Genomic DNA, 144179 nt, shown 5'->3' with positions numbered 1-144179 from the left:
CTCTGCCAGGAAGACACACAGTGACATATTATGTGTAGCTGTCATCTGCTTAGCAAGTAGAGTTCACATGAAATGTAACATCATTTTTTTTTTTTTTTACATTTCTTTATTGGCTTCACATACAGTTATAGTGCTGCTGTTTACAGCTGGAGAGCAGGAATGAACAGGGTCACTGTATTGTGCACGCTGCACACACAGGATACTATGTGCATCTCAAATATTTATGTATGCATGCATTGCTTTTCAAAACATTACACTATTATGCCATAATGTAAAATATATGTGCCGCATTAAATTAGCTTTTTGTGCAATAAATATAAATATGTTGGTCTTTGCAAAACAATACAAAAAAGAAAAAAAAATCAAAAATATTAAAAATAGCTGACATTAACTGATGTTAATCAATAAAATGTATTAATTTAGACATTTATTTCTAATTTAACAAGTTTAAAACTGCATTGATGATTGGCCTTCAGGCTGCAACACTCACATTATGATGCAGCCTTTGACTATAATGACACCTGTTGAAGCAGGAATGAGACATTGCTCACCTTATTTTTGATTAAAACATTCTTTGGAAAATAAATAATGTAGCAGATCATTTGCTCTTGTACTCCATTCTAATATTTAGTCATTTTTCTGCTTTGATATATAAACTTAGCACAAAAAGTAAGCAAATTTGTATTTGATTGATTGTGTCTTTGTTGTAAAAAAAAGCTTCTTGGCAGTAAATCCTAGACTGTTATTCATTTAACAAACAGGAGGCTTAGCAGCATGTGGAAGAACCAAACACAGCCACAGCAGCCTGACACCTCCTCCTCATGCTGGTCACACACTGCTGTGGGTTGGCATCCCATTCCTTAACCAGCATTTGTCACAAGTTAACCAGTGTGGTTGTGTCGGCCACTGCAGGCAGTGATTGTATGAAATATGCAGTCATCTGTGTATTTATACGCTTGTGTGTTGACAGGCATAGGTGCATCTGCATGTATACATAGAAGCATTCTGTTATTATAAATTACCTTATTGTAAACTACTCATTTCTCAAAAAAGGGCAGGTTCATACAATTTTCTTTCTGCACCTTTTAATTTGATGTAAGTGTGAAAGTTATTATAATTAACTACATTCAAATGCAAATAAACTCCGAGCACTTTTTGGGCCTAGCAGGGATATTTTTCTCAAAATCCCTGCTTGAATATAAAAATATTTTTGCCTTTAAGCTTTTTTAAGAAACCATCCCCCCACCCCCACCCCCAAATGAAGTTCTGAAAAAATATGTGCAGGAAAAATTCATAACGTTGCCCTTTGTGTGATTTTGTTTATCAGATATGCTGTTTTTCTACATCGAAACAGCACAATGAGCAGGTTCAAACCAAAGTGTGTCCTTGTCTATTTGAATGGCAGCAGTTGAAGCCTTTTAATTAAGAAAGAAAACAATGGTGTTAAAGAATGGCACTACTAGAAGTACTCTATACTTCTAATAGTGCCATTTTACAAACTATTTCAAATATGACTGCATTTAATGTAACTGGGTTCTTGTTACCATTGCATTTTGACAATAAGCAGTTAAATCTTTAATCTTTTTGTGAGATCCAACATTTGCATGAAATCTAAATGTAATTAGTAACTAGCTGTGTGTGCATACAACATACAATATTTCCCTCTTAAACGTAATGCAGCAGTAGCATAAAGCTGCAAAAAATGGAAGTAAAGTACACCCTAATACAGCTGTGTGCTCCTGCAGGATGGTCACAAATACATAATTTGAGCAGCAAAATCACAACTGTAACAAAGGTGTGACTCACCTGTTTTTCTTTGTCTCCTTTTGTTGACTTTTGTGTGACTGACAGTGATAACAGTAAACAATAGGTTTTTTTTTTAGCACCTGGCTTTACCTCCTCAGTGGACATCAAGAAGACATGAAGTGCTTCTGTAGGTTTGGCTCATTCTGTGTGTGTGTGTGTGTGTGTGTGTGTGTGTGTGTGTGTGCGTGCGTGTGTGCGTGCGTGTGTTTAGACTGCCTTGCTTCCTCTTTTTAGCAGTATGTGCAAAAATCTCACAGCATGCCACTGTGAGTTTATTAAATGACTATTTCAAATAATAATAAGAGTGGGAAATAGGAAACACATTCACGCTGGGAACTTGCATTAAAATGTGTTTTTTTGCACCGAGACTTAAACGTCTCCTTTTCCTCCTCCTATGTCCAGGACATAATGTTGATATAATTTCTCCTACAGTTCAAATAAAGTGGGGGTGTGGGGTGGAGGAGGGATTGCTGGGTGGGTGGAGGGTGAGGTGATGGGAGGGGTGACGTCAGGTCCCATCAGTCTGACAGACCTCCTATTGGACCAGTGGAGGCTTTTTAAAGGTGCAGGCAGAAGCGCACAGGAGACTTGCTTTCCTCCACAGATGCGCCGCGGTTTTCCAGCTTTCTATCCAGCAGAGCAGCACCGGAGCCGGACTGACAGTCGCCAGGTGAGCGCGAAGACCAGAGAGAGATTGGAGGGGCTTATAGGAAACGTTTGGTATCTGTCAAAAGGGAGCATTTGGGACAGGAACAAACCGACTGAAATCAAGCTATTTTATATCAGTCAGATTTTATGCATAAGATTAATATTTCTACGCCTAATCCTCTGTTTGCTTCCCCGCGCTTTAGACCTGACGGTGAGGAGGACGCAGCACCGAGACTGACCGGCCGCATATCAACAGGTAGGTGAACCCACCTATTTATTATTTATTTATTTATTTTTCATAACACGGCCATGACCAACACGAGACATCCCAGTCACAAAAAAGTGAGCCTCGGCCTGTTCGTGTGCCTTTCGCGCTTGTATTGATCTCAAGACGACGGCGCCCTAAATATCAATAACGGCAGCTGTAATTAGATAGCCAAAAAAAAGTTCTTCATGTCGGGTCCCCTGCAGGCAGAGCAGCGTGGTCCCCGCGTCGTTACCGCCTCATGGATTATCAGCGTCCCCCGCTCTGCAGCCTGTTTGGGCTTCCTGGGGTCAAGTGACAACAGCTCAATGTTGAAACCCTCGGACGGAATCAATAGCCGGCTCATCTCCTGCAGGCTGGGCACATGAAAGAGAGAGAAAAGCTTAATTGTTTGTTTTTTCTTTTTTTAAATGTAGTTCAAAGTGTGAGGCGATGACAGAGGTGAAAATGAAGTGCAGTTAGGAAGGTCCTGCAGGGGCCCTCCTTACGACAAGGTAACCGCGCTGAATTTAACTTTTAATAGTTTCTTTCTTGTGCGCGCTCTCCAAGCAGCCTTGCAATTAATTTTCTAAAAGCTGCTCTCTGGCGAAACGACAGCTTTTTATGAGCGTGAAAAGGGAGGCGGGTGTGTGTTTCAACCCAGGCAGATTAGAGGTTTCAGCACCGGAGCGGCGGACAGCTCCACACATCTGGCCACATGCCCCCCAGCAAGGACGTGAGAGGGCTCTTCACCGGCTGAATCCCAAATAACCGGAGCTGGTTATACTGCAGACAAAATGTTTCCTCACTTCTTCTAATCTCCTCAATCCTTGACGTGTCATTTCAGCATGTTATAGCTGATAAAAGTGGAGGGAAAAAAAACAACCCCAGAGGAATCTAGTGATGACAGCATGAGAAGTGTGAAGGCCAAGATGTATCATGCATATTATTCGTTTTTGTCAAAGTCCCAAATTATTCTGGGTGATTCGCCTCGGGATGTGTCAGTGACAGGCAGCCTCCCTCTGGCAGGGTCTAAAGTGTCAAAATGGAACCTGGAGCACAGCCAGGATTTCCTATTGTGACTTGCCCTCAACTCTCTTCTATATGAGTGCATGTGGGGCGACTCACATTCTCCATACTTACATCCCCACACACGCGCGTACACACACACACACACGCACACACACACATGTCTGCACCAAATGGTGTGACACAGCACATACAATCTGTAGCCATGAGAGAAATTCAGTGCTAACAGGTGTTCAAACAGGCCGCTCGGTACATTCTTCCAATTATTGCAATTAGATGCTGCCTGGTTACCACTCCATAATGTATAACTGCTGCTGTGGAGGAGAGGGTGTGTGAGAGAGGGTGACACAGACAGACACACACAGACAGAGGGGGAAACAGCAGGAATGAGCAAAAGAGAGTGTGTGTGTGTGTGTGTGTTTGATGTGGCGATTGTTGCTTTTTTGTGCAAGCTAAGGAATAAAAAGCAACAAGCAGTCTGAATTATATACTATTGAGTGAACGTGCTCTGAATTTATAAATAATCCCCTTTTTGCCTGGAGTCATTATCAGCTTTAGCAGATTGTCTGGAAACTGGAGGCAGCAGTGTTTGATTTTAAATAAACAGAGCTCCCTCTCTGCGGTGGAGGGTGTGTTTTAGACAAACTATTGCTTTTTACTGGTTTTGTGGTGTGTGTGTGTGTGTGTGTGTGTGTGTGTGTGTGTGTGTGTGTGTGTGTGTGTGTGTGTGTGTGTGTGTGTGTGTGTTTGTGTGTAGATGGAAAGCATACTGATTGGAAACAGGCTCATGCCATTTATCCTGCCTTGATGAACCGGCCGTAAACGGACCAAGCAGGATGTCTTCAAATGTCTTCTTTTGTCCAATCAAGAGTTTGAAACCCTTAAATTTTTCTGCTGAAATCAAACGCTTGACATTTTTGCTTTTTAAAAAGACTTAATCAGTAATCAAAATGCAGCAGTTTCATGTTGATCAACGTCTTTTGGATTCAAAAGCAGGTTTGAAGGCTACTTATTTGAGGGCTAAACAGACGAAAGTGTCTGATATTTGAGACATTTCATCATGACGGCGAGCAAGGGGACATCTTGATTTGATAAGTGATTGAGCTGTCATGCTTTATAGAGAGCAGAGGGCAATCACAGTGGTCTTATCAGGGAGCAGGGACAAAAAAAGAGCCCAGAAAGATAACAGGGTGCCATAAAGCAGGACGGCACAGAGTGACATGCATGTGTGTGTGTGTGTGTCTGTGTGTGTCCATAGGTGAGAGTAGATGTGTGTCATATTAAACAGGAGATGTTTGTGGCAGCTGTCGGCCTTGTTTGAACAGCAATCACAATCAGCGGCAGCAGCAGCCAAGCGTGTGGTAGTGACAGCGCTGGTGGGAGACTCTCTCTGCCATCGCGCCCCCGCTCTCCGCCCTGCACCTTCTGCTCCTCCTACTCTTCCTCGTCTCTCTCTCTAACCTCCCCTCGCCTCTTCTCCCTCCCTCTCTTCCTCTCTCCCTCCTGTTGCTTCTTCACTTCTCCCTTCAGCCAAAGTGGCTGGCATTGCATCAGTTCCACCACAGTTGAGGCCGGATCTGAATCGATTCGCCGTCCTCTCTGGGAAACTTATTACAGCTTCAGATCTCGCTCAGAGTGACTTCAAAAAGCCTCCACGGAAAGCCGTGAAAACAAGGTGTCCCTGTCCCTCTGTTCTGGTCTTGTATGGCTCCTCTTTAATGCTGCCTTGGTAGTAAGAAATATATCTGTGTTAGTATACTGCCTGGCTACCTGCGATGAGAGCGACACAATGTGAAAGTGATTTGCCTGCATTTCCCCGGTGCTCTGTGTGGAGATTGGGAAGTTTCTGCAACAAAAGTAGGACATGGAAAAGAAACTTTGAGCATAAACAGGAAGCTGCAAGGTGAATCTTTTAGTTCCTTTTCCAACAAAACAAATTAAATACTGTATTGCAAACACATGGGGAAATACTCAGGAAAAGCACAAAATGAAGAAGTAAAATTAACATATAGCATAAATAAAAATAAATGTATATATTAGGAACTAAAGGACATTTCTGCAGGTGCCATTTGCTGTCTGTCATATTTATAACTAGTCTGTACACCTTTCACCAGCCTTTCTACACCTCCCCTCTCACCCCCAGCCAGCTTTGTTTGTTCTTTCTCCGCTGTTGTTTCCCTTCCCCTCATCTACTTAGGGAACAGTCTAAATCCATTGTTTGATGTGCCCTTTTCATTCGCTGGAGGAGAGGAGAGAGAGCAGGAAAGAAAAGGTGGAGAAGTGATGGGAGGTGAAGGTGGCAGGGTCGCTTAAGGATGGAAGAGAAAAGAGGAAAAATTATGTAGATGGAGGGAAGAAGCAGGAGACCTGAAGCAACAGGCTTGAAAAGGGTTTTTGTGAAGCGATTTCCTGACACGGTAAACACAAGGTCAGGACAGGTTTTTTTTCATGAGCGCATTTTAGTCTTTCAGTCAGTGCTGCTGCACATATAATCAAAAACATAAAATATGGAGACACATTTAGGAACGGCTTTATCTGGGTTAAACCTTTTGTTTAAATTTGCAACAAAAGGCACGCACACACACACGCTGCTGTCTTTGCATCAGTAAAATTGTTGGGCTTCTATCTAAATGAGTAACCTGACACAATGTATCGAAGCATTTAAATTTATGTCAGTGACAGCCACACTGTGTCTGAAATCACTTCATATCATTAACACAAAGGCTGAAATAGACTGAAATAGATGCTCAGTAGTTCCCTCCTGCCGTAAACCTGCTTCATTATAAACTGAAACAATTTAGGTGAGCGCACTGTAACAGCTCCTCTGCAGCCAACCAGAGGGGCAGATAGTTATGTGTTAAACAAGATAACCTAACTTCACTAATCCTACAGTTTGCTGGTGTTGCTGGTGTGCAGTGCTTCTTTTTTTTTTACTCATCCAGAACATCTTTAGATGTCGACTAAATACTGTTGTTAGTTTACTGCTACCAACAAGCAGCAGATAGCAGGAGAGTCTGGATTCAACCACCTCAACAGGAAGAGTAGTTTCGGAATACTCAAGAAAAATTTGCTCCCAATGAGGAAAATTCACAGAAAATTTTAGTAGGCTACCCAACTTACCAGGCTGTGGATGTCATACAGAGAAATGTGGCAAATGAAAGTAAATTTTTTTGCTCATAATAAGATTTCTTTGATTATTGTCCCAAATTATTTATTAAATATACGTTTAATTTGTATTATGGTAGAAATTAAATGGCTGCTGACTTAACTAGCTGGCTTATCAGATATAGCACATTAAACAAGTTGCAGACTTTGCAGTGGTGATCGCTTTAGTCCATTCAGAAGCTGGCACGTTTCTTACCTCAGCTTAAAAAAAAAAAAACTGCTTGACAGCATTTATTTTTTGTCCCTGCACTCAGGCACCTGCATTCAGCTGTCAGTCTAACACAATTACTAATTTGTTGTTCCAAAACACCAATGAAATTAATGCTTGGCCAATGGTCCACATAGTTTTCTGGGCTACATTTGGCCTTCATTGACTTGGGTTGAGTCTGATTACTTCAACTCAGTCACATTTCCAGATATCAGGTGTGCTGTGACATTTGGGCCAAACCAGACCTGGACACCGCTTGCTGTAACCGTTGTCAGGCCAGGCTCATAACTTTCAGGCCCACATTTCCTGCGTAAGGACCGCGTGGTCTCTGTCGCTCTTCCAGTATTGCTGTGGCCTGTGCGTCAAGGCGCTCATCTCTGTGACGCCAGCAACACTGGACAGAACAGCTGAAGCCCTGGAAATGCGTCGGTGGTTAATGTTGTGTTGGTTATATTGTTTTTTAATTTGAGCATTTATTAATTAAGATAGCTGTATTAATGAGCAACAGTTTCCCAGTGACACAAGTTGTGAATATGGGAATCTCTCCAACGCTGCCTTCAGTCCTGCATCACACGGGCACAGCTTAACTACCCTTTACTGCTTAATAAACAAACCAAAATAGCTCAGAAACTTAAACTCATCACAATCTGTGGTGGGGTGGGAGGGTGGGGGGCAGCTCCCATGATTACACTCTCCCACTATATTGGCCCACAAAATTATTTTTCACTTGGGAAATAATTAAAAGTGTTTCACGAGTACAGAATGTCTCTGAAATTTAACACATGCTAACTGACTAACTTTTTCAGGTGATTTTGCTCTATTCTTGGCAGCAGTCGGCGTCAGAAAACCGTAAATCCAGCTAAAAGGTGAATAAATTAAACAAATCCTGGACTGACAGATGGTACATCATAATTACGGCTGGTTGTGGAAGAAATAGCACAAATGCACCATGCAAAAATGAGACTGGAGTATCAAAATGGACTAACGAGCAGGAGACTGTTTTTTTTTTTATTTGAATGAATGCAGATCAAACTGGGACTGACTGACTCTCCTTTCCTCTGATAAGTCAGTTTGTGCAGACTGATCAGACTGACATTTGATCCTCATCTGCGTCTCCTTTTTTTACAAAGAGGACTTCTGTTTAATGACTTGATTGGTTAAGGCTTTTTCCTTCTTGTGCTGAGAAATGCAAATAGTTTAAAGTCTCCTCATGACATGGAGGTTGCGAGTCAGGACCGGCTCATAGAATAAAAGATGTGGTTGTTCTCTGACAGACTACGACATCTGAGTTGTCAGGCTCGCCCCGCTACACTGCTGTATGAAAGGATTTATTTCAATGGCACTTAACAAAGGACTGCCAGCAGAAAGGAAAACACAGGTCAATGCAAATAAAAGATTGCGGTTGAACACAGAAAGGTCGAAGAGGAGATCTGCGTCGTGCACGTGGCTGCTTTGATGTGTTGTCGCAGTGCACGTGAGGGTGGGCTCCGTCAGTTCAGAAAGTACTCGACTCCTAATGGCTAAAAAAGAATTTAATTTCAAATATTTTTTTTTTCCTGCATGATGAGCAGGTATTTTCAGAAGGTGAAGGAAAATATAATTAACTTTCGTAGTCATGGACAGAAAAATTAATGTGCCAGTTATCTTGCACTGCAGATACAACACAACCACCTTTGTGTAGATTTATTATCTTATTCATGTGCAATTTAGCACAACGTTAAGGTTACTCTGTGCAGATACTGGTGCATACCAGCGACACGGATTGTTTTTTTTTTCCATTTGCATTTTCCAGCTTCAGATTGCGAGTAAATATGCAGAACTGTGGAGCAGAACAGCACTTAGAGTTGCAAATATTTTAACTGGTAACTACTTATGTTGCTGTGTATGAGACAGGATTTTAAAGGAGAGAGCTCCCATAGGAGCACTCTGTTCATTGTTCACATTAGATTGCATTTAAATACTCATGTTTCTATCCTGCCTCTGAGTGTATAGAAAAACGGAACAGCGTTCTTTTAATTATGTATTTAGCTGTGCAGATTTATCTCTTTCCCTGTGAATGACTACTGCAGTTAAATATTCACATTTTTTCACTCCAAGGTCGTCGCAGAGTTCTTTAGCGAGAGGCGAAATGCTTCCTCGTCCACCTGCACATTGTGAGTAACTGTCAGCATGTCGGCCATCTGCCGCCTCGTTTCTCTCTACACGTTGCATTGTGTTGTTCCTCTGATTGAGCTGTTTGGACTTGGCTACATGTACTGCTGTTTGTTTCTGAACGTGCAACCTTTTTTTTTTTTTTTGCACGCTCCTCCATGTGCGAAGCCTGTTACGAGTCTGCGCGCAGGTGTGAAACCCGACGTGCCCCTGCTGCCTCGTTAGGTGTACCCCTTTAATTGGTCTATGTGATTTTGTTGTTTTTATGCTGTTTTTCATAGTGTGTGTGTGTGTGTTTTTGTTTATTCCTAAGTGTGTGTGTGTGTGTGTAGCATACTTCAAGCATGATGTGTATTTCCTAAGTTTGTGTGTGTGCGTGTGCGCGCACCTGTATGTATGTGTGTGTTGATAATCCAAGGCCATTCAATAGCACCACGTGGCTCCATCCCATATCCTGGTCGCCATGGTAACCAGGGCCACTTATCACAGAGGGTCCCGGCAGATCAAACAGGTGTGCATCCTGACTATGTCTCTCCTCGACGACGGTTGCTAGGAACCTTTGTTGCATGCAACGTACAGGTGCTTGTCACCGCTGGCGAAAAGCAGCGTGAGCGCAAAAACATTGTGGCGATGTCCTGGTCTGAACTGGTGTGTGTGTTTTTTTGCAGTTGGTGGTCCTTGAGAGAAACAGTGTGAGGTTTGATTCGTCTGAAAGAGGTTTTTTTTTTTTCTTTTTTTTTTTAAAGGAGGTGATTTTGTCTGTCATCACTTCCCAGAGTTGCCGCTTCAGGACCCGCTGCTTAGGATCTTTAACATCCACGAAAACGTTAGGAACAGCTCGGTCTTGAACTTCCATGAAGTTAGGAGAAAGATTAACCTGGATTTTCTTACTAAAGCCTGATCCCATGATGCCACTTTATTGCGTTTGAGAGGCAGGTTGCAACAACCCCGATTGCATCATATTAGTATTATTTACAAAACACAAAGGAATATGTAGATAAAATTTGGACACATTTCATTAACCTGGAAATAAAAATCAATAAGCTCAATAAATGTCACAGCAGACTTAAATATTGTTTGATGCTGATTGGTGCACAGAAATACATGACATCACCCTTTTCCAACTAAGCCCTGCCCACTTTAAACATGCGGTCGTATTACATCATCCATCCGTCCATACATCCATCCATTTTGTGCCTCTTATCTGGGTCCAGGACAGCATTAGTGAATAAACTGCTCTAAAATTAAATTAATGATTTAACCGTTTGAAGGCTGGATTCAAAATCAGACCAAAAATCAAGGCTAAGATTGTTCAAGTGTTCCCTTTTTTTTGTTTTTTTAGGGCAGTACAACAGATGTAGTCAAAATGAGGAAATGGAAAGGGAAATAGAACAACAGGAAGCAGGGACACAAAATGAAACGAAAGGATGCAGAAGATTTGGGGGGAAGTGCTGGAGGCCCGATAACGAGAAAAGAAATGATTGTGTCAAACCGTGAACTCAGCGAGGGCTTTTTGACGTGGACGCCCTGCCACGTGCACCTCCCTCCCTCTGCCCCCTGCGCCGTCAGACTACCGCCCTCGCCCTTTCACCCTACGCCCCACTGCCTTCCTCCTCTACCCCCACCCCTTCTCCACATGCAACACCTGTTCTCCTAGTCATCCTTCTACCAATATCTCCATCCTCCGGCACCTACTTTAGCTTTGCATCCTCTGGAGGCATCCTGCTGCCCATATCCCCCTTCACATCTCCACCACAATCTAATAAACTTGAAAGGCCAAACATAAGCCCCCACCCTCCCAAAAAAAAAAAAAAAAAAAATCCCTTTCTTCCTCTCCGCTTAGCATTAACTCACAAGAGTGAAGCTATGCCTGATATTAAAATCATCATCAACTTTCGGTCTCTCGCAGTTTGCTTTGCGCATCACTTCCTCTGATAATATTTACGACATAATTAGTATTAACAGGAAGCACATGGTCCTGTTCAGTCATCTGTTGAGTCTACGCGTATCCTCATAAATCCAATTGACAAGCGGGTTGCTGTCTGAGCTGCCCCCCCCCCATCTCTTTGTGAGTTTACATGTGTGTACACAATTACTGCACGCAGACTGGATCTGAACTCACCTCGGGGGCATTTACACCTACAGCTGATTTTGATCTGTTGTCTGTTTATGCCATCATTAAGTTTGGTGCCAGGCGAATAAGGGAGTCTTAAGTGAAGCGTGGAATAAAATGCAGTCTTTTAAAAGGAGGTTTCTCTCAGTCCTCTTTCCTTGCGCTGCTTTCCTCCCACAAGCGCTTCACCTTTTCCATATGTCGCTCATTTGAGCTTTAATTCCCACATAGCACCTTTTCTTTCTCTCGCTCTCACTCCCTCGTTTTCTCTCCTCTCTCTTGCACCTCTCTTACACCACTTCCCTCACCTCTCCTCTCTCAACAAGGCTCCCCTCGTCCTCTCCTCCTCCCTACCTCCTTTCCCTGTGTCTCTTCCGTTCTTTCCATTCGCCGTCCTTCCACTAACCCAATAACCTCGGCTCTCAAAGCTCCCCTCGCCTCTCCACCTCGCCTTCCCCTGCTGCTTTTCCAGCAACAACCAGCCCCCCCACACCCCCCACCCCACCTGTATGTCGCCCCCACGTCTCTGGCTGCCTGTTCCCCTGCGGCGAGCCCCCCCCACCTCAGGCCGCGGTGTACAGGATGCTCCCTCGGTGAGAGGTCAGTGGTCCGGCTGTTTTTCCTCTGTTCTCCCCCCTCAGCGTTTCTCCAGCCATGACTGGAGATCACACAGTCTTTCATTCCCTCTTGAATAGCCTGCCAAAGGGTTACACATATATTTATAAGTCCAATACCCTTCTCACAAATGCAGTTTAACTCATAATATTTTAGACAGCTATATTTGGTGCTGCATTTTATATTCCCTTCTAAGTGTGATCCCTTCAGAAATGAGGTGGTTTTATTAGCTGCCCTGACGTAAACCCAGGCTTTTCACAATAACTGTGATTCATCATAATCACTACAGAAAATCAGTAGAAATGTTAATGCTTTTAAAATAAAACATAATGAAGGAAACACAAGAAGATTATTTTTGGCCAGACTGAAGTAAACTTTGGTTTTCACACATTAATGTGATACTTTGTGCCTCAAATAGCCTCAAACTTAGCCAAAGGAAGAAAAATAACATTAACCAACCAGCTTCTAAATTATGATTATGACTTTTGCTACCATGTAACGGGGAGATGTAGCATGAACTGATGCATTTCCTTATCTGTTTCTTCTATAGGGCTGATTAATTGTAAGCCAATTTAAATGAGAATTACCTGCAGCACAAAAAAAAAAAAAGGAAAGGCTTAATTGCCGAACCCGTTAATTTAACATTCATTTGTTTAAATGTACTTTGGCCACATTTATCTCAATTTAAATTATCTTAGGAATTGCAAATCATAATGTATGCTGGTGGACAACGGACAGAGAAATCTGTCACCGAGCGAATAATGAAAATGTGTCTTGGACGAGGACGGCAGACGCACGGCGCTCTTCAGAGAATTCCATTTTCTAATTCTCTGACAGACGCAGAGGGGGAGCTGAGCACATGTAACTCCCCCTCACATGCACCAATTACCGCAATGAGCAAATGAAAGGCTGTGTCCCATCAGGGCCGCCGTAGGGGGTAGCAAGAGAGAGAGGGGAGGGGGATGCAGGAGGGGAGGGGAGGTGGGGGAAGTAATGCATAATTGCCCCCCTCCCTCCTGCATATACACGCACACACACATACATCACCAACAATCATTGTCTGGTGTCTGTGTTGTCGATAATCCCACAGTTGTCTGATACAGCAGATTGGCCCTCCCCGCTCGCACTCACTCGCCTTGTTTTTTTTATTTTTCTGTCTCCGGTTCTTGTCTGCATTTTTCCATCATGCCATTTTACCCACTCCACAGATCCCTCCATCTCCCCACCTCCTCCTCATCAACTGTCACCATGCTCAGTGACATTTTGCCTGCCTTAGTTTTTACAAAATAGCAGTCAAAATATGTAGAGGCAGTCTGCAGGGTCAGTCAGTATTATCTGAAGCTTCACAGCAACCAAATGGAAGACAGTGATTGACTGACTGAAGCTTAATTACTGTTAGTGCCAGTATCAGGCTTTAAAAACGCATTTCACCGCTCATTCTCAAGCACAGAATCCCGCTGCAGAGAGCAGGCGGGCTCCTGAACTGAAGGCAGCAAAATCAAACTTAAAATCGGAACCTTTGTGTCTAATTTACAGCCGCTCCGCATGTGTCTCTGGGGTGCTGGAACTTAAACCTAACTGTAAATCTGAGAAGTGTGAAGCCCACCTGACTGCATGTTCTCACTGTGCTCGGCTGCAGCACAGTGCCTCAGCAGGCTAATTGAAGTCAACCGCAGGGCACTGCTAATGATCAGCCCACAGCGACCCTCGAGCGTCTGTCATCTTTCTGTCTGCGGCCCTGCGTGGTATTTAGAGACATCCTGAAGCTTGGTCGGAAATGAGAGAAAGGCAAAAAGCAGGAGAGAAAAAAGAGAAAAGACAAGGGAGGGGTGGTGTCGGTGGTGTGGACAAATGACCCAGGTGATGAAATGACCATCACGCTGTGCAGGAAGTAGCCACGTCCGCCTCTGCTCACTTCCGCTCAGTGGCCAATATCCCTCCCCCGCCTGAGCTCCCCGTGGCTCCAAATTCACTAACACAAAATCGATACGAGCAGGTGGAGCAGGAGGTGGGAGGACAGGACTCTGGGTGAGGTGAGAGGAGGATTAGGAGGAGGGGTGCAATGAGAAGAGGAGTGCGAAGGAAAAAGGCAGAGCAAAGGAGATAGAAAAAAGGAAAGCAAAGAAAGGAAAGATGAGAACAAAGGAGGTGAGGAAAAGGAAAGAGGAGGAGATGGAAGGAAAGAGCAAAGGACATCATGCAAAGGAAGGGGAAAGGGCAGAAGAGAGGAAAGAAAACAGGAGAGGAAATTGAATTAAAAGAAATACAGGAGAGAGTAGGAAATAGAATTAAACAAAAGAGGCAAACACAAAAGGAGGAAAGAAAGGAGAGAAAAGAAGAAGAGATGAAATGAAATGAAAGAAGAAAAGCAGATATAGGAAGGTGATAAGGAAAGGAAACAAGAGTGGATAAAAAGAGGAAATGGAAGCAAAAGCAAATGTAAGGGAGGAAAAGGTGAAGAAGAGAGGGATGGAAAGGAGGGAAAGAGGAAAGAAAAGGGAGAATAAGAAGGGAGGAGAGATGAAATGAAAAAGAAGTGGTAGAAAAATAGAAAAGAAAAAGTGGAAACGAGAGGACAAAAAGGAAAGAAAGTAAAGGAGAAAGGAGGAGAAAAAAAGAAACGTGAGGGGAAAATTAGCAGAAAGTTAAATGAAAAAGAAAAAAGGAGTGAGAGGAACAATGAAAGAAAGAAAAGCTGAAAAGGAAATAATTATACAGAAAAAAATGGTATACAGGAAATGACAGAAGAAGGTGTTACAATTTCTTCTTCCTTCATGAAATCGTCTTGAGTAAAATCGCAAAATTTCTGTAACTAAATCTACAAAAGTCAGAGGAGAGCGGCTGCAGAATCAGAGCACTTAAACCCGGAGAAGCTCGGCTCTGTGGAACAAAGGGCACAAATCTGTTTTGTCCATTCGGTGTAGGCTGTGTTATTTTACTGCCACAACAAAATGTAACCAGTCAAGCGGAGTTTATTTCTGCCACGTTTGCCCCCGTGGCATTTAGGTTTATGAGTCGAGCCTTGGCAGTTAGATATAACGAGCGTCAAGGCTCTGCCAACCAGACGTAATGTCCTGTGTTACCACGAGGACAGCAGAAAACCAGCAAATTATTGCCCGCTGATGCTGTTTGCTTCTTTTCGTCCTAGTACGCGCAATTAAACCCAAATACAGCTTACCATTTGCTACATTTATATTTGTGCATTTTAGTCTAATAAAGAAAAGCAGCAAACCTAAAAATTAAAAATAATAAGATACTTAATGCTTTGGCCAGCAAAATGTTTTTCTTGCTGCTTTTTGGATCAATATGTCTGTTTCAGACTGCAGCAGAGTGCAAAGCAAAGCAGACAAATCTGCTTTCATATACATATATATATATATATATATATATATATATATATATATATATATATATATATATATATATATATACATATACACACACACACACACACACTGCACAGGGTGTATGCACAATAACAGCAGTGCCTCTGGGGCACATTGTAGTCCCAAAGCACATCCCTGCTGCAAATATCACTTAAGACTTAGCCGGTTCTGTTCCGTATGCTTGACATTTTTTTGTTGCAGCACAGATTTTGCGTTATATTTCGAGGTGTTTTTGTTCTGCGCGCGGGCAACGCAAAGCCGCTGCAATATCGCCACATTGAGAGCCCTGCCCATGTGAAGTGGCAGCGCAAATTAAAATAAACTTTGGCACTACAGCGGCTGTCTTCGCATGAAATCGTCACCTCGTTGAATTCATCATCATGAGCGAATGGTTAATGATTTGATTAGCTTACCATACATGTACAGGGAAATTATTCATGTCCGATATGATGGAATATGATAAAAGGCTTTTTTTTTTCCTCCACTGTATAAGAATTACATTTCACTAACAGGCCTTGACAACCTAATTGAACATTAGTCTAATATAGAACATTACCAGAAGAGAAATGAAAGCCTGCTGTCCTTGAACACTCTGTCAGCTTCATTGTGAACACTACTATCTTCTCCCAGTTATTTCTCTCTTTGGCTCTGAGTGAAAGGACCTTCATCCCAAAGTGGATAGCATAATTTAGCCTGCTCTAATGACATAGAACTATTCAGCAGGCTGCCCATAATTGTTGGACCAGGGCTTGGAGAATAATAGTCCCAAACTCTCACCCTTCGAGCTTTTCATCTGCACAAGTCTTAGTACACGCAGTGACCTAAGTCCTCTAGAAAGACTGAGAGACAGAGATAACTAGAGCCAGTAAGTTATGTGAACTATGGGGAGCCCATTATTTCTTAATATGCTTTTTTAATGTGAAAATTAGAAGCAGGCTGGACGTGGAGCTAATTCCTAATGTGTCATTCTCTCTGTGTGTGTGTGCTCATGAGTTTAACCAGGCAGCATGCCCTTGTGTGGCGATCTTCAGTGTTCCTCGGCTAATACCTGTAACTCAGTGGCTCATACTGGACGTTAATGAGTACCGAGAAGGGCAGAGGGAGAGAGGGAGAGAGGGAGAGAAAGGAGAGCAGCGCTGGTCTAATGAACTCATAGCTCACTGTACGCTGTCAGTCTCCTGCTCAGCGCTGTGACCTGGACAATGCAGCCACATTGTTGCTCCGGCATTGTGCGTGCTAACCCAGGCAGCCAGCGCCCCATTGAGAATCAATAGCTCCTGTAACTTAAACTTGGTGGCAGTGCGGGCCAGCAAAGGCAGCTGTCACTCTGGGCATTGTTGGCTCTGACAGCAGTCGCTGATGAGGGCATTGTGAAGAGAGAAACTCAGCAGAACAGCAGAAAACTACAGACGCGTCGCAGGGAAATGTGGAGGCTGCAAGTTCACCATCAAAATGTTTAAGATTTATATTTAAAGAAAACAGCAAAGTTAGGGAGTGTGGAAAAATATTCAGGGGAAAAGAGGGTCAGAAAAGGCAATATTGCTATCCAGTTCAATTCAATTTTAAATATACAGCGCCAAATCACAACAGTCGCCTCAAGGCGCTTTGTATTGTAAGGTAAAGATCCTACAATAATTACAGAGAAAACCCAACAGTCAAAACGACCCCCTATGAGCAGCACTTGGCGAAAGTGGGAAGGAAAAACTCCCTTTTAACAGGAAGAAACCTCCATCAGAACCAGGCTCAGGGAGGGGGGGTCATCTGCTGTGACCGGTTGGGGCTGATGGGAGAGACAGGACAAAAGACATGCTGTGGAAGAGAGATTAATAATTAATGATTAAATGCAGAGTGGGGTATAAACAGAGTAATAAGAGGTGAAAAATCCAACATAAAGCTTCAGATTTTGTGAAACATAACATTGTGAGCCCCTCTCCACCTCTGTAAGTTTCAAATAGTCCCTTATTGGTCCAGAAACCTAAAAAAAAAAGTATGTTTTAGCACAGAGAGCTAAGTAGGCTGCTAGCTAGATGCATAAACTGAGAACTAGCTCACTAAAGACTTTGCATGCTCAGAAACACTGAGAGGAACCATCAGGTCACTGAGGTATGACCAAAAACTAGCATATTTCTTAAGATGCACGGCCGTCTCCTGTCCCAAATCCCGATGGTTTGCTATGTGTTATCCTCTGATGCTAGCACAGATGCTACTTGTGACTGAGGGGTTGCGCCGTAGCTCAGTGATAAAAGTATTAGCAGTATATGAAATGATAAACTGTAGGTTTTGTTTTTCGAGCCTTGATCACCTTTTTTTTTTCCCCTGCATATTGTGACAAGTAGTAAAGTGCCAGTTGTGCTGCGCCGTGTCATCGTTTAGGTGAAGGAAAAGTGTTTTTACATTTGCATCTGTCAGGAGAATGAGGTCATACAGACAGAAAAAGTTGAATTTCCACCAAAATCATAATATTACACATCCTTAAAGAGCCAGAGGCTGCGACACGTAACTCAAACCCCAAAGCGAGTTTTCCTGCGTCAACAACACAATTTTTTTTTTAACTCAGCCTTTGTGTCTGCAGCACCATCCACCAAAACCTATTACGGTTTGGTCACCATTGTGTGTTTAAACCCTGTATTTTTGGTTACTATTTTCAGCCGCTGTTGCAGATAGAGAGAAAGAGAAGCAACACGATGCAAAGGATGTGAAAATCAATTGATGAATCGAGGAAGGAACGTAAGGATTCGTCAGTTCTTCTTCTTGGTGTTGTGAAAGCAGCATTGTTCCTGAGGAAACCACGATTTTACAGTCATCACATGTTTTTAAGGTTGCGAAACCCATTTGATTATGCAAACTGCTGAAGTCCATTTATCCCGTGCTGCGATTTCAGACATCAATCACGCACGTCATGAGCAAAATAAGAATGCGTTACTCGATTCCTGGAGAAAAAGGTGCCTCTGTGAGATATGAAGTTTTTCCTCCAGCTTCAGTAATATAAGACTTTTAAATTATACATTTAACAGCTCAACAGCCCCTGGTCTTGCTCCTTAATGGGCTTTAGACTGAGGTTTGATTGGATCCTGTAGTGCCTCGGCCCCAACAAGGACCCTGAAAGGCTCCGCGGAGCAGAGCACCCAGAGAGCAGGGATGTGAATAGAAAGGTATTGAAGCAGGTATTGAGGTTCTAAAGAGGTGTGTGTGTGTGTGTGTGTGTGTGTGTGTGTGTGTGTGTGTTCTTTTCAGGTCTTAAGGGCTCTTATCCCTGAGCAGTAAAACATGGAGCACAGCACTCCCCGACCCTGCCGGTCATTTCATCTACTTCCAAATGTCACTGTGTCACAGACTTTTGTTAAGATCAGCAAGCAGGGCAACAGTGTGTGTGTGTGTGTGTGTGTGTGTGTGTGTGTGTGTGTGTGTGTGTGTGTGTGTGTGTGTGTGTGTGTGTGTGTGTGTTGTCTAGGCTGACTGACCTGACAGACAATGTGAAAAAAAAAAACATGAAAAAAAGGAAAAACACTCAAAATTGATGACTTTATTGCTGTACTGCTGCCTCCTGCTCCTCAGCATCTCTGTCGCATTAAAACCATCAGCCTGGGCAAGATGGTCATCATTAGACAAGTGGTCTTGACCATCGAGGCCGTAATTAAAGAAATGCGATTCGTAGAGGCACCAAAAAAAAAAGAAAAAAAATGGTGGCGAGACAGTACAGACATCACAGAAGCTCCACGTCCCCGGGACAGTTCAGAGAAGTCATTGATTTCGCTCGGGTCTTTTTTCCTCCTCTGGGACAGTAATGAGGAGGGAAAGCCACAGCGGTCAGCGTGTGGCGTGGGACCGTTTACCCACCATTAAAGATTAATAGAAATAGAAAGAACGGTGGAGGGGTCAGCACGGCTGAAGCCAGCGATATTAACAGGAAATAGGATGGAGCAGAGCCGCTGTAGGCGGGCTACATCTAAACAAGCCATTATCATTCATTTACAGGATATTTGTCATTCACAACACAACCTGCACCCACAAACCGTGTTGCGCTGTTTGGCTCGAATTGCAGACAACCGCTGTAAACAGTTACCTCGCCGGTTTATTCACACTCATCTGCACTTTGCTTTTTTTCCCCCCTCCTCTCCACTTATCTCTCCTTCCCTTTCATTTCCTTTCTTCCCCTCCGCAAACCTTCTCCTTCTCCCTTTTCCTTCATTTCCTATGCTCTCATTTTCTCTCATTTCTTTTACTTCCCCCTTTTCCCGCTTCTCCTCTTTCCTCACGTCTTTTCCTTTCCTTAATGATTTTGTCCAGTTTTTCTGCTCCTTGCCTCTTATTTTCTTTCCACGTTGTTTTCTTTGCATCTCCTGCTTCTATTCTTACCTTCTTTTTATGCTTTTGTCCCTCATTTGTCATTCTTTCCTTTTCCTTTAATTTCCTTTTTTCTTTTGTTTATCGCCCTTTGTCGTTTCCTGAGATGGCCTGCTCTTCAGTTTCCTTGTCTTTTTCCTTTCCTTTCAAAAACTGTCCCCATTTCTTACCTATTTTCCTTTTCTTTTCATTCTTTTCTTTAGTTTTCCTTTTCTTTCATCCTGTCTTTTTATATCTTCTTTTTTTTTACACTCCCCTCCTATCCATCCCTTTCCCCTTTCCTTTAATTTCCTCCTTAATTTCATAACATGTTTCTTCTTTTATCTTTTCCCTCTCTCTCTTTCCTTCTCTAAGGTAACTTTCTTTTCCCTTAGTTTCCTTTCCTTTCCCTTCTTCCTTGACCTTACCTTTCTTTCCTCCTCTTGCTTCCCTCATCCTTATCCCGCAGAGATCCAGCTTTATTGGCAGAGCTTTACAGATCCAATACCAGGAGATTAAACTAGTGTCCTTTTCCTCTTCTGTTATTAAAACAGGCGCTCAGCAGAGAGGGATCCACGCTGAAACATCCACGGTGAGACTTGCGTTTCTGTGTGGATTGCATGTGTGCTGTGCAGTAGTTATCGGTGCATTATTATCGTAGCAGCTCGCGGGCCAGCGGGGATGCTCTCCTAAATTAATTCATCAAGGTTGCTTCATCTCTCCTACAGTATGCCCCCCCCCCCCCCCCCCCCCCCTCCCCCCATTTGCATCAACACAAGCAGATCCCAAGAGCCTTAAAGTCCCTGGATGTTTGCACCGTGCATGAGGAAGGCATAAAGGAGTGTTGATTCGGGTAATGAATGCAGTGAAATAAAGTGCAAACACATTTAAGTTAGTCATTATACACTGTCAAGTGTGTCATTAGTTTGTGTAACATATTCATGTAATTTGCTGAACTGCAAGCAGTAGCTTCTGCTCTTTAGATAGAATATGATCCTTCTTCTTCACTGTAATAAAGATATGAAGTCACCTAATATTCATAATAATGCCTCTTTTATCACAGATACAGCAGCGTGACAGTGCGATATGCCGTGGAAGACTAGTGATTTTGTTGTTGTAAATTCATGTTTTTGACAACAAGTCACAGTCTACCTCAGTGTTTCACACCTGAACGTCCTTCCTTCCAGTCTCACCTGTTCCCCTTTGGCATTTTACCTGAGAGCATCCAGCCTGTGGCTCACAATTATAATCATCTCCCCTGGATCTTTTTTTTTTTAAATATATGAATCCATGGAGCTAAAGACTGCATGGGGAAATTACAGTCCTGGATATTTGCAGTTCAGGTTTACTGTTGTTAATGTTGAGAATGTCTTGTTACAGATTTGATGCTGTACCGCTTTTGTCAAACTGTTTTCAATTTTGAAGAAATCTCTGTAGCTCGAACCTGTCACCATTTTCCTCACATTTAGGTTTAACTTTTAAGGTTGGATTATGCAGCGCAGCACTGGGATCGATGCCGGTGGATTTCTTCATATTAAACAGGCCACTGGTTACATTTTCTTCTGAAATGTAACCATAAACATAAGTATTTGAGAATCTCCTACTGCTCCAAACTGGTGTAGTGCTGTTTAAGTTGAGCTGCAGGTGAGAATTTTTAGAACAGGTGTTTTAGGCCAGCAGCTAATTTCTAATCTAAAATTTTCATTTGAAGTCTGTAAAATTTTCAGTCTTTGTTTTTTACATTTCCTCTTGATGCAGTCCTGTGCTGTTTTAATATTCTTCCCCACGTCTCTTATTGATAAAGCCAAAAATGATTCACTTTGGCTCACGGTTGTGGATACTGACTGAATTTGGGGAATTTATATTTCAATGACGTTAACTTCAAAACCTGCTCTCCAGGTGTCGAGCCCCTCAAATCTCCACCTGTTTTCCTTTAAGGTAAGTAATGTAATCATTTACAGTCCCTGAACTTGTGTCTTTGTTTTCCTTGTTGAGAATAAAAGCTGCACATTTAAAAGAAAATCAAATGTTCAGGTAAAAACTTTCCTCGTGATATTAAACTGTTTCCCGCCCGTTTGCGGATCAGGAGAAAAGTCGTGTTTCTGTGCTCTGCATGATTTGTACCGCCATGTATACATTTTCACCTGTACCTGAAATAAAATGAGCGCCTGGAGCCCTTTGGTGTGAGCTGATTAATGTGCCGCGCTCTGCATATTCCACCCCATTGTACATCTCAGCCAGACTCCAACTGTGGCAATCAATTCAATCAGCAGTACTTATGAACCCATTACAATCTAGCTGAGAGCAGGCGGGGGCTGCATCCTTCGACTGGCCTCAGAGTAATTACTATTTAGTCAAGCCAAAAAAGATGGATGGATGGATGGATGGATGGATGGATGGATGGATGGATGGATGGATGGATGGACGGACGGACTAATAAAACACATCCTTAATGACTTCCATGTGACTATGAATATGCATTACAGGGACTGGGCAATAAGAGTGGGTGTTGTGATATTTACACCCCCTCTGAGAACGCCATAGCATGTTGCCATGGTGACTAACGTGTCTTCATCCTGAAGGCCAGAGGTCACGCGGTGTTGTGAGGATGCCTGCAGGCCTCTGGGGGGGTCTAATATATGATGCTGGAAATTCACGGGCAGCAGCGCAGCCAGAAACAGCCGAACCACTCTCACCTCGCTCATAATTACAGGCTCAGCTCTCGGTCTGCACAAGAAAGGGGATTTAACAGCGCCGCGAGTGAGATTTTCAAGCGTGTGTTTGAACCACTGACCCCCGGATGACCAACACGCATTTCTGTGTCAGTCGACCAGGAGTCGTACTTCTAGGGGGCTTCTGAGAGCCGCACACGTGGGAGTGCTCTGATGAGGCATTTATTGTTTACTGCTTGTTTTTTAAACCCTCAGCATCCGCCATTTAGACCTTTTTTATTTCCCCCCAGGCAGCTTCAAGGCTGGCAAAATCCCATTCACGACACTCGGTACTCATTTCACTTTGTTTCTGCTATTCATTACGTGTTGTTTTGTGCATCACTTTGTACAGATTTCCAACAAATTTTGCATATAAAACCTGCAGCCAAATGGATCAGTGGGGTTAGAAAGGTGAAGTGTACCAAAGCAAAATTTACACTTGTTTACATATTTCCATTCTATTCTGCTACAAGGACACACTACTCTTTACAAGAGGGACGCAAATGCACCCACTCCTTAACCAGCCTTGACCTAACAGCCAAAAAAAATTAACAAAATTGTATTCAATTCTTGCAGATTTCAAAGCCTCATCACAGCATAATCTGACTCAAACAAGACCAAAATGTGATGCTTAAATAGGATAGAAAATAGTGCAAATCAAAGTTCAATTTGGCTTTAAAGCTTAGTTGAATATTTTGAGACCCAGCAGTGCATCTATTTTTCTGGCTCTCCAGCTTCAGGACAGACAGGCTGGCTCGTGTTATGAGAAACGTGGATTAAGTTGAGCAGGAACAACACGACAGGTAGGTTTCATCCCTCAGGTGTGAGACCTTATAGGTCAGAGCAAAACTAGATGATCATAAAAAAAAGATATTTTTATTAAACACCCCATTTAATAACGGCCACATAATGGAAGACATTATATTGACTATATTTTAATCATCTGAGCTACAGTTACAGCTCATACTGACCGATCATGCCTGGCTTCTTGTTGAGGGTTATGATCCAGTTATGATCAATAGTCTTGAGGGATCTTTTTTATAAGGTTTATGTGAACATCATGGTTTAGGACAAATGAGTATTTTAAGGGTTAAAACTTATATTAGTTTGCAGGACATAAAACCAGCTGCCTAACCCAAAACTGTTTGCCTCTTTATTTTAAAAGTATACAGCATGAAAATAAGTAGTAATAAGTAAAAAAAAACGTTTTTTTTTAAATGCAGATCTAAAAATGTTAGACGCATTCCCCAGCCTTCTTGTGCCCTCTGCTGTCCAGTGACTGTAAAACCATGTGACCCAAATATCTACATACTGCATGTGCCGCCACAGATTTAACATAAATGCAGTGTTGAACTATAGGAAACCAAGCAGAATCACCAAAAGGGACCAAAGGGACCCCAACCCCAAACATAATTCAGGGTCCTCAAATGTTTGCAAGTGTAGAATGACGATTTACTGAATCTCCTCCAAGTTTACAAAGGAAACCATGAGCCATTCATTTGTTATACATGGAGGGGATGAACATTTTCCTCAGAATAACCCTTCAGGGCCATGGCCGTACGGTAGCTGACTCTCATATGGTAGCTGAAGGCAGAGGAACTCCGTATCGCTTTCCAAGTGTTTCTCTGAACCACTGGAATAACTGTTCCCAGAGCTTCCACACTTCATGGGGAATCACCAGAAGACGTTACATAAATCCATCCTCTGACTCACATTTTTTACACATAGGTGAAAATGGGCTCCAGTAGATCTTACTGAGCTGTAACTTTGAATAATATTCAGTGTAATGTTTTAAATAGGCTGAAAATTTTTCCCCAAACTCAGGCGCTATTTCAAAGCTTACACCCTTTCTCCGTGCATTCAGAGATATTCTCCTTAAATACAGTAACACACTGTAATATATTAAACACTTACAGCTTGTTTGGAACCACAGACTCAATCTTTAATCATATGCTTGTATGCATTATGGTACACCCAGGAGAAGCAATATTATGATGGTGCCTCCACCTGCACCTTGGGCCCCATGCAGACAATATTGGTCGAGGCATATCTACCTGCTCTATGACCCCTTATAGTTGACATCATCACCTCTTTCCTGGAAGAGTGGTACCCTCCAGCTTCAGAACTGCCCAAGTGACTCCCATCCTCAAGAAGCCAGGCCTAAACCCTGATGACCTTAACAACTGCAGAACGATCTCCAACCTTCCTTAACTCAGCAAAATCATGGATAGCGAAGTAGCCACCCATCTTCATCAACATATGTCCAACCATGAGCTCTATGAACCCTTCAAATCTGGTTTCAAACCCACTGAAACTGCTCTCATCAAAATAACTAACAATCTTCTCATTGCCCCTGACTCTCACATCAGCATCCTCACCCTCCTGGAGCTTTCGGGAGCCTTTGACTCCATCCTCACACCATCCCTCTCTCATATGTAATGTCTATCTTGGCCTCACTGGTACAGCACTCTCCTGGTTTTAGTCCTGCTTTCCAACTGAATACGCTTTGTCACCATGGGAGCCTCCCGCTTCATCGCTGCCTCAGTTAGCCACAGTGTGCCTCAAGGCTCTGTGCTTGGACCCCTTCTCTTCACCATCTCCACCACCATGGTCTCTGCTTCCATTCTTATGCACACAACTTTATCTCAGTACCAAACTCTCCACCCACTTACCTCCACAATCACTTGTCAACTGTCTGCATGAAATGAAAACATGGATATCACTAACTTATTCAAGCTCAACAGTAATAAAACAGAGTTCTTGATTGTAGCCCCCAAGGCCCTATTCTGGATGATTGAAGCTCTACTCATTGACATAGACAGTTGAACCATCTCATCATTCCCAGACGTTCACAACCTGGGTGTCATTCTGGACTCCACACTTTCATTTAAAATCTGTCACCAGAACAGCTTTTTCCTCAACTTTGACCATCGCTCACTGACTCTGTAGCAAAGACCCTCTTCCATGCCTTTGTCACCACTCGGCTGGACTACTGCAGTGAAAACCTGTATGGGATCCCCAGCAAAGCCCTGAACAGGCTCCAAGTATGTCCAGAACTCAGCTGCGAGATTTCTAACACGCACCAAGCTCTGGCAACACATTACCCCCCCCCCCCCCCCCACCCCTTTATGGATAAATGCCCAACTGTGAGGAGAAGAGAGGGCGATATAGCTGTGTGTGAAGTCTACAGCATATATTCACATTTATGCTGTAATCAGGGAAATTACAAAAGGACATTACCAGTGTATGAAATGAAGTCAGATTACCTACACTGTAAGATGATCCAGACTCACTCTCTGAGCTGTGGAGTCACCAGAGGTCACTGCTGCTGAGGTCAGTGTGCCTCCTTTGAGAGGGGCAACAAGTTCCTTTGCATCTGAAGCAACAGGTTCTAAAGAAAGATGCACAATGTCTGTGGAAATCCTGGTTGACACACTGATTTTGCAGATCCTTAGATAAATATAGATGAGGAATGATGAATAGCTTCATATGGAAATGTAGTTTCTTGAGGAAATCTAGGATGAAATCAAAGATTTGAATATCCGCTGAGAAAAATGTATCTCCACAAGGTCATTCACAGGGATGTAGCTACAATACAGATCTCAAACAGCACAGACTGACCACACTTTGAGCACGATTGGCTCCTCTTTCATAAAACACACGACACCACAAGAGATACCATCTGCATCGGGTTAATGTTGTTTAGCCTTGATTGAATCCTTGTAGCCTTTTCAATATGTGGTGCACATGCAGCCTTTTTAACAAATCACTGAAAATCCCTGTCACAGTGCAGCTGTGTAGTGTAGTGTACAGTGTAGCTGGGCCAGATTACTCAAGGCCTGACTTTGCCTTGTTAATTGAACTGAATAGCTCCTTTAATTTGCTGTCAAAATGAACATAAATATGCAATTTACACTCAATTTTAGCTACTTTTCAAAGTCAGTTCAAAATAAGGTAAAACAGCAAAGAGGAAACTGGTTGTGCAAAAGCGGCTGGGGTGGCTCAGTGGGTGAGCAGGTGACCATGTACGCCACACGGCTCTGGTGCAGCCCTTTGCTTCCCCACATCTCTCTCACCCCACTTTTCTGCCTCTCTTCATTGTTTTTAAAAAAAAAAGAACTCAAAATGGCAAAAATAATATTCATTAATTAAAACCTTGTCATGAGCTACATCCGGTCAGACAGAAAATATGTATACTGCTTTTTGGCATGAACTTTCTCTTAAATATATACATTAATTATATACATTCACCAGCCACTTTATTAGGTACGTGTTCCTTTTGCCTTCAGAACTGCCTTCCTTTTTTAACAGTTCAGCTGCACATCCATGACACGAATCTCCTGCTCCACCACTGTCATGATAGCTGGCACACTGTGGTCATAATGGGATGGACATGATCAGCAACAATACTCAGGTAGGCTGTGGCACTTTTATGATGTTCACTTGGGACAAAAGGGCCCAAAGTGTGCCAAGAAAACATCCCCCATCCCATTACATGGGGGGATTAGATTATATTTATACAATGCAGGACGGATCCATGCTTTTATGCTGATGCCAAATTCTGACCCTACCATCTGAATGTCTTTCCCATCTTCTGTTGTCCAGTTTTGGGGAGCCCGTGCAAATTGCAGCCTGATACAGGAGCGGCCCCTGGTGTGGTCTTCTGCTGCTGTGGCCCATCTTCCTCAAGGTTTTAACATGCGAGTCCAGATGCTCTTCTGCATACCTTGATGACAACAAGTGGCTGAGTTACAGCTGTCTTTCTATCAGCTTGAAGCAGTCTGGACCTCTGGCATTTCCACCCAGAGATATTTTCTCTTTCTCAGATCATTCTCTATAAACACTAGAGATGGTTGTGAGGGAAAATCCCAGTAGATGAGCAGTTTCTGAAATGCTCAGACCAGCCTGTCTGGCACCAACAGCTGTGCCATGTTCAGTCACTTAATTTTCTTCCATATTCTGATACTCAGTTTGAACTTCAGCAGGTCCTCTTGATCACGCCTAAATGCACTGAGGTGCTGCCACGTGATTGGCTGATTGGATATAAGGTGCAGATGAACAGGTGTAACTAGTGATGCAGCAGTTGTCTATATTTTTGTGTTTTTCATAGTTTTGATGTCTTCAAGTTTGTATTACAATGTAAAAGATGTGAAATTAAAGAAAACAGCTCTCATTACCTCTCACTCATAAATGGTCTGAAATACTGAGAAAAAAAAAAATCACACCAAATGAAAACAGGACACCAATCATATGCTTATGGATGTATTTTAATAAAAATAATTCTGTCAAAATTAAACAGAAAACATATTTCTTTTTTTAACATAGTTCCAGTACATATTTTTTTTTAATTATCATTTTTCCTTTTTTTTAAATATCATTTTAAAGGTTTTACAAGTCATGCTAAGTAGAGGGTAACTCATTTCACATTTTTTTAAACATTTTTATTTTCCCCTAAAACTCAAAAGTCAAAATCTGAAACCAAAATCATGATAGAAATCTACTGTGCACAGCTCGTCTGCGCTGCCCGAATCAGTTTCTGCGGCCTCTCGGGGAGCAGTCGGCGGCCGCGGGCCTGTTCCTGCAACCGCTTACGCCTCCTTTCCTTCTAACGGTCACTGAACACGTCAGTTTGTGTGTCTGTGCAGGGGTTGGGAGGGGGGGGTAACAGCACTGTGATGCAGCCCAGGCACCCCCCCAAAACAAAAGGACAGCAGCGAGATCTTTTTTTCCTCCCCTACAGGTGTGTAACAGAGGTTTTTGCTTCAATAGTGTGTAACAGAAGTCCTTTACAGCTGTAGTGGCAGATGTTGTGAATGTGTGTGCATGTGTAGTTATTAGAATACTTCCTATATTAGCAGAAGGTGTTTAGAAAAAAGAAAACAACACCAGCTAAAAAGGTTTGGCCACATACCCCACACAGAAATTCTCTTATGAATTAGAAACACACACTTCAGGGTGGAGCCGCACGCTGTTTGCCCAGTCACGACAAATCAGAGACAACTTGTCGCCAGCCACACAATTTTATCTGTTTACAGAGCAAAACGAGCTTGTCATTAAAACCAAATAATGGCACGTGTGACTGGTGTGGGAGTTAACATTAAAGCTTTAGATGTGACAAAAAAACCAAACAAAATGAGGGTCTTTGCTTTTGAAACGCACAACTGCTGAATCATCCGGTGGAATTTTATAATGTCGGTAAAATAAAATGACAAAAAACTTTTTAAAAAAAATGAAATGAACAACATTAAAAATAGAGTGAAATCAGCCCCAGTGCGAGCGTACTGTACAGAGCTAATCATAAGTTATTCTGAAAGTAATAATTAACAGGCAACGTTGTTCTATTGTGGCCGGATGGCTGCCATATTTGATGTGGAAACAGTAGCAACCTGAGGTACAAGTTTGTTCCTGTGAAATCACTTCAAAATTTCAGTTTTACTTTTTCCAAATACTGAAAGTTAGTTCAGAAAAATCAATGATTCCGTTTAGGGTTCAATATGCTGATTTGGCTACTGTGTAACCAAAAAAAAGAAGCCAATAAAGAGCCATTAAAGTGTAAACGACAGAACGCCACCCAGGCCCACCGATCAGTTACCTCCTGTTTGTCCGGTAAAGGAACACAGCGGCTGTGCTTTTTGCTCATTTTTTGCAAACGTTTGAGAAACATTTTTTTTTTTTTTTTTTTTAGAAATAACTTTTCATACTAAGCGGCCACGTAAGCTTACAAAGCAGCTGAGCGAGCCAGGTGTGGCCTCGTTACTGTACAGTGTGTTTATGAGGAGCAGCAAATCATCGGCTGATTCAAAAGAATCAGCCACCAGTTAGTGAGTTAGTTCGTGTTTTAGTTACATAGTTTCAATCTAAGTAGGAAGCTTATTATCTGACAAAATGAAGATGACCTCTTTAATATGTAGCTGGTAAGGTACAGCTAGTTAGTGCTTCAGCTAATTTTTACTAGCTAGAAAGCTACCTGTAAATATAACTTACTTGATGACATTAGTTGTGCCTAACAGGCCCCAGCAGGTATTTTTAGTCGTCACAAGAAAAGTCACTTTGAAGCGAGTTTTAACGATGGCTCAGGTCTATCAAACGTCTGCGTTTTTATTACGATAACCTGAAGTGTCTGCTGTGGAGAAGGGTCAGAGGGCACTGAAGCTGCCATGAAAACTGTGAACTGACTTTGTAAAACTGAGTAATTTCAAATCATGACATCTTATTAATTTCCTTTAATATTAAGCCGAGTGAGAAATGGAAGCAGTATTTGGTACTTCTGTTTGTACTGATCTGACTCATACCTGCCAACATTTAGCTTTCAAAAACTAGGAGATTTGTTGATGCCAGGTACTGAGTGACACTGACACCATCATGGCGTGTTGCCCTACTATACTTCTTACCTTACTGCAGACTGAAAGAGTGCGTTTATTTGTTTCAACAACACTTCACTTATGAATTATTGATTTGGGAAGTTCACATTTGTGAATGTCTTTCTAACTTAATGGAAGTTTGCATCATCCAAGTTAAAGATGGATGAGATAAGGAGCTTCCTCCAGCATCCTTTGCCTGCTTCTACAGGGAGCTGTGCACACACACACACCCTTGAATCTGTCTTCATATTGGGTGAGACTGTATGTAGTATGTAGACTGTGTGTGTAGATAGGGCTTATGAATGCTTGCATGAAGTATGAGAGAAATGGGAGTGTTGGCAGGTATGATCTGACACCAAAACAGGAAGTAGCAGACCTGAGCACTGTGTTTACTTGTGTGTAAATCTCATAGTGGCCAGCAGCTAACCTGAAGGATTAAAAGACCTTATGTTTACCATCATGTTATTGTACAGATTGAAAAGAACACTGGGATTATGGCCTTAAAGTAGTAAAGGGCTCCGTGTAAGGCAAAAAAAAAAGAGAAACTTCTCCCAGCAACCAGAACTGGTTTTCACAATCTTTAAACATTGTTTCAAATCAAAATGAATTATCACAAAGTGCACCCTAAAAATCTGCACATATGTGTTTGGAAAGTGGTTTGCCTTTTTATCTGAAAGCACGTGCACACAGCAGGTCAGGCTGTGGAGGATCCAACCATCCATTTTCTTCTGCTCAAGGACTGCAGTAATGAAATCTCAAGGGAGCGACTCGACTGTTAGACGCGCACACACGCGCACACACACTGCGCTTGTTAGGCTGAGGTTGATGCTGATATCCTCAATACTGGCATCAAGGTGGCCATTATAATTGTAAGACTTGGTCCTGAAGGTGGGTGCTGTAGGTGCAGCTTCGGCTGAGCTCTGCTACTTGCAACCACATCACTGATTGGTTGACACTGTGGTTGTTACTTTAAAATCGAGGCTCCGACACCTCTGATATTCCACTTGCCATCGCGCCGTCTCTCGGCAGCGTTCGCAGCTACAGAGGGCCATTATGCTTTTTTTTTTCCATGGGTAAAGTTTCCAGGAAGTCTCCTGTTCTTTGGCTCATAAACTGTTAGCGCACACAATTTTATTCTTAGAAATATCACAGCAACTATGACTTTGGAAGGTTTTGTCCAATAAATTTTGTTTTCTGACATTCTGGAATAAAATGGGAGATATGAGGCCTGTATTTCAAAAACATGAAGTGCTTTTTTTTTTTTTTTAACTGCATATCTTATTGAAAGAAAAAAAAAAACTGTGGAAAAACCAGCTGGTGGGTTTTGTGGTTTGTGATATGGTGAATGAGAACAACAATACTGACGGCAGGGAATCGAAATCCACCCGTTAAAACAGAAGGAAGAATCAGGAAGGGGGAATTACACTGTGTTTGTTCCAGGATGAGCACAACAAACTGACACAAAAGAACTAAAAAAAATAAAATAAAAGGCTAGATGAACAGAATAATAATTATCTTTAAATAGTGTCACACATTTCTTTATTTTATAATACTAAATTAAAAGGAACCTTTCTTTCCCCTCTCTCTCTCTCTCTCTCCTCTGCCCCCTCTGTCTGTGCTGCTGGCTCGGTCTGACGGGCGGCCAAACACACCAACCGCACGTCACGCTCCTTCCTCCGTTGCCATGACAACTACCTGCTGGACATGTCTTCTCTCAGTGCTACTTAACATTAACCTGTGGAGAGATGTCAGGTGATGAAACGAATGCAGCGTGATTGATATAAATACAGTGGGACTGCATTTTTATCCAGATGCTTTTCATTTGAGGCATGCACGCACGTTAGCTGTAATTAAAGACAACGATGGATGGAGAAGAAGGTCGTCCTCCATCCGCTCAGCGTTACCCCTCCTTTGCCACAAACATGCCAATTTCCACGTCAACCTTAACTTTGAGTAACATTCACAGCGTGTTCGGTTTAAGCATCAGTCCCTGTCAGACCTCACACCATTACAGTACTGTTGAACGTGAAGTTACACACCTGGACCTGGGCTAGTGCAAAAAGTTGTCTACTCTGGCGAAGGAGCAGGAACCGGACCGGACTCGGGCCATGAGCTGAACGCACTCCGTGGCCTGACCGAGGGCTAGCATCAGCGGGGGCTGTTTAGGCAGATTTTGGGACTCTGAAGCAGAAAAGACACAAAGCATCAGACAGGAAGTGATCAAATATTCTTGCTCTTTTCTGCTTGGCTTAAGGGAGCCAAACAGTGTTTAAGCTCGCAGTAATTGTCTTGGTTGGTGTCAGACATGATTTTAGACCTTTTCAGTGTTTGTAAAAGACAACATTTTTTTCTGGTGTCAGACACATTAGTGTATCTTTGTCTACCCCGGGGAAAAGTCAGCTTACCATTCTCTCAAAACATGAAGTTTTGGATGTCCAGGATATGTAATGCCGGGATTTGTTGATATAAAAAATATACATATATTTTTGCTAAATTTACTACCTATGGCTAGAGGCCTTGAGTAAGTGAACAATAAGGGGGCAAAGTGCGGGCTTTCTGGGTCCTCTGATACTATAATAGCTTAGCAAAAGTCGGGTTCAGTCACAGTGTAAACGTCGTTTAACAGAAAAATATCACCACATGCACTTTTCATTCACTAGATGCTGGTTTTCTTCTACTAGTTCTCTGTTTTTCTGCACCCGCAGTGACAAAACCACATCATCCAATAAAAATCAGAAGGAAAAGAGAGAAAGCAAAAAACCTTATTCTTGTTTTAAACTGTATTTCCCTGAAGTAGGAGAGGCGAAAATTACACGATTGAAGCTTCTGAAATGTTAAAATCACACAATTTTTCTTTTAATCATTAATGTTTTTATTTAGAATTTGGAGGTTTTGCTATACTCGTATACTCGTACCTGAGTAATATTTTGTACTTTTACCATGTGGAATGAGTAAAGTACTTGGGGATCTAAATACCACCACTGGGCCCTCCTGAGCTCTGATCGTGTCACTGTTACAGGGAAGAAGACCCTGAAACAGTCGTACGCTCTCAGAGAATCTCAAGAAACGTTTAACCTGCTAAAACACCTTGAAAAACTGAGGTCAGCTGTACAAAAAATGCATTACTATTTTAATTTCACATTTTTCTTTTCTTCCCAAAACCCTTTGCACAGTTCTGCATGTATGAATGTAACCCAAAGAATATGTTTGTGTTTTGCTCTTTACCCAGTATGGCGCTGTTAAGGGCAGAGCAGAGCGATTCTCTCTGCGTAGGGTCTAACTGCTGGCCCACGGGGCAGTTCCAGGGGTCTGAGTACGCTAGCAGGCTGAATGCATCCTACACAGACACACAAACACAGAGGCCTTTGTGAACACAACACAACTGAATCCCTGCGGTGCAGAACGCTCTCCAGTTTGGGATTTCCTTGATGGCCCTAGAGCTACAGATTATTCATTAACATTCATTAACAAAAATGAAGAATTGAGACATTATTGTGCCTGTTAGATGCTGCTGTTTTTACAGTTCAGCTACAGCCATACAAACAGGGACAGAGGGATATATATATATATATATATATATATATATATATATATATATCTGTGACATTTTGCACAGATTTTCAGGCTCTTCATTCATTGTTTTGAATAAAATCTAACTTTTTGTCCAAAGTGGTGGATAAGCTAACATAATATAAATAATACAAGCTAATAATAGCTACTTTAATGAGGATACTGACATGATAATGTTGCTGTCTGCTGAGTGTCTCAGAGGGTATTTAGCAATCTACTATGCATACGTCAGGGCTGCATGTCTGCCCCCTGGTGGCCAAAAAGTGGAATTACAAAAGCACACCACAGCAAGTCATCGGAACATATAAATACCCCTCTTTTCATCTTTTGTTGTGATGAAGGTTTAGCAATTATGATATCAGAACAAAATTCTGATGACACTGGAAAACCTGAAAAAACAACTAAGAGATTTCACAGGGATAAATGTTTACTCTGGCTTTCTTTTTGTACCCATTGTTTTTAATTAATGTTGCTTGTCTGAGTTTTTAATTGATTAAAATATTACTTTTTCACATTTTATTTCTGTTTACACTTAAACTCTTATCAGTCACCTGCAAAAACACTTTAAACTGCACAGATGTATATGAAGAGCCATAAAAATAAAGTCTGACTGATTCACTGGAAACTACCCGTGACTTTATCTGCTTTACAACAGCACATCCTAACTCAGAAGTCGATCCAATTCCTGCAGCGTGCACAGAACACTTTAGCCAGGACTTTAACTGGTGCCAGCGGAAACAAATCTCCTCAGCCCACTCCTTGCATCACACCTGTCGTTTGGCACCGTAGCTGTTTGTTGAGCTCGAGCCCATGTGCAGTTAAATGTGTGTGTGTGTACCTGCAACATCTTCTTGTGCGTGGCATTCTTGCCGTACTCCCGACACAGCTGTTCGTTGAGTGCCTGCAGCTCCCGTCCAAACTGGATCATCCTCTCTGTGGCTGCTTGGTTCCCACCACAAAGCTGCCTGCTGTGACTGCAAACCTCACCTGCTGGAGAAACACACACACAAACACACACTGTGAAAACATCCTGCAGCAAGGTGGATGTAAGAATGAAGAAAGGGGAAAAATAAGGGTTAGAAGCAGGGAAAGAACAAGACATTTTCAGCAATATAAGTTGTTGGAGGGCGTGTGTGTGTTCTTTGTGTACCTGTGACCCCATTGCCAATGCTGTTGTCGTCTGGCTGAAGGATCTCTTCATGTTTGTAGGTCCCGTTCATGATCCGCGCTGAGGAGCCCTCAACAACCCCGTTGGTGTAGTGCTCTGCTTCAATCTCCATCTCACTGTCACTGCTCACACACACACACACACACACACACACACACACACACACACACACACACACACACACACACACACACACACACACACACACACACACACACAGGCAAGTAAGCCTCTACCTAATGGTTTGGATTATGCTTTTATATTTGTTCTTGCTCTCGGGCTGTTTATCAGGTTGCAGCTGAAACAGTAAGGCTCTCATTGTCTTACAAACATGCTTCGTTTAAGTAGCACATGAACTTTTTTAAGGTTTGATGACAGGCTTAACGAGCAAGCTGTTGGGTGCCCCAGCAACAAGTTAATTTAATGGAATACACAGCTGTAGTTGCAATCCAATCTTCCTGTTTCTTAATGACAGAGCCGTGATGCTGATAAGTCACATTCTAGCTTTCCTTCTTGGATTTAAATGGGCTTAAATTAATATCATGTTTTTCAAATCAAAGCACTTAAAGTGCTCTGACCTTTATGTAAGAAAGCTCACAACTAGACTGGTATCCCTGAATTATCGAGTTGAAGTGAAACCAGATGAGTTATCGTAGGCATGCTGAACAGTGCACACTCTGCTGTCAGGGCTTTGTACCTGGTTTCCTGGGTGCTGTTGGCACTGTGCGGCTGGCTCTTGGTGGAGTCAGAGGAGTTGGACTCGGAGTAGTTGATAGAAGAAGGGGAGGAGGAGGTGGAGGAGGAGGCGGAGGAGGACGCGCTGGGGTATTTGACGCTGCCGCTGCTGCTGTGGCTCTTTGACTTGTTGGGGGGAGTGACCCCGTTACTGCAGGTGGGGCTGTCTGAACCTGGTGGTGAGTAAGGGAGTAAATAAAGGGAAAGAACAAAAAAACAATACTCTTGGTTGCAGCTTTCTGGCTCATGTGTGTGTGTGTGTGTGTGTGTGAGATGTACCTCCAGTGTGCAGGTGTGTGTTGCTGGCTCCGTGGTGGGGGCTGAGGCAGGGCGAGCCGGGGTAACTGTCCTGGGACTTTGGGGAGCGAATGGTCAAACAGCGAACCTCGCTGTCTGTGCCGTTCACCATCTCCACAAACTGACGACACCTGGAGGCCAGTTCACACTGGTGTTACTGGTATTCACTGGAAAATGATCTATTTAAGCGTCAAGCAAACTGTGGTGAAGATGGCAAATTCACGCTTGCGTTTGATCCTAATCCAAACAGCAAACTTACTTCAACATGAATAGTAGATTAGGGTTGCGTTCTAACAGGCTGGGATAAAGCTGCTGAGTCGCTTCTATGGCTTCGCCGACACGTCCCGCCAGCACTAGCTTCTGTATTCCTGTTAGAAAAAAAGCAGGACGGTTTTTACAATATACTCAATGGGAGAATTCAAGCTTTCAAAACAAACATTTGAAAGAGGCCAGTGACAACTAACACCCCACACCTTATAATATAACAGAGAGAAATCTAATGATTCCCTTTGAGCACACACTGCTTTGTGCACTCACTCTGCCTGTTCTTTATAGATGTCTGGTCCTCTTGTATCATGGTTTCTGTGGCTCTGGCGAAGGCTGTTGCAGTGGCACAGTACCCATGGTGCACCAGATAGCTGGACACCATACTAGGTTAAAAAAAGAAAAAATTAAGTTAACCGTTAATCCCACTGAAAACATTTTCTTCCTTCTGTTTCCGCTTCAAAAACTTTAAGATTTTTATAACATAATCAATGTTTAAAGGAAATATTCCAGAGAGTCAAGCGCTCTTAAAAGGAAGCATTACACAGCATTATGTTTTCATCCCCTGGGCCGCCTCGACTCTAGGTATGCTAATATTCTTTTATACCACCATCCCACACAAGTTTGCCGCATACTGTCATTTCTTCAGCTTTGCATACTGATGTGTGTGCGCCAAAGTGTTGGAGTGACTGGTTCTGAATCTTACTTCTGTAGGACGGCCTGCCACTCCCCCAGCCGCTCGCCTATGGGAAAGCGAGCGATCATGCCGTGGATCTTGGCCCGCCATTCGCTCATGTAGTCCTCGATGTCGAAGACAAATGGCTGCTGGCCAAAGTTGGCGTCTACAATCTCACCGGGGGTCTGAAGCCCCACAGTGGGGTACAGGTTGGGCTGGTAAAAATGTAAAATATCTGGGTAAACAGAACTAATCTGGGACTGAGCAACATCAGTATTTACACATTATTAAACAAATTGTTACACTGCAAAGTTGCATCACTTAAAAAAAAACAAAGCCTTAAGGGGGACTTATGTTTTGCCTTACTTTCAGCAATATCTTACAATTGTGGCTGATCATATTACAGTATTTCTGAATTACTAAAACACATTTCCTGAGTCCACCAACCATTTTCCCAAAACCTTAAACACAAATCCAAAAACTCTAATTTCCCCAAACCCCAAACTTTCTTGTCAAAATGAAACCATCACTGCAAAAATCAGTTACATGCGTGCAAAACCAGACACTGTGGGCAGATCTCACACACAGCAAGTGAAAAATATATTCAAAGACCATCTGTTACACACTACATCAGATCATTTAAGACACAGCATCCAGGGCTTGTAGGCAACAGAAAATGTTTATCTCAAGTGTGTACAGTGAAACACTGCCATAGTTGGAGTGACATGACTGCTGAAGGTAGACAAAAAAATAAAAATAAAAATCACATGAAAAGCTCAGCACTGTAGGACACAGATTCAGTCTGCACCATCGTGTCACGGTCAAAGTTCACATTGTCCCAAACTATGACGTATACAGGAGGCACTGCTTGCTGATCCAGCTGTTCATGCACAGCCATGTGATCCTGTAGACCACCCAGGAACATGAGGAGATGTCCAGTGTTGATGGCCCCAGGCTAGCATGACGGTGGAGGACCACAAATCTCTAAAATATTACAATCTAAGATCAAAGCAATCTAGATTTTGGGGTGATTTTGTTATGGAGTGCCTCGGGTTACAGCTAATAAGTTTCATTAATAGATAAAAGTCACTGGACAAACAGCTGTTTGTTGGTTTTTGCAAAAACCACTAACAGGATATGAAACACCAGGACCTGCGTGAAGGCTCTTTGGTTTGTGTGTTTACTGACACTATGTTGAACTGTGGAGATTGTAGTCTATTCTTAAAATCGATCTGGCCAGTAAAAAAAAAGAAAAAAAAAAAGTTCCAGTTACAGCAGCCACTGGACCCAAAAGGAAAAAAAGCATTTCCAACCCCAGATGCCAAAATAAACTGCAACTAGACGGGCAGCTGCGTAGTCAATATCACTTACACAGAATCAAAACTGAGGTGACTAAAACTGGGTCTATTAATAAAAGGAAAGCACTAGAAGATGATTAGAAAACATAGATATACTTACGGGGAGGTCCGTAAAGGCAACACCTAATGAACAGAAAGACAAATCCAGTTAGAGTTAAGTACACACCTGTTGGTTCCAGTTGATGCTAAATGATAGTGTATCAATCAGTTTAAAATTAAATGATCTTAACATGTCCACCAACCTAAACTGATGCCATTTTTGGTGTAAAAGCAAGTGTTGTTAATGAGGTTGACGCAGCATCCAATTACATCACCCGTGGTGAATGTTGGCCCGTACGGCTGGCCCGTCCCGGAGGAGCAGAAGGAGTGGCCGTCGTCTCCATGGTAACCGTATGAGTGCTTGTCCCATCCTAAAATAGGACAAGGATTAGGATTAGTTCTTGCATCTCATACTTGACCCCATGTGAAAAAAAAACGTGTCAGTAATCAAAACCTCAGTGACAAACACATGTTGCATCCTGTTCGGTCTTACTGCTGCACGCACAAAGTGGGAGCAGCCCAGTATGAAAACTATAAGCAGCTGAAGTGAGGTGAACTGCGCTGCTTGAGGTCACTGCTGAAGGAAGGAAGATGGTTACTCATTGACTTATGCAACTCAAATTTTCCCATCTGACTGCCGCTGCTTGCAGGGCGTCTCATAAAAACTCACACTCTCTGAGGCTGCAGGCCGTCTGCCCGCATGGCCGGCAGGAGGACTTTGTGTAAAGAAAGTGGTGAGTCACTGCCAACAGGAACAGCAGCACAAAGGCTGGACCAGAAGAGTAAAGGGCACCAGGGAAAGAGAAGGGGATCTCATGATGTACTTATTACATAAACTAATTTCTTGTTTCTGCTGGCAGTGATGCATGTTTATGCAACAAAAGGTGAGTCACTGGTAGTTTCTTACTACAGCTGAGTGAGAACTTATATGTTTGAGTCCTTTTATTTTTGAAGACATTTATCCACCTTTGTGTCAAAGAAACAAAGACATCTTTCACCTCACAATGTTTTAAACACATCAGTAAATGCCATCTTATATGCTCATATCAGTCAATAAGGCTGGTCGTAACTGCTTTTTGGTCCATGCATAAGTAGATCCCAAGTAATCTGCTAATAAAATATCAAGAAACACCCGAGAAAAGGCATCTACTCGAGTCCTAGGGATGGGGAAGACAGGCCTGACTATTCGCAGTACGATGAGCAAGGACCAAGAAAGTGATGCAGCTCAAGTCTTTCACTCTTATTTTGCCACTGTGACATAATGTTTCCAATGAAAAAAAGACCAGTTGGTTAAATTCAAATTAACTGATTCATTTGGACTTGAGTGCCCTTTGGATTAAGCAATATGTGCTTGTGACACTTCATCAACAGTTATGGCTGTGTGCATGAGCACATTTATCATCTTAGGTTTGTGCATTAGAATGCTAACATTTGCTAATTAGCATTTACAGGACAGCTGAGGCTAAAATGAGCAGTTTTGCTAGCACTAGAAATAATGGTGTCAGATGACAGCATGAAAAAGTTCTTCCTGAGTCAGATATTGAATACGTGACTGTTTAAACCAAATGTTACTAGTTGTTGAGATGCATTGTTATTGACCACATAAGAGGATTTTAAATTTTTTAACTTATAATTTGCTGCTTTTGAAAAATATTACATTAGAAACACTAAAAAGTGTCCGTGAAGCCTATTGTTAAAACTTAAAATCTCACTATATTATAGTTTTTAAAGTGCCATTGCAATGGATTTTCTAGGGAGTCCACTTTTCTGTGTCTTTCCATATCATACATCTCATCAATAATGTCCAGACAGTTCCTCCCAGTTTGCTCATGACTCCCTCCTTTGGTGCAATTAAGACAGTGTTTAACAAGGTAGCTTTCCTCAATCCTCATGTGTAGCTTCCTGTATTAGCTAAAGCACCTCAGGCTTCTTGGGTATTTCATAGGTTAGTATCAGTGTTACCTCTGCCCATATATCATCCGGTTATTTTCTCATTTTCAAACACTTGCTTTTCCTAAAACAACCTCCCGCATGACAGTTGTGTAGAAGAATATCTACTACTAGCATTAAAGCACACGCTTTATGACTTGCATTGTTCTGAAATGCTCCATTTAGCTCCTGTCTCTTTACAGCTCCCCTGTTAAAAAAGTTTCCCGTTTATCTCTAACTCACAGCGGATCTCACACTACCAACAAAATTCCTGTACTTTATTGCTAAAATAAAGTTTGGGGTCAGTTTGAAGAGTTAGTTTTTTTCCTTTAATAAACCTAGTGCGAGTTAATCGTGCTAAAACTATCATTTGAGTCTGGTTACAGTCTTAAAATGCTCCTAACAAAAAGCACATTTTGTTTAAAATCCATCAGACATGTTCATGTTTTAGGATATTTTCTTTGTAGGAAATAGCCCAAGAAAACCTGAAGATTTCATACACTGGTGTGTTCTACTTTATTCACGAATAGCACAACCTGTCTCTAAATTCAACAGAAAGAGAAGTGGCATATTCCCAGCATGAAGACACGGATATCAGGGTGTCTAGTTTGAGAAATGAATGCTTTACGGCTGCTGTAAGAACCAGATTGTGCTGGTTTGTGAAGAGGATAGTGCGTACTGTTGTATTACATTTTTGGCAACTTCCTTTCTTAGATTACTTTGATGAGTTTCAGATAAAAGATCTTTTGAGGGGCACTTTAAGACTATAATTGACCATACAATGGCTGATGCTGTCGATGCTCAACTGGCCATTGCGCCTCTTCTATCAGCACAGCAGTTCTCAGCTGCGCTAACCATTCAAATAGAAATTATAAGATGCTAAACTTGCACTAGTTAACACAATCTGCTGATAATGGGCTTCAGTGCATTCATGTAAATACTGCATTAAAAATGCTAAATGACATACAACGAATGATTCCATTAATAGTTAAAAGCATTCCAGAGTGGTAGTGTACGTGCAGGGTCACAGTCACTCTGTTTGGCTCACAAGGGAAATCTGGCAAAAATTGATCTTAAGATCAAATAATCACTAATATTGGAAACAAAGTATGTCTACAGACAGCTTGTATGACACAACATGGAGCGCTACTGACTGCAAGATGCAGCCACCATAGGTACTGACCTCAAATAACATTCGTAGATTTATATACCACTTTTTAAGAGGATGTAGAGCAACCACACAGGATGACGTGTATATTATCCTGCTTGTCTAAGACAAATAAAATGATACCAGTATTGATCTGTTAGGGATTCTTGTATCTTCTCCAAAGCTAAAATGCAGTCTCAGACTGCATCGATCATAGCCTCTTTGGTGCAGTGAATTCATACCAGCTGACGAATGTCTAGTAAATCACACAGACTGGATCTGAAGTCATCATATCATTGCGATTTCAACACAATGAGGAGTATTCCTCTACAGCACAGGGAAAAATCACTAAACCTGACAAAAATCAGACCTTGGCTTTAAGTGAATGAAGCCTTAAGTTTTGCATGAATTCTTCATTCTGAACTAAGCACCCTGGAAAGGACAGTGTTCAGCTTCTGCTCTGTTGGTGTTTCTCCTCAATTGCAGCCTGTATGTCATTGCCAAAAAAAACCAAAGCAGGGTTAGGGAAACTAGGTCGTGGGTGGGCCGAGATATTAGATGTGTACTTGTATGCACATATGTGTATCTCTGAGCATGTCATGGAGTATTGAGCTCAGCTGGATGTGCGTGTTTGTATTTTGATCTGTGCATTGGGATATTTCTTTCTTTCAACTTGAGCACATATTGTCCTCGGTCTCTCCATGTGTTCTTTTGTGCATATGTGTATATATACACTTGTGTGTAAGAATGTGCGCGTGTGTGTATGTGGAGGTATTAGATTAATCTGCTGACAGGGATATTGCCTCTAAAGCCAGGCTCACTGCTCCAACATGCTAATGAAATGGGCAGACCTCCACAGCAGGATCAGGCACAGAGGTCAGCAGTGGAGAATATTGTACTATGACAGGACACAGACACACACAAACACATACACAAGGACTGTACTTTATTACATATTATATTTTTCATGTATAACCCCCCTCCAAAAAAAAAAAGTTGGGACGCTGCGTGAAATGTAAATAAAAACAGAATGCAATGATTCGCAAATCTCATAACTTCATTTGTATTCATTACAGAAAATAGAAAACATATTGAATGTTTAAACATTTTATTATTTCATGAAAAATTTCAGCTCATTTTGAATATGATGGCAGCAACATCTCTCAAATAAGTTGGGATGGGTGGAATAAAAGGCTGAAAAAGTAAGCGGCACTAAAAAGAAACAGCTGGAGGAACTAATTAGGTTAAGTGGTAACATTGTCAGTAACATGATTGGGTATTAAAAGAGCATCTCAGAGAGAAGTAAAGATGGGCAGAGGTTCACTGTCAGGCATTTTATCAGTGCTCAGTTCAAAGCCTGCATCTCTGATGGTGTGGGGGGTGCATTAGTGTCTATGGAATTGGCAGCTTGAAAATCTGGAAAGGCACCATCAATGCTGAAAGGTATATACGAGTTTAAGAGCAACATATTCTCCCAACCAGATGATGTTGTTTTCAGGGTAGTCTTTGCATATTTCAGTAAGACAATGCTAAACGGCATACATCCATTACGACAGCGTTGCTGCGCAGTAGAAGAGTCCTGGTGCTGAACTAGCCTGCCTGCAGTCCAGACCTTTCACCAACTGAAAACGTTTGGCACATCATGAAATGAAAATTACAACAAAGAAGAGCAGCTAGAATCCTAAATCAGACCAGAATGGGACAACATTCCTCTCCCAAAAGTCCAGCAGCTGCTCTCCTCAGTTCCCAGACGTTTACAGAAGAGGGGATGCCACACAGTGGGAAACATCACCCTGTCCCTACTTTTTTGAGATGTATTTTACTTCATATTTTTGTTTAAATGGTATGTTTTCTCAGTTTAAACATTTTATATAGCTTCTATGTTCTATTATGAATACAATATGGGTTTATAAGATTTGCAAACCATATTTTTATTTACATTTTACAAAGTGGCCCAACTTTTTTTAGAACCGAGTTTGTGCTTTACATGAGTAACATTTACCTCACGTTGTGGGGTTTCAGATTTTAAAACAATTAACCATCCACAGCTGTGATCTATAGAGCCATGCCAGGCCAGAGCTGCTTTTAGGACACAAGGAGGACCCACAAAATATTGGTTTTAATGCTGTGGCTGAATGGTGTCTATTAATTACAGTCCATGGTGCACTTTTTCTGCAGAATGAGTACAGTGTTATCAATGTTATCACAGAATAACCGGTCCATGACAATAAAGGCAAGAAGAATGTGTTACCTTATTTGAGAAATCAGTGCATTTTCCTTAAAAAAAAAAAAATCTATAATGTGTGAGTAAATTAAAACAATTAACAAAACAATATATTTATTATAATGCTCAAGTTTTTCCTCTGGCTTTGGTTAAATTTTTTTTTTTTGAATATTTGCAGTGCTCTAAAGATTCATCTTCAAAGATGTGAAACTTTACGAGCGTGAAATATTTGCTCTTTCAACTCACTTTTCACAGAATCTGCAATCTTCAGTTCCAGCTTTGAACTCTGGTACATCTGACAGGTTTTTTTAAAAGACATTTTTTTTAGCATTTTGCCTTTCATTAAAGAGATACAGTAGAGACAGACTAGAAAAGTGGTGAAGAAGAGCAGGAAAGTGACATCCAGCAAAGGTTGGGCAACGAGTCTGTTGCTGAGAGGATTTTTTTAGAAAGTGGTAAACGGTCAACCACTGGGTCACCCCATCAGACAGCGTTTTAACAGGATAAATGAAACCAGGAAAGTGTGCTATTCAGAATAGCAATTTTAAAACCACAGCTTTCAAAGCATTTTTTTTTTAAATCTCATGATTTATGATGGTAATTCCACCTCACAGGGTACCTTATATAACACTTCTGAACTTTCACTCAAGGAGGATTTCTGAATGCAAAACTTCCACTTTCACCACAGCTCTGATTTGAAAGTTTTTAGCCATGCCAAGCAAAAACCAGAATAGTCAAATGCAGCAATCTTGCAATAAATCCTCCCTTCATTAAGGCTGTCCTATTCAGTATTTGTCAAACAAGTGTTAATTTAGCCATTTGATCATTTTGGATGCTGCAGTTTGTGGATTCTGTTGTACTGCATTATAATAACTGCAGCATCTAATATTGTCTCCATGACAAGCTAAATAACAGAAACACATCTCTGTATAAACTGCTGCCTCCACAATCACCATACAGTTACACTCCCAGCACAAACAGAACATTATAACCTTCACTAGCACACACAGAACATGTGCAGCATGCTGTGAAAGTGTGCACAGATGCACGGATGAGTGGGAACAAACATAAACACTCAGAGATGCAATCAGTCAAGTCCAGGACACACACAGATAAATCTGCAGAGTTTGGGACAAACACACACTGGCACACAAACACGCCGAGTTAGTCCGAGTTAAGGCAATCAACAGTAATCTGTGTACCAGGGCTACACACCATCTGTAGTGAAATCCTAGCCACAAAAAATACTTTCATAACTGATGTGTGACCAGGTTTGGAAAAAGGCATCCATCCACACAACCCTATTCCACGCTGTTCTGGGCTTTTGTGTGACGTCTAACACGCGTGAATCAAGAAGACAGGAGAATGAGGGATCTTTGTGTATGCGTGCATCTAGGCTCTGCTGAACCGGCTGCCACAAGCGTCCACAGCATTCCACAAGCCTCGGCCACCGGACGGATCTTAGCCGGTCAATAAGCAGGGCAAATATCCCCACACAGGCCCTGGAAACGGCAGGATCTAATTGGTGGAAGCAGAGATGTGTTCTCATTGTTTGGGGAGAGGCAATGGGCTTAAGTTAGGCTATTAGCAGCTAAGTGGCCACTATGTTTTCTCCTGTTTTTTAAAATTTTTTTTACAAAGTTGTGCCTTTAAATACCTCATCTACTATTAAACCTAAGAAAAATATTTTGTGTACTGGCATGCTTATGAATTATACCATTTCATTCAAGTCCTAAGAATCTAGCAGGTTTTACTTCTATTCATATGAGATCATATGTGGAGTTACATGAACTGTGTAATTTTAAGTTATTTTTAATACACTTTGTAAGGTGAAACTGCTCGTGATGACACCCTTAGACCGGTAAAAAACACAGTCAGAGAAATCTCTGCATATAATAGTAATTTCACTGGGTGTTGGCTAAGGCTCTGGACCAAAAATAAGCCCTATAAAAAATACAAACTGAGCAATATGTCATTACAAAGTAAGAGGTGGATCACTATGAGGTCGCAATAAAAGCCCACATCATCTGTCACTGATCCATAACAGCTCAGGAACATGTCTCAACATGTTCTCCCTGAGCCGACAAACTAACTACATCTAATTACAGCAGAAACCTTGTGCATCACCATCTCCTCCTGCTTTCATCCCCACATCTCAGAAATGTTGGTACTTTTCCAGCTACTCTGATTTATCCTCAAAAATCAATTTCTTCTTCATCCCTTTCATCCACCTTTAGTATATTCCCTCCACACATGCATCCACATTATCTCCTCTGCTACTTTAGCTCTAAAAATATCTCTACCCGCTAATAATGAACCCTTTACCAGTGTCTGCAATGTGGAAAAGAAAGTAAAAACGAGGCAAAAGCAAACACAACGGTGTCAGTCTTTGATTGTAATCCAAGCCTGTAAGGGCTAGGGGGTGAACGCTGTTGGCCAGTAAGTAATCAGAAAAGTTCAGGGTCAAAGTTTTGGAAAGCCCCTCTGTAGCTGCTTCATTGTAGTGAGTGGACTGCGCTGTGTGTAATCAAAATGGAACAAAAAAAGAGTGACGCAGGATGTTCATCTTCCCAGCCTGCCAAGGCACCCATCCAATCTGACTGCTAAGTGGCAGAAATGCTGGCTTCAGCTCAGCAAGCCAATATTATTGGTGGACAATGGCATCATGACGTTCTTGCCATACACTCTGCATTGTCGAGTAACCTTGGGAATCCTTATTTAACCCCATTTTGCTAATTGCTCCAAACACAGACTCCAAACTCTAGGCTCTAGGCCTACCATTCTTTCATTACAAATTCTGACAGCCAGACACCCACTATAACATCCATCCATCCATCTATTGTCCATCACTGGGCTACACCTTCTGCCAGTTTAGAATCACCAGTCACCCTAACATGCATACCTTTGGACTAGAGGAGGAAATCAGAGCAGGAGATTCAAACCCAGCACCTTCTGCACCACCGAGCTGACTGTAAGGTCTTCATCAATATATCTAAGAAATGTCCATCTTTTCATCCTCCTGCTGTTTATAAAACAATGACATTATTCACATTGTACTCACCAGGCAGTCTGTTCATGTTGACTCCCTGAGCAGACAGGCCGATGCCCATGTATCTGCACACAACAAGAGGTGAAAATGTTTTTAATTTACATGTCATTACTTACCATGTAGCACATTTAAGCCCTTAGATCAGCTTTTTCTGACATTTTTAATCCAATTAGCTTTGCAAATTTTGAGTTAAATCTCATATATTGATGAGGGTCAAGCAGGGATAGACTATCTTCAAATTCTAGTTACTCGGTTGAACAAGTGAGCATTATTGTCATTTGAATGCATTTGGCATATTACAAAGTAGTGATGACGTGAAGCTCAGCAAGAAATCCCTGCTTTGGGTCACGTGGTTGGCCTCAATCAAAAGTTTAATGATTTTCATATAAGTAACATTTAGAGTGTAAGACATGGAAAAGACACTGTTAAGCCCAAGGACTGGAAGAAGCAGCTAACAAATAAGACGTACAGTTGCAAGAGTTGAACAACTATGAACAGCAGGAGGAAGTCAAATGCTCAGCCGAGTAATGTCTACAAAAGGTCAGGGTTGCAGGGGATGTATGGAAATGGTTTTGGTGTATAGCCATGCTAGCACACTGGACTTAGTCATAGCAGGGCTTTAAGCTCAACGATATTAGCAGGAAAATTTAAAAATTGGACAATATAAATTATTATAATTGGCTAAATGTGATTTAATAATTCACCCATAGTCTCCCATTCAAAGTGAATGAGAAGCCAGAGTACTGAAGCCTGAAATGCATCTATATTAATCCTGGCTAAGCCAGTTTAGGCAGGTTTATAGTATTTTAAACCAATGAACTGACACAACTGACAAGTCAAATCATCTTCTTCTAGGCTGCCACCCAATGAAATTGTAGAGATGCACCAATCGATGGGCCAGGAACCAGAACTGGATAATTTTCAGCATGCTTAGCACAGATTAGTGACTGGTCACGCTCCTACAAGGAAAATAGTTGTGCACACCCACATGCTAACATGTTGTTAGCGTAAAAGCTCTTTACTGTGAATGAAGACATGAAGTTTGTCAAAGTAAACTGTGGAGGGCACCAGCATGAAAACATTTACAACAATAAAAAAAAAAACAGCTACCTAAATTACCTTCACTCAGCTGAACATGGATTTTTTTTTTAAAGAAGTTAACAAACAAACAAACAAAAAAAAAACTAAAGCTATCTACATCTCAGAGCTGCCATAGGGTGAGAGGCAGAAAAAAAAAGGAATTGGACAAGTAAACTGTAATCAATCTTAGTTGACACACCTCTGCAACATTGCGTGGAGATTTGGGGCAGTGCCACTGGATTGGCAGACCGGGGTGCTGGTTCCCATCTTTAAGAAGGGAGACCGGAGGGTGTGGGAGTTTAAGTATCTCTGGGTCTTGTTCCCGAGTGATGGGAGAAGGGAATGTAAGATTGACAGACGGATTGGGGTTGCGTCTGCAGTGATACGGACGCTGCACTGGTCTGTCGTGGTCAAGAGAGAGCTGAGCGTAAAAGAGAAGCTGTTGATTTATCAGTCAGTCTATGTCCCTACCCTCATCTATGGTCATGAGCTTTGGGTAGTGACCAAAAGAATGAAATCGCGAATACAAGCGGCAGAAATTAGCTTCCTCAATGGGTGGCTGGCCTCTCCCTTAGAGATAGGGTGAGGAATGCAGCCAATCGGGAGGGGCTCAAAGTACAGTCACTACTCCTCCACATCAAAAGGAGCCAACTGAGGTGGTTCGGGCATCTGACTAGGATGCCTCCTGGGCACCTCTTGGGTGAGGTGTTCCGGGCATGTCCTACCGGGAGGAGGACCTGGAGCAGACCCAGGACAAGCTGGAGAGATTGCATCTCTTGGCTGGCTTGGGAATGCCTTGGGGTCCTAAAGAATGAGCTGCTGGAGGTGGCTGGGGAGAGGGAGGTCTGGGCTTATCTTCTTAGGCTACTGCCCCCTGCAACCCGGCCCAGGATAAGTGGAAGAAAACGGATAGATAAATTTCCCCATCGTGGGACTAATAAAGGGATTTCTTATCTTTCTTATCTTATGGGCTTTTACTCTTCATTGTTTTAGTGACTAACCCTGAGATATGAGCTTATAATATTTGTTTGCCTTGTTTCTGAAAGCCACTTGTTGATGTTTATCTAGGTTTCTAATTGAACAGTGAATGGGTGTAACTTGAAATGACAGTACACACAGAGTACGTGCTATTGTTGGGGAATTTCATGGCATGTCATACAAGCATCTTTTACATCACAGCATTTGTGTACCTAGCTGCTTAACTGGAAACAGGGAGTGTTTAGATTTTTATTATGCAACCTGAGATTTATTTTTTTTTTAACTGGAGAGGTGTTTCAGCTCCAATCAGTTCACAAAAAGAAGTCTGAAAACCAGACGTTTAAACACATAAAGCAACTGCAGAAATTAACTGAACCCTTACCCATTAGGAGCCTCAGATATCCCTGAAAAACTTTAGATTTAGAGGAGCAATGACTTTAATTTATGCTGTATGGCCTCATTTCACAGTAAAGATCTATGCATATTAATTTACGTAAAGAGTTCATCTTTAACTTTTCCAATGTGTAGGAAAATTTGCATTCAGATTCTACCAAAGACTCCTGGAATAACAGAGCTCGACTGCAGGAGTCTCCTCACTGTTAAATTCCATGCGACAACTTCTTCAGGAACAATGCACAATGTCACCTATTCTAGCTGCCTAGTTGAAGCAAACTATTTCAGACCAGGTTTATCAAGGGAGATGCATTTGGTGAAAAATATTCCTCTTAGTGCATTTAAGAAACTATCAATTTGAAGCAGGCCTGTGTGTGTGTGTGTGTGTGTGTGTGTGTGTGTGTGTGTGTGTGTGTGTGTGTGTTGCTGACTAAATAATCAAGTCCCACAAGGCCATGATGAAGAGCCAGTCTGGGCTGAAAATGTTCCATATTACCTACTTCTGGAAATAGCACCCAAAAGTCAAATTAAGGTAATTCTGGGGCAGCAAAGAAGAATCTCTTGATTTTTCAGCGACATACATCTACAACTTTTAGGTTTCGTGCCTCACATTACATGAGTGTGATTATTGCTAAAACTGTCCTTTTAGAGTTATAATATCTCTTTTTTTAATGGCACAGCAAATGAGCAAAACCATCTAAAAATCTTCCACTGATGCAACTCTCTCTGTCGTGGCACTGAAAGATTTGGATTGTAAGAGATAAGTGATAAAAAGACTGGTGTTTTGATACAGACTCAAGGCGAGGGGAAATTTTTGATGAAGCAAGTTAGCAAATGCACAAGCCACAAAGTTGATGCAGGGAGATTGAGGATAAAGAAAGATGGAATATTCTTCTAAAAATGGCACTTATTCATAATATACAATATACTATACTGCCAAAAGTATTTGCTCGTCTGCCATCACACGCATATGAACTTGAGTGACTTTGCATTCTTAATCCACAGGGGTTTAATATGATGTCAGCCCACCCTTTGCAGCTATAACAGCTTCAACTGTTCTGGGAAGGCTTTCCACAGGTTTAGGAGTGTTTATGTGAATTTTTGACCATTTTTTCAGAAGCACATTTGTGAGGTCAGAGACTGACATTGGACGAGGAGGCCTGGCTAATAGTCTCTGTTCTAATTCACCCTAAAGCTGTTCTATCAGGCTGAGGTCAGGACTCTGTGCAGGCCAGTTTTTCCATACCAAATTGGCTCATATCTTTATGGACCTGCTTTGTGCACTGGTGCGCAGTCATATTGGAACAGGAAGGGGCCATCCCCAAACTGTTCCCACAAAGTTGGGATCATCAAATTGGCCAAAATGTCTTGGAATGCCAAGTCTTAAGAGCTCCTTTCACTGGAACTAAGGGGCCGACCTAAGGGGCCGACCCCATAACACAACCCCATAATCCCCCCTCCACCAAACTTTATACTTGAGACAATGCAGTCAGACAGGTACCGTTCCCCTGGAAACCACCAAATCCAGACTCGTCCATCAGATTGCCAGATGGAGAAGAGTGATTCATCTCTCCAGAGAGCACATCTCCACTGCTCTAGAGTCCAGTGGCGGTGTGCTTTGCACCACTGTATCCGATGTTTTGCATTGAGCTTGGCGATGTAAGGCTTGGATGCAGGTGGTCAGCCATGGAAACCCATTCCATGAAGCTCTCTATGCACTGTTCTTGGGGTTTAAATACCTGGGTCTCTCCACCATTTGGTTTGAGAACTGAAGAAGCCTTTCGGATGAGAGGGTGAAACGTCTTCAAGAAACAAAAAAGAAGTCCGGTCGCCTTTTTCAAGCTCCAGAGACTACTATGACCTGGATGACTGAGAATCTACACAGTCAAATAGAAAGTAAACATATAGGAAATATTTCCATAGTTCAACTCCCGGCAGAATTATCAGTCTGTAGATTGAACTTACAACTATCCTAGAAAACAGGCCCATCTCATGGAAACAAAGCAGGGCTTTACCTATACAGAGATATCTAAAACCCTGCATTGTTTCCATGAGATTGACTCCTCTGATAATATCCTCAGAAAACAGCCACTGCAGTGATCCATGGACCCAAGCACGAAACTCAGATTATAATGAAAACTAACAGCAGGAAATACAAAAAGTTATGGCAATTTTATTTTTGGGTGGGCACACTGAAAATGTCATGAATGACCCAGGGTGGGGTAAATAAGGTTACCATGGCAACAGAGAACAAAAGCACTAAGGCTTTAAAAGTTATATCTTCTTACCCGTCTCGACCTTTGCTGACAATCTTGACTTCAAAGTAATAGATCCCACAGGCAGCAGGGATTGGGTGCGTGGCTCGCACTGATGCTGCGTCCTTGTGGTTCTTGCCATGACCTGATAAAAGAGAAATACAAGGAGTACATGAACAATATGGTAGCATCATAGGTGTCTAATTGAAAAATGAACTTTACAATGAAATGAACTTTAGAATAACATTGGGCTTGTACCAAAGTCTTGTTGCATGGGATCTGTTTGTAGTAGGTGGATGCTTAGCAGTTTCATGGTCATATGCTTTGTTACATCTAGTCCAAAAAATGTATAAGAGGTAGAACTTGTTGACATTTAAGGTATGACAAACAAACTGACATATAAAATTTCCATTTTGTTGTCATTTTAACAAAATTTAAAAAAATAAAAAATAAAATAAGGATCAGTCACATGGAAAACATAAATACACTCCTTTATTTATGACACTCTCAGACTCATCCACATGTTCCACATCGCATGTTAATGATTAGTAGAGGAACAAGTGGATATCCAGTCTAATAACTTGTGATGTAAATTGTGTTTTTATATGTGAATAAATAATTAGGGGGAGGTATACACATTTTTAGCCACATTCATGGCTAAAGATGGGAGTGAAAATCAGTACTGTGCAGGTGAGTGCAATTTATTGACTGAGAGTTGCAAAAGACCCCCCCCCCACAAGCACCAGGAATCCATGGATGTTGGTTTCTGGGCTAAATCTGGTCAGCCAGTTGTTAGCCTTGAAAAAAGATGATTTATGTCTATATTTGGTTGAAAAGTATCCAGTGAAAAGTTGGCCAAATGATGTTAAAATCAGCTGAAAGTCTGAGGCATTGTGGAAGAAGAGTGCCCTTTATAACTTTTAAACCTCTTAACACATTTAGATATAAAAGGATCTCTTTTTGTGACTGTCTTTTGAACTGAGCTGAGAAGATGGCTTTTCACCTTTAACTTTTTAACCTAAGCTCAGCTTTCTTCATACAGCTGGCAACACTCTCTTCAGTGTCTTTTATATGAGTTTTTTCCTGTGTGAGGAGGACTGGACCATGCATAAGCACATCCTTATAAATATGACAAAAAAGTGTGTGTATGCATTTCTGCGTTAGTGTATACACACAGTTTTGGTCGTTAATATAAGCAGAGCTTTCTGCCTCTGGCACCAGGTCTTTCGCAATAATGTGCTCCGAACAGACAAAAAACAGAGTTGTGTAGTCGCAGTACCGGTAGACACGTTTGATGAAGACCAAAGGCAGCTTTTTAGAAGAACCTCATCTAATCTGAATATGGCAAAAGAAAGAGCTGTAGGTTTGATAACTAACTGGCTCCTGTTTTCTTACTCTTTTCCCTATATTTCCACAAGGCTGTGTTAGACCTGCAGCACGAGGTCTAGTGATCTGTGAGGCGGAGATTAAGCTCACATAGGAGTGGTTTTCTCATACACCATGTGACTTTCCTATAAAGAGGTTATATAGGGCATTGATTTAACACAGTCTGGTAAAGATGTAGACAATGGGGTCACAGGGCTCATGTATTGTGTCTGGACCAATTAGATTTGAGCACAACACATATTACTGTCTGTCATTCTATATTCAGATGGCTGCTTATGCAATCCCTTGGGTCATGAGAGAGAGAGAGAGAGAGAGAGAGAGAGAGAGAGAGAGAGAGAGAGAGAGAGAGAGAGAGAGAGAGAGAGAGAGAGAGAGAGAGAGAGAGAGAGAGAGAGACTAATGTGTTCAGTAGTGTTGTATAACTGCAATCTAGCCTCTACAGTAAGCATGTGCATCTTTTTCTGTTACATGTAATCGCACCATTGACTGAGCTCACCTGTCACCACACATAACAAGTCACTGAGAGCTCTGTGTGTGCATGAAATGTAGACAGGCTGTAACCTTAAACGAAGCAGCTGGCTGTCAGCAGACACCTTGAGGCTGTTGCTGTTTGTTGTGTGTGAGAGGGACATGAGCATGGAAGCCCCAGTCACTAACATACAGTCATACATACTATAGAGTGGAACAGGATGTTTGAAATATATTGGCTTGATGTCTTTTCTTTTAATATAATAATAATATAATAACCTGTTTTCTTATTATAGGCATCAGTTGTACAGGCTCACAGCAACAGCACCTCTTTAACTGTGATCATAACTTTTTAAGGGGTTTTTCCTAATACGAATGTGACTATAAATAGATCCTGGTGCTATCACTGATAATGAATTAAAGCATGTTAGAGTTTGAATTACATTAATAAGAGTAATTCAACCTCTAACATGCATGGAATATACACATATGCTACTCCATTAGTGTTTTATAGGCAGGAAAAAGTGATATAACAATGATCATGATTTACATTAACACCTAATTTTGTCTCTTCTCTGACCTGACAAATCCACTGTGGTACTGGTGCATGTTCTATCATGTTTACACATGTGACCAGCATGCCTTTGGATGTGTATGTATGTGTGTGTGATTGTCTAATCCAGTGGTCTATTTTTAGACCTCAGTAGGCCAGCAGGTCTCTTTAGATGATGTATGCGAAATGGTTACTACTATTAACCCTAAATGCCTGGTTTAAAATTCTGCATTCATGCCATTCGCTGATGATTAAGCCATTGAGGTTTTTTTTTATTAGTGTCTGATAAGAAACCTAATGTATAAGAGGGTTATATGGCCATTAACCACCACATTTAAAAGAAAGACCATGCGAGTTAATATTTAAGACAAATCTTTAAACCTCTCCATGAGAGTTCAAGGGTCAACCGATAATGTCCTGTTCTTCTTGACCCACCGCACTGTGTGGCCTTAATTGCTTACTAGAATATCAGTGATGCACCTACAGGGTTTATCTTTGCCCACTAGCAGAGTGAAAGTGCAAAATCTATTAGTTCAATAATAGCAAGCACAACAAAGGCCACAGTGGCACATTGCTACACTATATTACCAAAAGTATTCAGTCACCCATCCAAATAATTGAATTCAGGTGTTCCAGTCACTTTCACGGCCACAGGTGTATAAACCAAGCACCTGGGTCGCTCTCAGGAGCTCAGTGGATTCCAGCGTGGTACCGTGATAGGATGATACCTGTGCAACAAGTCCAGTCATGAAATTTCCTCGCTACTAAATATTCCACAGTCAGCTGTTAGTGGGATTATAACAAAGTGAAAGCCACTGGGAACGACACCAACTCAGCCATGAAGTGTTAGGGCATGTAAAATGACAGAGCGAGGTCAGTGGATGCTGAGACGCATAGTGCACAGAGGTCACCAATTTTCTTTGTGCCAAGTGTAAAGTTTGGTGGAGGGGGGATTATGGTGTGGGGTGGTTTTTCAGTACTTGGGCTCAGCCCCTTAGTTCTAGTGAAAGGAACTCATGATGCTGCAGCACACCACAACATTTTAGACAGTTTCATGCTCTCAACTTTGTGGGAACAGTTTGGGGATGGCCCCATGACCGCGCACCAGTGCATAAAGCAAGGATCATAAAGCCATGTCTTTATGATCCTTGCTTTATGAGCAAATACTTTTTGCAATATAATGTATATGCCTCACTGTGTCAAAAGTAGCACTATATCATCATCATGAAGGAATTATAGGATATATTTATGAGGAAGTACAAAACTAATATGGTTTGATAGGGGAATAAATGCCATTCATATCAGAGTCTAAGTGATACCTCCACACCACCATATGCTCAGCTGAGAGAGACTGATATATTGGTTATCAAGACCCAGACTCTCTTTGCATCTTCAACTAAAAAATACCTCAGACAAAACAAAAACAATCTTTGCATGTGGCCATACAGCACGAGGCTAAATATTACCTGTTTGTGAACACAGTTACCCCTGGCACTTACACTGAAGTAAAGTATCTTCTTTTTTTGGTCTCCCTGAGGCAGATAATGCTACACAGCAGCACTTCAACACTGTAGCCTCTAAGAGATATGATAGTTTAGTTTAGTACAAGTTCTAACATTATAATAGATGGAAAGCTGGAAATGGTATTTTTCCAAGTCAGTGATATTAAGGATTTCCAAGTTACATTATCTCCCATCTAATGAGAATGCTGATAAAATCTCTTGCAATTACAGCTAAATAAAATCCTAAGTTAAAAAGGCTATGCACTGTCTCAAGTTAACAAAATGCCAGAAATACACTATAAGATATTTAAAACAATTAAATATGTCCAAAGCTTTAAGTAGGTCTAAGTATCTTAGTGTAATGTGTCTGAATAACAACATAATTGGTTTTCTTGCCATTCTGCTAACAATACATGAAGGCAACATAAGGGTCAGGACCATATGTCAGTGCTTTACCTTATCACTTGAAAAATGTTAATACTCTGAACTTTAACAGTATGTCTTCTGCCATGATAAGAGCTGAGGCAGAGGTATGTTTTCATAGCTGTTTATCTACCTTTCTGTCAATAGGATTATGCAAAGTCTACCAGGCCAAAGTTAACAAAACTTAGTGGAGAAGCTGAGCATGAGCAGAGGAAGAATTATCTCAACTTTGGCCTCTATCTAGATCATTTTCTTTGTAGAGTCTTAAAACCTAGAAATGGGATAGGATTTTTCATGTCTAGTTCCATATTTGGGAATAGATTTTGTTTAGATGCTGCATATAAAGTAATGGATGCTTTAAATATTTGCACATTTGTTCTTAAAATACAGAAGTAAATACCCTGCATGTTAATTCGAATGCTATTACACGAATAAGAGAATGCATTAGCTAATAAATGGATAAATGAGGCTACAGACTTCAGGAAAGTTCAGCACCATCACGCCAAAAACAGGTGCTTAGTGGAGGTAATGCCAAAGTCATGGCACTGAGATGTAGTTTATTTATATCCCAAGATTCGAGTGCTGCATCTGCCGATTGTATTTATGCTAAATAAATCATAAAAGTGGCAAAAGTACCACAAACTTAAAGCTTATTTTATGCAGCAATCCAATCCAATCCATTCATCCATTTTCTCCCGCTTATCCGGAGCGCAAGGGCAGCAGCCTAAGCAGAGAAGCCCAGACCTCCCTCTCCCCAGCCTCCTCCACCAGCTCATCTGGGGGTACCCCAAGGCATTCCCAGGCCAGCCAAGAGATATAATCTCTCCAGCATGTCTGGGGACTGCTCCAAGGTGTCCTCCTAGTAGGACATGCCCAGAACACCTCACCCATTAGGTGCCCAGGAGGCATCCTAGTCAGATGCCCAAACCACCTCAACTGGCTCCTTTCGATGTGGAGGAGCATCGGCTCTACTCTAAGCCCCTCCCAAATGGCTGCACTCCTGACCCTGTCTCTAAGGGAGAGGCCAGCCACCCTTCAGAGGAAGCTAATTTCTGCAGCTTGTATCCACAGTCTTGTTCTTTCAGTCACTACCCAAAGCTCATCACCACAGGTGAGGGTAGGGATGTAGATCAACAGCTTTGCTTTCACACTTAGCTCCCTATTCACCACGATAGACCAGTGCAGCATCCGCATCACTGCAGACGCAGCCCCAATCCATCTGACAATCTCCTGCCCTCTTCTTCTGTCACTCATGAACAAGACCCTGTGACACTTGAACTCCTCCACCTGAGCCACAACTCATCCCTGAGCTGGAGAGGGCACGCCACCTTTTTCTGGCTGAGGACCATGGCCTGAGACTTTGAGGTGCTGATTCTCATGGCAGCCACTTCACACTCAGCTGCAAACCGTTCCACTGCGAGTTGGAGGCCACTGCCTGATGAAGCCGACATGACCACATCATCCGCAAAATGCAGAGATGAGATTCTGAGGTCACCAAGGCGGAAGCCTTCTGCCACTTGGCTATGCCTAGAAATTTTGTCCATAAAAATTATGAACAGAATCAGTGACAATGGGCAGCCCTGGCGAAGTCCAACACCCACAGGAAACAAGTCCGACTTACTGCTGGCAATACAGACTAAGCTCTCGCTGCAGCTGTACAGGGACTGAATGGCCCGCAACACTGGGCCAGACACCCCATACTCCCACAGCACCCCCCACAGGATACCCTGAGGGACACAGTCGAATGTTTTTTCCAAGTCCACAAAACACATGTAGACTGAATGGGCAAACTCCCACGCACACTCGAATATCCTCTCGAGGATGAAGAGCTGGTCCAGTGTTCCGCAATCAGGATGAAAATTGAATTTTTCCTCTTGAATCTGAGGTTCAACTAACAGATGGACCCTCCTCTCCAGCACCCTGGCACAGACCTCAGGGAAGCTGAGGAGTGTGATCCCCGATAGTTGGCAGCACACACTCCAGTCCCCCTTCTTAAAGACCAACCCAGTCTGCCAATCCAGTGGCACCACCCCAGATCGCCACGTGACATTGCAGAGGCGTGTCAACCAAGACAGCCCTACAACATCCAGAGCTTTTAGGAACTCAGGGTGAATCTCACCTACCCTAGGGGCCCTGTCACCAAGGAATTGTTTAACCCCCTCAGTGAACTCACCACCAGTGATGGGCGAGTTGTCCTCCTCGTCCCCAGACTCTGCTTCCACTGCAGCAGGTATGTAAGTGGGATTAAGGAGTTCCTTGAAGTATTCCTTCCACTGCCTGACTATAGTCTCAGTTGAAGTCAGCAGCACCCCACCCGCACAATAAACCATGTGAGTAGAGCACTGCGTTCCTCTCCTGAGTGGCCTGACGGTTTGCCACAATCGCTTCAAGGCCATACAAAAGTCTTTTTCCTTGGCAATCCAAACCCCGATCAAAAAAGGCTTGCTAGTTCACTCAGTCAGTTTAGACTACTACACTCACCAAATTTTTGACACTATGCTTTATGTGACTCTAGAATACCACTCTGAATATAAAGTACAACCTCCAAATCAAGCCAAAACAATCAGACACATGAAAAAAAAGCTTTGACTCAGTGGAAAACCTAAGTGCACCCTTACTGTTTCCATATTAAGAGTAAGTAGCAGCCAGGTGCTAATAATCAAATGAACTTAATTAACTAATCATTAAGTATGGCCACCTCTATAAAAGCAGACATTTTGACAGTTTGCTGGTCTGGAGCATTCGTATGTGTGTAAACCAACAGGTGGCTGGTTTACAGATTGATGCAACAGATATATTATCAAACTGAAGGTATGATGACCATGAATACATACTTTATTCACTTATATCGTACAATAACTTGTTCAGATTGTGACTAAATGGCATTTCCTTCACTCGTTTTACTTTTGTGACACCAGTTCACATGGGACAATTTACACCTTTCTTAGTCAGTAAACCAAAACTAGACTATATTCAGATTAAAAATTTGTTTGTGCCACAATTTCTACCACACACTGAAAGTAGCAAGTTACCAAAAAAATGTTTTTTTGTTTTTTTTTGGGCCTTTTGCGGTTTTATTTGACAGTTTTCAGTGTAGAAAGTAGGGATGCGCCGATTCGATATTCAGTATCGGTATCGGGTCCGATACTGGCCTAAATTACTGGATCGGATATCGGAAAGAAATAAAAAATGCAATCCGATCCGACCCACATTAGCTGCATTGCAGTTTTCGGTCGTCTTCTTCTTCTTGTGGGTCTGCGGTTGAACAAACCAGCTTAGAGCTGCATTACCGCCACCTACTGAAATGGAGTGGATCAGGAGTTAGAAAAAACCCTCAGATTCTATGAAGTTCTCCGTCGCTGCGACGGATTCCCTTTGACACTGAGTGGATCATCGCTGACATGTTTTTCCGCCTCCACCGCTCTCTGCGTGTTTGTGTGTTGTGCTCGCTGTGCTGAGAATCAGCTGTTATTTCTTTCTCTACGTCAGCTCCCGGACATACTGCTAGCGAGCGCAGCTATTAGCACTGGTGACCGTCCGGTACCGGAAGGACCTCTTCTCCGTCAAAATATTTTTTATACTTTAATCCCTGATTAGTGACTAAATATAGACCTGCAGTAGAAACGTATTTAGGAGAATGCTTGTGAATATAAAGTATTACAAGATTGCGCTCACGCAGCCCCTATTTTTCAACATAAACACTGATGACGCAACAGCAGCAGTCAGCTGATTTACGTGCAGTCTGTCTCCACAAGCAAAGAGGCGGAGCCGGTGAGCTCAGATGGAGTGGACTAAATGTTTTTCTAGTGTCCAAATGAAGCTTTTCCCTCTGTAACCTCCATTAAACCTTTACTGTGAAACAGCTGGAGGTCCTTCATCAATCACCTGATCAGTAATTGAAGAAAAGAGAACTTTGTAGCTGCTCCATCCACCCTGTTTGTTTCACACAGGGAAAAACTGCAGTACGGAAGTTAAAATATGCAGATGAACTGTTAATACGAAAAAAGTATTTCTTATCCAGTTACTCGGGTAATCGATGGAATAATCACTAAAATACTCGATTGCTAAAATAATCAATAGTTGCAGCCCTAATGAAATTTGCAACATACCATAAGCCAATGCATCACCTTCTCACATAGGAGCAACAGGATTCAGGTGATAGAGCGATTGTTGTAAGTAAGTAAAGTTTATTTATATAGTGCTTTACACAGACAAAAAGTCACAATGTGCTGTACAATAATTAAAACACAATGTCCAAAAAAAAAAAAAAAAAACAGATAAAACACCATGTTAAAATGTAACATTACCATATTAAAAGAAAAAAAAATAAAAATAAAGTCAACAGAAAGTCTGGTTAAACAGAAAAGTTTTCAGCTGTTTTTTAAAAGACTCCACAGAGTCAGCTAAATGGAGATGGAGTGGTAAACAGTTCCAGAGCTTTGGTGCCACTGCCTGAAAAGCTCTGCCCCCCGGTCCTTAGTCTTGTATGTGGGACAACTAAAAGATTTTGATTTTGTTGTGTGAGAGACTGTTGACTTACCTAAAATTGATCCAGGCATTTAAAAAAATTTTTTAAAAATAATAATACAAAAAAGATCGGATTTGTATCCGTATCAGCGATAGCCAAATTTAAAATATCGGTATCGGTATCGGACATAAAAAAGTGGTATCGTGCCATCCCTAGTAGAGAGACATTAAAGCGGGAGGAGAGAGATGGGGGAAGACACGCAGTAAATGGTGACAGGTTGGGACTCGAACCAGCGCTGTCTGCACAGCCATGCGGCATACGTGGTCGCCTGCTCAACCGCTGAGCCACTCTGGCGCCCAAGATGTTTTGACTTCCTGGCTGGGAGCAAGTGGCATTCAGAGATGAGTGAATGAAATAGCCTGATACATGAACAGGTAAAACAAGACCATGTGCCAAGTACTCAACCGCTAAACCTCATGAGTCAGAGCCACCCTCCGTGTCTGTCATACATAGAGTTTGAATGTCTCAAAATAATCCCAGAATAGCTCTGTCAATTTTTAACCTTATTAAGACGGAACTCTATTTGGACCACTCGGGCCAATATCAATTACCACGACTTCAGCAGAACGGCATCCACTAAAACTTAGCGTGATATAGGCTTATGTAACATTATCGTGTTTGGCAGGCTATTGTGTTCATTATTATAACTAAACAATGTTGTAAATATTCACATGCCACCTGAGATATGAAGACAAGTTACCCACAGACAGCCATATTAATTGTTTACATTAGGCAGTTGAAAGCTTTCAACCTCTGTGTTGAATAGAAACCTCAGCATTAGCAGAAGTTAAATCAAAATGTAAAAACAAATCACTAGAGGTCTTTCTGAAAATACTGACCAGCTTATCTCCAAAAGCATCCGCTTAAAATATGTCAAAAGCATTTAAGTATCTGAGCTAGGGCTGCATAAAACGATTATTTTAGTAATCGAGTATTCTATCGATTATTCCAGCGATTAATCGAGTAATCGGATAAGAAATACTTTTTTTTATTAACAGTTTATCTGCATATTTTAACTTCCGTAATGCAGTTTCTCGCCATGTGAACAAACAGCGGTGAATGGAGCAGCTACAAAGTTCTCTTTTCTTCACCTTAACACTTGCTGATCAGGTGACTGATGAAGGACCTCCAGCTGTTTCACAGATTTAATGGTGGTTACTAAAAGAAAAAGCTGCTGTTTTGGACGCTGGAAAAACGTTTCCTTTTTCACTACTTGAGCTCACCGTCACAGCTTCGCCTCTTTGCGCTTGCGCAGTTAAAACCGCTGCCTGCTATGAGTGTTTTGAAAAACTAGTGGCTGCGGGAGCCATGGCGCATGTATGAGTAATGGTGTAATGCTTAGTATTCACAAGCATTCTCGAAAATACGTTTCTACTGCAGGTCTATATTTAGTCACTAATAAGGGATTAAAGTATAAAAAATATTTTGAAGGAGCCCCTCGGTCCTGGGGGGCGGGCCTTCCGGTACCGAACCATCGCTAGTGCTAATGGCCCGCGCTCGTTAGCAAACCAGTTCTGGTAGCTACAGCTGAAGTAAAGACAAAAATAGCAGCTGAAATTCTCAGCGAGCACAACACACACAGACACACAGAGAGCAGTGGAGGCGTGGAAATGCATGTCAGCGACAGTTGCCACCCGTCCCGTAAAGTATGGAACACGGCATGTTACGGAGCCGTATTCCACGGAGTCCCGTAACATACGGGGTTCTGTATTTTACGAGACAGGTGGCAACTCTAGTGATGATCCACTCTGTGTTAAATGAAATCCATCGCAGCGACGGAGAGCTTTTTAGAATGTGTGCTTGTGTATACGTGAGTGATTCACACTCCAGTCCAGTAGGTGGCGGTAATGCAGTTCTATGTTGGTTTGCCAGCCCCCAATAAACCCACAAAAAAACGTCAGCACTAATGCTGCTAATGCTAGTGAGGAGCGCCACTTACACCGAGACAGCTGAGCGCTGCAGAGTTTAAACGAAGCATCGACACAGTAAATTTGTGTCGATAAATTTTTAGAATCGATTTAATCGAGTTAATCGATGAATCGTTGCAGCCCTAATCTGAGCATTTATGTAATTAAGCAAAATTTGAAGCCAGTGTCAAAAGAAGCTAAAAAAATGTGGTTTAAAACAAGTTTCCAATGGCTAAATAAAATATCTGCAGCCCTATCCTGGTCTTCTTTTAAGACATCAGTTTGTACAAATGGTCAACAGTCTTATGAACAAATACATTATTGTAATAACAATACAATGGAATAACAAAAAACCTCTGAAAAATGCTGGCCTAACCTTAATGAACACACAGCTAAGGTTTCTAACTTTTGTATCTTCCAGTAACTTTTTTTGTGATTTTCCAGTAAAGTTGTGCTTTGTTTAATAGACTTTGCTAATCAAAGGTGTGCTGAAGGAGCAGCTCTGAGGGCATTGTACAGTGGGTCCAAGGCCTTTATCTTCATGTTTGGGACTCTGTCAGACGTTCTCAATCAATGATGGACTTCACCGAGGTCATGCTTTGTCATCTCTATTCTTTTTATGATTTTTGTGATTTCCCAAGAATTTAAAAGATACAGCCAAAGATTTGAGGAGGTCCAGTCCCTGTTTGTGGCATGAAGCTTGAATATTAGACTTTTGCAGATGATGCAGTCCTATTAGCTTTGCCACAAAGTGAACTAAATTATATGGGTATGGCTTGCTACTAACTATGAAGTTGTTGGCTTGGGGGTTGTGGTTTATGTCAGACAAAAGTGAATTATTCCCAATGGAACTGGAATGAACTCCTAAGACAGGTTATTAATGATTGTGGTGAATATACTAGCCAACAATTCAGCAAACATAAACCAAGTTTTTTGGGTACTCCAACATTCACTTTCTACTTTGTGTGGGCTCTATTTTGCTGTAACTGAGCAAAATGTCTTGTACTTCAACTGCAAAATGCTTCACTGTGTTTAGTAACTAGCTGCTAACTTTGTCAGTCATCTGCTCAGCTGGTAGGTTGGTAGGTTAGCAGGTTGGTTCAGCAGAGCTTTGAGGACTGATAAAAGTAGAGCTGGCAGGCCAAAAAAGTTAAATAGCAAGTTAAAAGCAGCTAAACTGCACATTATACCTTCCACTCAAGGAAACTCAGTGAAACTCAGTGTTTCAGTGTGTGGGCCGTATGCCTCCACAAACGTCTACGCACATCTACCTACGCAGACAACCAATAAATTTTAAACAGAAAAGTCCTCTTAAGTTTTGGGGGCTCTGGGGAACACCGGGGCGGCAGTTATAACAACACATAGTCATGAGGTAAGGTGTGACTGTAAGAATAAATGTTCAAGGAAGCAAGTGGCTGCCAACAGGTGTCAGTCCTGTGTGCTGTGAACATAGACTGTATATGAAGGATGGATGTAGTGACAATTACATCACCCAACCTTAGTGTTAGCATTTTGTTAACTGTCATGTTGTTTTTTATGGAGAGAAGTAACCATATTTGGACAAGATGGTTGAGTTATTAGCTAAGATTAGCAAGGTGCACCCACTAGTGCAATCAACAGACACAGGCATATGTTAGCAACTTAGTGCTAAGTAAAGGAATAATGGCTACTCGAGGAACTGCAGTGTTTGACTACATTTTTTTTTTTTTTAGTCCTGCAAGCTGCCACTTAAGCCTTGATTACACTTTCCACAACCACAGGTATGCTCAAGACCACTCAGGTCTGACATAAAATTGGTCATCAGGTGAGCGTGAGGGTCTGTGCAGACGTCCATGTGCTTGCCTGTTTTTGTGACCATGCAGTCTTGTCTGCGAAGAATTTACATTACAATGCACAAACTACACATAGAGGCAGACGTCAAAGAATTATTACAGGAATGACTACCCGGCTGTCGGATCAGCTGTCCAAGTCCGCGATGGAGTATAATCGAGACCTTAGTTGTGAATATGCTGCAACAGGACAAAACATATCTGCTGCAGCCACTAGCTTTCTTTAATTTCAACACATAGCTCAACACAATGGGTTGTAGTTTGAAATAAATGAAACCTTAAAAAAAATCTAATTTTTTGTTCCCTAAATGCTGAAAAGTGAGTGAATTTGTCTGAAACAATCTGTGAAACAATTTTGTTTTGAAAAGCGCTGTTCAATTAAAAATTCTCTTGGTACACAGGCATTGTGTTTCATGTAATCATAACAGAGTCATACAACATAAATCTGCAGCAAATAATTAGTATTTTAACAACGTCATTAGTCAACATCTTAGCCATTCTTCAGGGTGCAGCTGTATTTTATGCATTAGTATAATACTGTAAAAGTGCCCAGAGGGCGTGTTACAGAACATTAGATTTATTCCTAATATGTATGTAACTGTCTAGCAACTACATCTCTCTCTTTATTTGTAAGTGAATAATGAAATTGTCTTTGCATCTACAGAGGTGTATAAAATAACACCACTTGCTGCATTCATTGGTACAAAGTCATTAAGTTTGTTTAAGTATCTATCTTGCTGCTGAGGATGCGAAGATTAATCTCTGCCTGTGCGCAGCAGGACTAGGTAGACACTGCATGGCCTTGAACAGAGAAAATTGGCACGCTGGTCAAAATAGCATCCAAACCACAAGGGTGAGGGAACAGAGCAGGAACAACCAGGAGCAGAAAAAAAATATCTCACATACTCCTGAACAGACCTATTTATATGTCATACTTTAACAATAGTGCAGTGTCACTAAATCTATGCACCTTTCATAGAAATAATGACTCAATGTCCAACATAACCTCAACAAAAAATGGCATGACTCATCCTCAGCGATACACCAGTTTGTGCCAGTGTCAGAGCTGTTAGGTAAGTCGCCACTAGAATACAATGATCTTATAAGCACTGATTATAACAGAAGGTAAATCTGAGTTCATCATAAAAATTATGCAAGACATCTACACTACAGATGAAGGCTTATATTCAACTGCTCATCAGCAGGGACCTGATCAATTATGCATTAAATGATCTGTGGGTTGTATCTGGCTTTTAGCCCGAGTCTATAAATAAAAGGCCTCACCTGCTATTTACAAACTGTAGGACCACCACTACATAAACCTCACAAAATGGCCTGCACAGCCTTAATTTTGAACCACACAGTCTGCCTGTATCCTCTCACCCTCTGCACTGATGTCAACAGCCAACGGGGCCCAAAGTGGCCTTTCAATGGAGATTTTTCACAGTCTGTGATTCGGGTCTTGTAGTGTTTTCTTGTATTGGGAGGGGGGGAGCTGAGCAGCACAGAAGCCGTCACACAGATGTCACCTTGTTTTGATATAGGTTGTTGCTATATCGAGATGGCTAAAAGCCCTGCTGTCAGCTTTTATCCATCCGAATAAAGGACTGTCTGAGCCGTCTGGTTGCTGTTAACGTTAAAATGCCAAAGTCTGTCGATACACCGGATTTATTACAAGAACGGTGCATTTTGGCCTAATGCAATGCGCAGAGGCCTCCTCTCTCACGGCAGCACCTCTGTTGCATGCTGAAGACTGGACCTGAGGCTGTTGTTAGGCTCGAGGCACGCAGATCTGAATGGAGGTGGACGGGAGAAATGATTGGAAAAGACTTCTAGAACAGTGCTCCTGAAATCACGCGAGAAACACAACAATGCCATTTTATCCTGTTTTGCTGTAGTACTGTACAGCGTTAATATTTCACCAAGCACTGCACTGGAAAACAACAAGTTCTGCTGGGGTCCACCTCGGAACCTCTTCACTTCGATATTAGAAACAGCTAAGTTGGCTAACGTTAGCTGGCTAGCCACAAGGCTAACTAATGTGTCTTTCTGTTAGCAAGCTCCCGTTAAGTTAGTTTATTGGCAACACCCCCCCCCCCCCCCCCCCCCCCGCCTATGCGTCGTTACTGCTGCCAAAGCCCCCCTTCCAGTACAAAGCGAGGAGAGCGTCAGATGCAGAGTGTTTACTGCGAAGCAGTAACGTCATATACAGTAAATAAACAAAGAAGAGCCACGTTATTGAAGATGAATTTCAGCGTGACTGTAATGAGACCGATGGTCAGGGTTAGCGAGTTCACTGTCACCCATCTGGGCATTCCTCTGCTCATTCGTGAAACAAAGCAAGGTTACAGGACAGGAGAGGCAGCTCAGACTAGATTTACCAGGACTGCACACGCACATACACAGTCAACATAATCGCATACTGTGCGTGTGTGTGTGTGTGAGAGAGAGAGAGAGACCCCCCCTTCCGCAACAACACAGTGACAGATTTGAACTGCTGTTGTGACTACACGCTCAGGCCCATCAGGGATGAGCCAGGTCTCTAACCTTTGTAATGGACCCGTAGGTTGTTCTGTGACAGCCCAATGTAGCTGTATTTATCCTTGGGGCTCCAGGATCGGGGTAAAGGGGTCTCTTCCTCGTTTACAGCCGGGTAGAGCCGCTTCAGCCGCTCGTTCAGTTCGTGCTCCTGGTAATTAAAAGCAGGATCCCCCAGAGGCAGGCTTCCCGCTCCGAGCTCTGTCATTTTTTTTGGCCTCTTGTTTTTTGTATCTTATTGTTCGTTTCTCTCTATCCAAAGCCCAGTGTCAGTCCGCTGGAGCTGTAGGCTGAGAGTGAGAGGGACTGAGGGGAGAAAATAGCAGCGGTGTGACATCCCCGGATAAGCAGCAGAATGTACTGTAGGCTGGAACAGTGACGTATGGGTACTGTAGTTCAGCTGTACGCTCGCTTTTATGCTAATGTCTCTAGAAATGACTACAGAGCTCCGCTGTTGTCAGACTGGTTTAGGGCCTTCCAGTGAGATAGGTGGCTAGGAAATGTAGTTTTCATTTATCAAACTTACACACGTTTTTAGAACGTTATATAATTTAATTTTGAATTTCACATGGTGGAACTTGGATTTGTTTGCTAGTTAGAGGGTATTTTTTGACAACATTAACAGCAAAATAATTTCTTAAGCGAAATATATGCCTCTTCAGAAATATACCGTATTGTTTACAAAGTTGTATTACTTTGTAATTAATATACAACATTTGCGAAATAGCCTATATGAAATATTTTATCATATATTCGTTGTTATATATCTAAGTTAATAATAGTTGAGCAAAAAAAAAATCATTGCCCAATATGAAAATTAGCTAGGCGCGCAGTGGGCAACTACGTGAGGTCTTGTTGCGTAGTCAGTCCTCGTTACCATGGAAACCCTGCTACAATGTTGTGTTGTGTGATGCTAAAATCAGTCTTGAGCTAAACGGAAGAAACGCGTCAGTTTAAAAAGGGCAACGTGTTTGTTATGTTTACTGTCTGGCCTTCATATCAAAGCTATAAATGTCACCACATAAAGATATAAAATTTCCACCTTTGACACCGTCACAAAAAAGAAGGCAAGTGATGAAAATATTTCCATATATATATATATATATATATATATATATATATATATATATATATATATACACAACAAAATATAACGCTGCTTTTATTTTTATGTATAATTTTAAAATATTGGGTTTTAAAAGCTTATTTAAAGTATGTTTAAGGCAGACTGACTTTGTTCTTTTCATCTTAGACTTACATATGAACGTAGTCTACAAAGTTACACTGTCCAGACGTCAGAGGAAGAACATGAAGAGGAAATTGCTGGTGGTGTTTCTGTCCCACCATTGGCAACGAGAAAGGTTAAAATTTCACTAACAGCAAGCTGCCTTTGTCCGTCCAACATCTCAAGTCTTTTTCGTTGTCATAAAGTTAATTTAAGATGTCAAAATAGCCCCATCTTTCAGTGTCACACCAAAGTTCCTATCATAGCATTGCCTGTGTGTCTGTGCGTGACCAATCCTGCAGAGCTGGACAGGTGGCAGTTACCTTTATGCTGGCCCAGACAGAAAGCCGCAACTCCTGATGCAGCTGGAGAGCTATGTGAGCAAGGAGCTGCATACTGTTGACCCACATGAGCCAAAATTTCAGGCCCTGAAACTACAGGTGCAATGCTTTTGTTGATAATATTTCTGTTTAGAAGATATACACTCATTTTCTTGTTACAGTCTGAGTACTTAAAATCTTATTCTGCTTTGGCTACAGGTTTACCGCAACGTCTTTGACTGTTTCATCAGTGCCTTCAAAATCTACCAACCCCTTCTGTCTGCCATCAAAAAGGAATATGAAAACACATTAGGTCAGTAAATCTATGAGAAAGCTACCCTGATCTGAATGTGTTTTATAAAACTGCTGTAAAAAAATAAAATTTATAGCAGATTTAATAAAGATCCACGTTTTTGAAGCAGATTAGAAATGGCATGCATTTTTTTGGGAAAAAAAATTTACGAGAAAATAGAGGTTAGACTTTCAGAAATAAAAGTAATATATTTACAAGATATAAATGTCAATATTCTCTCAAATTTAAGTGGTAAATGTATTACCTCAAACTAAATTTATTGGATTTGTTTTTATTATGCTAATCATAACACAGAGACCACCAGTAAACGCAGAATCCCACATCTACAGAGAGGATGTACAATTGTAACGACAATGGGAATGTCTCTTTGGAATCAGGATGCTTATGGGGAAGTTATGGGGATTCTGGGCTAAAGCATTTATTTAATGCATCCGATAGCAAAGTATAATTTGATTAAGACCTTCCCTGAAGTCATAAATCACAGCAACTAGAATGGTGTGATGGGATTAATCCTGCTTTGCAAAGCAAAGCAGTGTGTTTGACAAGTTCATTTCTCAAAACTTTGTGAATTTAATCTCAGGCTATTTTTGACTTTTCTTCAGGTATTATTCACGCTTTTTGTCATTAATTTTTGAGTTTTTCTTCTAAATTTACCACTTGAAGCTTAGAAAATATCAACCTTTTTCCTGTGAATTTATGATTTCAATCTCAGAAAATCTGATTTTATTCTCAGAAAATTACTCCCCTTTCTCAACTCTGTCATTCATCATCAGTTTATACATAGTCATACATTTGTCTGTGTCTTTGCATGGATTCAACCCAGTGTTTATGAGAGCAAATCTGGGTTAACAGGTTCATAAAAGTAGTGCAAAGATTTCTCAGATTTTTTTTTTAAAAGGACCAAGCAGTTTATGTAGGCTGTAAAATAATTATGTCACAAAGTTTTATTGTAGCATAGAAAGATTTGGTTTTGATAAGTTATACTAACCTTGTTTGGCATTTTGGGTAATATGCTGAGAGAGGTACCCCCATGAAATCTGTCTGCTCAATAAGAAGCTGGAGTTTGTAGAGGTTAGCTTGACTTTGCATAAAGGCTTTGCATCACTCAGTCGATTAGATCCTTTATAATGTACACATTGTATACATATGTTCAGCTCATCAACAGGATCAAATCAAAGAGCTGGAACCACTGCGATCCCGTCTGCAGCTGGTGATGGAGGAATGTGACCGAAAGATTCAAACCTGCTGGGCAGAGGAACAGGCTGAGATTGGTGCCTTGAAAATGGACAAGCAGCAGCTACAGGAGAACATTGAAGCCATGAGGGAGAAAGAGAAGACAATGCAGTCAGTGGTAAAAGATATACTTGTAAACAGTTTTTGCTTAATTAATCATGTGACTTTTAAGGGCATGAAAGTTTTTATGTACTCATACACATGATCCTGTGCATGAAGGAATCCATCTATCCATCAGTAGCTCATCATTATTGTATCAGTTACCTGCCTGTCTGCTGTTCCTCTAAAGGTGGATCATCTGCAGTCAGAACTGTTCAAACAGTATCTGCAGTACCGGGAGGAGCGTGACGCCCGCAAGTTGCTGATTTGGCAGCTCAATGACATGACAACAAGTACTGTAAAGGAGGAGCATCCTGCAGACAAAAGTACAGGTATAACTATGTTTGTTGCACCATTATTCAGTTAGCAGTTGACTGAAAATAACCTGATAACTACTTCAGTCCAAACTTTTCAGATGTGGATGTTTATTTCCAAAGTATAAGTTTATAAGTTTAGGAAAATTCAAAGACATCTCCTTTGGTTTTGGGATGTGATGAGATGGACTTTTTTTTTTATTTTAAATTTATCTTATATATATTTTTTGCTAATAATGTAGAAAATTACAGATAGATCACGTCCAGGACTACTTTTTTTGAATTCTTGGTTCTAAAGGAGCTTTGTATAATTCCCGGTTCAAAATAATCCTTATTTATCTTGGTTCACCCCTTGAGTTCACCCTCTGTCTGAAAGTAAATGTTTGAGCTCCCTTACCCCACTCATTTAATTGACTTTCTGATCTTCTTGCTCACAGCCAGTGAGCCTGAGATGACCATATTCAGGATATCCACTCTCACTGAGATACAGAGTATATAAAACTGCCTGAAACCAAGTGTTTATTTTTTTTAACTAAATGTGGACGCCTGAGCTTTAAGCTCAAAGGGATTACTTTTCCACACACTGACCACATGATTTGAAGCTTTGGCCCTGGTTAATATGAGCACCATAGTAACTGTATATATATATATATGACAGAAAATAAGGGAAAACATAAAAGATCCCCTTTAAGTGATACTGAAAATAATAATTTGTTGCACACTGAAACTATCAGTATCTTTATTGCACTGTATTCCTTAAGAAGTCTGTGTAGGTTCTCAGATATCCAGGTCATAGTCGTCTCTGGAGCTTGAAAAAAGGGCGACTGAACTTCTTTTTTGTTCCTTGAAGACGTTTCGCCTCTCATCAGAAAGACTTCTTCAGGTCTCACACCAAAAGGTGGAGAGACCCAGGTATTTAAACCCCAGTGGCCGTAGTTCCCTGGAGGTGGTTGTGACCCAACATTGTTTGTGTGCATAATCACATGCGCCAAGATGTGAATGAAGGTGTGGGTCATTACAGTCAGTGACCTCTACATTTATAAAACCAAACCAAACCTCTTCACAAACGAATGGCACAACATAGAAGAGCCACCTCGACAGGACAAGACTCAGCTGTACATCTGCACCTGAAGGAGAGAGGACACGCTGAGGATGCCAATGTTCACATTTTGGACAGGGAAGGCAGACGGTTTGAAAGAGGAGTAAAAGAAGCATCTATGTCCACAGTAAACAACCATCACTGAACAGAGGAGGTGGATTACAACACCAACTTTCCCCCACTTACAGTGCTGTCCTGAGCTCCCTCCCCAGGTGTCTCAACCCCCATTCACACCTTTGTTCAGGTGACCTCAGTTGGTCACTTGATAACATGGGGCGAAGTCCCAAATTGGTTTCACCCAAAACCACTGCCTTTCGCCCTATGACAGCTGGGATAGGCCTCCCTGCCCTGCAACTCTGAAAAGGATAAGAGGTAGAAAATAGAAAAATGGACAAAAAAGAGTTTGGTAATTCTGTTGTCTTGACCTTAATTTCACTCAATTTTAACTTAGATCATTTTTTGAATTATTGCTAAAAATAAACAAAGACAGGGATGTGAACTTTTTCCCAGCTTCTAACGTGGGGTTTGGCAGAAAAGGTTTGAGAACCTCTGAAGAGGTTCAGGAGAATTCAGTCATGTTTCTCTGTCCTCCCACTTGACTGGATGAAAGCTGGCTCTGTAATTGGAGCCAGACTGCACACGCTGGGAGAGGTGGTGAAGAAATGCACACTAATCATTAGAAGCCGCCCTGAACAACTCTGCTCACCCACTTTTTAACATCTTTATGGAACAAAAAAACATCAGTACTGGAAGACTCCTCTCTTTCCGTTGTAAAACAGAGAGATACAGAAAATCATTTGTACCCCCAGCCATCAGGCTTTTTAATTCTCATAATCATTTTCATGAGCAAGATGAGCTGTGTTGGACACATGAACTTCCCTCTGGGATCAATAAAGTTCTTCTTTGTTCTTCTTCCTTGAGAACATCTGGCTCAGCATAAAGATGAGGAAGGCCTAACGTTGCCTATAGTTGTAATACCCACATACAGGAACTTCTGGAGCTCAGTTAAATAAGTGTGTGTTTCCATTTAGATTGGAAGGATCCTGTGGAACTGCAGCTTGCTCTGAAGGTGTGTCGGGAAGACCTGAGGAAAGCCCAGGAGGAACTGAACAGGATGAAAGCGGAGTACTGGGGCGTTGTGTCACAATGTGACTGGGACACCCTTGAACAGAAACACCAACAGACCCAGCTGCAGGTATCTTATGTTGGATGCTATATGTGGAGTTCACGATTTCAAATCTTACAAATGTTTGGTCTTTACTTCTTTTCTTTTTACTGTGAAGTTGAAGACACTCCAGGATGACTTTGATCAGCTAAAGAGTGAGCATGACACTCTGCTGGATCTCCACAAACGAGGCAGCGTGCATGCCAAGACACACGTCTCCACCTCTGTGCAGGTATTTCAGAGAACAGGGTCCAGACGATCGATACTGCACTAATAGAGACAGCTTCACATAAGCACTGGAAGAAATATTAAAATGTGCAAAATGTCATAGTAAACTGACAAATATGAAAGTTTAACTAATCTTCTCAGCAAAAATAGCAACCAAACATTTTCACCAAAATGCTTTTCAGACAGATGAGGGTGGGTCCCGGGGGCAAAGCTGCATTCAGTCCCACCAACGGGAGGAACCAGTCAACTCTGATTCCCCTGAGAGCAACACGCTCCCTGTCCAGGAGTCTAGGTGATATAAATAGATGTACACTGAAGCACAAACACACACACGTGTCCACGTGCACACACACACACACACACACACACACACACACACACACACACACACACACACACACACACACACACATGCAAACATTGGATGAGTCAGTTTTATTTATATAGTATAAAGTCATGATTTGCCTCAGGGGGCTTTAAAATCTGTACAATATACACCACAGTCTGTCCTTATACCCTCAGTTCAGATAACGTTGTGAGTAGTTCTCTGTGTCTGGTTCTGTTTTACTATGTCAAATGAGAGCCATGTGTGTATATGTGTGTATTTATATGTATAGGGAGGCCCAGAGGACGGCATATTTTGGAGAGGAAACAGATCAACATGTGACCTCATCTCAAGGTGAAGCAGGCAGCAGTGGTGACCCCATCTCCTCTTAGAGCCCCCACATACCAGCTGGAGTTTCAAGTTTGAGCCTTCATGTAATTCACAACATGTGATCTTAGATCAGTTCAGATTGTGAAGATGGATTAAATATTAGAAATGGTGGCCGCTGAGACCACATGTGAGTTTCAAGGCTTTACCTTCAGCTGCCTTAAAACCACTTTTCTAATAGTGAGTGAACCATTCATAGTCTTCATTCTTTATTTAGACAGCTTAAAGATATGCCATAAAATAATATATGGACACTTAATTAATTAAACATCTTATTGACACAATTTTTAAACAGCTGTAAAAAAAAAAAATACCATACACCTATTTTGTTCTGGGGAAAATGAAATCCTTGCAAAATCATCCAGAATTGTCTTCATATGCTCCCTGGAAGTGTTTAAGTGATTTCAGTGATTGTGCTCTGTTAACTGGGCTAATCAGGCTAAATGCAGCTTATAACATATAAATAAAAACTGTGCATGTATCATTTTGGTCCATATGTCAGTCTTTTTATTAATATTTTTGTGATTCTCTTAGACTTAATTGCAATTTCAAAATATAGTATTAAAAGGGTCCTACTGTACTACACTACCTTTGCATGACTGACAGTTCAAAATAATCCTTGCTTATCTTGTTCTGGGCCTTGGTGCAGCCTCTCACTTCATCTGTTGTGTTAGTTCCCTTCCTCTTCCCTTTAAGCCAGCTTTCTTCTGATTGGCTGCCCCTCAAAAACAGAATGTTTGAAAAGCAGGCGTGTGCTTGAGATGACCTTATTAGGAATATCCCCTCTCTGAAGCCATACAGGTCCAGGAGAAGAACAAATGTGAATGAGAGTGTTTAGAGCAGTCTGAAGACTTTTTGATTCACAGGGATTATTTATACATACACTGACCTTAATATTCGAAACTCTGATCATGTTAAAAATCAGCGTTCAGCATTATAACACCATATGTATGACAGAAAATAAGGAGAAGAATTGTGGTACCCTTACTACCAATACCGACCTTGATCTTCCATGAATTAGGTGTATTTTTTTTAGCCTACTGCCTATAGTCACACATTCATTGACAACACACAATACACCCTGCTTTACAAATTTCCTCAATGCATGTCCCAGTTAACAAAAACAAGCAACAGTTTGTTCAGTGACCTCCTCTCCACCGCAGCTTCAAAAGTGTCCAGTTTGCAGCCAGTCACCGAGCCAGCATTCCTGATCAGTTTATTCAGGTTGCTGGTATCATCAGCTCTGTACTCCTCCTCCTGCCCGTCACTAATACATCCAACCACTGCAGTATTGTCAAAGTATTTCTGTAGGTGGCATGACCCGGAGTTATACTGAAAGTCTATTATCTGGTTGTTAGCAATTAAGTTCTGATAGTGTTGATGTTTTCAGTACAGGAACTAGACAGAATATTTTCCGGAGCGTCGGCATCTTTTCCTGTTTCAGACTTGGGTTGTAAATGTGACTCAGGATCACAAACAGCTGGCTAGCACAGGTCATCGGCACCTTGGGGCTGATGCTATCGGGGCCAGCAGCCTTGCTCCGGTGGAGTTTCTTTAATATAGGTTTTTTAATATGTGAACTCCAGTTGGAGCACATACTTGGTCACAGATGTATTGGGTATTTGATATAACTCACATGTTATCTACTTCCTATTTAGACGCTTTTGACTACAGCCTGCTAAACACTAGCAGCTCACGCTATGCAATCTTTCTTTGTAAAATCAAAAGATGTTTCTGTAGTTCATTAATGGGAGAATGCAAGCATTTACACACGTGTTACCTAGAGCTTGAGAGCAGATAGCGGTGCATGTGGTATATCTGATTATGTTGCAGGACCAAAATAAGGAAAGAGGTGAGGCTCGGTGACCTTGTTCTGCAGAAAGAGATAAGTTAATGTGCTGCGAATGATAATATGTCCAACCCAAATAAGCGCCTTACTCTGCCAAATTTATTGCAAATGTTGATGGCATGTTTGAAAATATCCTCCTGTTTTGACTGTTAAAGAAACATATACAGTGCAGTTTCAGTAAAAGCTTCCATAATGCTCTGAGACTAACAGGGTTAATATATTATCACAAGGATTTCATATAAATGCTGAACCTCGATCTCAGACAGTATTCTGAAGTGTGAGATTTGACTAAAGAGAAATAAGTAAGTAGATAGTCTATGGTATCATGTTCATTCTGAAAAAGCAAAAAACGAATAAAAAGAAGCCCCAGAATGAACCAGAATATAACCAGATACAATAGAAAAATTACATTATTTGAAAGCTAACTAAAGATAGTTGCAGAATAAATTAATATTTTTGTTTGTGTCAGTTCTGTTTATCAAGTGTGCATTTAAAATTTTACCATTAGTTTTCTTAATTAATTACAACACGCATTTTGTTCCATACTGTGATTTTTAGCTGTTCCGAAGAAAAAGTCGTGCAATTGTCATAGCGTTTGTCTGTTCCCTCGAGACTCGAGAACAGTGTGACCTAGGAGGTTCAAATTCACACCACAGATGCATCTACTAAAAATCTCGGACGAGTTTGAATCTCGGCAACCTCGACCTAAAGGTAAAGGTCAGAGGTCAAGTTTTCTGAAAATCTTGTGAATGCGATAACTCGAGAACGAAGTGACCTAGGCCATAGACGCATACTGTTCAAGCTAGACCCATCAACCTTCACACACTTGTTCATTGACTTTACTATAACAGCCCTGTGACCCTTCCCCCTGTTACGAATCCCAAACAGCCGAGCGTTGGGACCCACACAGCTGTGCTGCTGTTTTTATCTGTTTTGGCTCAAAACCTCTGCATCAAAACTTAAAAAATGTGAAACGAAATAAGGTAGAGTAAGATAAAATATTACAGGATTTACTTTGTAGACTACTGACAGTAACCATTTATTAATAATTCAACTCTAACAAATTAGTATTTTTATTTAATCAGGTAATCAGAATTTGTGCAATGTATATCTGATGTTTTTGACTAACCAGTGTGTGTCAGTTTGTAGCCTTTAATGCTGCTGCATGTTTTTGCAGAAATTAATCTTGTCTGAGTAAAAAGGCTGGTGAAAACACATCAGTGACCCCTCTGTGTAGAACTTCAGGGCACATAGTCATCCCTGAGAAATGTGTAGAGCTCTGAAAAAAACTACTGAGCACACATGTGATAAAGACCAACCTGTAACACAGAAATGATGGCACATATGAAAACATAGTGGAACTGGCACGTGTCTCTGGAAAATGTGTCTGCCAGAAGAAATAGGAAACAAGTTTAAGTTGAGCATGTTAACCTAACAGAACAATAAAAACACAAGTTACAAATAACTAAATCTGTCTTGTGCTGCAAATGGATCTGAATTTTAAGAAGAGCAAACAGTGCGATGTGTTTGTTCTTGCTGAGCAGTGGTGACTGGTGAATGGTGCAACTGTGACCACATGTATTCTTTATGTATTTTTTATCAAATAAAATAAATGTATTTGTGAATTAACATCTTTATTATTTGTTATTGTATGGGTGTTATTATTTTTTTCACTTCAAAAATCACCAAAATGTGTGATTTGCCCATGGGAAACTTCTGCATAGATGCACACACACTACAATCCCCATAATGCACTGGGCCTTTTACGGCTTTTTGTACGTACCCTCGTAGCAGAGCAGACATTGCACTGTGCGATTGTGCAGCCGGCCTCGGCGTAAGAGGTAAGTTTTTATTACTACTTTTTATAGAGTCCTGGTGTAAAATAGTGAATGGAAACATGTTCGAAAACAAAAAGCGCTAGTTTAGTCTGACATTTGAGCAAGCATAACGCTGTATAAGTTGTTAATTCGGCTGCTATTGCCTGGTTTGGGGCTAACAGCGGACACGCCTATGTAGGGTAGCAGCTCCGGGGGTTCCAGAGCTGTCCGCGCGGGCCCAGAGGAGATATGAACACTCAAAGGAGACGGGGTATTTTTAGCAACTGGTGAAAAGGCCACTACCAGGCGGACGATCAGCTAACGCCTGGAAATATAATTTAACACTGGCTGGCGGGGAGGCATGCTACCTATATGAACTGTCTGTGCTAGCACAGGCTGAGTCAACGTTAGCAAACATGACACAAGCTAGTAGCAGCTAGTTAGCAAGCGTTAAGTAGTTTTTAAAAAGGGAGCTTTCCTATGTATTAATGTTACTAGCTTATATTTCCTCAATCTCCCTAGACTCCTGACTATATTTACGCGGGCCTATAACTACTTATATGTGGTTGGTATTCGCGGTGTGCTGCTTGGAGTGTACTGCTAATGTGCAGAGCGCTCGGATTGTTCCAGTAAGAGCCGTGTATCGTTATGTGGGAGCACATGACTTGGACTGTCAGTGTCACCCGAGCGGAGAGACCCCCCCCCCCCCCCCCCAGCAAGATATGCCTGGGCTCTGTTTATTTTTCTCAAAAAATAAACAAAAAACCGGGATTTATATGCCAGTTGGTTTGTTGCCTTTAGTTTTTTAAACTGCATTTCGTTTTTTTTTTTTTGTCAACATAAAGAATCAGCTAACTGTGTATATTGTGCTCTGTTTACTGCTTTAAGAGCCAGGATCTAAAATGCAAACAGCATCCCAAAATACAGTCTCAAATTATGCTGGTGTGGGTTAACCAAGAAGCTTCCCAGAAATCTCACACTGATGTTGACATCTGGTGACTTTAGTTTTGATATGAATGGGGGGGGGCTGCTGCTTCACCTATGAACTGCCTTTATTTTTTTCCTATCACATTCTGTTTGTCTGACTCGCTCCCATCCACACTCATAGTGTGAGTTGCAGGGTGATTCAGGATGGTGGACCAGCCTCTGTGGGAGCAGATAGGATCCAGCTTCGTGCAGCACTACTATCAGATGTTTGACTCTGACAGATCACAACTGGGATCTATATATGTGAGTTGGACTTGTCTTATGTAGGTGTTTAACAGTTAACCCCCTCTTTTTAAGGGTTTGCTTCTTTTGTAGTGAGATCACTTTCCTTAATCTTGAGTTGATAATCCTAATGATCAATTTAGGTATTAATATAATCCAAACAAGTTGTAAGTCAAGTCAATTTATGTATATGGCACATTTTAAACCAAAGGTTGACCCAAAGTGCTTTACAATTACAAACATGGAACTTGCATAAGACAGACAACATAATAAAAATAATCATTGAAAAAAAAAGTCAGTTATGTTTATATTGTTGTTTTCTAAGTTCTAATAATGGTAAAACAATAGTTAAATTAACATCAAAACGAACACTAGAAAACATTTACAATGACCAAGTTATGAGGGACCTCAGGCTTGACTAAAATCAACTAATAATAGGCATGTCTTTAGAGCTGACTTAATATTGTTGTTGTTGAAGAGGTTCTTCTGTGGGGTGGCACACAGAGCCTAGGGGCAATAACAGCAAAACTCTGGTCACCTTTTACTTTTTAGCTAAGAAGCAGGCACTGAGAGAACTTGTTGGGATGATGACCTCAGTGACCTGAAGGTAAAATAGAGAGTTAAAAGATATATATTATAGGGGTGGGACTCAAATAAAAAAATTAATCGAATTAATTAGAAGCTTTGTAATTAATTAATCAAAATTAATCGCATTTTAATCACATTTAAATATTTAACATGATAAATATTAATTTAAGTTTGGTTGATGAATGAATCAATATACATAAGCTTAAACTTCAAAATGTTGTTTATTTTCCCACCAGTCTACTACACAGACCAGCGAAGGGCTGAAGTGCTCCTGTGATAAGTAAACTCCTGAAAGTAAAATAAACTGGATAGTTTTATTCAACATTAATGTCTCACTGAATATAGTTGAAAATTAATCATTCACTCAGCTGTATTCCTTGATGTTGAAATGTGTTATGCTTGTTTTAACAGCTTATTTTGAATGAAAGAATTAAAATTAAACCACAAAAAGGAGAAAAAGTTCATTCTCAGTTTAACCAGCTGCTTTTACACAGCTGTGCTTCGCACTCTCGGCTGCTAGGCGACATGAGCTACGCCGAGGTGACGGCAGGCGACGCTGATATGAAGGCTAGCCGATAACTTCCGGCCTTTGCGGTCTACGTTTTTTTAATTTTTATTTTATTTATGCACACAAGTACAAACAAACAAGGCAGTAACAATAGCGATTCATAAAATCAATATACAAAAGGTTGAGCATAGGAAGAAAAAACAAAAACAAAAAAGATAAGCATAAATTTATAAAAAAAAAAAAAAAAAAAAGACAAGTCATGAACTAAATCTCAAGAGAAGGCAAATAAATAAAGTTAAATTAAATTGGGGTCATCTTAAAATAGATAAAACTTATTGCACAGAGCCACTAATTTGCGGGCTTTCTTGTCATTTGCAATTTTTAGTGATTTACCCAAGAGTCTAAATTCGTTAAGCCATCTGTTTACACATGGTTTAGCCTTAAGGTATCTACATTTGTGAATATGAAATCTCCCTAATAATCAAACCGTTCTGATAAGAAAATCCAAATCAGAATTCTCCATAAATGTTCCATATTTAACTACAGTAACTGATAATGGTGGTAATTGAATCCCCCTGGATTGCAGCCAGCTCCACATGTCATCCCAGAAAGTCTGTGCCACCCTGCAGCAGAAAAACATGTGGTCCAGGCTTTCAGTATCACTTTCACAAAATACACAATAGTTTACATCCAGATTAAATTTCAGTCTCATAAACTCATTGGTTGGGTAAACCTCGTTAATGATTTTGAAGTTAACTTCTTTAACTTTAGGGGGAAGGGGAAGTGAAATGTATTTCCTTCGTATAGGCTTAACCTGCTCAATCCTTTGCGGTCTACGTGGGCCGGGTCCTTCGAAGGATGCGGCCCCTGAATTTGGACATTGTGCGTCGATATAATCTGTATGCCTGGAACTCGTGCACTGAGAAACGTTCCACGGTGCAAAGTGCAATTAAAATGCGTTAAAGTTTTTAATTCGTTATTTTCCCCGTAATTAATTAATCAAAATTAACGCGTTAAAGTCCCACCCCTAATATATTATATTTGTGGAGCTGATCCATGGAGGGTTTCAAAAGCAAATAACATTTTTAAATGTATTTGAAACCTTGCAGGGAGCCAGTGCACCTGCACTAAAACAGGAATGATGTGCTGTCTTTTCTTTGTATCAGTTAAGAGTCGAGCAGCTGCATTTTTGAACCATCTGCAAACGAGAGAGTGGAACTGGGCAATCCTACATACAAATCCTACATACTGGACTACAGGGAATTGCAGTAGCCCAGCCGAAGGGTGATAAAGGCATGGATAACTGTTTCTAAGTCCTTTAGTGACAAAACTGGCTTAATTTAGTGCTGGGATAGGCTCCAGCTCCCCCCATGATCCTGAATCGGATAAAGCAGGATGGATGGATGGGTTCTCAGTTGTTAAAAGCTGCCCTTCATAACATTCCTGATTTGATTGTTAAAAGTCAAGGAACAATCCATTAAAACACCAAGATTTTTAACTGCAGTGTGGGCATATTTGGATAAAGTGCCTCAGTCAGGATGTTTGTGAAGCTTGTGGAGGCCAAATAAAATAACCTCAGTTTTGTGGTCATTTAGTTATAAATGTTATAAACAATGCAAGAACAGTGATTCAAAACAAGCCAACTGAAATTAAATGTTTTTTTTTAATAAATCCATGTAACCCCTTACTTCAATGATTTTTGCCCGAACTCACTTCCTGTAAAGCTGTAGTGTCTTTCATTTAGTTCACATTTGTATATCCATATGTTAATTATAATTTAAATTCAAGGAAATTCACTGTTAACAAGCTTTTTTTTTTTTTAAAAAAAATAATGAATGCATAAAGTCAGTAAATACTTGTTTTAAATAATTGTCCACTATTGACCAGAGTAGATCAGGATTTTAATAATCAAGCAGGTCTACACATCAGGCACTCGGTGTCAGACCTGCACCGGTGTAAAAATATACTTTCACAAATTGAAAAGATTTCTTTGACTTACTGATGCCATGGACTGTGATTTTTATGAAGAGTTGAGAACTTGTGATTACATAATTGCGAAGTGCTGCCAAAGGCACAAAGATAAACTGTTTGACAATCAGTTCTTAGTTCAGTTGACAAAAACGGTCCCATTTTCAGTAATTTCTTACCTAATATTCTTTGCCTCCACCTTTTCAAATGTGAGGAACTTTTGTTGAAAACAGCTTTATTTTTATTTTTGCAGGTTCAGTTTTATGCATCAAAGCATTTATGAGACTTTTTAAAACAAATTTTTTTATCAGCACTGAAGCCCAAAAAATCCCACAAAATAATTATGCTGGTTGTAAAAACCTGTCACTTTTCCTCTGTACATGTCAGTGTCTAATGGTTTAAGGGTGCAGTGCTAACATCTGCTGAGTCATGATGTGACTTTTCATCTGCAGATAGCATCCTCTCCCACTTTTGTTCTGATCTCTTCCCCTCTCGCCACACAGATTGATGCATCATGCCTTACGTGGGAAGGACAGCAGTACCAGGGAAAAAGAGCAATTGTCGAGAAACTCACTGTGAGTATATCTGCTAACCTATTGTCTTGTAGAGAGGTCACATGCATGCAACAGGTGGTTGGTGGCTTAAGTGAGACGTGTATTGGCAGTAAGTTCGTGCACACCAGGAAACCAGATTGCACTGTGAAATGTGATCATTAAAAGAAGCTAGCTCATGTACACCGCTTTAGTGATGATCAGATTCCCCTTTGTTGTAATTTTATCAAAGTAGTTCAGAATAATTTATCCAAATCTTAAGTAAATGTTTTTACAGCTTGAAATACATGTATTAATCTTCCTCTTTTGTATCTCTGTTATCTGTGTGTGCCAGAGTCTCCCGTTTCAAAAAATAGCGCATAATATTACAGCGCAGGACCATCAGCCAACTCCAGACAGCTGCATCTTGAGTATGGTTGTAGGACAGCTTAAAGTAAGTAGCACTGTTATAATGCCATTAACAGGATCATACATTGACCTATACACTAAATATTGTTGTTCAGATTATTTTCCTATTATTTTTCAGGATCTGATTAGTTCTTATTAATTTTTAAACTGCAGTTATTTGGTTGAACATCATGAGAAACATTTAGTGGGTGTGTATATAACAAAGAAACAGTATATTTGATTTGATTTGATGCAAGGCAAAAATTAACCTCATAAATGCATTAAATCAAATCAGTACTTGCAGCTAATTTTTGAGTTTTCACAAAAAATTGTTTATTTTTAGGAAAATGTTAATCCGGCAGATGATAACTTTCAACTGACTTTCTGTCCCCGTGGTGTTGCAGTTGGTGGTACCACTTTCAGTTTTTTTCTCTCTCCACCTAAACTGGGTTGAAACTACGGATGTTTCTGGTGACTAATTTTTTTTTTTTTAATTTATTATTTTTTTTAAAGGAGAAGAAATAAGACTTGTCTAAGTCTAAAAGTATGAAAATGCTCAGAAAACTGGCAAAATTGGAATTTTGGAGGAGCATCACAGCTCATTCACTATACTGAGACCACACAGCTGATGTTACAGACCTGAATGAGATCCTCCATGGCTTCTAACTTTCTCTCTGAGCAATAGCCTCTAAGTACAGCCCAACTCTCAGCACGGTCTTTGTCTTTAACTCGTGTGAGAGTTTGTCAGACATCACATTAAAACAAAACAAACCAAAAAAATGGATTCCAGCAGTGCACAACAGCAGCTTGGTAAGCAGCTTGGTTAGAGCAGCTGACAGGTTTTCCCCGTAGTTTATGGCTCTGTTAAAATTAATATCCGAGTTAATCTGTTGTCTGACAACAAGGACAGAAAATGTGCACATGAGATTTATTGTGAATTCGTTGAGTATCGGGAGCAAACGGCTCATAGAAAGCCAGCTGAGTTTAACTGCACTGAAGCACATAAAAGTCATGAACACAGAAGCACACAATTCATGCACAATTTATGGTCTTCCCTCCCTTTTTCCCAGAGTTCTGACCTGTGTGTATAAGATCAAAGTTCATTACACTATAAAAATGTTTTTTCCTGGATATGGGGCTTTTAAATGCTGCTGAAATGTGTGGCACTTTGTGTTGTGCAAAAAATAAAGTTTATTAGGCTCATTTGTGAGTGTGGCTAATGTTAACAGTGCCAGCAGCCTTCTTTTCTTGCAGGTTAATGTACACGTCCGTCTTCTGTGGAGTGGCCGGTTTACTCTGACAGACATACATATGAGAGCGATATGAATGGATGCAAGCTTGTATCAGGTTCAGGCAGTTTGTTTCTCCAAAATTTGCCCTCCTATTTAAAGGTATTTTAGAAGCTGGTGGGGAAAGTATGTCACCAGTGCCATGGCTCAACATTTCCACCTTGGATCTGCTTTTGTACAAAAACCCTGATTCAGATAGTCATGGTTTAATACATACTAACAAAACATTTAAGGCACAGAGGGGTTACTCTTGTGGATATATGCTTGGTGGGGGGGAGATCTAACTATGTACTTTTGATGAACTTGGGCCTATTCAGTGACAACTTTGGCATCTGTGTGTGTGTTTGCAGGCAGATGAAGACCCCATTATGGGTTTCCATCAGAGTTTCATCCTGAAGAACATTAACGATGCATGGGTGTGCACCAATGACATGTTCAGGCTGGCCATTCACAACTTCGGTTAACCTGCCCTTGCGCTTTGGCGGGCAGGGGCGGCCATAGTGAAGGTCACTGTGTGAAGTATGGAGGGAGGACAAGAGAGAGCACTCATCCCTCCCTCCCGGCTGTCTCATTCATGCCTGTTTTGACAAACAAGCAAACACCAGATTCTAGATGTCAATCACTGAACCTCATCCGGACGGGTTTTCAGACCAGCCCAGCCTGTAGAACTGCAACGCGTTTCTTTGCTGAGAGCCGGCCGACCAATCAAACGCCCCTGTCTGCCACTCTGCTGATCTGCATGACGCTGGGAACCCCCTCATTACGATACTCAAGCCACCCAAAGGACAAACAGCTGACCGATGCCATTAACTCCGCTCTGCTCTCCACTTTGCTCTACTCTAACCCATTCTACTCTACTGTTGACTCCACTGCTGTCAACTCAGTTCTGTTAGCATTGTTGTTGACTGGTTTGTAGTCCCATGTTCAGGTTCAGAGATGGCTTCTCCAGTTCATTTTTCACTTATTTGTTTTTAGATGCCACTTGTGTGTTTACATTAGCTTGCCTCAGTGTGTTAAATTCAGTTTTATCTTCCTTTACACAACTGTTAACTTTGCCATGATTGATTTGCTCATGGATGACAAAGGTTGACATTGCTGTGTCTTTTGCTCTGACCCCGCTTATTTTCTCTCTTTCTCTCTCTCTCTCTCTCTCTTTCACACACATCTGGCAGTTAACATGGACTACAGCCACGATACACAATAAAACCTGGACTTTTTTCTTAACGGTGTGACCTTGTCTCTCCATATCATGTTGTGGTGCCTCTTTAATTATGAACTTGTGAATATTCATATTGTAGTTTTGTCTTTAGGTTTTTTTTTTTGTTTAAACAGTTTAATACAGAAGATCCACTAGATGCACATCTACAGGTCTCTGATTTAAAATAAGGACACAGACTTTGCTCAAATATATACAGTTTGTGTGAATTCCCAAATCAAACCCTATATATATATATATATATATATATATATAAAGTCTGCACTATCTAAATGACAGTGTTCACTGTCAAGAAATAATCCATTAACCAATGTTAAATTTGAAAGAAATGTAATTGTAGATATAATTTTAAATTTATCACTAAACTTCATCCAGGTGGGCTTTCAGACCAGTCCAGCCAGTTGTAATCTGAAATTTTGGAAGTCCATCTCTAGAAATGCCATATTATGATAATTAGTACACAGTCTATCCGTCCCTCAATCTGGAGCCAATCCCATCAACCATAGGGTGAGCAGTAGTCCAAAAACCAGATTAAAAGGCCCAGATTGTGTGTAACCAGGGGGTCTCTGTGAGAAACCCTCTTATGCTTACTAAACCTTACATGGTGACAAAGTAATAAAAAACTAAATATTAGTATTGTATGACAATGCAGTCATACAGGCACAGTTTATTTTGCAATTCCAAATATCTAAGAATATGGACCATAAAACTTTACCAAGCTGCCGCCTACTGGTCTGCCATGATCTAATGCTTTTTTTTTTTTTTTTTTTTTGTCTCAACACGAAACCGAGAACAAAAATACTTATGGTCGCTAAAACACATTATCAAACTATTGTATACGACATTATTAATAAAAGTATGGAACAAAAAATAAATAACGCTAAAATGATAAATTAAAGCTCAAATATAACCATCACAGTTACTGGTGGGAACCATTGATCTGACACAATGACAAGTCGGAATCTACTGTGCGGACAAAGCGGAAGTTTAGACGGTTGCTCAGGGTGAACAGTGACAGCAGCATCGCAGCAAACAAAATTTCATCCTTTCCCCCTGAATAAACCCAGGCTCCCCTTTCCCTCACCCATGGCGTCTAATGCTAATATAGATATCGAGGGTGCGACCCAGCATCTCCGGGACATCCTCAAGCTTGACCGTCCCGGGAACAGCACCGGTAAGTGGGGCCAGGAGCGAAAAGCGGCTGCGCTGCTTTAGGCCGCAGGAGCTAGTGGAGTGCTAGTTAGCTGGCTAGCTAAATAACTTAGCCAGCGTGCGGCAGTTTACCGCTTAGCTGTGCTGAAGTGAAGTCACCGCCAATTGCAGTTTTCCCGTGAAAACACAGCTTGAATCTCACTGAATTCGCGTAAATGTTTTAAGACAGATTTCCGCGGAGCAGCGAAGGTTTGTCGGGTCGTCGTAATGTTAACTGTTGCTAACTGCGTCGGAAAGTATTTTGTCATCCTCAGTGTTAGCTCAGTTAGAAGCTTAGCTTCTGTGTCAGTCTGTTTTGTGCTATCAAAAAGCGACAAAAACGTAGGAAAAATATTTCGTTTATTGGAAATTAACTCTGCAGTACCTGCTGTTTTGACTCTAAAGCGGTAACGAGAGGCATTTGACTGGTGTGAATAAGCCCCCACAAACTGCGTAGAAGGCTCAACTTGCCTTACTAATTTAAGAACCCCGATTCACGTGTGTTTGTTTGTCTCACTTTGTTTACTACAAGGCAGCTTTATCATACAGTATAACGAAGACTTTATCGGATTCGGAGAAGTAATATTTAAGGAAACATGAGTCTTATGAACCCAGCATCTTGCACCTGTTCTACCCTTAGTTACCTTTCCGTCGTAGTATTTTAGGCTTTTCTTTCGAACAGTATCGGCTGTCTTTGCAGTAACACCGAAATGTAAAAGTAGCATATATAACACCATTACGTCCCCTTACATTGCTGCATTTTTCATTAATACATGCTTATAGACAGTGGAGAATCAGAAATATTTAATGCATAATGTACTATGATCTGAATTCATTGCATCTTGTCAAAACATTCAGGCTCAGTTTCACAGGTATAGCTTAAATCTAGTCCTAGATTACAAACCTCTTTTTGTTTAATTATTTACTAGGCTTTGGCTTAATCTATATGTTGGAAACTAACTTTTTATGTTAACAAGACAGACAGTTAGTCTACTTTTTGGCGTTATATGATGTCAATAGGAATGGATATTCTTATTATGGTAATCTCAGACATGCATGTCTTTCTGTGAGCACAGAAGCCTCATTTATCTACTTTTAAAGACTTCAGTTTGTGAGGGGTAGCCAATCATAAGAAAGTTGACTTAAAATGAGCGGGAAGGGCACTAAAACAGTTTTTTTTTTCTTCCCCAGACGAATAAAGTGAGGGTATGCACAAGTCACAGTATAAGATAAATAAGCATCATTTTAGAATTTTGAAACATCCAAAGCTGCTCTGCTGGAGTCCTTAAATAAAAATAGATGCTGGAAATGAGCGCAGTAGAGCCCTTTTTAAAATGTAGGTTAAAAAGAAGTGTTTTTCTACAGTTTTGAATGAGATTGTGTGGTATTAGTATGAGAAAGCATTCATTGTTTTGTTGTAAAGCATATTGGCATATTGTGTCCAATTAAGTACATTAAATAAAACTACAGATGAATATAAAATACTATTAAAATGATGTATTTGCTAAATGTACTTTTAAGTTTAAAGTCTGTAATTATTGTTCACTTGTGCATCGATGATGTGATTTTGTCAGGATCTGAGCTCAGTCAAAAATAATCTAGTGAGGAAGCCCCAGAACAAACACAAGCCCTTTGCAGCCTTTGGATCTCTTAATTTCAGTGTCTTTCTCAGATGCAAATTCAAGTGAAGGCGGTAGAAAGCTGTCTTTTAATGGTGAGCTGAACGGGTTATTGGGAGCGGGCCTGCTAGGAAGCACTGACCGGTCAACCATGTCAGAATCTACAAGACCCATCTCCACAGACCTCAGCAGTGCTCAGGAGAGTCAGATAATGTGAGTTGCTTACTTAACCTGCTTAGTGGTGTCATATTTATGAAGACCTTTGAGAGTTTTTTTTGTAAAGTGAACCAATGCAATTTCAGTTGCCTTTCTGGTGATGATGGCTCTACCTGTATCCCCATCACTTCTAACAATGTGGAGATTGTGGCAAGCCAAGACTCTAGCATCAACAGCAAGGCTCGAGGCAGTAACAAGGTAAGAAACCACATCATCAGCTGCAAACCAGCAGCGCTGGTGAAGAGAACAAATCAGAAATTTGGAGACAGGCAGCACTTGAAACAGCATGTACCTGAAAAAGGTCTGCTGCTGTTATTTTTATCTGAACTGATCCTGCATCTCTGATGACTCAACATGGTGTCATAAGCTAGCTTCTTTTTTTTTTAATTTTATAAATGACAAACTGCAGTATTTATTTAAAGATCCCTGAACTCATTTTTACAATCTAAATAGGCTTTTTGGTGACATATTGAGAGAATGATAATGGAAATGTGCAGTTATAAAAAGATAGATAATTTATAGCAGAATTTAGACTTTCTTTAGCTCTTGAGGTTCATGCCCTTGTTGATTGAAAAAGTTCTCATAAGCTTTGTTCAGAGATTACTCGTTTATTGTCAGTGGTGTATTTGTGGTTCTTTCAGGTGAAAATTCAGCCTGTTGCCAAGTACGACTGGGAGCACAAGTATTATTATGGCAGACTGATAGCTGTGTCCAACTCCTTCCTGGCCTATGCCATCAGAGGTATGGTATTTTTGAGTTATGTCAGCTGGCCAATTATCATTAAACTTTAGAAAGGTGTTATAAGCCAACAAGTACTTCTACCACAGACGATTAGCATATAACAATATTGTACGTGGTTTTATAATGCAGTCTTTTAATTTTGGTCATTGAGTTTAAGCTAAAGCAGACAGTTGTTCAGCCAAATAAACAGTAGTCATTCAGTGTCCCCAAAATGTATTTTAACACTTAATCTGCAGGTAGAAAAGTCTGAATAGTCTGACTATATTATTCAATAAAATGTCAAAGCACATGGCATTTTTTTTTAATGAATTTGACACAAGCAAAAAAAGAATCTAGAGATGTTGGCTGGTTTTCATTTAAGTCAAATTGAAATATTTGGACACTCAGTAGTGACTTTACTGGAGATCACAGTTAATGTTGCCTTGACAAAATCTCTGTGTGCAGTCATCCAGCTTCTGAGACATCTGTGGAAAAGGTTTGTTCCTTGTTTCAGGCTGCAGAGCTTTTAGTTTAGTATTCAAGCTGGTGCTGAAGCATCACATCCCAAAGTTACTCTTTGATGGGATTTATGTCCGGCATCTGTGAGAGCTTCACAAGAACGGGCTGTTTCTGTCATGCTTTGGGTTATATATGAAATACTGCACATCTGGAGCTTGAAAATTTTCTGAGTTGATGTCTTTGTAAGTTTGCATTCAAAATAGTTTTGTATACTTCAGACTTCAGCTACACCACTGGAAGAAAAACAGCCTCAGACTTTGATGTCCCCACCTTCCAGCTTTATTGTACTTTTAGCACAATCTGATATTCCGCTGCTTTTTCTGAGCAGACTTTCTACCTTCATTCCTATGAAGGTTGTGTATGCACTCAAAAATAACTAATCTCCAAAAGTGTTTCTGTGGATGTTGTTTTTAAAATGTCATTTTAGCTGTTGTCTGTGCTTATGAACGGTTTCCTCAGTGTCCCTCTTTCCCTGTACCCACACTTGCTGATAGTGATCTGTGAGCTGAGTTGTGTTCTAGTTAAGGTAATTGATCACTGTGCTGATGTCCAATCCCATTTCTTGTATGTTTTCTAGGCAACTCCTGTCTTTTCTGGGGTGCGTGTGCACACTCTGGTCTCATTCAAAACTCTTACATGTTTTTAAAATTTTTTTGACAGTATAAAAGACTGAAGATGTCCTTTTCTGCCATCTTGAGTATTTTTGTTTAAACTAATCAACTCCGTGGTCATTTGTGTGGCTGCATAAATGCAGTTACCCGTAAGTTCACACTTAAGTTCGCACAGCGTAACTGTGTGAACTATGTGAATCGAAGGCTCAGGTTGGATCTTCAGTTTCACTATTAGTAGTACTACATCGTGTAGTCAGTCACTTTAAAGAAACATGAAACTGCTGCCCACTCTGCTTGTTAAACTTTTCTCCATGCTGTGATTGTTTAAAGTATCGCTCAAATGATTTGCTGTGGTCCTTGGTTTATCTTTGCCTATTTTTTCCCCACAGGTGCCAACAACCATGCTATGGTTCGTGTCCTCAGTGTAGATTGTGGCGAGCGTTCCTTACTGAAGGGATTCACCGGGGCCGTCACAGATCTGGCTTTCGCCCACCTCGACTCCTCTCTGTTGGGTTGTGTCGATGAAGCGGGCAACCTCATGGTCTGGCAGCTTACCTGCACTGGCAACAAGATACTGTATCCTGAATGTAGGAGGAACTGAAAAATTGAGAGTTTGTGGGATGTGCAGCTCTGTGTGTGTATTTATGTATGGATAGTGACTATAAATGCTGTATGTACACTGCTTAGTTACTTCTTTGTGTTATAAACTGGTATTTATCTACTGTGTTATAGATAACTCTCATCTTGACCTCGACTTTTGTCACAGTCACAACAGAAAAAACAACCTCCAGGATCCTTTCTTGTGTCCCATTTTTCCTTTACCCACGTTCTCATACAGAGATCAGATAGCGGTCCATATCCAACGACCAGAAAACACTCCACTGAACTCCCATCGTCGCCTCATCTGGTGCCCGTTCATCCTGGATGACAATGAGGAGAACCAGGATGATGCCAGTCAAACTTTGGCTCTTCTACATGAAGACAGGGTATCCATGTTTTACACAGATGTTTGTCCCAGCTGGATGGAAAAGCCAGTGAAATTTGGAATAGACTTAAACTTTTGAGTCTTTGTCCACAATAGGACAATTTTATAAAAAGGGATGAATTTATGGGTGTATAAAGATGAAAAAGCAGTGTGAAACTACACACACAGAGGAATAATGATGGGGTTCTTGCTCACTCTGTGATTTTTATCTTAAGAAATAAGGCTGACATCAGAGCAGATATACTCCTGTGTCTAAGTCAGAACACATGAAACATTTGCAAAGAAAAGCAGAAATGTTTCATCTCTAACGGTACTCTTTCCCCTCTTCTAGGCTGAGGTATGGGATCTGGAAGTCCTGAGAGCCAATCACAGCAGTTGGCCTGTTGATGCTGCAGAAGTAAAGGAGGGCCTCATCACAGTCAAGGGGCATTCCCAGGTGGGACTCAGGATAAAAGTCAAATATTTATTCTGTTTCCTATGGCAAACTTTGAAATAAACATTACAGATTTCAGTCTCGCATAACTACTCGGCCTCTGGTTCCCTGAAGTACTGCATGGTGTAATATGCTTGTCATTTTGCTGTGTTTCAATATGAACACTCTTGGCTTGGTCATGCAGATTTGCATTAATGACTATGAACACTGTTTAATTTTGGTTTCTCCAGCGAGTCAGTGAAGGCGCGCTGTCTCCAGATGGAACGGTGTTGGCCACAGCCAGTCACGACGGATACATCAAGTTCTGGCAGATATACATAGAAGGCGGGCAGGACAAGCCCAGGTAAGCAAGCGAAATCATCTTTTTAATTTATCTTCTCAAATGCTTTCCAATGTTATCATGTATTGACTGTTTTTTCCTTTTCTTCTTTAGTTTTCCCACCTTCCTCCTATGTTTTCTTAACTTTTGCATTTTTCCTTAAAAACAGATGTCTTCATGAATTGCGGCCTCATGGAGGACGTCCCCTCTCCTGTCTTCTTTTCTGTGACAACCACAAGCGGCAGGACCCTGAGTCAGTATGCACACATGTACTCACAGTGCACATTCATCACATGTCGATTATTTTTTTTTATTTTCCAGTTCATCTACATCTCATTCTTCTCCTCTCTGTCACCACTCGTCCTTTTTGCTTCTCTTCACAGAGTTCCTTTCTGGAGATTTCTGATAACTGGGGCCAACCAGAACCAGGAGTTGAAGATGTGGTGCACTGTTTCCTGGACCTGTTTACAGACCATCAGGTGGCTATTATTTGAAATAATTTTAAAATCATTCTCAACCTTCATTGTGAATATGTCATGGCATGGCTTTGGCAGAATTATGACAGATGGTACTAATAAGAATAGTTAACAAATATGATGTGAATATCTGTGAGGTTTTTTGTTTTGTTTTGTCTAATGTTATTCTACTTAGGCAGAAAAAGGTAACACCATCAGTAACACAGCTCCTATACAAAAGTGGAAGTGAGCAGGAAATGGTCAAAGATAGCTCATGTCTAAAATAAACATCCTTCCAAACCAGTAGCTGGCTGGTTGGCCTTGGTTGTCCATGCTAACTGAAGGGCGCAAATCTGGTCTAATAGTAATGTTCTCTAAATGTCTCCCACGATTAGCTGTTTCAGACTGGTTCCAAAGTAAATCTGTGTTCTCATGGAAGAGATCTGGGGATGACTCATACCATTCATTCGCATTGTAGTTAAAAGACAACATATAAAGAGACTAATTTCCCAGTATTTTTCTCTCAAAGGTTCTCTCCGGATCCATTCAACTCATCGTCTCTGCCAAGTCTCAAGGCCAGTCTGGACCTCTCTGCTGAGTATCTGATCCTCACTGATGTGCAGAGGAAGGTTAGCCAAAATGTTTTAAGCAAATAATTGTTGTGACAACTCATATTACTGAATCCCCTTTTAAAGTTGTCATTTTTTTGTATTACTTTGTGTAAATTCATTGGCACAGTGCATCAATCTGTAGATACAAACTCTGATTAAACTGCCCTTAGTGTAGAACTAGGCCTGGTCTGTTTGTGAAACTGGCCATTGTGTATGAAGTGTTGGTGTCAGGACCGCCCCAGTTTCTTGGCTTACCTACCTTACGTTTAAGCCTAGCTTCATACTTGGCCGATGTTGTCCTCTGCAGGTTTTATATGTGATGGAGCTGCGACAGGACCTGGACAAAGGAAAGGCAAATTTCACAGCCGTGTCAGAGTTCCTCCTGACCCACCCCGTGCTCAGCTTTGGGGTCCGCGATGTAACTCTGAGTCGATTGCGACACACTGAGGTCCTCCCTGCTGAGGAGGAGAGCGAAAGCATGACAACAGGTACCCAGGCACAGGCATACGGACATTTACGGGGGAGTTTTTTTGTGCTTTAAGCTTTAATCTTCAAAGTGGGAATTAAATACGTTCCTTAATATTACTACTTTTTTTTTTTCCCACTTGTGTTATTCCAGAGGGCACTCAAGGACCCACAGAGTCCAAATCTGGGATCCAGATTAAACTCTACTGTGTCCACACCAAGTGAGTTTTCTTCCATTGTTTGACAACAGTGTTCAGGTTACGTTACCTTTAGTGGAGCAAAGTAACACTTAAGTTTCCAAAAGACATTTTGGTTTACAAGACGATTCAATCTGCATTACCAGGAGCAGCTTTTTTTCCATAATACTCACCGATGATTCACCTTCTTATATGAGTTACTAGCACTGTATTGTGTTGTAATATTGATTTCTTGAAAATGCAATGGTTAACCATGCTCAAGTGAACATATTTCTAACTCTACTGTAAGTCACATTTAAAGTATTTCTTCTATAAGGAAGACTTTCATCCAGTCAGCAAGCTCTATGTGGAAACTTCATGGCACCACATGCAGACGTGCACAGTTGTGTCGTTAGTAGCTAGCCTCAGTCTCTTGTGTTACCTCTGGCATTGTTTTCCAGCACTGGGTGGGTGCTGTGGAAAAATCTACTGTACAGGAAGGGCTCTGTAGAAGAAGAGACAGGACATATAGCATGTAATTGTTCTTTGGTAAAACAGTGTTGTACACTACATGTCTCTGTACTCATTCACCCCCTGAAAGCAGTCAATCCAGACGAAACACTGACAAGTGTGTTGTTTTCTACTTGGAGTAGAGACACTATAGACCAGCGAGTGAATTATCAAGGCAGAGCAGCTTGCTGTCAGTCTGTCACATGGCAGAGCCAGCATGGCAGTATGAGTAATTACTGTTTTTTTTTTTATGTCTCTGCGGTTGTGTGTTTTCAGGACTTTGCAGGATGTCCAGATTTGGTTTCAGCCCAATGTGGGTTCCAGCTCTGCAGCCTTCCTTCCTCATTCAGATTCTCAAGACGGTCTTGGTAAGTTATACTTTCATGAACTGACAGTCACGAGATTTCAGTTTTTATGCTGAAAAGGGCAAAGCTCCAATGATTGCTTCACAGTTTGTCCATCTCAAGTCTTCAGTCTGCTTTACTTCATGTAGCCTGCCAGTGCTCTTTGTGTCGTATAACATTTTAAATTTCTCTACTCCACATTAAATTTTGCCACTTTTTACATTTTTTTTTCCAGCTGGGTTTTCAGACCATCTCACAGACCAAAGCTCTGACAAGGATTCAGGAACTGGCTCCCAGACAGACCTAAGGAAGATCCCATCACTTCCCGCTCCTGTAGATTTTCTGTCAAACTCGGGCACCGGCAGCGGAGCGATGCCCAAGCTGATGACTCCTGATGCCTTCATGACACCAAGCACTTCAGTACGTACTTATCCTCACGCTGCTACTCTGTGTTGGTCAGAAAGTTTTGAGACCTTTTCAAGTCTTTCAGACTTATCATAAAATGGATTTTGTTCTTTTTATCTCATCGAACTGCACCTAATACTCCACAAGACAAAGCAAAAAGGGGTTTTTGAAGTATTCTGTAAATTTCTAAACTGACACTTAACCCTTTAACATCGGCGATCACCGCTGAAGCTCCTGTTACCTGCCTTTACTTACCACGAACAGGTGGTCAACACGAGCGTATCACCGCTGAGACGACTGATCAAAGGAACTCTGAATTACCGTAATTACGTGATCGTTCGTCCTATCAGGAAAAATTCAGACGGGTTCTGAAAGCTTAGAAATTGCGCTTCACAGCCAATCTAGGAATATTACAGTAATTGTTGCTGGAAGTCGGCGAACTGTGGCACTTTTAAAGTACGTTCTGACGCTGGTGACATGTTCAGTATTAAAGGCTTAAATACTAAATTTGCAAAGTATTAAAACATTTCACTTTGTACTTGGTTAAAGCACCTTTGGGAGCAGTGACAACCTCAGATCTTCTTGGGCTTGTTGTCTATATTTTTATTTGTGTAGTCTCTCAGTCCCAGAAAACTTCCACTAATCACGATGCTGCCACCACCGTGTTTGACTGCAGGGAATGATGTTAATAAGGTGATGTCCGTGCCCGCATACTTCCACACAAACTCTTGAGAATTGTTCATCAGACATCAAATCTCATTAACTTACTCGTTTTAGCTGCTAGATCTAGGAAAAATGTTTGGTGGTTCCAAATGTGCTGGAGGCGACTGTGCTCTTTTTCTTTTCTTGTCCTTTCTAGGGCCATTCCCTCGACACAGTCGTGTCTCTCAGGTCTACAAACAATTTACTCAACCTCAGAGCTTGGCTCTTAGTTAGGCAAACATCAGCTGTGAGTTTTAAAGTCACAGGTGTGTGTGGCTTTCCTCATTATGTCCGGTGAATATAGTTAGGGGTGGCTGTGGCTCAGGAGGTAGAGCAGGTCATCTACTAATCGTAAGGTTGGTGGTTCGATTCCTGGCTGCACCAGTCTGCATGCAAGTATCCTTGGGCAAGACACTGAACCCTGATACTGATGCAACCGTTGGAGTGAGAGTGTTAGATAGTAAGTACTGAGCTGTAGAAGGAAGTGCTTGTATGAATGGGTAAGTGCAAACGTGTTGTATTGAGTGCTCAGCTAGAGTAGAAAAGCGCTATACAAGAACTAGTCCCTTTACCATTTAGACACCAGTGGGCTTCAGCCAGTTTAAAGAGGTACCTCGAGAAAAACTGAAGCTTGATGCAGTGGAGCTCAAGTCTCATAAGGTAGGGTCAGAGTACATCTGTTTCTATTTATAATAATAAAAAAAAAACACTGAAATATTACATTTACATAACACTAGAAAACTCGTATTTGCTGAATCTTTGTGGGATATTCTGTGTACACTGATGAGCAATTTTATGATGAATCAGAAAAATTTTAGAAGTTTGAAGAACGACTGAAAACGCTTCAGCAAATGAACACCACACGCCCAGTTTTGTGGCTCAGCGAATAGCACCTTCGCCCACATATTGGTTTAGAGATGGTAACAGCACTCAACACATACTGCTAATAGACACTCTCTGCAAACTAAATTGATACATTTAAAGCAGGTCATACTTGCACACGCGTGTGAAGCGAGGCGGGGAGATAACAAGAGGTAAAATAAAGTGAAATATTAGTCATTTTAGTATTCAAACAGCGTTTCTACAAGTGATGTGGGACTAGCACCAACAAAAGAGCTGATGACTTATTTAAAGACAAACTGTTATCTGTGCTGGCTCTTTGCTTCTTTGGGTGCTCAGGTTTCCTTCCATAGTCCCAAGATGTGCATGTTGGGTTAATTGATGATTTAAAATTGGCTGTAGATTTGGATGTTAGCCTGAATGCATGTCCCATCTTTCTGTGTTAGCCCCGTAGTGGACTGGTAACCTGTCGAGAGTCACTCCTCCACCGTCTTTAGCCTTACGTCAGGTGATAGATTCCAACCTCCCACAATCCTAATTGGATAAACAGTTAAAAAAAATGGATGGATGAACGTAATCAAATTGAACAGGACTGCGATGTTATCTGCATTGTGCTTCAGCTAAATCAGTTTATAAACACTGAACAGTGATTATCCAAACCTTCATACTTGCTGCATGTTGATCATCTTTTTGCCACGTTTTCAGGTTCCAGCTTCTCCTGGGAGCAGCGCCAGCAGTCTAACCATTGTGACAGCTATTAGCAGCAACTCTGACTCAACGAACAGGTAAGGAATTAAAAATACATTGAGTCCTACCTCTAACTCAGTTTTTTAAGATATGAAATTTAATATTTTGTTATATTATTTCTTCAGTGCTCAAATAAATCAGAGAAATGATTTTGGGTTGTTTTGCTCTGTTTTCAGTTATTAATTATTAACATGGGCCTCTGTCCTGACGTTTACTTTACAGACTCCATTTTTCTCTAATAACTTAAGACAAACTCACTGTTTTGTGTTTGTTTTTGGTTACATATGGAAATGTGTATGCTTGTTTTCCAGAGCTATTGAAGACATAAGTCAGAGTCCTAACAGGGCAGACAACAGCAGCACTGGTCTGGCACTTTCTGCCTCCAACAGCAACCCAATAACTGCTTCCACTGTGCTGCTGCCTGGACTCGAGAATCTGCAGGTATGAAATAACCCACTGTCCTATCTCTACCAACCTTCTACCTCTTTTCATAACATGGCTTATTATAATAAACTCTGATTCTCCACCTCCAGGCTTTGGCATCCCCTGGTGGTCTTCTGGCACTCGACAGCCCTCAGGTCCTGGACCCTCCTCTCCTGCCACCTTTGACCTCTCCAACTAGAGCCCGCTCCCCCGATGTCATCTCCTCAGCATCCACAGCCATGTCCCAGGACATGCCGGAGATTGCCACGCAAACCCTGCAGCCTCAGCGCGGACTGTTGTCCAGCTTGGATCCCTTACCTCTTTCTGCCCTCCAGACAGACAGCATGGCCTCTGCAGCCTCTGCTCTGCACCTGCTAACCTCACCACGCTCAGCCAACAACAGCAGGTAAGTGGTCTTACTAAAAAGCGTGCAGAAATTGTAGGTGAAAAGTAGCATTCAGATCTTATGATCCACTTATCTGTAATAAGTCTTTTCTTTGAGACTCTTATATTTTCTGTCATAGCCTGCTGCCCCTCGAACTCGGAGGTGCAGAAGGGCCTGTGGGCGGGGTAGCAGAGTCAGAGCCCAGACTCAGTCACACTCCATCTCTACTCGAGAACGCGTTATCACAGGAAAATCCGGGGGTAGGAGGAGGGTCCTCAGATGGCAGCGTCAGCCACACACCTTGGCCAGCCGCCCCAGATATCACCAGGGAGACCAGGAACAGTCTCAGGGACAACGGTCTTGTGGACTGGTGAGTAATCTCACACATACATACGTGAGCATTAATCAGTGTGAAGCGTTTCACAAACCTGTTTTGTGTTCTGTGTACGAAACATTCAGCTGAGTGTGTGTATATATTTTGTTCCGGTTGTTGTCTGTGTTGCAATGAAAACAGCATTGTGAAGTTTTTTTTTGTTTTAAGCACTGAAGTATTGTTTGTTTGTGTTGAAACATTGTTTTAATGTTTGTGTTATATGCCTGCTGCAGCTCAAGAGAGGAGTCACAGGACAGACACCTGAGCTCACCCTACCATCGACGCTCGTATCACCTCACACAGAATGACAGTCAGGATGCTGGAGCCGAGCAGAGGTAACACAAATGAACTGTAACCATCTGTTCATTTATGCGAATGAAGTGGACACTGGAATGGACTTTATCATGAGTAACTTCTGAGCTTAATTTCTGAGCTGATTGCACAGCATGTGGTGTAACCTCTGCTTTACAGGCGACAGCAGCTGACTTACTGTATACCTTTCTGTGTTTGACTCAGTGACCCTGATGATGAAGTGGCCAGTCTGGCGTCATCCTCTGGAAACTGTGGTTCTCGATCCTCCCATAGACTGCCGGTGAATGACTGGAAAACCTCACCGCGAGGCTCGCCAAAACTAAAGAGAAAAATCAAGAAAGACGACAGGTTTGTTTGAGCATGAAAATGTTTCGGTCGTCAGAAACTAATAAAAATGGTGACAGTCAGAGAAATCCTTGGATTGGATCATTTTATAACTATAAAATTAAATGGAACTCCTGCACATCGTCTTGCTTATTGCTCACATTTTTGTTAAATTACAACATTTTGGGTCTCTCCGACCTTCAGGAGGTATATATGGAAATAGGAAATGACTCATCCCAACATCTAATCAGAGGACTACTGAGATTAGTCTCACTATGAGCACCTTGCACACACATCTGTAGTCAGCCTGTAGCATTAGTAGGATCATCAGTTTGACAGCATAATTCTAAAAAGAAAAACCTCCAAATAACTTCAAAACTCTTCAGAGCACAGATCAACAGGGATGAAAGCATCTCTACCAAAACCCAAAGATGAATGTAACCAGAAACTGTTAACTGGTTACATTCATCTTTGGGTTTTGGTAGAGATGCTTTCATAGATCAGCACATTTCTTTGAGCCACATGTTTTCTTGAAGGACTCACGCGTTGAATTCGTAAAACAGAGCCTGTCAACATGTGGGGTGGGAATGAGATCAAAAAGCTTTGCACTCGCACGTAAAGTAGGGCACCTGGTCACCGTAGCAAAGACCACACTGCTGCCATTTTCCTGCAGGGCTCGTTGACTCTGCAGGTCCGATGGTGTTGACAGACAGAAGAATTTATGACTTACACTCAATTTCCTGGTCGACTGATGTTTTTTTTCTGCTGTCCACGTCAAGTAGCAGGACTGAGCATTTCCTAAGTGTCTCCATTGACTTAATTTAGCGTTATTACATTTAAGCCACTGAAGCCAAATATTACTTTAAATGCACATTTTTAAAACATAAGTAAATGAAACAAATTGGTTTATATGCATTAATGTAGTACAGGATATCTTTAAGTGTAGTATTAATAATATGGAATACTTGGTTTATTGGTTTGCGTGTTATTTACAGATGTTTAAACGCTGTTTCCTGTCTCTACAGTGAATCATCACAGTCCCGGCAAATGGATTCTAGTCAGGTAAACTCCTAAAAGAAAATACTTGGTTAGCGGTTTCATGTTTTTATGTGCAGTAACTGCCACATTTTGTTTTTAATTGTAAAGGGATGGCTGCTGCTGACAGTGTTTTGTAAAATATACTATTTAACATACTAATCATTGCTCTTTTTTTTTTATTTGTCTCGTAGACAGCGTGTAAAACCTTTTTGTGTCCGCGTTCGATAATGTGTTGTATGTTTCAGCAGCTCTTTGGTTCGTCATGCTTGGATTCTGTTAATTCAGCGTTTCTGCTCATCTTTGAAAGTTTAATGCAGACGTACAGGACGAGTTGTTGATGCTGCTGCGTAGCCAGCAGAGGGAGTTAACTGAACTGCGGGGACAGATTGAAACCATGCAGAGCTCCATTATGGCTCAGGTGGAGCACGTCCTGACAAATCACCAGGAACAAGAACGTATCCTTCAGTCGTTTTGCACCCATTCATGATTTTTGGTAGCTATAGGATGCATGCATGCGTGATCCTTGACCTGTCTCCACCTCAGACCGCAGACTTGAGCGAGTTCTGGTGGAGAGTCAGAATCATCAGCAGCAGCTTCAGGAACAACTCAGCCAGCAGCTCAGCCAGGCCCTCAGCTCAGCTCTGACCAACAGGATGGACAAAGTGCTTCGGGAGGAAATTAAGAAAACCGTTCCGCAAAGTAAGAAAGCACAAGCGCACTCTCAGAGCGTGATGGGTGCCATTCACTGCCAAGCAGCATTGAGATTAATAAATTTTGAAAGGTCCCCATAAAATGATTAACAAATACATCAAAGGTTTTGTATTCTTGTATACGAGTAATAATATCTTAGATATCTAGTAGTATTGAGGGGAAAAACTGGTATGGATAACACATTATATGAAGTGGTATGATTTGTTAATGTGGAGAAGTCATGCTTCTCATGTTACAGTCCGTTTAGTTTGCAGGCGCATGCTCTCTTGCAGAGATTTACCTTTACTTTGTTTTTTTTTTAATGTGTTTGCACACTTACAATAGTCTCTATTAGCAACATTGAAAAGAGATACCACATTCTGACTGAGACTAAATAGACTCTCCAGACACTTCTCTTTCCAGATGATGGGGGTATTGAGCTGTTTTGCTGTTTCTAAGTTGTGGAGGAGGAAGATCTTTATGTACAAGTCTAAAATGTGTTCCGTCTGCATAAACTGCACACTTGGTCAGCCCCCTCTCCCACTCTCTGGGGTCTCTTCTCAAGTCTTTCCAGCATCCATATGCAAATGTTTGTTGTAGCTATATTGAAGGTAATTTGTTGGCTCTTTTTTTTCTGTAGTATATAATCGAGCCTGTACAGATGTTGTGGTTCAGCTTACTTGTCCGGTAAACTTGAGCAATGTGAAGCATATTTACTTGCACTTTTATTTTGGTTTGATCTATTTGCATTTGTTACCAAAGAGCATAGTTATGAACAGAATAACTGTTATTTTCCTTTTCTAATTACTTAATATTTTGTCAATTTAATACTACAGATTACTGATAAGTATAAATCTAGCTATTAAAATGGCAACAGTAACTGTTAAGCAGCATCTTGTTTTTTTTTTTTTTCCCCCAGTTCTGGGGGGGGGGCAAACTCAAAGTGCACACCAGGTTATACATCAATAAATTACTGTGTTATTTAATGCTTGAGATCATCCAAGGCGTAAGTAACGTTAAATATAGCAAAGGCAGCTGAGGTGTGTTGGACTGAGACACTAAAATGAAGCAGTCTCTTGAGAGATGTGTTCTTGCCTCGCCTCTCCTGCCCTCGTATTCGAGGATGAGATGTTCCTGTCTTTCTTTTCCTCCAGCCTTGATCGCATGCCTAATTATAGAGGAGTTCCTGCTAATCTGTCTTTTCCCTCTCTAGCAATCTCTAAGACTTTGGAGCCGGTGACAGGTCAGCTGAACAACACAATCGCTGCTAAACTGACCGCAGTGGAGGTCGCCCTGAAGGACAATGTTGGCAAAGTGGTCAAATCCAAGGTAGGTGGCTGCCTTACTTTAACACCTGTCTGCATTTTTTTCCTCACTGCTGTGCAGGATGGGTCTTTTGGGATTCTTGTATATTTCCTACATAAATCTACCTTCCCTGCTTCTTGTTCCCCAGAACACAACAGATGCGATTGGTCGAGCAGCAGCTGAGGCAATGCAGGGGCCCATCCAAGCAGCCTATAAAGACGCCTTCCAGAGCATCGTGCTTCCTGTTTTTGAGAGAGGCTGCCAGTCCATGTTTCAGCAAATCAATGACAGCTTCAAACAAGGCACGCAAGAATGTAAGGAAATGAAGGACAGTGATAAGCTTGTATAAAACACCATTATCAAGCTACGACCCACTGCAGGACAAGTTGTCTAGGTGCACTCAACACTTATTCATTAGGTGTATAGAAGCTTTAAAAGTTTCAGGACTCTCTTAAAGATTTCTTGATGGCTTATAATGGCTGATGTTCTTATTTAGATACTTGAGTCTAGCCCAGTGTCTAGCCCTGAAATATGGAGCTGTATGTAGAAGTCTAATTAAGTAACAGTCTCTCTGAAAGATTTCAGGGACAACTTTTGTAATGGTGCCTTTTCAGACTGAGCCAGTGCGCTGATGTGCTGATAAAGAGTCTGCTTATTCTGAGATTGTGCTCACGCCCACCCTTGGAAGCTGCAACCTGATCTTTTTTAAATTTATAATGTGCACAGAGAGGCCACAGTACTGCTCTTCTAATTACTGTGAATGCTGCAAGCATTCACAGTATTGTTCTTGTATTCTTTATTTATATGTTCTTCCGTACGTTTTTTGACCGCTAAAAACTCAAAAACCGCTTAAGCTACAAAAACAATTAAGGTATCAAAACGTTCAGCTTCTTCAGGAGAAGTGGGCTATTACTTTTCTGGTTCAAATCTTTAAGCATTGATTTTATATTAATATTTTTCTGAATTTTTAGCCCCATTGAAAATGAATGGGGAAGTTTCAAATCCTTTAAAAATCCTTTCAGGATTTAAAAGCTAATAACTTCAGAATACCTTAAGCTAGAGAAACCATTTAAGCTTTAAAATGAAGCCAAGCCTTTCAGCTATTCAGCTATTACTTTGTGTTTTAAAATCTTTTACGGTTTAAGCACAGTGCGCATTTAAGTTTAAGGAGGTTTTTCAGGCGTTTCAGAGTTTATAATGGTTGTGTATTGCGTTTGCTAGAGTGGGAGCCTGATTAGTAGAGTGGGAGACTTCAAAACTTTCAGATGGAAAATTTATTTCTAAACTGCCGCTGTGTCCACACTCTTCACTCTACAGCCATGATTTTTTGCTCAAAATGTAGAGCTGCTTCTCTACTTTCAAAAAATGTGTCTTTAAACCCTGTCAAATGTACACTTTTTAAACTGTAAGCATTCAAGCAGAGAGAGTACCTTCCAACTCCTTCATTAACCTCCGTAGTAATTTCTGAGAGGTGATTTTCTCCAAAGCAGAAATGAGCACCTTTTTTAAACTGCTCCCATAACCACACTTTTGAGCCCAGGAAAATAAAAATGACACCACTGTTTAGAGCAGGTCCTTGTGGCGCTCACAGTTCAAAAATGATTTTGATAGGAGCTACGGTTTTTGATTTAGAAGCACTTATTTGACAGTTGCGCCAAGTCAAATTTGGCCACAGTGCACGCACCTCAGCAGGTAAGCAGTGCACCTCGCAGGTGGTTTCAATTGGCGCATTTGCAAGCATTCAGCTTGGGAGAGCTCTCCAATATGTATGCATGCAAGCCTCACTGCTTGTATGAGACTCCTGTTGGCTCAGTGGTAGAAACACTTTAGCAAGTTTCAGGTGAACAAAAAAAAAAAAAAAGTTGTTGCTTTAATTTGCTGTGACTGCACTCACCCTAGTGGTTAACCAGAGAAGCAGCAGTTTTAATAACACAAAGTCAGAACAGCATGGTCAGGAAAAATGGCCAGAGGTCATCAGCTACCATAGCCACTTCAGTCATGGTGGCCTATTATCAGCCACCCTCAATAACCACACATTGACATCACAAACCAACAATCACACTGAAACCAACAAGACATCACTGAATAACTGATGAGGACCAATAACTAAAATTCCCAAACATCAGCATAAACAGTCCATGCACCTCAGCAGGTAGGCAGTGCACCTGGCAGGTGTTTTCAATTGGCGCATTTACAAGCATTCAGCTTGGGAGAGCTCTCCAATATGTATGCATGAAAACCTCACTGCTTGTGAGAGACTCCTGTTGGCTCAGTGGTAGAAACACTGGACCATGAATGCAGAAGAAGCAGAGAGAGAGCAGGTTCAAGTCCCACTTTACCCTAAACTTAAAAGATTTTCCATTGGGTTTTGAACTTTAAATCTTTTCATATTCAATGATATTAAACTCATTTTTTCCACAGTTTTCTGCACCTTTTTTCTCCTTCATGTTTAGGACAAAATTTTAGTATCTGTTTATTTCTTCAAGCTTTTTTTGACCCTTTAAAACCTTTTATATTAACACTTTAGCAAATTTCAGCTGAACACACAAAAAAAAAAAAAAAAAAAATCTTGTAGCTTTAATTTACCGTGACTGCATTCACTCTAGTGGTTAACCAGAGAAGCAGCAGCTTTAATGACACAATGTCAGAACGGTATGAACAGGAAAAATGGGCAGAGGTCATCAGCTGCCATAGCCACTTCAGTCATGGTGGCCCATTATCAGCCACACTGAATAACAACATATTGACATCACATTGACATCACAAACCACCAATCACAGTGAAACCAACAAAACTTCACTGAATAACTGATAAAGACCAATAACTAAAACTACCAAACATCAGCATGAACACTCCCATAAGTCCCTGCTTCTGTGGCTCCTCCCATTGGCTGCCACAACAGCAGATTCATTCTGTCCACAATTTTCTGCACTTTCATTCTCCTCCATGTTTAGGAGAATCATTAATTGTATTTTAACATTTTCAACAAAATTCCCAAATATTTCAGGAATGACAGCATTTCAGCTGAAAGCCTTCAGTTGCAAGACATTAAACTACAGTACTAAACTTGGATTTAACTTCTCAATATGTTTTACGGTTTTTCTTCAACTCCAGTTTAAATTTCTTGAGGCTGATTCTTGGCATTCAATACTTGTCAAATTCATGAACTACAATTAAAGACCTTGTAGCTTGTGACAATTCATGTGATCACCTACTAGTTACAGAGAAAAGCTGCATTTAATTTAGACAAAGTGGGAACACCTTAAACATGAAAAATGGACCATCATCATCTACTGCCATAACCACTTGAGTCATGGTGGTGCCCTTTCATTATCTTTGATGGTTTTTGTTCAGCTGCAGTTTAAATGTCTCTAGGCATTTATCATTTCTCCTTGTACTCACAATGTAAATATTTTGTGACTGGGACCTCCCGTTTTTGTGTGAGAAGCATTTGTTCGGGGGGTAGTTCTTTAGCAGTTCCTGCTCTCTGCCTGTCACTTTTGGTAGGAAAATGTGAGCAGTGCAGTAATATGAAGCCAGCCAACCTGATTGGCTGATAATACTTTAACCTGATTGGTGGAATTATCTTCAGCATGCAAGTCCTTCAAAGCTGAGCTGTGGGTTCTGCTCTAATAACTTCAGCACCGTTTATGCTACAGAAACCGTTCAGGTATCAAAATGCTCAGCTTCTTCTGGAGATTTATGCTATTACTTTATGCCATTACGTTTAACAGCTGTTAAGCTGTTTAACAACTGTTAAACTGTTTAACACCTGTTCAGCTGTTTAACACCTGTTCAGCTGTTTAACACCTGTTCAGCAGTTCAACACCTGTTCAGCAGTTCAACACCTGTTCAGCAGTTCAACACCTGTTCAGCAGTTCAGCAATTCAGCAGTTCAGGTATTCAGCAGTTCAGCAATTCAGCAGTTCAGCAGTTCAGGTATTCAACAGTTCAGTAGTTCAGGTATTCAGCTTTTCAGCAGTTCAGGTATTCAGCAGTTCAGGTATTCAACAGTTCAGCAGTTCAGGTATTTAGCAGTTCAGCAATTCAGCAGTTCAGCAATTCAGCAGTTCAGGTATTCAGCAGTTCAGCAATTCAGCACTTCATTGAAGCTCATTCAGCAAATAAAGTTTCAGCTTTTTGAAGCCATTCTTGGCATTTCAGCTGCAATCTTTCAGCATGCAGCATTCACAGTGCATTTTCTTCAGGAAATGCTTTTTCTAGTTTAAAATTAATCCTCTGCTGTACACAGGGTTTGCTATGTAAATATTACCTGCTTTTGGGCCACATAGTTCTGGGGACTACCTGTTAAGTAACCTCTCAAGTCCCCAGGTAACTACTTCACTTTCCGGCCATTCTATTTATTTTTTTTCCCTCTGTTCATGCTGATAATAGAAACTCTCATGTGATGTAAAAGCTCACCAGTGGCTGTTTGGACTCGGTAAAAAAAGGAAAATTCTGGACTTTACTGTCAATTAATTTCCTCAATTATTGATACATAATGCTGTACTTCCCCCAGATTAGTCATGCTAGCAGTGACAGGTAGGTTCAGGCATCAGCACACATGCATCTCTACAAACCAGCTCCAAATGAGATGAGCCAGTAGAAGCGAGCAGAGAGCCCTTTCATGTTACAGCGAGCCATTTGATTTTATTGGGAGAAACATTACTCACTAGTATTTATGACGTGTTTGCACGTGTGATGGAAGATTTTTCTCTTGGCTTTCGTCTTTGTAGACATCCAGCAGCTTGAGACTCATATGAAGAACAGAAAGCAGAGAGACCAGGAAACGCGAGACCCCATGATCGGCCAGCTCCAGCAGATGATCGACAACTTCCAGAGCTCCACTGATCAGCTGGCCAACAACATCACAGCTAACGTCCGGGCCGAAGTCCAGCATCAGATCCAGATGATGGTGGGAAAGTATGTATATGAGCTGTTCCTCGTTTTCTATACGTGATTGGAAACCTGAAAAACTTTTCCCCCACATTTAATGGAAATGAATCTTTATTTTTCTCCATTTACCTTCTACTTTTCTAGTCTGTCACTTAACACTTGATTATTCACTCCTTGTTATTTCTTTTATTTCACTTGCAGCATTAAAACACTGATGGTCTTTTTTAAAACAAGCCTGTTGTTGACTGATGTAACTCACGTTTATTGATCGGACAGCATTGACTTGCATTCCAAGTGGACATTTTGAACTTCCGCCGCGCATACTAGCAAATATCTTTGTGCGCAGTACGGCCTTACTTACTGCATATTGAGCAGGTGTATAATAGATTGGAGAGTTAAAACAAGCAAAGCTTAATCCTGGGGCTAATGTAAGAACATCAATTCGATCAGGTCTCTTGTTCCCTCTGCAATTAATTTCAAGGCCTCTGGAGTTTATAGATTGTCAGGGGTGGAGCAGAGAGAAAGTAGTTGGCCAACTAAAACTCTGAGATCTTGAAAAGGAAATGCCAAAGTGTGCTGAGCCAGTTTTTAAGATAATACCTTGTAGGTTAAGAACAACATGTAAAACTCTTCCTTAATTTTCCCAAAGCACAAATACAGACTTATTGCAACATATTGGTTAAAAATACAGCAGTCTGGAGGATGACTTTTCTTTCTTTTCCCTCCACCAGTTTGCAGGAGTCTATTCTTAGCCATGTGCAGCGGATTGTCAAAGGTGAGGTGAGCCTAGCGATGAAGGAGCAGCAGGCAGTGGTCACCTCCAGCATCATGCAGGCGATGAGGTCGGCGGCCGGCACACCGGTCCCCACAGCACATTTAGACTACCAGACACAGCAGGCCAACATCCTGCAGCTCCTCCAGCAAGGCCAGCTCAATCAGGCTTTTCAGCAGGTAACACACACACACACACACACACACCCAGACTTAAACAACTCACTGCAGTTTCATCTGCAGCTGAACTCTTGTTTTCCAACTACTAATTAATGCAGGCAACTTCATACAACTCACTGCAGCTCTCATATGCATATGTCCACCAGGGCCGAGAAACCCATTATCCTGCAACTACTTCGCAGTCCCACTTGCAAACTCCACCAGTGCATTAGTTGTGCTGCAGGCATTCATTATGCTTGTGTTTGGTCCTGAGTGACTTTGTATGTGAAAATGCTATGAATTGTGGTAAAATACCTTTTCCCTTTACTTTTAAGCTTAAAAATTACCTGTCTAAGTGTACATGTTTATTAAAACGCCTAATTTCCCTCTATGTTTAACATTTTTTTGTGTTATAAACACAGTGGTTTTTGTGGTCTGAATAAATGTACAGTTTAAGCACGGAAAGCTTTGTTTGGGCTTTTCAGTTATGTCATCATGCTCGGTGTAGCTGGTGCAACATACCTGCACACTGTGCCGGTATGCTGTCCAGCGCACTGCTGTGGTGCATGATCGGATTGGTGCATCCCTAAAACTGACTTTGGGCATAACTTGTTCTTGCTCGTTAATGGAGCACACCTTTCCTTGAGAGGTCTGTTGCATGGAAAGAAATATTTAAATTCAGATGTGCAAAGACTTATGGAAGTGGTTACATCAGTAAACCCACCTTCTGTCTGACTTTCTCTACAGGCTCTATCAGCGACCGATCTAAACTTGGTCTTGTATGTGTGCGAGACCATCGACTCTCAGCAGGTGTTTGGCCAGCACCCCTGCCCTCTAAGCCAGCCCGTGCTGCTGTCACTTATCCAGCAGCTTTCTTCCAACCTCACAACTCGCTCTGAGCTCAAAATCAGGTGAGCAAACAATAGTTGTCATTTTTGGTAGCTAGTTACAGATTAACAATAGTTTTCTTTTCTTTACTGTTTTTTTCCCAGGAGTAAAAAAAAAACCAAAAACCCAAAAAAACATGAAAGTCAGAACATAGTAGACCCAGTTGGGCTGTACGGTGTAGTTGTTCAGTGAGAGATGAACTTTCATGTTCACGGTGTTGGAGCTAAACAGGAGGAAAAAAACAGATTTTAGTCTTCTCAGCAACTGATTTTAATGCCACATTTTTCTAAAATCATAGATCGTTATTTATAATTAACGGTGACCTAAGATGAATAAGGAAGTGTTTGGCCTCTGGTTGTAAAAAAATTGAAGTACAGGAAAAATGTAAGTCTCAACCACTTGTTGAATTTCTGGTCTAATGACGTGTCGATACAGCGCCTATCCCTCGTCAGTGACCTCAGCCCTGATCGGAAAGGTTAAAGTGTCAAATCTGGCATCTTGTGTCATTTTTAAGTTCTGTTTTATTCACATTCTATTTACGCTTTTAATGTGAAGCTGCTCCACAAAAACTCTCACGGGGTAACCTTGTGCTCTTTGCTAACAGCACAGTCAGGCTCACTGAGCCTTGTTCTCGAGCCCACTCTTTCCGAGCATAAGGACTGCTAAATATGATTCATAAATCCTCAGGGATTTTGCACCATTATGTGCATTTTAAATATAGTTTTACTATTCTTGTGTTTTTTCAACATCTGTACTTCAGAAAACCTTTGAAATTTGTTTGCAGATGAGGGGGGAAAAAAATCAGTGCGTGATGTTTTGTATGCTAAAAATTCACGACTGTTTCCAATTAAAGATGATGCAGAGTTTGAGCGCTCTTACCTGTACAAGCTCCAGATTCATATCATAATTTCATTATCGTCTCACACCATTGTAGTTTGATGTAAAACCTGTCCTGTGATGCAGCAGGCATAACTTGTAATTTTGAAAAATGTCATTGATTTTAATCAAAAACCTGTGAACTGTGCAAGTTTATGTCTTCCCATAATGTCTTAATTATAAGTTTTGAATTGCATGAGATGTCTCCTCTCCCACTCGAGCTGGCTCTTATGCTCCCCCTCAGTCAGTAATAAAGCCAGTCTTTGCCTAAACTTTAGCTGCCCATCTAATCTGTTTTGTATGTTCATTACTCCCCGTCTCCTGCGTGCTAAACGGTGCTAAAGTGCTGACCCCATCACCCTGCTCCATCTGTAGCCCCGCAGCATGGCCATCATGGGAGCTCCGACCATCCCGCGAATAGCATCGCAGTTTTTGGATGCTCTGTTGTTCTGCTCTTCCTGCGTCCTTGTACCTGTTTTTTTTTTTTCTCCCCCTGTACTTCACTTTTGCACTTCTGTCTCATTTGTTCTTGTGTCTCTGTGTCAGAATAGGACTATCAGATATGACCAAAAGTCTCATGCTTGCTGCTTGCATAGGTAAATAAGTTTCAACATAAGCTTGTCCTTTCAAAGGTCTAGATATTGACACATTACAAATTTAATTAGTTAATTTGTATAGAATGGAGATTCAGCACCCTGAGCGAGCGCTGCTGTGAATAACACGTCATCATGAAGCAGAAATAATCAACCTGTCAGGAGCCTGCAGGCTGTGCGGTGGATGATGATGATGTTTTAAAGATAAACTGCAACTTTTTAGGTATGTAACGAGCTAACCTCTAGACATTTTTACAATAAACAAACTTCTGCATTAAAATAAACAAACTTTACACAATTTACCGTCACTTATTCAGCTGATAGCTGTCTGCCTATGTTCTGTAAATTTGGTAGGTTAAATCGTTCACCTCTCCTCGTACCGGCAGCATTATATCTTGTCTGAGGCACTGAGAGATGCCCCTTGGCCACAAGGCTTTTCCTGCTGTGCCACACAGTATAACGTGTTGCAGGTGGATTATCCTCCATTAATGCCCCCGGCAACTGTTTTTGGTAGAAACTCAGCTTTGGATTCTGTGCTGCTCAGAGCAAGACATATACCCCCCCCCAGATAGTCAGATAGCTGATTTTTGTCCCCCCCCCCCCCCCCCCCCCCAATCTGAGTATATCATTTATAATATTCATGGACAGCCCTACACCAGAAAGCACTCTCTTTGTGCCCCTTTCATTCTGTTCTGTCCTCTCATACTCATCTCCCCCAGAAAACCTCTTTGTCTCGGAGTCCCTTTACAGCATCACTCTGTGTCCACATCATCTGTCTGTCTCTGAGTTTACACTGCAGCTGCTAATATGGACCTTTGTGGGCCATCTGCAGAAAGGAGGACACTTAAAGATGCCTTATTAGGGCTGATAGTTATGGCTCAGATGGTTTATTAAAAAAAAAAAGCTAAATTACAAACAGTTAACACTGTTGTTTCTTACCTAATTAGCTAATGGCTAATTTTAATTATGAAGGAAAACTTTCTGTCATGAGCAAAAAAAAATCAGACTGTTAAGGACACAGTATGTAAGTGGTAAATCCTAGATCACATCAGGGTAACGATACCACAGGGCTGTCTATAGGCTTTGCTTTCAGTACTTCTGATTATAAGTATTTCAAAAGATTCCCAAAAGCACAGCGAGGATTGTTGGGACTACAGAAGGTGTCATTATCCACCAAATCTGTTCTCTTAACTGCGTCATTACCCGGTTGGGAAAAACACATCGTTGCGCAAATGGATGTGAGAACAATTGAGGCAGCATGAAAAGCAATTAAATATGTGTTTTTGAAGTGTTTGACAAAATGTAGTTGCAGGCAGATTATCTTCTGCAAGACATTAACTTTCAGAGAGACGTTCAGTATCTGTGCCGCTATGTGCAGTGACATTAAAAGCCCCTTTAAAGAGTGCGCTGGCAATACTATGGGGGCTTTGATAGACCTGCTGTGTGTGTGTGTGTGTGTGTGTGTGTGTGTGTGTGTGTGTGTGTGTATGTGTGTGTGTGTGTGTGTGTGTATTGTGGAGACCTGGCAGGAGACCAGCTGGCGGCTAGGGAACAGCTCTAATGTTAGGCTGAGATCAGGCAGCGCTCCGGACACGGTGATGAACGGTCATTTCCACTGTACAGCTGGACGCTCTCGCCACCAGATGTCTGACTCTTACAATTAATTCAGGAGTTAAGGGTAGTACAGCCTGAGTGAGAGGACAGGAGGCAGGGGAGACCAACGCCATTTCTGCTTGGCTGTTTGAGTGAAACCACAATGTTCACAGGCTTGACATTCAAACTGTGAAATTTAACTGGCCTCACTCTCTCTCCCTCTAAAGAGTCAAAATCCAAAATATGTGCAAGCTGTCCTTGTAGTGCTTTTATATGCTAATAAATTAAGGCTGATGGAATATAGTTTCAGGTTGTATATGCAAACCGTTTTTATTTTCTCCACCAAGCGTCTTTGGTGGTCTTTCTTTTCCTCCAGCCTGCTGCTGCCTCACAGTTAGAGGATGAACTTTTGAGCACGTGTTCCTGCTTATCTGACCTCTCTCTTTTCCTTCCTTTTCAGCTACCTGGAGGATGCAGTAATGAATCTGGACCACAGCGATCCCCTGACCAGAGACCACATGTCATCCGTGCTGGCCCAAATCAGACCGAAGCTCTTCGCCTTCCTGCAGCAGGACTCCCACAGTCCGCTCAGCAAGAGGGCGCGGCGCCTGGTGATGATGCTGCAGGGACTCGTCAACCACTAGTTTAACAGCTGCTGCTGAAGAGTATTTTTCCTCTTGATGGCGATCATATATCCACTGTTGTTTTCCCCGCTAATGTTTTAGAGGAGAAAGCATCAAGGACAGCTTCTCCGGTTTCCTGGAGCCTGATCATGATCTCGCGCTCCTTGTTGCATTTCTCCTCCTTCCTCCTTTCCTGCACCAGTGAAGTGTCAAGTCAAGAAATAGACTTTTTTGTTCCTCAGTTTTTTTTTTTTTTGTTTTGTTTTTCCTTGAAGACAATAATGTCTGGGGCAAAAGCTTACTGTTAATTTCTGTTAAGAGACTCTTGAGTTCACTGCAGATACATCCAGGCCTTTTTTTTAGAGCGGCTTTATTGACCCAAGAGACCTTCTGGCTGCCTCTCCCATCAAGAAGCAGAAGAGTGTCTCAGACACGACAGCGAGAGACCGTGGAGATTCTTTGTGTCACCTTAACGACAACAACAGGAAAACAAACAAAAAAAACAACCCCAACCATGACACCCTTTTATTTTACATCATCCAGGACGCGCGTAAAACTCGAAGAATGTCCAGCCGAGCGGTCCGTGTGAGGCCCGGCGTGGCTGCTCCTTTTGTTGTGCTCTGGTTTTCCGAGCTGTCTGTTCGGCATGTTTTGAGATCAACCGTGGTCCGGGGGTGGGGGTGCTACCACAGAGCAACAGAAAGAAAACATGTTTTGCCTCAAAATGTCGCCTTGTATTTTGGCCTTAAGAGCAAACAGCAGGCTTGTACACATTGTTACTTTGATCAGCACAGACCAGCATCTTTTTGCTAAAGCCTGGAATTTGGTTGTCGTGGGATCTTATGCTCCCCTCAGTTCAGGTGTTTGTTTTTTTTAAGCTAATCCTGGCAACCAAAAACTATGTACCACCCAAAGCCATTTTCTGTTGGTAGCATTTTTCCTTTGAGTTATTTCTTAATAGGTTGGAGACCTATTAAGAAATAGGTCTCCTACTCGTTTGGCCCCTCGCAGGCCAGATCTTTGACGATAATTGACACTATAAACTTTTCTGCTAGACAAAAATGCAGTTTGTTCATGACTCCTTCATTTGTTTTGGGTTCAGAAATCACTTTAAAGAGGGTTTCCTGAAGGATAAGTTGGGTGTAAGAAATATTTGCAGAGGTCTTCCAGGCTGAAAGAATTCCCCTTTGAAATCCTGAAATGTTTGGAGCTCAATATTGAAGCCAGCAGCCGTCCATGTGTGCAGCTCTGCCCTCACACATCTCCCCATGTTTTTCCCTTCCCTTTATATATAAACATTTAGTATTTGTAAGCCATGTATACTTGCGTTAAGAGTTGTCAAAGTAGCTTAATAATTAAAAAAAAAAGAAAAAGAAAGTTCGTACATGTAACTGTTACTGATCCTGTTGTTTTACCTGGCGATTGCCAATAATGTTTGTAAACTCAGTGTGCAGTGACCTCTCTTAGGCTCTAGGAGGCAGCACTTAGACATTCATCCTGCTTGAAGTTTAGGTTTTGAATTCAGAAATCATTCCTGTTCTCATAGTATCAATAAAAGGCCTGCCTTTAGATTGTAAACACGCCGCTGGCTCACCTTTACGCTGAGTTCAGAGTGTGTGATGCTTGTGTTCGCAGACCTCATCGTTTCCAGGGTGGCCGCGCTGATTCGCTGATTGTACAATAAAAGTTCAGTTAATTTGACGTGTTTGTTTAGAATCTGTTGGGTTTGTCTAGCAAAGTGCCTTACTGTATTTGACCTGTTTTTGGACAACTTGTAATATTAAGGCCACACGCACACGCAGCTCATCCGTGTAACTTTTTTCAAGCGTTGATGTCGTTAAAATATGCGGGAAGGCTCAGGCTGCACGGCGGAGAAGAAGCTGTTTTGTTTGCAAACGTTTGACCAGAGGAAGGCGGTCGGGACGGATATTTGAACTCTAATTTCAGTGTTTGAAGAAGAGCATTTTGACTACTGGCAGTCTGAGCTTTGGGCTGCAGACTTGGGGTCGGCTGCCGCTTCACTGGGAGCTCTGTGTGAGAAACAGAACTGAAGTTAGTGCGGTTTTTTTTTTCCTCTTTCCACTGTGTTCATTTCCCTCTGCTTGGATAATTATGTTGTACCTTTTACACTTTGTTTTACCCCAAACATTTTGGAATAAAAAAAAAAAACTTGTTGAAATTAATGTGTGTGTGTGTGTCTGTGGGGAGGCGGAGCTACTTGTACAGCGGATGCAGCGATGGAGCTCTAACAAATGTTTGAGACATTTTAAATGAAGATTTCACTCTGATGTGACAAATTATGATTAATAATACATTTACTGAACACATTTTCAGATATCAGTTTTCCAAAGGTAGAAAAAGTAGACGACAGGGTTACATTAGTTTATTATTATTGTCTTGTACAGGTGACAATGGCACATCACTACGTCAATGAAATTCTGCACAAAAACACGTTTGACTGATTTCCATGATTTGTAACTGGACCACTAAAGAAACATTTTCCCCTTTCTGTGAAATTCTTGAGCCTCGTGAGGATACAGTTGTGCATTACTTTACAAAGTAAAGAGTTAGAAGCCATTAATCATCTCACAGTTACAACTGTGTAATAATAACATGAATTTGCTGAAAATATTTCTAACACTTTTTTCTCCTTTTAAACTCAAAAGAACTTTTGAACTTTTACGCACAAAAACTGTCTAAACAAAACCACTAAAATAGGAAGCGAAACTTGTTTTCCTTCTTTCCTCCTGTGTGCAATCCTGGCTTCTCTCATATATTTGTCTTCTGACCTTCTTGGACAACCCCCCTCTCCCCATAGTGGAAACCGCTGGACTAAACTGTATATAGGAGGAAGCTGGTAGCTTATTCGTTGATCATTTTAAGTGCATTGCGCTGATGATAATACAGGGCGTGCTTGCACCTCATCAGGGACTCTGCTGTAGACCTTCCTCCTCCTCCTCCCCCTCTTTTACGCGGACGCGCCCTCCCCTTCAGCGCAGCGGATGAGCGCGCCGTGGCTGCTCGCTGGAGTACAGAGCTGCAACAAGGACAGGAGGAGAACACTTTGACCAGCAGCGGGGGACGCGACACCTGGACTCTTCTTTTCTTTTAAAACTAAAAGAAAAAAAAAGAGAGAAACTTGGGGATTTCGGTGCAAACCTGAAACTTGTGAGGTCGGAGGACGAATTGCGGGGGTCAGCATGGCATCTCTAATGAACTCTGCGTGCTTGCTCTTCTTGCCTGTTGCTCTACTTCTGAGTGAGTAATGACATTTAAGTGATTCTGTCGCAACTTGTCTGTGTGAACAGTGCAAAACTTGGTCCACTTGGAGGAGTTCGAGTCTCTGTGCGTAACAGGACGGCACAGGTCCTGACTTTTTGGAGCTTTAAATCAATGATCTTAGATGATGTGGATGTCCGTAGATGTTAAGCTGTGAGAGCTTGTCTGTGAGGCTTGTGTCTGAGCTTGGCAAGATGAGGAGGAGTCCCGTAGCTTTTCCTCATTCATCTCCTGCATCCAGCTGAGCATGTGCTGCAGCTGCGGGAGAGAGAGAGAGAGAGCTTGTAGAAAGAAAGCGAAGCCTAAAGGTTGTGAATGCAGCAGGATTAGTGCTGCTTAGAGAGAGTATTTTTTCCCACAGCTGGTTATGGGTTCGTTACGCAAACTGACGTCGTGCACTGAGTAAGATCTGGATGCGTCTCTCCAGCTGCTAATGAACAGCTGGACGGAGCCGTACCGCTTCGTTCCACCTTTTTTGTCTTATAGGTCCATCAGGTTACTTATAAAATCTGCAATCTTCCCACTTTTAAATGTGACTCTATGCAGTGACAGGTGTTAATTTTAAGGGGCTATGCTGCAGTTTACTATCACACTGCTTAAAGTTAAGGAAAATCCAAAGACTGGTAAAACAGTATTATCAAACAGCTTTGTAGGAGCCCTAATTAGAAAAAATGGTGGATTATCCCTTTAAATAGGGCAAAAGTGGCGTCTTTGGCTATTAATTACAGCTCTGAAAGAGTCTTTTTAAGAGTCACAGTCAGTTTCATCAGTGTTTTTTTAAAGGTCTTTTATTAATGTCTGTTTTGTACTAAATGTAACTGCTGCTGCACTTTTTCCTCTTTGTTAAAAATAATTAATAGTTTTTTTTGTGAGAGCAAAATTTCATTCACATATTCTGAATACATGATCTGTCTGTGCGCTTTGTTGTGTTGACCGGTTCCCCGAAGAGAACTGAGTCAGATCTCTTCCTCCTTTTCAGTCCAATAATAAAACATTTTTTAGGAGCTATAATTCAGACAGTGTTGATCTAAATATGGCACTGAATGTGCACGCACACCTTCTCTTTTTTGCAAACCTCTGATCATCATCATCATCTTTACCAGCCTTGATCATCTCACACTGCTGCTGCTGCTGCTGATGTCAGGGAAAAAGAAAAAAAAGACGAGGGGGTGGATGGGACAGGGTTCCCACGGGAGTGTAACACAGTGGGGTAAAGAGGACAAAAAAAAGTCCCACCGATGGGGATAAATGATAAATGAATCCCATCTGTCCCACTCCTCTGCTCAGTGGAGTCTCTGGAGACACCGTTCAGCCCTGCATGCTAACCTGACCAGGATTTACTTCTGTGTTGCTGCTGCTGCTGCTGTTGCTGGCTGTCAAACAGCCTCCACAGTCACTCAGTGTGTCACAGCTCATTCATGTTACTACATGAATGAGCTGCTATACTACAAGGGGACAGAATCATTATATATTTATAGTGTATGATTTTTTTAATGCTAAACTTGTGATTTGCTCCTGTAAAACTCTGTGTGTGGGTGTGTGTGTGTGTGTGGGTGGGTGGGTGGGTGTGTGGTTGTCCACGCCAGTCACCTTTGACTCACCTTCTCTCAGATATGCAACAAATTATATTCAGGATGTTTCCCAGTAATATTTGTTTACTACATGAACATTAGAGACATTTTAACAACCTAACAATCTTTAGTGCGTTTTTTTTTTTTTTTTAAACCCGCACTGTATTTTTCATTTCTCGTGCACCTTTCCAGCACACAGCTCCCGGTGCTGCGTCACACACCAGTGTAGGAAGTCCTCTCAGTGCCTCTTGCAGGTCTGTACTCAGTTTCACAACATTTATACTGATATTTTTCTGAAGAAATTGGGCAGGCTTTGATGCCCAAATGTAGACACAAAAAGGATTTGACTGGCAGCATTTCAGTGCCGTACTCTTCTTCAGAGGGCATCAAGAGACGCTGACATGTCTCTAGAATTTAGGAAAAGCGAGGGACTTTTTGTGATGATAAAGCTGTGGATACAGATCCGTGTGTTTTCAAATTAGAGTATCCTCACCTAAATTCCGATCTCACCAAGATATGGAAAACCAACACTTCCTCCCATACACTTTTAACGATGAATAAAATGCGCAGTAGCTCTGTGAAATTACAGATAACATGCCAAAAGAGCAAACATATTCACTAGTTTTGTAGCTACAGAAAAAAAATAAAAATAACAAAAGCCACATCTTTAAAGATACTGACATGTAATATTGATCATCTCATTGCACTACATTTTTCTGCTGGGAAACCCGGAGTCTTGGCACTCATGTGGTTGTTACTGTGCGTTCGCTCGTCTGCCTTCACACTCATGTGAACTTGATTGTCCCACTCTTAATCCATAGGGTTCAATATGATGTCATCTTCCAGAGGTGCGTCTGTGAGGTCAGACACTGATGTTGGAGAGAAGGCCTGGCTCGCAGTCTCCGCTCTAATACATCCCAAAGGTGTTCTGTCAGTTTGAGGTCAGGAATCTGTGCAGGCCAGTCAAGTTCTTCCACACCAAACTGGCTCATCCATGTCTTTATGGAGCTGCTTTGTGCACTGGTGTGCAGTCATGTTGGAACAGGAAGGGGCCATCCCCAAACTGTTCCCACAGAGTTGGGAGCATCAAATTGTCCCAAATGTCTTGGTATGCTGAAGCATTAAGAGTTCCTTTCACTGGAACTAATTGGCCGAGCCCAACTCCTGAAAAACACCCCCACACCATAACACCCCCCCCCCTCCCCTCCACCAAACTTTACACTTGGCACAATGCAGTCAGACAGGTACCATTCCCCTGGCAACCACCAAACCCAGACTCATACATCAGATTGGCAGATGGAGAAGTGTGATTCATCCCTCCAGAGAACACGTCTCCACTGCTCTAGAGTCCAGTGGCGGCGTGCTTTACACCACTGCATCCGATGCTTTGCATTGTGCTTGGTCATGTAAGGCTTGGATGCAGCTGCTTGGCCATGGAAACCCATTCCATGAAGCTCTCTACACACTGTTCTTGAGCTAATCTGAAGGCCACATGAAGGTTGGAGGTCTGTAGTGACTGACTCTGCAGAAAGTTGGTGACCTCTGTGCACAGTGACCATCAGCATCTGCTGATCTAGCTCTGCAATTTGTAGACAATGCATTCTGTCTAATGGCCAGCAGGGGAACACTCCTCTGGTAAAAACTGATCATGAACAGCTCAAGGAACCTGCTATCAGAAAAAAACCCAATAAGAAGAACCCTCACCTCGCAGCCGTCACTGTTCTGCTGCCAGACAATATGCATCATCTCCAGAGACACCCGATGGTTGTGATCACGGACAAAGGTTTTGGCAGAATGAAGAGAAGCTATTCAGTATTAGGCAAATGGTTTTAATGTTATGGCTGAACAGCGTATGCCATTGACTTCCTTAATTTAAGTATTCTCCTTTGTAACTGCCTTCACTTGGTGTCGTGAAGGCAGTTATACTTTCCCACTTTGACAAAATGTGTCATAGTAGAAAACAAGTGTACCTTTACTCAGCTTCACATCTGAAAAAAAGGCTTAGCTTTCCTTTCCATTTCAGAACATACAAAGACAACTTGTTCCCTCATTTTCCCAACAGTTTATTTATATTGTCCCTATTAGCGTGCCTTAGCACACCTACACTGTACTGCTGTGATCTAAAGTGTTGGTAAGAGCATGAATAGGTAAAGCCTCATCTCGACATGAGTCACTATTAATAAGGTAAACAGTTTTGTTAGAATGCAGAGAACCTCGCATTGTGCCTTCTGTTTGTCTCCTCTCTTTATGCTCAGAAAGCTTCAAACGTCAGGAGCCAGAGAGGAGGAGAGGTTTCCCCTGGGTGCAGGTCTCCTCTCTGCGTCATCAGCGCCCCAAATATTCACATTAAAAGCTGTCCATAGGCGAGGGGGAGATTATATTTGGCTTTTAATTGTTCTCCTCAGGAAACACTTCTTAACTCTCTCTCTCTAAGTTCGACTCAGGCGTTTTCAGTTTTTTTTTTTTTTTGTCGCTGCAGCTCTGACACACGAAGTGGAAGATTCCTCATTAAAATACATTTAAAAGTCTCTTGAAAAATTGCCTCTGCTTGCCATTCGTCCTTCCTTCCGTCTCCCCCCGTTTCCTTCATCCCCCTCTTCATTCACTCCTTACTTCTAGCAAACCTCACTTCTTCATTTCCGCCTTGCATGTCTCCGCAGTCATTTTGATCTCTACGCCGTCCCTCCATCTCTTCTTTTTTTTTTTAAATTTCAGACTTGCTCCATCTCTACCCTTCTGCCTTTTTAATCACCCCCCCACCCAACTCATTCCTCCATCCTCTCTCTGTCCTTTTGCATTAGGGATTCACAAATATTGATAAATCTGATCCCAAAAATCCTGCGTCACATCTTTCAAATCAAAGCAAAGCCACTTCATTCCTTTTTTTTCCTGGAGTTTTAAAATATACATCATGTACCCCACTGTTTGATTTGGTCTCATAAGATCAAAAGCAAAGAAACATCACAGAAATTATTGCTTTCATTTACTTACATTGAAGCCTCTGCAATGGACATATTCAGGAATGTGTGGCTAGCTTATGCCCTCTCATATTTTGTTTTATCCTACTCATGATTTGAGAAATCTCTGTACAGTATGTTACCCTATATCTGCAGCCGCTCACTTGCCAAGGTGACTACTGAGAACCTGAGTAAGCGAAGTATCAAATTTGATGTAATTTGGACAAGTGGGGTTTCATACTTTAGCTTTAAGTTGTTTCTAATGTTTCCCCTGCACTGACTGCTGCCTGCTCGGCTTTGTGTGTGGGTTTGTGTTTCATACTGTAACTAAAAGAGAAAATGACCAATCAGAGAGTGTGAGAGAAGGAAAACAAGCTTAAAAACTAATCAAGCCAGGTGAGGTGAATCTGCCACCTGGCTTAGGCTCTCTCACTGGGCCATGCAAACATTCATGCACCTGCAGATTTGATTATTATGACAGTGAGGCAGGTTTGGTCCATACACCCACCCACCCTGCCCAGCACCACTGCCACCATACTGTAAATCACAAGTAACACATCTAAATAATTCACGAGCACTTAATCTGTCCAAAGTCACCAGCAAACACAGTGAACACAAAAAGACATGCACACACAAGCACGCAAACATTTGTGTCCTCCTTTGTGGTCGTCACCAGGTGGATTGGTGGTGTGGGTATGAGAGTTTGTGTAGCCACAATGTGGAAGTTTGTGTGTGTACTTCCAACAGGAATTGGATTAAGACCATTTAAACAAGCTTTGTGCATTTGTGTGAGTTTCCCTAACAAATCCGAGTAATGAAGTACCAGCCAAGCATGACTCCTTTCTCCTTATCCCCAAATATGCCTGAGCATGAATATTCATGGACACACACACAAACATACAGTTTATAAGAACTGTATTAGATTGTACTCAAGCACATGCACACACACACACACACACACACACACACACACACATCCACACACACACACACACACACACACACACACTCATAAAGGAATAACTGTTACTAATTGTAATCACTCTATTTAAATTCACGCCTTGTTCTGACTGTGGTCATACGTGCTGATATGTTGCTGCTAAAACTCAACTTCTAGTCTCATAACATGTGTTTGTGGTTCTTGTTTAGCCTTACAATTTTCCCATGATCACCACACACAGACCATTACAGTGGCTGTAACCACTCAAGACTGAAGCCAGTACCAAACTGCGGTAACGGTCTTTAGGTGCTAGCCCCCCCAAAATTTCTGACTGCAGCAGATTCCCCTAAACTATCAAGTTTTCTTGTGAAGTTTACATTTTTTCATATTTCCGATTTTTGGATGGACCATCCATCCATCGAGGGATATAATCTCTCCAGCGTGTCCCGGGGCCTCCTCTCGGTAGGACATGCCTGAACCACCTCAACTGGCTCCTTTCGATGTGGAGGAGCAGCGACTCTGAGCCCCTCCTGAACAGCACCTCCAGAATTGTGGTTGTGTTGAAAATAATTCCATAATTAAATAGCTATTAGGCCTCATAGAGATAGTCCCAGCTGACTTGATTGAAACGCCTGCTCTGGAGAGTGTTAAAAAAGCTGTTTGACCAGGAACTTGAACCAGAGGTATAAAGTTTTGATTGAGTTGTGATGGAAAGATAGAAAGTTATTTTTTGGCATGTGTCAATGGTGTAGATAATATATTTTCCACAGCACAAACTGTTTTTAGCTTGTGTTAGTCAGTTTTCAGTTCACAGTAACTATGACTTGTTCTTGGGCTATTTGCATTAGGGATTGTATTTTACAATGTAAGTAAATATTTATTTATTTTCTTAATAGTTTCCACTTTTAATGCACTCTACATGTGATAGCGTGAGTACAAACACTAACATACCAACATGCCGATGCATCAGCTATCAGATTTTAAGTGTCACTCACGCGGCTCTCCCCTTACTTCTCATATTAAAATGTCTTGGCTCCAACTAGAAGAGAAAATGTTGAACATAAAGCCAAATTGTATAGTTTTGATTCTACTTCAGCTTAAAATTTGTCTCATAAGGACTTTTCGTTCTGAAACGGAGGCGAATCCCTGCAGTGTGACAGTGTTAACAAATTTATGCCCTCACACGAGTCGTACGAGTACCCACACAGAGCGAGAAAGAGAACAATGGGTGTCCAAGGTCAGTGGAGCTCCTTTTTTTTTTATCTTTTAGTGTGCATCTACACACACACACACACACACACACACACACACACACACACACACACACACACACACACACACACACACACACACACACACACACACACACACACACACACACTTTTATTTTTACAACACATCAGGACTTTATATTGACTTTAGACTTCTATTCACTTCCTGGAGTCCTTACCCCAACCTTCAACCAGGTCTTCAAAATTTAATGTTTTATATTTTGATACACAAAAGGGAAGCGAGTCGTACACCAACCCTTGTGTGTCAGAAAGTTAGGACCAACCAAAGTGTCCTCACTTGCAATGTCGAAAACCTGTGGCGGTCCTCACAAAGATAGCAAAACAGGTATACACACACTCAACTACACAAGTCCACTGGGAAGAGATGCAGAGAGAGTTGGCTCTCACTGTGAAAGAAGCAGAAGTACAAATTGTAATGCAGTTTACAGAAACACAATACAAGAGTAAAGTAAGAGGAGAAGTGTTACAGAGGTTAGTGAGAGAGGCACAGGACAAGGAGAGAGAGAGAGAAGGAGGAGGATGGAGGAATTGAGAGGCACAGAGAGATCAGGACCTGTATTTATCAAGCCTGTCAGAAAAAGGCGAACCATCATGGATCACTGACCGCAGCCTCCAGACAATTCAATTTAATATGATCTGAAGCCAACAAAAGAGGTCCTGCAAAAGCTCTCCAACTCTGGAAACTTTGACTAAAAGCCAGCAGAGGGAGAAACAGAAAGACAGAAATGGAAGGAGAAAATGTGTCCGCAGAAAACATTAGATGGGAATCTTTTTTCCCACAGAGGTTCAAAGGAAGACTTCTGTGACATGGGTACATTAGCAGTAAACAGAGACAAGGAGGCGTGAAGTGACTGATGATATTGTCATTAGTCAAAATGCAATCAGGCATCCCCCCTGAATGGCCTGAAAATGTGATAAAGCCTGTTAGTGTAATAAATGGGCAGATTATGTAGCATCTTTAGATTGATAATGTTCTCATCTAATCCCTGATGTGCAGGACATTACACAGCAATACTGCAGTCAGCTGCTGATGCAGAAAGCTTCTGTATCGGACCGCTGCAGCATATTTGGTCATCCGTGCTCAGAATGAGATACTTTTAAAACCACGTCGGTTCATTATTTTGGCCGCTTATGGACCACATTAAACATAGTACAGATGTGTGTGTGTTTGTGTGTGTGTGTGTTGCTATTTAGTGAACTTTAGTGAAAAATGCTCAGGATACTTTGACTCGCTGTTTCCAAACACGTTCATTGTTCTTTGGCCTCATGTAGGCTGTACATAATCCTAAATATGATTCCTTATAAGTTATAATTCACGTAGACTACGTCAATCTAACAAATACCTAAACTGAACTTTTTTAAAGTAAGAATATTTCTGATTTACACTCAGTGAGTCTTTTGTGGGTTTCTCAACAGTTTTGCTAGTGTGAAGCTTGCTGTGGGTTTTGAGTGTTTGCGCGGCGCTGCAGATGAGAGAGGAAGTGGTTCGATTAAATGTACACAATCTCAGGATGAGAAGTGACTTGAGCATTAATAAAAGATATGCATGCCTCTGTGGATAAACATATATGCAGGCTTGCAGCTGCCACCGTGTACCTGTGTGTGTGTGTGTGTGTGTGTGTGTGTGTGTGTGTGTGTGTGTGTGTGTGTGTGTGTGTGTGTGCGCGCGTGCGTCTGCTTGTGTGTGCCTGCATGCATACATGAATGCCTGTGCGTCTGTGGGACGGAGGTGGAGTGGACGGAGCTCGGGTATGTGTTTGCAGGGCTGAGGGCTTTGAGGCTTTGAGGTGGAGAAAGAAAAGAATCGACCGCCGACTCCTTCAGAAACCAGTCGAGATCAACCCGACGCGGGCGAAGGGAAGCAAAAAGCAAGCCGATCAGAATTTCAAACAAAAGAAAATCAAAGTTGTGAAGGTTGAGGAAAATACGTCTGTCTGCTTGTTGACGAGTGAATCGTCCTACACAGACATTTAGAAATATATAGCTGACACTCAGTGTTGGGTATTTAATAACTTGTGACCTTTTCATAACCTAAACTTATGATTCTTTGATTCTCAGCCTCTTTCTTTTATATTTCATTTAAAAAAAAACTTTAGAAATATGGTTTAGTCTGCTGCAATTTGATGTCTTTCTTCATACATTCCCTGCACCTTTTCAACTCCTAGTCCTCAGAAGCAGTATACTATCTTCTGTACATTTGAACCTCTTTCAACAGATTTCAGCTCTTGCTTAATGGTCTCTTTCCCCTGAATGCTCATCAGGCCTCGGACACTGTGATTCCATAATGGGTTCTCGCACAACATTCAGGACACGATAAAGGTGGTCACAGCATTCCAGAGTCGGAAGTGTCACTGCGGCTACTCGGGGGCTTGAGGGGTTTGCATCATGCTGAAGGGTGGGCGTGGGTTCCCTGGCAAGACTCGAACAGCTGATAGTGCAGTTACGCGGCATGCATAACATTACATGCATGCATGCATTATAACCCTTAGTTACAATTTAGACATCACTAGTGGCTGTGTGATAAGGCACACATGAGATGTGAGCTGGTGTTATAACATTTTGATGGACTTTAACTCTGCACCCTGGAAACAAAGAAAACTGAGCTTTCTAATAAATGTTTAATATTTGGAATAGATTTTTTTTTGTTAGCCTACCAAGGATTTTTTTTTCTGCATAAATTTAACCAAACTTCAAGTGAAAGCAGAAAAACCATTAATTAAATTTTAACATGGCCCCAGATGGGACTCAAACTCTCGTCTCCTGATGGAAAGCCGGGTGTGTTTGTGCCACCAACAGGCTACTTACCCCCTGATGTTTCAGTCTGTTCAAGTGAAAACACTTTTAGGAATGTCTGCATCCTTAGACAGACGGAGCAAACAACCAACATGAACATTAATTGGAGGACTTGTTGCATGCACAATGTCTTTACATTCCTGGTGTTTTTTTTTTTTTATCTGAAACATGTTATTGTAAATTAACTTTTATACTACGAGTGTACTATAAAATAATATTAATTAGAAACAGTGTCAGACGTTGGGTGTAAGATGAGGTTTTAAAGCACAGAGTAAACACATTTACTGAAAAAAGGAAGCTCAGAGGAACACTGCACTTGGTATTTTACGTAAATAGAGAGGCATTCATTTCATAAAATCTCTTGAAACACTCAGGCTGGCCGCATGTACATACAGTCAAACAGGCCAAGCTGGGCAGGTCAGATCCAGGTTAAAAGCAAATACCAAAAAATGCAGAAACAAAAATAGTAAGAACAAAACAGCCTGTAGAAGTGAGATAGCTGACATGTAGTTAAGCTATAAAATCAATGCTGCAAAGCAGATGAAAGAAAAAAACAGTTTTCCGATGATACATTTAAAAACCCGGAGAGTAGGAGAGGAAACGATAAGTGATAAATTGACTGGGAGACCCTGAGGAAACTTATCACAAGATCTTAATGGCCTGAGAGCAGATAGGAGGAGACTAAGGAGCTCTGGTGCCATACCATAAAGATTTAAAAACAAAATAATCTGCCATCTAGTTGTCGTCTTTTTCATTTACTAGCTGCTTTATTCAAACAAGGAAGGAAAGGTGGATTCACCAGCACTAGCCACAAGCAGTGTGTCAGTTTGCCTGGATTTGTTTGCTTTGTCTTGCGAGTAGAGCTCAGCATGTGTAGAAGTAACCCCTGTGATCCAAAAGCTCAGACTTCAGACTGCATTTTTAAAAACTCTTGACTCTGCATGATGTCAGCGGTCATCTCAGGCACACGGCTCTTGCTGTGAGCACAGAAGTCCCGCCCATTGGCTGTTGAAATCTTTTGTTTACAATATGCGGCCAATCAGAAGAAAGTTAACTTAATGGGAGGGGAAGGGAGCTACAACAACTTATTTCATAAGCTGCGGGGCTCCAACAAGGCCCAGTATGAAATAAAAATGATTATTTTGACCTTTGAATCATACAAAGCTACACTGTTAGAGCCTATGAATAAAAGTATGAAGTTGGAATTAATATAATAGGTTCCCTTTAGGAGCAAAGAGATCACAGTTACTGACATTTGGTTTATTTAATTTCCCTCACTGCCTTTAAGTAAGTATTGTGGCCACTGAGAGATTTTAACTGTTTACCTTATTTTTTAATAAATGGCAAAAATAGTGTTTTATTATTTCTTTGGTTTTTGCACTGTTAGATGTCTAATATTTGTGCACAACATATGCACACAGAAATGTATGAAGTGAATTAAAACTAACACATTTTTCAGCACAGCTCCAGGTTGTCACAGAATTTAAAATAAATTATTTAGAGCTTTGTGCTGTAATCTGCACACATGCATACTTTACATTTGGTTCTTTATGGACACATAACACGCACAACCACAGGGACAAGAAGAGGGAGGTTAGGTGAAGGTGTCGACTGACTGTCAGTATAAGGGCTAGCAATAGATCATTTAGACTTAATTAAGAAGCAAAGAAAGTTTAAACGCTCATTTAATTTGAGAATGTTTTAACTATAGATTAACAATTCAGAAATATGGCTTCTTCTCTCAGCTACTGAGCCATGGCTCTGTGATCTATGCAGACGCATAAAGTTTTACTTGCAATTTATTTACTTGTTTCTTCCTTGTAGCTGCACTAAACTGTACCGTGAATCTTAAAAATAAAAGTCATTCAGACGTGAAGCAGTTTTATATCTTTTATTATGGCGCAATGTTTCATTACAACACTTTGTGTTCGAGTGCAGCAGCTTGTAGTCTCTTTGTTCTCCGCTGATACCAGTCAGAGATAGCCACAAATACTCCAGTGTGTCCAAAGTGTAATGATGGTACACAGTCACAATCACATGGTTGTTTTTTATAAGCTGGTTTGCCTAAAACAGAAATAAAAGTAAAAAGGTTTTGTTTGCATTAGCTATGCTGCAGCAGCCCTACAGCCTGTAACCACGTAACAGTTAGATGTGTGCCCGAAGTGTAATGATAGCACCCAGTCATGTAACTACAACAGTTAAATGTGTTATAATCATAAATTACCAGTATGACAGTGCAAAATGTTGTTCAAGGTAATGTTTTTCCTTCTTCTACCCAACTCGTGCTTTGTTGGCTCTGTGGCCTCGGCTCCTTGTTACTGCTTCCAAGCTGGAAAGAATGAAGTGCTTACGGTAAATTGCTTCAATTCTGGTCATATGTGTGGTTGTATGATTTTACAACACAGCAGCTTGCCATTCTGATGAGTTCTGATGACCACAATTTAAGTTTCAAACCCAAAAGCAGCCAACGCAGGCTTTTTAATCTGGATATTCTATTTTCCATGTTCCTGGACACGATTTTTCATCTGTACTGTTGCACACAGGACAGATTTTTCACTTTTATTATGCATTAGCATTAAAAGCTTCAAAGCTTTATTTTCTTGGTTGCCAGGGTAATGGGTCCCTTCTAAAGATTCTTAGCAAAATATGGACTACTGCCTGTTTAAATGCAGTTTCAAAATTACACTGTCAGAAACAAGCAAACTAAAACAAATAAAAAAGCAAGAATCTGCATTTACTGACATCTAGTGGTGAAAATTCTACACACTTAACTTTAAAGGGTGTTTCTACTTTTAGGTTGAGTGACTGCAGTGCATCATACTCACAGTTTGCCTTATGGGTTTGACAGCAGCTGTAATTGGTTATGGACTGGAGGAGAACCCAACTCAAGACAGCGAGCCTGAGCAGGTGCAATTACACGTCATGTCTGACACACGCCATCCATTTAAAGCACAAACCATGAAAGCCTGTTTGTGAGTTTGTCTGCTTCTGAATCCCAGGAGACTCTGCAAGTGTGCAGGCTGCAAGCTGATAGTGTGTGTGTGTGTGTGTGTGTGTCCGTGGCTCCATGGATCTTTGCACAAACAGATCGTATGTGTGTTTGCTTGTCTCTGTGTGTGCATGCTCCCCTGTGTGCTGTGTGTCTGGGGAGTGAGGCACTAACAGTGATAAGTTACAGCAGCAGCTTCAGGTGCTGCAGTCAATAAAAGCTCATTAACTCAACAAGAGGGTCAGTGGTTCCGTCCACCACAATATACCTCCCACTTTGTCTTCTTCACAGGGAGAGGGGGAGATTTGTGTGCGTGAGAGGGTGGCTGCATTTTCCTCGGCATATATGTGCATGTGTTAGCTGCCGGATCAATGGCACTGCACGGTTCATTTCCTCTGACTTTACAAAGATGGGTAGGGAGGACATGGAGGATGGAAAATAGAAGGAATACAAATAACTTGACCAATCAGAATAGTCATCATGAAAAAAATTTATCATAATGCTTTGCAGCCATTTTATTGATTGAGTTCTTATTTTTCCGCCAAAGTTTGGTGTCAGTTCATTTCAGCCCCCAATTCCAGAAATTGTTCAAGACGATTAACGTTCACAAAATGTATTTTAACTGGTGCACTGTACCACTCAAGATGGAGCTGTTTCCATTTGATGTGCTCTTTAAGGGGAATTTCCATTATGCTTGCTGTATTTCTGTTGCTGTGTGGGTCAGGTTTAATTTGGATTTACTTTTGTTCTGTCACCTCTCCTGCTTATTCTACACAAACATGTGTCGTAGTAGCAGGGAAGACAGATTCATTTTAAAGTATGTGGATGATTCTGTTGCTGTTAGTCTGCTGACGGGCAATGAAACTGGCCACAGTCCAGTCATTCAGGACTTTTCCAGCGGTGTGATGAATCCTTTCTGCAGATTAACATCTGAAAAACTAAGGATATCTTGATTGATTTTAGGAAACTTACTCAGGCACAGGAGTCCCTGTACAACCGCAGCGAGAGCTTGGTCTGTAGTCAGACTCGTTTCCTGTGGGTGTTGGACTGCCCTTAATCACTGATTCCATTCATAATTTTTATGGACAGAATTTCTAGGCGTAGCCAAGTGGTGGAAAGCTTCCACCTTGGTTACCTCAGAATCTCATCTCTGCTTTTTGCAGATGTTGCGGTCCTGTTGGCTTCATCAGGTGGTGGCCTCCAGCTTGCAGTGGAACGGTTCACAGTGAAGTGAGTTCACAGGGTGTGTGTGAAGCGGCTGGCATGAGAATTAGCACCTCTAAGTCTGAGGCCATGGTCCTCAGCCGGAAAAGGGTGGAGTGGCCACTCTGGCTCAGAAACGAGTTGCTGCCCCAGGTGGAGGAGTTCAATTCTCGAGGTCTTGTTCACGACTGATGGGAAAAGTGAGCGGGAGATTGACAGACGGATCAGGGCTGTGTCTGCAGTGATGTAGACGCTGAACCAGCCTGTCATGGTGAAGAGGGAGCTGAATGTAAAAGCGAAGCTGTTGATTTACCGGTCAATCTACGTCCCTACCGTCACTTATGGTCACGAGCTTTGGGTAGTGACAGAAAGAACTAGACTGCGAATACAAGCAGCAGAAATGAGTTTCCTCCGAAGAGTGGCTGGCCTCTCCCTTAGAGATAGCACGAGGAGTGCAGCCATTCAGGAGGGGCTCAATTAGAGCCGCTGCTCCTCCACAGTGAAAGGAGCCAGTTGAGGTGGTTTGGGTCTGACTAGGATGCCTCCTGGGTGAGGTGTTCTGGGTATGTTCTACTGGGAGGAGGCCCCGGGGAAGACCCAGGACACGCTTGAGAGATTATATCGCTCTGCTGGCCTGGGAAAGCCTTGGGATACCCCCGGATGAGCTGGTGGAGGTGGCTGTGGAGAGGGAGGTCTGGGCTTCTCTGCTCAGGCTGCTGCCCCCATGACCCGGCCCCGGATAAGTGGAAGAAAATGGATGGATGGATGGATGGATGGATGGAAACTTACTCAGGCACAGGAGCTTACTTTTTACTAAGGGTCAGACGGTAGAACGTGTCAAAACATAAAAATATCATGGCACCATTACTGAAAGTAAACTGTGAAGCTGTATACAAAAAAGGGAACCAGCATTTGCATTGCCTCATCTTTTATTATTGGTGAAACACTGTTCTATTGTGATGCTATTGAATTGGTTTTATCTTTTTGTTGGGTGGCCCGGTTCAGTAATCCGTCTCTTTAAAACAAAAATTGCCTGAACGTGGTCCAATAAGCTGACGGGCGAGCTGCAGTTAAATCCAGAGTCTCTGTACTCCAGACAGGTACAGAGGATATCTAGATCAGTCTTAAAGGACACTTCTCACCCTTTACACTGTGACTTCCAGCTTCTCCCATCAGGACACAGAGTTAAGATGCCCAAATGTAAAACCAAATGTTATAGAAGCAGTTTTGTTCCTACGGCCATATGTTTTATCAAATTTTAACCCCATGTTGTGTTTTTATGTTCTTATAATACTTTGGTTTTATGTCATATGCGGACTCATTATACTGCAAACAAATTTACCAGCGCTTCTCCCTTTAAGTTAGAGAAAGAAAAACAGAACCTCATCTGTGCCAGGAGCCTCTCCAGAGCTCTTGATAATTTTAGTTTTGCTTGAAATTATTGCCAAAATTAAAATCAAAGGTGCACTAAGAGAGCAGTGGATGGTTTTAATCATTGAGCAGCATTTTGCGAAAGAGAGTACTTCTTGATGAACTGCCCATTATGGTATATTTTAGCATGCTGGTCTGGTCTGTGCTGTAATACCCTGTGTTCTGCTGACTTGTGTTTGGTCTGAAGGGGTTGTATCTTGTGTCTCATATGGAGATGTTAGCGTGTGGCTCAGGGAAAACTTTGTTAATTCATCAGAGATCTCTTTCTCCATCTCTTTCTTTCTGTGTAGCTGCTTTGCTTCTGCTCCTCCAACCCTTTCTTTATTTGGTTTTCTCAGATTCTCCATCCTTTTCTGCTGTTATTTTTTTTCACTGTTGCTCATTACCTCGTTTCTCCTGCCCCTTGCTGCCGTGCTTGTCCCGTGTCTATGCAGTAATTCCTTCTTCCCTTCCTCTCCCTGTCTTTACATGCCATCACCCAACCACTGCTTTATTGCTTTACATAACACCGGCAAACTAAACTGTTTTTTACTCATCAATCTTTCATTACAGCACCGTTGTGAGCTCTCCTTAACAAGCTTTTAAGCTGAATAATGCACCAACCAGTGGCCAGTGCCCTCTGCCGCAGGTCCATGAACATCAGTTGTCTGTGCATCTATAATGTCTGATTCACATTCTTGTAGGTCAGTTAATTTCCATAGCAGAGTGCAGTCACACCATTGACCCGTCTGCTGCTGGCATTGCATTGAACAGCTCTCGTTCCCTAAAGGGAGGTTGCAGGGTTAAGTGCCTGGCCAGAAGGGAAATGTGGATAACTTGTGGCATGGTGTACCACATTGTCACCATGCTGTGATCTATAATCTGTTAAATCAGTCAAACATGTTATTGTGAATCAATCCTTTCTGCCTCTTGGGAAAAATGAGTCGCTGCTGTAATGACTCTCATTGTGAGGATGTTACTGTAGTGGGTGCAAACTTCAGTTTGAGGCATATTAACTGTCACCATCTTTTTTTTTCTGGATATAACCATATTTGAACAAGAGGTGGGCTGTTATCATTTAACACAAATGCACCTTCCTTTGCTAGCAAGGTCAGAATTCTAGCCGGTGGTTGATGGCCTGGCGCTGCAGCATGCTGAGGTCGTCTTGTACTGGGTTGAGAATTTCTCTGGTTTGCTACCGGTGTTGTGCCAAAAAGTGATCGTCTGCCATAATGTGATTTCCGATGTTTCTATGTGCTTTTATGTATAATGTCTTTGCTTATATTGGTGAATAGGGTGTAGTCAGTATGATTTATGAAGGGCTTATATATAAAATTAAGAAACGACCTGTTTTTCAAATACGTTTATGACTCATTATTATACATTATAATAAATCCAGTCCTCTTTGGTCACTTAAAATATCTTTATAGAGTGTAATGTTATATTTGTTGGGTTTTTTGCTGCCCTCTTGGCCAGATTTCTCTTTATTAAGACATTTTTAAGATAAATTACAGTTTTTACCCTGATAAATAAAGACTATATAAAAGTCACTGCCAAACACTGATTGCAGCTTCTACCTTGTAACAGAAATGTTGTTTCTCGCTCAAAATGACTTGATATCACTCACGAGAGATATGTTTGACATATTTCCCACAGATTATAGATCAGCAAGTAATTTACAACAGTTTAAATACAGGCAATCATTTTCTGACAATTACCGGAAATCACTTTTTGGCACAACACTGGGACTCGTCGCTATCACTGCAATTAGAAAGCGGACGAGCGCCATGCACTCAGTCCCCGATACTGCTGATACCGACTGATTTTTTTCATTCACAATGTGCACGCTTGATTTCGTGGGGCGACCAGCATGAATGCAAGGGGGGCACGTTAAGTGCATGATATGTAAGTGCAACCCTTCTGGTTTATAGATTTATCGATCTAACTGTTCACCATCACCCAATTAGCAAGTGAGCACTGTATTTAGCGTTTAACATTAGAAAGCTAATTAGCATTAACACGTTAATTGGCATTATCTTGCTACAACCCTGAAAGTGTATCTGTAATTCACTGTAATATTAAATTGATTAAGCTGAATAATTTGGTTAATGTGTCTCTTAGAGTTTCTTTTAGTATAGACAAGCTCTGTACAAGGCAAAGCAACACCCGGCTATCACTCAAGATGGCCATGCCATTAATTGGGTAAAACTTCGCACCTCAATTCAACTACAGAGATAACTCTGATGTCAGACATTATCCATGTATAGTTGATAAACTGAGAAATTAGGTATAGAGTAGTCTTGGGCAGTTTCACAGCAGGCTTACACCAAAAGATTTGGAAATTCTGATGATTTTTATTACTTTACCGAATCTGACAAAGAAAACCTTTTGTATCTGCATCGGTCTGTACAAAACATCTGGCTGTTTACTTTATGAACCGTACCTAGTAGAAAGGTTAATTTCTCATATGATAAATAGTGTAAATGAATGAAACAGTGTCATAACACTGAAAGAACAAACATCTTTGAGTTTGTCGCTCTCTTCTTGTCTTTGTTTGGTCCTTGGAGGGTACGGCTGCTGTCTGCTGCTGCAGAAAAATGCTAAAGAGCTTCACAGAGCTGTAGGAATATGCAAAGACAGGCAGCAATTCACAGTTGGTTAATAATATCAGTGACACCTGACCTCGGACTCTAGAATAATAGACTTTTGACTGTAATGGTTAAAATCACAGTCTGCACTGAATAAAAGTCTGAACGTCCTGTACCGAGTAGTTCAGGACAAATGCATCCCTTCAGTCCCCTGATGATAAAGTTAAAGTGTCTGATACTGGTGGACAGAGCTGATAGTGAAGACAACTTTTAAGTAGGCCACTGTTGCACCTTGAACAAATAAACAAAGTTATGGTCAGGAGGACAATGAAAACAGGATACAGCCTGATCACGTCTAATGTGGAACAGACGCTGAGAATTTAGATACAGTGTGATATATAAATCTTATAATCTTGGTATGCAAATCAGTGAGATAAAGACTGGTCAGTGCTACACCTCAAAGAACAAATCATGCAAACATATATTGTACTGTCACTACATTTTAAATATCCCACTTTAAACCTCTCTCACTGAGCCATGCAAGAACTCTGATATTTCATCTGGGACATTCAAAAATCAAATTGTACACCTGAGTAATTGTACTGTGGTGATATCAACAAATATTTACCTTCAAATCAACACATGCAGTATGTCCTTTGTACAATACTGTGCAAAAGTCTTGAGTCACCCCATATTTGTTTATATGTTGCTTTCAGGAAGCCAGGACTTTTGTATTTTTAAGTGGTCTTGGGCAATATTTCTCCTAAATTTTTTCATGTTTTTCTTTGGACATTGACTGCTTTTTTTCCCTCATTTTCAATCCAGTCTGTGTACCTGACCATTTTCAGGGGGAATGGGGGTTTTTTTGTTTGTTTGTTAAGCCACTTAACACTGACGTATGAATGAAGCATAAAAAAGCCACCTAACTCGAGGGATGAACCAGTGTTGTCTCTACATATAACAGGCAACTTAGCAAAAGACCAAATTTAAATTGTATCTTTAGGCACTTTGTTACTAGAAGCCTGTCACAAAACACATTATTTGTTCCCATTTCTTTGGTTGAATCTATGAAAACTGCCAAAGATAACACAATTTGACAGGAATAAAATAGTGTTTTTGCACCAAAAAGGTGATTCCCAAAGAACAATTAGCTGAAAACTTGGAATATCTCACCATGGCGTATAGTGTCCTTCAAAAATTAGACGACACTGTACAAGCGGAGGACAAAAGAGGCGTCACATGTGTCAAGACGTGGGATCATCTTGGCAGAAAACAGAACAAAATGGAAGAAGAGCTTTGAATGTCCTTGATGGCAAATTCCATCAAGCTTGAAAGTCAATATTTGGTATGACCACCTTTATTCTTCAACATAGCCTGAACACTCCCTTTAAGTAGTCTTCAGGAATAATTTTCCAAGATTCTTGAAGGACATTCAAAGCTCTTCTTCCATTTTGTTCTGTTTTCTGCCAAGATGATCCCACGTCTTGACACATGTGACGCCTCTTTTGTCCTCCGCTTGTACAGTGTCGTCTAATTTTTGAAGGACACTATACGCCAGAATCTTGGAAAATTATTCCTGAAGACTACTTAAAGGGAGTGTTCAGGCTATGTTGAAGAATAAAGGTGGTCATACCAAATATTGACTTTCAAGCTTGATGGAATTTGCATGATATACTACATTTCTATTTGCACGTTTTGATAAATTGTTCCACATATTTCTCATTTTCCTAGCAAAATATAAAGAAATGAGGGGTGACTCAAGACTTTTGCACTGTACTGTATCTATGATGAGTCTTTTGTAAGAGGCAAACGATTCCTGGACCACTTGACGCGACCTTGCTGGTTGAGAACTCCTAAAGCACGACAGCATAAGGTCTGTCACGCTCACAGGTTGAACATTATGAACAGATTTACACTTGAATATCTGTGTTGACAACAACTCTGCAACAGAGAGGATCAGTACATTGTGTTTTAATGTGAAAAGCCGGTTTGTGTGGCTGTCTCATTAACTAAATCTGCTCTCTGTAGCTACAGATGAGGTTTCCTGTCTGTGCAGGGTAGTCTGGAGTGTCATCTGTGCCATTTCAGTGCTCTCTGATAGGTCGTTATGTAATGTTGTGTATTACTGCACACAGCGCCTCTAATGCTGCACGGGCACTTGCAAATAAAGCACACATTGTAACTGTGCATAATTTTCACAGAAACTGTTATAATTATTTTTAGTGCACAGCTACATTTGCATAAGCTTTGAGTGGAATCAGAAGTGGCCACAGACATTGGATTATAAACAAGGTAATTATCTCAGGGTATCTTAGCATGAAGGAATAAAAACAAAGTGAAGTTACTCTACTCACAGAGAGCGACTCTAAGTTTGAGTCTTGCCAAATGGGCTTCCCAGAGGTGATGTCAATCATAACGGGGCAGCCAGTAGTTCTAATTTTGCATTTCATCAAATGTTTGTTTAAAATTTTTATTTTTCGTATTACCGTGAGGTGAAGTTGCAGTTAAACACCCACAGAGCTGACTCAGTCATCAGGCATAAACAGCTAAAAGCAGCAAAAAGTTCCAGAAAAAGTTCCTTTTAATGTCCTTTTAACTACCTGGCAGCTCTGCAAAGGTGTGAATGTCAGTGCACCGGTGAAATTTTAGCGGTTTCATTACAAACATTGTCAATATTCCACGATGAGATATACTTCTGCCAGGAAACAGCTGATGCTTTTATGTGATCTTTTTGGAGGAAAACTTCCTCTCATGGCTCCCCTCTCCTGTCTCCTGTGGCACCGGAGTGTTTGTTTTATTGTCAGGCCCCATCCTGACGTGCGGCAGGGCCGAGGGGAGCGAGTCTGCTGAATAAAACACTGGCAACGACGTTAAAAGCTTCCTGCCAACATGATTAGATCCACCGCCTCCTGAGGTGCGACAGTCACTGAGGTACGTGTGCGTCTGTACGGCTAGAGGCACATTCAGCTATTTAACGCCTGGGGGAACCCCGACCACTTTGCATGCACGCGCACAGATATTCCTCAACAAGAGCGTTTGTTCAGAGGTCTTTTTAATCACCCCAGTGTTCCTCTGAGGGGACTGAAACTGAGGCAGGAGTGTGTGTGCTGTCAACACTTAACAATGGTGTGAGAGGCCATTAGGGAAATCACCAAGAACAATCATTGCCACACATCGCTGCCTTCTTTATTTTATAGCAGAGACTGACAGATATTTACCACAGCAGAACAACTTTGTCTCTGTCTCATTTTCTGTAGCTTTCTGTCACTCTCTTTTTGCTTCTTTATCTACTTCCTCTCTGAACTTTCCCTTTTTCTTTCCCGTCCGCAGCGGCAGCTCCATAAGGTTTAACCAACTTCCAAGCAGAAAACTTACATCTGAGTGGATTGGCTGCATTTTCCCTTCACTGTCAGTCATTTTCTCCTCTTCTTTCTCAGTCTCAAGGTGTCCTCTTCTTCTTAGCCACCACTACTACCTCTTTCTTTCTTTCTTTCTTTCTTTCTTTCTTTCTTTCTTTCTTTCTTTCTTTCTTTCTTTCTTTCTTTCTTTCTTTCTTTCTTTCTTTCTTTCTTTCTTTCTTTCTTTCTTTCTTTCTTTCTTTCTTTCTTTCTTTCTTTCTTTCTTTCTTTCTTTCTTTCTTTCCACTCCCTCACCCCAACTTTCCCTGGTCTTCTCTAACTTTCCTCCCATTTTTTTTGTCCTTTCTTAAAATTCTTTCCAGCGTTCCTCTTCTTCTTTCTGTTTCTCAGATAAGTGCATCAGTCACTCCCACTCAGAGGATTGCAGGCGTTAGATCGTCTTGTGTGAGAGAGAGGTTGTACCCATCAGAGTCGGTCTCTGGAGGAATTCACTTTACACATGTGCTGCTGCGGTTCAGACTGAGCCTTATACATATTCATCAACGCAACTCAGCATTTCTAGAAATATGGAAAGTCTGATGCGTACTGTCTAAGTTTATTAAGCTAAGTTAGGTGGGACTCAGTGTGATGAAATGATACAGAGGAGGATCGGAGAACTGGCTTAAACTTAATCTTTTACCCCAGGTTTTATTCAGTGAAAGTAATAATAAGTTCAGGTTTTTAGCTGTCACTGATATTGGGGGTAATAACATTCAAAAACAGAGCTAATAAAATAAATAACAAAAGCAGAAATGACCAAAAGTGCACACACACACACACACACACACACACACACACACACACACACACACACACACACACACACACACACACACACACACACACACACACACACACACAAGCAGGAGAGAAAAAAAAGCTTAAGGTAGGTGTTGGTAGATGTTGTGTAAATAGTCTCATAAATAAAACATGTCCCAAAGACTGTTTGCACCCCAGACTGAGCTAAATCAGTGATATTACCTTCACTGTTTGCATCACAGTTAGCACCAAAGCGCTAACAATGTATTATAATTTAGTTTTAATTTTCATGATAAAATTAAAACTAGGACAGGGTAATTTAAACAGCAGGGACCACCTGCTTAGAACATCTCCTCCCCTCGAGAAGATTTTCGAGCTCGTGGCCGCGTTAATATGAAACATCTCGTACAGTCAGGTCCAGAATGATTTGGACAGCGAGAAAGTTTTTGTAATTTTGCAGTGGAGTTTAAATCAAGCAATCAGGATGTGACTGAAGTGGGACTTTAATCTTAATCCAAAGGGACAACAGTGTAAGAGACTGGCAACCTGCTCAGTGTGCACCCTTCCTCTTGGCCTGCGACGGCTGCCCTATGAGAGCCTTGACCCTGACTGGACAAGTGGTGGAGAAGATGTATGTATATATGGATGGATGAATAGATGAATAACAAAAACACTGCATTATCTGTCTTGAAATTCCAGCCGTTTTTGCATTATATGTTTTTTGGATGAAATTCCTTTGCAGTCAATGATGCTCCGAAGTACAGAATCCACGAGCATCCTTTGAGATGCTCTGCCAGGCCTTCACTGCAGCTGTTTTTGTATCGCTCTGCCTACAGGTTTGTCTTCAGTAACTGAAAATCAGGCTCTGTTGGGCTGAGAGGTGACTGTGTCGGCCGTTGAAGAATATCTAATTTCTTTGCCTTGAGAGCCTCTTGGGTTGCCTTTGCAGTATGCTTTGGGTCATCATCCATTTGCTCTGTGATGCTCTGTCCTGTCTGTTTTGCAGCATTTGGCTGAATCTGAACGTATAGTCTTAAAAAGTAAAGAAAACTATAACTACATGCAAATACTAACCAAAGTAAACATTCCAACAGTGTATATGAAAGCTGGGTGTAAAACTGGGGATGCATTGCTCTGCTCTTTGACATTCTGGAACAGGAGATCTAATCAATCAAATTTATTATTTCCTTCAATCATTTCAACGCATTTTGAGAATTAATCTTTTCCACTAGTCAGCTTGCAAGCTGGTTATCTGCCAGGGTGGCTGATTGAGGCGGTCACTGCCAAAATCCACCAGCATCGGCTGGTGTTCATTTCAGATTCCGTGTGATCTGTCCAACTTTGTTAGCAGTGGTGCCCGCCTGTCTGGGCTTCAGCCCACCTTAATCACACTCTCGATGTTTGTTTGTCAGTAGGCAATATAGGCTTGGCAGTCAGTCAGTGTAATTGGCTATGCACCAGCAACTTAAAACCGAAACTGAGCCTTATTACGCAGCTATTCCCCAGTAAATCCTACTCCAAATTGGGATTTCATCCAGTGACAGTTAGTAGGATGTACGGTGCAGGATGTTGACTAAATAAGAGTAACACACGTAGGAGGAAGTAAAACAAGTGGAAAGAGTAAATCAATTAATAAAGACAAAGTAAAGTGAGAATTTCTGTATGAACAAAATAAAGGACAGCCGTGGAGTCGCTGCTGTACAAGAGTTTTTTACTCTCACCTCTTGCTCCTCTTGCTCCAACACTTTACTCTCACTTATTGATTCAAATGCCACAGACATATAGTGTATCACCTGGTGGAGACACTGTAGTCACCGAAGGCTGCTGCACTGCGCTGCAGTCATTTCCCATCGGTGGCCTCCTAACAGCATCTTGTTCTTTTGGAACAGAGGAGATGGTCGAGACCTCAGTGCGGCAGATTTGCCCGGTGAAGTGAGAGAAGCTCGGCGTAAAAGCGGAGAGTTGGGATGATGGTGCAGTGCTAATGCAGCACGGTTCAGTGTTAATGGCTCAGAGACCAGGGGATCTGCATTTGTAAATACAGCAATTTTAACTTTTCTGTACAAAAGGGACCAGAAACCCCTGTCTGTGACGTCACCAAGAGACACTTCTCGAAGCTGCTGCATTTAAAATTAATGAGCTTGTGGATTCAGTCTTAGTATGGAGGGATATGCATATAATAATGGATAATCTTTATTTATAGAGAGCATCTTTTAACAGTATTACAGGAGGTTGCACAAGTAGAAGCAATAAATAAATAAATAACCAAGTAGTGTAACAAGGCAACAATTGCTCACCCCATCACTGACTGCTGCACTATTGTGTAAATGTAAATGTGCTGTTTAGCAGAGGAAATGATGAAAGAGACGTGTTGATGTTACAGGGCACTCTCAACAGAATGCATTAACTATATTATATTCATATATTATTGAAAAGGAAATGCTCTCTTTGAATTCAGAGATTTTGTTTTTAAGAAGATAAAAATTTAAAAAATATATATAATTCTTACCAGGTTATAAATGCACCTCCAGATGAACTTACATATTGCACTGAGTCATCACTTATTTAAGAAAAGCTAAGCCAAACTGCAGAAGCACTGTGTGAAAAACTGAGCGCGCTCTTTCTGCTACAAGCAGAAGTTTTGGCAGTTTGCTGGTCTGGAGCATTCAGCTGTGCGTTCACATACAGGAGGATCATCAGCAGTGATCTTAAAGAAGCAATTGTTGCTGCCGATCAATTAGGGAAGAGTAATAAAATCATTTCCAAACAATTTGAAGTCTGTCATTCTACAGTTCTTACTGTAGAATCTGTATCAGTATAATCTGTATGAAAACAGCCAACACAGCTGACAGTCTTCCCAGGAGTGGACATCCCGGCAAATTCCACGCAAGGTCAGACAGTGCAGCACTCAGAGAAAAGGCAAAAACCCCCAAGAGTTACATCAGGCCTCGGTTAGCATTTTAAATGTTAAACGCCCGAATAAGTGTGGCGTGTTTGGAAGGGTTGCAAGGAGCGAGCCTCTTCTCTCTAAAAAAAGAACATGGCAGCAGCACGGCTTCGATTCAGGATAAACAAACCACCAGCCACATTTTTTTTTTTTTTTTAAAGTTTGATACTTAAAAACCATACAGTACTTATTCAGTGTTGCATCACCTGTGCAAAGTAGGAGACCATTAGCTGCTGTTTTGAAAGCAAAATGTTGGGAATGGCTTGGGATTGGGATTTCAGCAGCTTAAAAATTTAGGAGCCTCCAAATCTGTACAAACATATGAATATGCAGAATCTGTAGAAGCTCTGTTTGTTCTGCTGACCACTCAAGTTTGAGCACGCTCCTGCTGTGTGTGTGTGTGTGGAGACTAAAAGTCAAGTCACTTTTTATTAATGTTATGGCACATTCAAAACAACAAGTGCCGACCCGATGTGTTTTCCGGATGCATTTACCTGCCAGGTCTCCAAAAAGCCCAATTACAAAACAAAAAACTCAGGTAAGCGTGACAGAAATGAAAAAGCAAAATAAAAATTGCACTGCAAATGTGACAAATGAATACAATTGTTTAAAAGCCTGGAATGAATTAGAGAACGAGTCCAAGAAAATAAATAAATTAAAATGAAAGAATAAATACATAAATAAAATCTAAAAATAGAAACAACAGTTGAAAGGAAAGCGCAGTGAGAACGTCCACAGTGAACATGATAAAAACCACAAGGTTCGACTAAAGCAACTGAAAATAGGTTAAACAAAACAAGCATGTAGATAAAAAGCATAGAAAACCAGCAGCTGACCTTCAAACACAAAAATATCAAAATGACTGCATTATGAACTTTCAATTCTTAGTCAATATTTTTTTTCTTCTGATATTTGGCACCATTAATATCTTAAGTAAGGCACTCGGTCCTCTCTATCCACTTATGTTCAAACTGTAGTAAAAATCTTGGTGTTCTTGACTTACGACAGTCAAATCATTAATGTGATGAAGAACCAGCTGAGAACCAAAATTAAAGTTGGTTTTGTCTATAAAGGGTTTAGAAACACTCATCCGCACCTTTATTACCTCTTGGCTGGACTATTGTGAATCCCTGAATGTAGGACCACCCAACACGGACTCTTTCACTGCTAACTGCTGCGCATGCTCCCCCCCCCCCTCCGGAAGAAGGTGAAATCAAAGCAAGCGGGAACAAATGTTGGAAAGTCGTTAAGCTGACACATCTTCAGAGCTTCTAGTTGCAGAACTACGTTTTTTACATCCTTAATATCAAGGGTAAGTGATGGATATGTAAGAATATATACCTGAAGGTATTTATTTCTGTAGGACTAGTGATGAGTAAAACTAGTTAGCTGCAATTCCTAAGCATATACACGTTTATGCACTGAGGGTTAGCTTCATATTTTCATTCTTGGACTCCACTAGAGGATATTCTATACAATGCATGGTGAGATATGTGTTAACTCATACATAATTACTAAGCCGAATTCATTTAAATGATGTATCATTGCAAAGGTATGTCTTCAGTAAACCAATTAAAAATATGACAAAGTATCTCCTTTGATTGAAACTGGTGGTGGTAGTCTGGTTAGGTCAAGATAAATGGTTATGTACAGTATAATATGTGTACATATATGTGTGTGTGTTCATAAGGATAGTCTTGTTGCAGTGCAGATTTTAAATTAATTACGTTGCATAAGGTAATCAAACCGTATTCTAAAATCAGGATTATGTTAAATATGTAATTTGGAGTTCTTGTCAAATGTTCATTGACATGTCTCTACTCTCATAATGTATTTCTTCTTTTAATAGTAGCTTTATGGTCTCATCACACAGACATGGAGGCTAAAAGCGTGATGAAGAGCACAGTGATGGGGCTGTATGTGACACAGAAGATGCGCAGCCAGAAGACGCCCTGTTGGATATCGGTGTCTTCATTCAGAGCGTGTTGGTCCTCAGTGGTTTGACTGGCACTCCACAGGTGTGCCGTCTGCTGTTTGGACCCGAGCTGTCCACCAGAGCTCAAATACATGTTTGAAGTCTTGCAGAAGATGTTTTGCAATCTTGATGGACACCCTTCCACTGAGACCATTTCTGATGAGGTTTCGGCAAACAGTAGACGGATCAACTGAAGGGCCCGGTGCATCTCTCACGTCTATGCTGGAGTTTTTCCCTCCCTGTTTCTTAAAGACAGGACTTTCAGATACCGTTCATCTGCTACGGATATTTATTTAAGCTTTACACTTCTTTTGTCCCCCACTTCAGTTTGTTTAAGGACATACTGCTACATTTTCAGCTAAAAGCTATTTGGGAATCACCTTGATTTATGCCTGTCAAACAGCGTTAGCGTATATTCAACAAAAGAAATGGGAACAGATGATGTGTTTTTGCAACAGCTGTTAGTGACAAAGTGTCTACAGATACAGTTGCTGTAAATATTGGTTCTTTGATAAGTTGTCTGTTATGTGTGGGAACAACATGGGTTCAGCCCTTGAGTTAGGGGCCTTTTTATCCTTGAATAATTTATAGGTCAGTGAATTAACAAACAAAAAGAATTCCTCTGAAAATGGTCAGGCACAAGGACGGGGCTGAAAATGAGTGAAAAAGCAGCCAGTGTCCAAAGAAGAACTTTGAAAGACCTTCAAAAAAAAAAGCCTGGAGAACTTCTGCTCAAGATCACTTTTACAAATTTCAAGAAGGTCTGGATCCTGGGAAGCAAACTTCCGGGTCTGTAAAATGGAGTCTCCTACCTGTGGAAGACTTACAGTCTTAAACCAGTCTTTAACCAGTCAGAGGGGAACATATTAATATTTTCATGTTGACACTGGGCAAGTTATAATTCCCATTAATAATAGTGAAACATCTACAGCAAGGGTGATGTGCTAACTTGAGGTCAAATAGAAAAAAACACAACTATTACACATAATGACTTAATTAGAAGTGCAGTGCATTACTGTATTGAAATTTTTGGAAGATGGGAAGAGTGTTCCCTTTTCCTGCATAAATCATGCACATTCAGCCTACTGCAGCTTTCAATAAACAGAGTAAAGATGATTGTTTAACTTCACAAGTGCATCTGACTGCAACTAAATAATAGCTTGCATCACATTTTCTTTTTTTTTTTTTTTTTTTTTTTTTTTTTTTTTTTTTTTTTTTTTTAGCCTGTCATGTCTGGTAGATCTTGCAAGCAGAACTGTGATCTGAATGCGTTGTTGTGCCAAACATATTTGCTATTTCAAGATGAGCTCTATAGGTTCTCAATAGGCTCTTCTTGTTGTTGTTTTAACCCTTTATTTTATTTATCTGAGTTATTTTTCCACATACTATGTAACAGCCAGAGCTGACAGGCTGAAGAAGAGGAAAATAAAGAGAAGAAAAAGGGAGAGAGAAAGGGAGCAAAAAAAAAAGGGGAAAGAGCACAAGTCTATTAATCAGATACTTCATCACTTTAACATATAAAAAAAATACTATCAATACTTGCAAAAATAAATTTGTGTGTGAAAAACAAAACTAACAAAGCATGTTACGCACACCAACAATTTTGTTGAGTTGTGATTGAGTGGGCGTTTGTGTCTGTGTCATGTTTGTGTCTGTGTCATGGAACGTACTTACCAATGAGGGCAAAACGCTGCAGCTCCACCCATCAGAAGCCAGAGGCAGGTATGGAAAGCCCCCAGAACCCCAGGCCACCAGCAGCCCACCAAGGGCCAGGAAGACCCCCGGCCACTCAGTCCAAAGACAACCGCACACCTATCCCAGCAGACGGGAGAGGGTGGTCTCAGATGGAGCCCCCCCAGTCGAGGAGCGAGGGCTCCAGGGAACCCAAGGCGATGAGAAGCCAGCCCCCCCCCAGCGGCCAGCCCCCTGCACCGGCCGGCGGCAGGGCTCCCGGGCCCACGGCACCCAAGGACCGCCCGACCCTCCACAGAGCCCCCCCCCACGCCGAAGAAGCCAACGCAGCCCCGCACCGCACCCCCAAGGGGGGCAGGCCAGTACCCACGCCAGAACACCCAGCCCCACCCAGGAACCCCGAGGCACCCCCATCCCAGGGGGGTAGGGGGGAGGAGGCAACCAGCAAGGAGCGGCCAGGAGGCAAGGCACAAGGCCCAGACCCAGGTCCAGCCATACATACAAACACACCCAGACACCCGTGTACACATTTATACACAGATGCATCACATTTTCTGATGTTTTCTAATTGTCTTTGGGATGTCAGGTCGGATTTTCGGATGTGTAAAGATTCATGTGTCAGTGTGGCAGAAAATTTAGACGTGACCATGACATTCCCCACCGAGTCTCAGGTATAGCACAGGTGCTAACAGTAGCCTGGCTAATAAATAAATACCTTCATTTATATGTACCTATGTTATTCATTCAGCACTTACACTTGATATTAAGGATGTAAAAAAAACTAGTTCTGCAACTAGTAGCTCTGAAGATGTCAGCTTAACGACCATCCGACATTTGTTCCCACTTGCTTTGATTTGATCTTCTTCTGGGGGGCGGAGCTTGTGCAGTAGTTAGCAATGAAAGAGTCACTGTTTTGAAGCACTTATTTCTCATTGGCTGAACACATATAGATCCAGTTGATCTGATTTTTCTTTGATTCAAATACAGCCAACAAGAATGAATCATTTAACAATCATCAACATGATACATTTATATAAATTAAGTATCATTTATATCTAAGTAATCAAACAAATGCTTTAGTTGACTTCTTTGAGTGTATGTGTGATGGCTGGAAGCAAGAACG

At 41.4% G+C, this 144179-nt stretch overlaps 4 protein-coding genes across 5 annotated transcripts; 3 read left to right on the top strand and 1 right to left on the bottom strand.

Moving 5' to 3' along the window:
- Positions 1-30817: 30817 nt before the first annotated feature.
- Positions 30818-66518, bottom strand: ranbp10 (RAN binding protein 10). 2 transcript variants are annotated; one of them, XM_030731334.1, is made up of 15 exons: positions 66066-66518; positions 50956-51067; positions 46229-46281; positions 38071-38238; positions 37929-37951; positions 36501-36685; positions 36068-36180; positions 35790-35898; positions 35513-35661; positions 35196-35406; positions 34481-34620; positions 34169-34317; positions 32986-33097; positions 31800-31941; positions 30818-31495 (listed from the first exon to the last, which is right to left on the bottom strand). In XM_030731334.1, exons 1-14 carry the CDS (start codon positions 66262-66264, stop codon positions 31811-31813), a joined length of 1854 nt encoding a protein of 617 aa, XP_030587194.1. In that variant the 5' UTR covers positions 66265-66518; the 3' UTR covers positions 30818-31495; positions 31800-31810. The 2 variants fall into 2 exon arrangements, with proteins under 2 accessions (XP_030587194.1, XP_030587193.1); XM_030731333.1 differs by having other exon boundaries at positions 34169-34320; positions 66066-66517.
- Positions 66519-66925: 407 nt separating this feature from the next.
- tsnaxip1 (translin-associated factor X interacting protein 1) lies at positions 66926-73234 on the top strand. The gene is made up of 10 exons (XM_030732345.1): positions 66926-67123; positions 67309-67417; positions 67584-67721; positions 67821-67914; positions 69069-69265; positions 69437-69578; positions 71691-71854; positions 71943-72056; positions 72235-72344; positions 72670-73234. The coding sequence occupies exons 1-10, from the start codon at positions 67068-67070 to the stop codon at positions 72767-72769; spliced, it is 1224 nt and encodes a 407-aa protein (XP_030588205.1). The 5' UTR covers positions 66926-67067; the 3' UTR covers positions 72770-73234.
- A 3137-nt stretch (positions 73235-76371) lies between these two features.
- nutf2 (nuclear transport factor 2) lies at positions 76372-84154 on the top strand. Its single transcript, XM_030732120.1, has 5 exons — positions 76372-76454; positions 77539-77660; positions 81207-81278; positions 81589-81687; positions 83281-84154. Exons 2-5 carry the CDS (start codon positions 77562-77564, stop codon positions 83392-83394), a joined length of 384 nt encoding a protein of 127 aa, XP_030587980.1. The 5' UTR covers positions 76372-76454; positions 77539-77561; the 3' UTR covers positions 83395-84154.
- A 979-nt stretch (positions 84155-85133) lies between these two features.
- On the top strand, positions 85134-113442 carry edc4 (enhancer of mRNA decapping 4). Its single transcript, XM_030731424.1, has 30 exons — positions 85134-85320; positions 87010-87169; positions 87259-87370; positions 87814-87913; positions 89412-89598; positions 89861-90008; positions 90339-90443; positions 90671-90783; positions 90929-91012; positions 91143-91238; positions 91744-91843; positions 92133-92313; positions 92445-92511; positions 93253-93344; positions 93556-93740; positions 95973-96052; positions 96326-96455; positions 96548-96843; positions 96962-97192; positions 97429-97530; positions 97712-97855; positions 98857-98893; positions 99177-99324; positions 99413-99568; positions 100773-100888; positions 101013-101178; positions 105601-105787; positions 106492-106711; positions 107438-107601; positions 111101-113442. Exons 1-30 carry the CDS (start codon positions 85233-85235, stop codon positions 111282-111284), a joined length of 4179 nt encoding a protein of 1392 aa, XP_030587284.1. The 5' UTR covers positions 85134-85232; the 3' UTR covers positions 111285-113442.
- Positions 113443-144179: the final 30737 nt, after the last annotated feature.

Source organism: Archocentrus centrarchus, chromosome 6, assembly GCF_007364275.1.
Source record: "Archocentrus centrarchus isolate MPI-CPG fArcCen1 chromosome 6, fArcCen1, whole genome shotgun sequence".
Lineage (NCBI taxonomy): Eukaryota > Metazoa > Chordata > Actinopteri > Cichliformes > Cichlidae > Archocentrus > Archocentrus centrarchus.
The sequence above is the reverse complement of the archived record's forward strand: the minus strand, read 5'-3'. Positions and strand labels throughout refer to the sequence as shown.

What these genes read in the sequence shown, in the direction of transcription:
- tsnaxip1 (XM_030732345.1), top strand. Translation starts at nt 67,068, where the DNA reads ATGTCACCACATAAAGATATAAAATTTCCACCTTTGACACCGTCACAA. An exon ending in CACCATTGGCAACGAGAAAG is followed by an intron (nt 67,418 to 67,583) that starts GTTAAAATTTCA and finishes CCAATCCTGCAG; the next exon opens with AGCTGGACAGGTGGCAGTTA. An exon ending in TCCTGCAGACAAAAGTACAG is followed by an intron (nt 69,579 to 71,690) that starts GTATAACTATGT and finishes GTTTCCATTTAG; the next exon opens with ATTGGAAGGATCCTGTGGAA.
- nutf2 (XM_030732120.1), top strand. Translation starts at nt 77,562, where the DNA reads ATGGTGGACCAGCCTCTGTGGGAGCAGATAGGATCCAGCTTCGTGCAG. An exon ending in CAATTGTCGAGAAACTCACT is followed by an intron (nt 81,279 to 81,588) that starts GTGAGTATATCT and finishes TGTGTGTGCCAG; the next exon opens with AGTCTCCCGTTTCAAAAAAT. An exon ending in TGGTTGTAGGACAGCTTAAA is followed by an intron (nt 81,688 to 83,280) that starts GTAAGTAGCACT and finishes GTGTGTTTGCAG; the next exon opens with GCAGATGAAGACCCCATTAT.
- edc4 (XM_030731424.1), top strand. Translation starts at nt 85,233, where the DNA reads ATGGCGTCTAATGCTAATATAGATATCGAGGGTGCGACCCAGCATCTC. An exon ending in CAGTCAAGGGGCATTCCCAG is followed by an intron (nt 90,444 to 90,670) that starts GTGGGACTCAGG and finishes TGGTTTCTCCAG; the next exon opens with CGAGTCAGTGAAGGCGCGCT. An exon ending in TCACTGATGTGCAGAGGAAG is followed by an intron (nt 91,844 to 92,132) that starts GTTAGCCAAAAT and finishes TGTCCTCTGCAG; the next exon opens with GTTTTATATGTGATGGAGCT.
- ranbp10 (XM_030731333.1), bottom strand. Translation starts at nt 66,264, where the DNA reads ATGACAGAGCTCGGAGCGGGAAGCCTGCCTCTGGGGGATCCTGCTTTT. An exon ending in CAAAAATGGCATCAGTTTAG is followed by an intron (nt 37,952 to 38,070) that starts GTTGGTGGACAT and finishes TCTGTTCATTAG; the next exon opens with GTGTTGCCTTTACGGACCTC. An exon ending in TTGCCTTTACGGACCTCCCC is followed by an intron (nt 36,686 to 37,928) that starts GTAAGTATATCT and finishes CATTTTTACCAG; the next exon opens with CCCAACCTGTACCCCACTGT.